At 48.2% G+C, this 144,179-nt stretch overlaps 2 protein-coding genes across 2 annotated transcripts; both read right to left on the bottom strand.

Annotated features, from left to right (window-relative positions):
• Positions 1 to 14,591: 14,591 nt before the first annotated feature.
• Positions 14,592 to 39,690, bottom strand: cpb1 (carboxypeptidase B1 (tissue)). The gene is made up of 11 exons (XM_072473878.1): positions 39,538 to 39,690; positions 39,350 to 39,425; positions 39,128 to 39,252; positions 38,916 to 39,018; positions 33,205 to 33,306; positions 32,594 to 32,698; positions 31,224 to 31,334; positions 25,433 to 25,523; positions 24,147 to 24,349; positions 21,469 to 21,553; positions 14,592 to 14,824 (listed from the first exon to the last, which is right to left on the bottom strand). The coding sequence occupies exons 1-11, from the start codon at positions 39,606 to 39,608 to the stop codon at positions 14,637 to 14,639; spliced, it is 1,260 nt and encodes a 419-aa protein (XP_072329979.1). The 5' UTR covers positions 39,609 to 39,690; the 3' UTR covers positions 14,592 to 14,636.
• An 11,244-nt stretch (positions 39,691 to 50,934) lies between these two features.
• agtr1a (angiotensin II receptor, type 1a) lies at positions 50,935 to 102,376 on the bottom strand. The gene is made up of 2 exons (XM_072473879.1): positions 102,238 to 102,376; positions 50,935 to 57,025 (listed from the first exon to the last, which is right to left on the bottom strand). The coding sequence occupies exon 2, from the start codon at positions 57,020 to 57,022 to the stop codon at positions 55,865 to 55,867; it is 1,158 nt and encodes a 385-aa protein (XP_072329980.1). The 5' UTR covers positions 57,023 to 57,025; positions 102,238 to 102,376; the 3' UTR covers positions 50,935 to 55,864.
• Positions 102,377 to 144,179: the final 41,803 nt, after the last annotated feature.

Raw genomic sequence — 144,179 nt, forward strand, 5'->3', positions numbered from 1 at the left:
ATGCCAGTTAGTGCCACTCTTGACATTGAAACAGTAAGTTGACTGGTCACAATTAAAAATCCATAGGCTTTCAAAATCAATTTTGGCTGTGGTTTTGATGCCCTGCTCTAAGTGTTCAGGAGTCACTGCATTGTTGTTGGAGTCTTTCTTGAGGCATCATGCAAAATTGAGCTTCTGTGTACTTACTAGCGACAATGATTCTTGTGGTAAAATACATGACCTTCATGTCCTGCTGAATAAATGTTCAGGTGAAACGCGACAGCAGCTTACCTTAACCAAGCAAAAATAAATGAGGTGAGTGTGATTGGCCTTGACACTGAGGCAGTTTTCGACTGAGGGTGGCATCAAGGAGCCTCAGTAAAATTGAAATCAGTGGGAATCAGGGAAAAAAAATCCCTGCACTAGTTGGAGTCATCCTTCCCACAAGCAAAGATGGTTGTGGTTGGTGGATGCCAACCATCTCAATCCCATCGCTGTAGGAGTTCTTCAGGGCAATGCCCGAGGCTTAACCAGCTACAGCTGCTTCATCGATGACTTTCCGTCCATCATTAAGTCAGAAGGGAAGATGTTTTACAATAAATGCACAGTGCCCATTATCATTTGTGACCAGTCAGAAAATGATGCAGTCCCTCCCAGCAGGCGACAAGGCCTGGACAACATTCAGGCTTGGGCTGATTAGTGCCAGTAACATTGGTGCCACATGAATGCCAGGTAAATGATCATCTCCGACAAGAGAGAATCCAACAGCGGGTGGAGACGGCATCTTGTAGTGGGCACAAGCTTCGGAGCACTGGTAACGGCACCTCTGCCGTTCTCGCCGGCTCGGTACTCCACACGCCCGGTGGTGGTGGCGGCTCTGAGGGTATGAGGGCAGTGGTGGATGGAAGCATATGGGAGTGGAGGGAGCATCGGTGTGTGCTCCAATTTGTGGCAATCACCGGTTTGTGTCGGGGGGTGGGGGGTGGATGGGTGGTTGGGGGTGTTTCGGGGGTGGGAAAGAACAGGGATTGAGAAGCTGGGGGATTTGTTTATCGATGGGAGCTTTCCTTATTTGGAGGATTTGGCGGAGGAGTTTGAATTGCAGGGTGGGAATGGGTTTCGCTATCTGCAGGAGAGAGACTTTGTGCGAAGGCAGGTTTTGACCTTTCCGCTTCTACCGCCACAGGGGATACAGAACAGTGTCGTGTCAAAAATGGGTGTGGGGGAGGGGAAGGTCTCGGAAATTTATGAAGACCTCATGGAGTGGGAGGGAACCCAGATAGGGGAGGTAAAGCGCAAATGGGAAGATGAGCTGGGTAAGGAGCTCGAGGCAGGTCTGTGGGAGGATGCTCTGAGCAGAGTCAACATGTCCTCATCATGTGCCAGGCTCACCCTGATACAATTCAAGGTGGTTCATCGGGCACACATGACGGTGGCTCGGATGAGCATTGGTTTTTGGGTAGAGGACAGGTGTGTGAGGTGTGCGTGTGGGCCCGCAAACCATGTCCACATGTTTTGGTCATGTCTGAAGCTTAGGGGATTCTGGCGAGGATTTGCCAATGTCATGTCCATGGTATTAAAGACAAGGGTGGCACCGAATCCAGAGGTGGCGATTTTTGGAGTGTCGGAAGACCCGGGAGTCCAGGGGGCGAGAGAGGCTGCTGTTTTGGCCTTTGCCTCCTTGGTAGCCCGGATATGGATCCTATTATCCTGGAGGGACTCAGAGCCCTGAAATTGGGAGTATGGGTTAGCAACATGGCTGGGTTTCTCAGGCTTGAGAAAATTAAGTTCACCCTGAGAGAGAGGAACGATGTTAGGGTTTGTTCGGTGGCAGCAGCCTTTTATCGACTTCTTTGTGGAAAACTAAAACCTGTTAGCAGATACGACAGGAGGCGGGGTGGGGTTAGGGAATGGGGGGCCGGGGGCATGGGAGCTAGTTTAGTTTAGTTCAGGTGGGATCAGCGAGAGGAGATGTTGGGACTGGGGAAATGTATGTATAAGCCATGTTGGCTGGGTATGGTTGTTGGCTGGGGGGGGGGGGGGGGTGGGAACTGTGATGTACCGAATTATGTTTACATTTGTTTCTGTACTTCTGTTATTATAAAATCATAAATGCCTTAATAAAATGTTTTTTTTAAAAAGAGACAATCCAACCATCAACTGCACATTCAACAGCCTTGACATTGCTGAGTCCTTCAATATCAACGTCCATTGTCCAGCAGCTGAACTGGACTAGTGTGGTGGCTGGAGAAACACTCTGGCGACTTCCAGGAGTAACAAAGGGGTTTATTAATGAAAGGCGAAGGGTGCTAAACATATAGGCACAATAGGATGGGTCTTGTCTCCTTGGCTTTGGCTCCTGGGTTCACACTGTCAGGGTTCCTGCTGCCAGGGCCCCACGCTAATTCACTATTGGTCGGGGTTTGGAAGTTCCCGCACGATTGGCTCCGAGCCAGTCCACCTCCTTAAAGGGGCCACGCTGCCACAACCAGCTATATAAATACAGCAGCGACAAGAGCAGGTCAGAGGCTAGGAATCTAATGAGTACGTCAACAAGTGGGGTTGTACCTAGGACCTGTACGTTTCGCCAGCCTGTGAGGGTTGCTTTGTACTTACATCCATCCTTGAGTATCTCCTCAATGCTATACGCTTTGGGCTTTTCGAGCAGAGCCTTCTGGGATGCCCCCGGGGAAGTGGATTTGATCACCAGCTCAACAATTTTGTCTGTTCTCTCTGCGTTTGAAAAATCAGGGCTACGCACCCTTTTCTCTGCATCTGCTGACAAGGTTGTCTGTGGATTCTGTAGGCTTTTGTCGAAATGAACTCCAGTCAATCAATACAGTGTTACAACAGCCTGGGCGAGTATGTGGTCAATTCCAGCCCCACTCATTCTGGAGTCACAGTACAAGCGAATTAACCAATAATTCTTATAAACATGTCCAAAATCTTTGGCCCTTGGCTGCACAATAATTAAAGTCACCAGGTTTGTAAACTTAAACACAATTACTGTTCATTTATAACAAGAATATTGATGAAATACGCAGCAGACACAGTTTGTTAAATATTAATAAGTGCTACTTTAACTTGCCTCCCCAGCCGACACACACACCAGACAGACAAACATAGAGGGGTGGAAAAGGGTAAGAAAACGCAAGTAAAAGAGAAAAGAGTCTTTGCTTCAGACGATGGTTCCTAACATGCTTTCTTAACACTGAGCTTGTAGATTACAGTCTCTGTGTTGCAGCCCGTGCTGGTTTTCCGGGAGTTTTTAAAAGCACCATACTCACACCTTTCCTGGAGGGCCAGAGACTTTGTTTCCTCAAACCTTGCTTTCAGTTCTTGGTTCGTTTTCAGACCTCTGTAGTGCAGAAAAGGTCGTACTCCCAGGCATCAGGCCTTCTGGATTAGTCGATTCACACCAACTTTTCTGAGGAGAATTCGAAAATTCTGAACTTTGCCTACGCAGCCTGTAGTGGTTCTCCTGGTAAACAGATTAATCCGAGCTTTCCATCTGTGGGATTCTTTGTCGGCGGGGTCCTCCGTTTCGCCGGTAGCACGCCCGTGCCCTCGGGTTTCCAATTGTGGGGATGGCCACAATGGGAAGCTCCATTGGCCGGCTGTGGGAAAGGAGAATCCCGCTGCTGGCAGGGGGGGGCGCCGGAAAACGGGGCTGGCGAGACGGAGAATCCCGCCCCATGACTCTGTATATTTAAACATTTTGAATTCGGACAGTAGGTCAGCTGCATTTCAATTCAAACTGGGGAATTTGGTAAAAGCTCTAACAATATCTCGTTGACCTTTCTTCTTCTTGAGTGCCTGGGATGAGTGTCGCTATAACCACTTCAGTGTGCTTTTCCCAGCCTCTGCGCACCACAGCTGAGCTGTGACTGGAATGCAGCATTTGTCTTATGCTATTAACCATTACCTGCGCAATACATCACTTCATGAGCCGGACTCCATATGGGTTATTAGAAAATGGAAAGTCCGTTCCAATAGCACATTGGGCAGCACGGTAGCACAAGTGGATAGCACTGTGGCTTCACAGCGCCAGGGTCCCAGGTTCGATTCCCCGCTGGGTCACTGTCTGTGCGGAATCTGCACGTTCTCCCCGTGTCTGCGTGGGTTTCCTCCGGGCGCTCCGGTTTCCTCCCACAGTCCAAAGACGTGCAGGTTAGGTGGATTGACCATGATAAATTGCCCTTAGTGACTGGGTTACAGGGATAGGGTGGAAGTGAGGGCTTGGGTGGGTCGGTGCAGACTCGATGGGCCGAATGGCCTCCTTCTGCACTGTATATTCTATGTAATTCTGTGTATATTCCACAATGAAGGCTTGGCATAGATCCAATATGCTAAGCTAGAATCAGCAGCAAGAGGCTATTTGTGATATTGAAGTTCATTATCCAGTGACAAAGCATAGATGCGTTGGCAAACTTCCATGCAAAACAATATGCTAAGAAATGATAGCGTTTACACTATTGTTATGTATCCCATCAAAAATGTTAAGATAATTTTTTCATTTATTCTTTCACAGGATGTGGGTTTTGCTGGGACGGTCACCATTCGTTTCCAACTCCTAAGGGCCCTTGCACTGAATCGCTTGCTAGGCCCAGATGCAGACTTTCAATGAAGCACTGCAGTACAGTGCCCCGGCCAATGTGGGGCACCATACAGAGAGGTGATGTAAAGGAGCAAAGCAGCAGCCAGGTTTCCTGCATTTGATCTGGCGGGCAGTCTGAGGCGAAAGTGAGGTGTCGGCCTAACATCGGGGTGCAAGTCTGCGAATCCTTCAGTGAGGCGAGGAGGACACTCTGGCCGATGGCCATCGAGAGGAGCAGCAGGGCGCCTCTTGACTTCCAGGCCAGGGCTGAGGAAGGCGAGCGGGCAATCTACCAAATAAAAGGAGACCACCAGGCCAGGCAGCCAGCCGGGAGCACACGCAGTCGTCGAGGGCCAAGGCCCGAGGCCTGGCAACCCGAGCGAGAGCCAAGAGGTGAGTAGAGCAGCGAAGAAGGCCAGGCAAGTGCCGGTGTTGTGTCTCGGGGAATCAAGGAGCAGTGGCCAGCGGGAGCGGGGTGACTTGACCAGAGCCAGAGGCCGGTCACGCAGGGCTGAGAGCAATAGAGCTGGGCAACCAACATCTTCTTACTTCTTGTTGTTTTTGCATGTTGAATTTACTGCATTTTTTGGTGTCAGTATACATTATGACACCAGAGTTGGCTTGACCATCCATCTTTCCCAAAGCTGTACCACAGCTTTCCCAAACATTATTGCCAGCAGCCAGTTATGGGGTCAGGAGGGCATTGACGTCATTCAGGGTAGGCCTCAACATCATTGTGGGTGGGGCTAAATGTCAATGGGGTGGGACTCGACATAATTGGGAGCGGCTTACCGCATAATAATTTCTTTTATTAATAAATTTAGAGTACCCAATTAATTTTTTACAATTAAGGGGCAATTTAGCGTGGCCAATCCATCTACCCTGCGCATCTTTGGGTTGTGGGGGCGAAACCCACGCAAACACGGGGATAATGTGCAAACTCCACATGGACAGTGACCCAGAGTCGGGATCGAACCTGGGACCTCGACGTCGTGAGGCAGCAGTGCGACCAATGCGCCACCGTGCTGCCGTTACCACATAATCTCGCCAACATTGAGGGCATTTAAAAGTTTATTGGATAAACATATGGATGATAATGGTATAGTGTAGGTTAGATGGCTTTTGTTTCGGTGCAACATCGTGGGCCGAAGGGCCTGTACTGCGCTGTATTGTTCTATGTTCTATGTTCTAATAATAATAATCTTTATTAGTGTCACAAATAGGCTTCCATTAACATTGCATTGAAGTTAGTGTGAAAATTCCCGAGTCACCACACTCCGATGCCTGATCGGGTACACAGAGGGGGAATTTAGGATGTCCAATTCATCTGACAAGCATGTCTTTTGGGACTTTTGGTAGGAAACCGGAGCACCCGGAGGAAACCCACGAAGACACGGGGAGAACATGCAGACTCCACCCAGGCGGTGACACGAGCCGGGAATCGAACCTGGGACCCTGGCGTTGTGAAGCAACAGTGCTAACTACTGTGCTACTGTGCTGCCTGACATCACCAGGGGGCAGGGTGTGACGTGGGGCCTATGCAAAGAGGAAGATCGCGGGGCCCCCAAAGTATAAGCCCACCTCTGGCTAGGCCACTTCAGAGGGCAATTAACTGTCAACCACTTTGATGGGACCTGGAGTCACATGTTGGCCAGACCAGGTAAAGAGTGACAGACTTCCTTCCCATAAGGACAATTGTGAATAGATGAGTTCTTATGAAAATCAACGACAGTTACCTGGTCACTATTACTGAGTCCAGCTTTTTAATTCCGGATTTCATTACCCTGAATTCAAATTCCACCAGCTGCAACAGCATTAGTCTAGGCCTCTGGATTACGAGCCCAGGGATGTTAACACTCTGCCACCATCTCCTCATTGTTTAACAATTCAAATCCACAATTCATGTCCAAAAGCTATCTGCGTTCTGTGCTCCTTGACCTCCTCAAAATCTTCTGTTCGCACTGTGATCGGGTTTTCATTTTGCTAATGGTGTATTGCAGATTGTAGAAATGAGTCTGTCCTGTGTGAGAGAGAATTGCTCAGGGGTGTTTACTAACAGAGAAACAGAGTCTGAGGCAGTAGCCTCTGATCGAAGTTGCGATCTCTTGCCGGGAGCACAAGATCGCAAACAGATCTCTTGTAGCTGATGAAATGCTCGCAGAGTTGGAACCAATCTCAGGTGAACTATCTTTGATAAACTTCTTCGGCTTTGCATTTACGTTTCACGTTCGCAAGTTCCAATCATCCAACATCACAGCATGTCAGATGAGACCTGCTACATGTGAAGAATTTATTCATGCAAAATATAGCAAAAAAAGGGCTTGCATTTTTGTAGCGCCTTTCATGGCCTCAGGTTTTCCCACAGTGCTTTCGTTCTTTTTGAATTGTAGTCACTGTGGTGGTCTCCTATTCGACTTAAGCGCACCGATTATGCAGCAAGGATTAGTGAAACAATAATGTGGGTTTTTCTGTGAAGGTAAGACTATCTACAAATATGATAACTTGAATACATTTCTGACTGCTATCATCTGTTTCTATGGACTGCGTGCAAGTCATGGAACTAATCAATCTCATCCTGCCAAGGCAGCAATGATTAGCAGCAGCTCAAGATAATCTCCCTATCATACAGATGATATGTGTGTATCATAGCAGTCACTGTTCCAATGCTTAAAACACTGAAGGCAATTTCTACAGTGTAGAAATAACAAATAGCAAAGCTGTTCATGACCAAATAACTTGTTTCATTGATGTTGGTTGAAGGATAAATATTGGCCGAGCCACCGAGAAAAGCTCCATCACTCTTCTTGAAAATAGTACCATTAGATTATTTTCCAACCAGCCAAGAGGCCAGACGGACATTCATTTTGAAGCAACAACTTCCTGGCAGAAAGGCAAGAGTGCTACCCATTATTGACCTTGAGAATCATACATGACACACTTTGCATCTATTATCACTCCTCATTGAGGTCTTCCAGTAGAAGGTGGAAGATCCATGGTGTTGCCAACCTAGAACCATAGGATCCCTACAGTGCAAAAGGAGGCCATTTGGCCCATTGACTCTTCACCAACCATCCGAAAGAGCACCCTTACTAGGCCCACTCCCATGACCTATCCCTGTAACCCACCTAACGTTTTGGACATCAAGGGCCAATTTAGCATGGCCAATCTGCCTAACCTGCACATCTTTAGACTATGGGAGGAAACCGGAGCACCCAGAGGAAACCCACGCAGATGCAGGAAGAACGTGCAAACTCTACAAAGAAAGCCACCCGAGGTTGGAATTGAACCCGGTCCCTGGCGCTGCGTGACAGCAGTGCCAACCACTGTACCACCTGCGGCATTGTAATTTGTATCGGTTATGCTGGCTCACTCTGGACTGGGGCACTTGGAGTCCGAGCAGAGAGTGGGATTGACAGAATACAGACAGGTACCCAGCGCAGTAACAAGTGCTGTAGACCCAGACCTGAGAGCATGGGATAAAGAAATCGAGCCAAACTAATTTATTAATGAGCCATTGACTCCAACCCCCAGCCCTTTGGTGAAATGTCTAGTTTATCAATGATGGGAATTTTCACTTACTTTTTAATGATTCCCGACTCTTGCTGGAGCTTCTCTACTTTCTCGACTGCTCCTTCATTTCCCTCTCAACCCACGACGAAGTCAGCGAGCGTTCCCGTCTTGTCCCCTATACAACTTAAAATACCCTAAATTCATCCCATTCATCCTCACACTTGCCGTGGGGGATGCATATAGTAAGCGTACCATTCAACAAATGTTGGCCCAAACCCAAACCTCCTCATAATCTCGAACAAGTACCGCCCCTCCATTTGGTCACAGGCCTTCTCCACATCCATCAATACAATCACCCCCGGCCCCCCACTCTGTGACGGGGCATAACCACATTCCACAGCCTCCTAACATTACTTGACAGCTGCCACCCCTTCACGAATCCTGTCTGATCTTTCGGGACCATATTCGGCACACACCCCTCCAGCCGCCTCACCAATACCTTGGTCAATACCTTCACGTCCGTATTCAGTAACGAGATGGGCCTATAGGACACACACTCTATTGGATACTTAGCCTTCTTTGGAATTAACGAGATAGCTGCTTGTGTCAGCGTGGTTGGCAACTCCCCCTTCACCAATGCTTCATTAAACATATTCAAGAGGTGAGGTGCCAACTGCACCAAAAACTGCTTATAGAACTCAATGTGGGAATCCATCTGGTCCTGGTGCCTTTCCCGATTACATCATCCCTACACACGCCATTCCCTCTTGCAGCCCGAGTGGCACTTCCAATGGCTGTCACTTCTCCTCTCCCACCTGCGGAAACACCACCCAGCCAAAACCCGCATCATATCCGTATCCTCCCCGACAGGCTCTGATCTATATAAACCCTGGTAAAATGCCTCCAATGCCTCATTGATTTCCTCGGGAGCTGTCACCCTGCCGCCCTCACCTGCACTATTTCCCATGCCACTGTCTGCTGTTTCAGTTGGTGGGCGAGCATGCGACTCTCCTTCTCCCCATACTCACACTGAACCCCTCTTAACCAGTGGAGCTAACTCACCGTCTTCCTCCTTGTCAGCTGATCAAACTGCCCCTGCAATTTCTTCCTTTTCGCCAACAATTCCCGAGTCGGGGCCACTGAATAGCTTTGATCCACATCTACAATAACATCCAACAGCCTCTGCCTTTCCTCCCTCTCAACTCTATCCCTATCAGCTTTAAAGAAGATAATCTCCCCCCGAACCACCGCCTTCAATGCCTCCCAGATCGGGCTCGCAGACTCCTACCCGTTTTGATTGATCGCCACATAGTTTCTTATTGCCAGTGCCACCTTTTCACAAAACGTCTTGTCAGCCAAAATTGCCGAGTCAAATCTACACCTCAGTCTCTGCGGTCGCCCCGTCTCAAAACCCACATCCGCATAATGCAGCGCAAGGTTCAAAACTACTATTCCTGCATACACCGCCCCCACAACCCCCAACAGCAGTTGGGTGGCACAGTAGCACAGTGGTGAGCACTGTCACTTCATTGCTCTAGGGTCCCAGGTTTGATTCCCGGCTTGGGTCACTGTCTGTGTGGAGTCTGCACGTTCTACTGTGTCTGCATGGATTTCGTCCGGGTTTCCCGGTTTCCTCCCATAGTCCAAATGTGTGTAGGTTAGGTGGATTAGCCATGTTAAATTGCCCTTAATGTCCAAAGGGATTGGGTGGGATTGCTGGGATACGGGTATGGGGCAGAGGTGTGGGCTTAAGTGGGGTGCTCTTTCCAAGGGTCGGTGCAGACTCGATGGGCCAAATGGCCTCGTTCTGCACTGTAAATTCTATCTCTAGCACTGCCTGCCCCACCACAAAGGAATCGATGCGGGAATATACCCGATGAACATGTGAGAAGAAAGAATACTCCCTCTCCCCTGGGCACCTAAACCTCCATGGGTTCCCCCAACATCTGGTCCATCTATACCCCCAATTCCCTTGCCACCCCGAACTGTCCATTGACCTGGGGCTAGATCTGTCTACCCTAGGGTCTAATGCGCAATTCAAATCACCCCCCATAATTAACTGGTTGGTCTCCAAGTTGGGGGGATGAGTTTGTGGGGACCAATTGGGGGGATCGTTTGTGGGGACCAATACTGAACGGCGCTCGGCTGCGGTCTCCTCGACGAGACCGGTGGATGCCGGGTGACCATTCGATCTGGCACGAGCATGGTTAAATGGGTTGTTATGGACGCCTGGTCAACTCTCACCAGTGGCTAAGAGACAACATCAGAGCCACAACTTTTGAAAATTTTGAGATGGTGCGGAAAGATCAATTTGTTCCAGGAATGAAATGTAAGAAATGGGACTTGAGTATTTTAAAAGCAAACTTTATTAAAAGAAAAGAAAAGAAAACAATATTTACTTTTAAACTTCAACTCTAACACTGACAAATTACATGTAGTTTCCTAACCTTAACACACTAGTTCTCATTAAACAGCACTTTGAATAAACATGCAGGTCTCATTCCACTTACACAGGCAGGCAAAGGGGACTTGCAATTACGAAGCAATTTTTCTTTTGTTAGATTTGTTCAGAATCTTTTTTCAAAGCCTACTCAGTGACAACTTTCGTTACCTCCCCCGTTGATTTCCAGAGCCTTATCCTGTACCTATTCAAAACAGGATTATTTTTCTCTCTCTCTCTAAGCTTCTCCCAGACGCTCAAACAAAGGTACTCTGGGGTCTCCAGACTTGAACCTATCATCGTCATCATTTCTGTTTGAAGGGCAGCACGGTGGTGTAGTGGGTTAGCCCTGCTGCCTCACGGCGCCAAATTCCCAGGTTCGATCCCGGCTCTGGGTGACTGTCCATGTGGAGTTTGCACACTCTCCCTGTGTTTGCGTGGGTTTCGCCCCCGCAACCCAAAGATGTGTAGGCTAGGTAGATTGGCCATGCTAAATTACCCCTTAATTGGAAAAATGAATTGGGTATTCTAAATTTCAAAAAATTGCTGTTTGATGGCCCATTCTGGTTTATACAAAACAACAGAGCCATGTTATTGATATGCAACTAACCTCCCATTGATGGATAAAGAGGCCATCAGACTCTGTAATGGGCTAATGGTTGTGTCCTGAAGAACATAGATCTGGAGGCATCCTGTGTATTCCCACTAACGAGTTTAAGTCTGACTGGGACAATGTAACTCGGCTATCATAGAATTTACAGTGCAGAAGGAGGCCATTTGGCCCATCGAGTCTGCACCGGCTCTTGGAAAGAGCACCCTACCCAAGGTCAACACCTCCACCCTGCCCCATAACCCAGTAACCCCACCCAACACTAAGGGCAATTTTGGATACTAAGGGCAATTTATCATGGCCAATCCACCTAACCTGCACATCTTTGGACTGTGGGAGGAAACCGGAACTCCCGGAGGAAACCCACGCACACACGGGGAGAGTGTGCAGACTCCGCACAGACAGTGACCCAAGCCGGAATCGAACCTGGGACCCTGGAGCTGTGAAGCAATTGTGCTATCCACAGTGCTACCGTGCTGCCGCAAAGGCTAGGTGTGGGTGAATCCCTCTGACTCCATGCTAACAGTATTTTCCCTCCGACTGTTTAACCAAGAAATTGCCTACTACATCTTCAATATTTTGGACCCAAATTCCTAAAATCTCCCCCCGCGTAACAGGGTTCTTAAATTCACTTAGCCGTGCGAGGCTGGGTCCTGTCCACAACGGGGCAACGTCTCACGAGATCTGGTTTGACCTGGTTTGATGTCGCAAGGCGTAGCAGCCATTGGGAATCCCGGGGGAGGCCTATCTACCGGAGGGATCCCGCTCCCATGCAGGCGGGACGAGGCTGGTAGATTACGTCATATTTCACTGCCCTTTCAAAGAACATAGAACATAGAACATTACAGCGCAGTACAGGCCCTTCGGCCCTCGATGTTGCGCCGACCTGTGAAACCACTCTAAAGCCCATCTACACTATTCCCTTATTATCCATATATCTATCCAATGATCATTTGAATGTCCTTAGTGTTGGCGAGTCCACTACTGTTGCAGGCAGGGCATTCCACGCCCTTACTACTCTCTGAGTAAAGAACCTACCTCTGACATCTGTCTTATATCTATCTCCCCTCAATTTAAAGGTATGTCCCCTCGTGCTGGACATCACCATCCGAGGAAAAAGAGTTATGTTCAGATCATAACTGGAATGTGCCGCCTGAGAGTGCAGTGGAGGCAGTTCAATCGATATTTAGGGAATTAGATTGATATTTGAAGAGGACGAATGTGCAGTGTTTCAGGTGGAAGACAGAGGACAGACACTATGTGCGTTCCTCATTCAATGAGCCAGCACAGACAAGACGGGCTGAACAGCCTCCTTCTGTGCTGCGATTTTGTGATGAGGGCAGGTGAACAAATACGGTCAGAGTGATAGGTTTTAAAGAGTGACATGATAGAAAAGGGAGAGTTAGAGTCAGTGGAAATTCAGACAGGAGTTACAAAGGTTGGGGTCCAGGCATCTAAACACATGGCCACCAGTTTTGGGGCAAAGGAATTAGGGAATGCACAAAAGTCCATAATTGGAGGCGCACAGAGATCTTGGCAGGGTTTGAGGAGACTACTGTGATGGTGAAATGGGGAGGGAGGGTGAAACTATTAAGGGAACATAATGAGGCACATTTTTAAGTCAATTACTGATGGAAGCCAATACTTGCCAGTGAGCACAGGGTTAATCTGGTATCACGTGTACACGGAGATCTTTTAAAATTAAATATGAATAGCATGTATTTTCTACATTGTTGTGCCCATGCCAGCTGAGTGTCTCACACATTAGGAGGGATGTGATAGAACTGCAAAGGGTGCAGTGGAGATTTACCAGGTTGTTGACTGGGCAGGAGAGTATTACTTATGAAGAGAGATTGGATGGACTGTTGTTTTCCCCTTGGAGCAGAGGAGAGTGAGTGGGGGGGGGGGGGTGGGGGGGGGGGGTACGATTGAGATGGATAAAATTATGAGGGGCATAGAGACAGTAGACGGGAACAAACCTTTTGCCTTGGTGGAGGGGTCAATGACCAGGGGGCATAGGTTTAAGGTAAGGGGCAGGAGGTTTAATAATAATAATCTTTATTGTTCGAGGGGGTGTGGAGAAAAACTTTTTTACCCCGAGGGTGGTGGGAGTCTCGACCTCGCTGCCTGAAAGGGTGGAGGAGGCAGAGACCCTCATAACATTTGAGAAGTAGTTAGATGTGCACTTGTGATCCCAGGGCATACAAGGCTTTGGGCCAAATGCTGGAAAATGGGATTAGAGTGAGGTGGTTGTTTTTGACTGGTGCAGATCCGGTGCGCCGCAGGGCCTTTTCAATGCTGTATGATTCTATGACTCTATGACCAACAACATTGAGCTTCCTTAGCAGAAAAAGGCAGATGACTGATAAGGACATAGGACATTAGGCTGGAAACAGCTGCTTGTGATAACAACAGTGAAAACATATTTAACATGTTCATGGGGTGGTCACTTGTTTTTTTAAAAATTTAGAGTACCCAATTAATTTTTTCCAATTAAAGGGCAATTTAGTGTGGCCAATCCACCTCCCCTACACACCTTTTTGGGTTGTGGGGTCGAAACCCACGCAAACACGGGGAGAATGTACAAACTCCACACGGACAGTGACCCAGAGCCGGGATCGAACCTGGGACCTCGGCGCCGTGAGACTTTGGGTTAACCCACTGCGCCACTGTGCCGCTGGGACGGTCGCTTGTTTGAGGAATATGACCTTGCTTGTTTGCTTCATCAAGTGCAGTCACCAAAACAGAAATGACAGAGGAATCCTAGGGCCCGTGTATGGGTACTGAATTGGGCTGAAAGTGGTGGTGCATGAAGAGAATAGGAGAAGCAGCCATTTTGTTTTCTCTGCAGTCTAACTTGTTTTTTTAGACATTGCCTTTGGGACCGAGCAAGAGGAACGTTGGTTAAAATGTTTCTCTCACCTCATCAGCTATCTACCGTGAGATGGAAAAGTTTGACAAATAACTCACATCTTTCTTCTCACAGCCTGCTTTACTTTATGAAGGAGACCCAGTAACCAGGGATCATGAACTTCGGATAATTGGCTGCATAACGGATAAGTGAGATGAGGTAACTTTATTTTCGAGCACTGAGTTCTAATGCCGGAAAGGCTGGTGGATACAGATCCAGTTGTAACTATCAAAAGGGATTTCGATATATACTTGAAAAGGAAAGATTCGCAAGGATATGGGGAAAGTGGGGACTGATTGGCTGTCTCTTTGTAAGAACTGGTCTAGCTGGGCTGGGTGGGTTCCTTTTGCCCTGTTTGAATCTATGATTATACAATCATAGTACCATGCAAATATAATGTTGAATATTACCAAAAGTGTTTAAATTTCTCCAGTATTTCTGCATATATGACAACAATATACACTTTGCTTTAGTGTGGTCATGGTGCAAATGCTACGAATATTGTCCCTCACTGACCTCCCCTTATTGAGAATACTGGACTCTATTCTGTCAGATTTCTTTATTTTAACATGCTTTATACAGTTTTATTTCAATACAAATTGTTGACGACATAGTTGGCCACGTATTTGATGGCCAGCATGGTTTCTTCACATGTCGGCTTGATTTGGGATTCAGGCAACAGGAAGCCGTATCTGCCAGTGTCACGGAGTTCAAAGGTGAAGGAATATTTAATTCCCAGATCATAGGCCCAGTCATCAGAACCTCCAGCGGCGGGATCTGCACAAAGACAAGAGACAAAGTGATGCGCAATCAATTACTCTCAAGACAAGGTGAGGCATAACTAATAGGCTTTAATCTGCTAGAACTCTTCCCCAGCAGCTTCGATACAGAAAGTGAAGGCTGCTGGGACATCATCGGTTCTTATACTCCGCCTCTCAGGGCGGAGCTATGTACATCAGCCAATGGTAGACTCCTGGGTCTAACCAATGGTCATCCACCTCTCAGGTGCCGCAATACCTGGTATTACCACACAAAGTATTCGCACTGGGAAGGTTTCAACCGGGCAGTTTTGCACCTTCCACAAAAGCCTCAAATGGAAATGGACAAATGCTGGAAATGCTGTCTAGTAAGAGCAAAGTTAGCTTCATGTGTCAGGTGGGAACAAAGGGATTAATGCCAACACCACTTCCCGCCCCACTCCCGCCCAGTGTGTCGATAGGCAGGAATGCTGTAGCAGTGAGGTAAGGATGCGGGGGCGGGGGGGGGGGTTGGAATATGCTCTGTTGTTCTCTGTTCCTGATCTGTTTCCCTCTCATCTCCTTCCTTCCCCCTTCCCCCTATCTTCCTGAAATCAGCCCGCCTGGCCCAGAGCGTCATTAAAACATATTGGAACGTGACTTCACCATTTTAATTGCGAGCTAAATAAGGCCATAGCAAGTTGCCAGTTATTTGTGCTGTAGACCTCTGTGATCTCTACACAGGCAGCATCTTTCTACAGGAGACTGTGGTAGGTGTTTTTCTATCAGGTTTTGTGATGCCAGGAGGGAGAAATGTTACTCCTTGGGCCTCTTCTAGTCTGCTCTTCCTAGCACCACCCCCGACCCCCGAGCTTGCTTTGAACACAATCTAACCAATCTTCACCACCTTGCATCCCCAAGCTATTACCTTGCTGGGGAGTGCATTGATGGGCTTTTCTGCATATATGACAAGAATATGCACTTTGTTTTAGATGTGGTCATGGTGTAAATTCTGAAGTAGTACTGAACTGATAAATATTGCCCCTCATTGACCTCCCCATATTGAGAATACTGAACTCTGGTCTGTAAGATTTCTTTATTTTAAATTCCTTTACACATATTTATTTATCCTCAAAGGGGAGCTCATACCCCCGTTATGTGCGATGGGGTGCTCCGCTCGCTGGAACTCCTCAGTGTAGCGAGAGATCGGGATGCCATTTAAAAATCATGTCCCGAGCTTCAAGGCCTCCAAAGCGGCCCCTAACTCCCCCACAAGCCGCAACACACTATGCAAGGGTCCCCAGGCATCCCTGTACCACCCCACCCAACACATGACACCCTGGGCCTGATAACACCCATGCATAAAATGCCAGCTTGGCACCCTGGCAGTGCCCCTGCCAATACCACCTGCACAACCTTGGCACTGCCAAGCTGGCACCCAGGTGGCAGTACAAGGGTGACAATCTAGCTGCCCAGGTTCCAAGTTGGCAGTGCCAGGGTGCTGAGGTGGCAGCAGCCATGCCAGGGTACCACTCTGCCCAAAGGGCATGCACTCAGGGCCCTACAATTCCCTGGGAGATTCCCATAAGTGCCATTCCATCTGGTTCCTGTTTATGGAGGCCAATTTTTTTTCCAAAACATATACTTTATTCATAAAATCTATCATAAATATTACAGAACATTTTGAATTGTCTTGACTGTACATTTCCATCAGAGTTACACATTCTCTTGACTTTCTTCCATTCAATTTTGATAACATTACACACATATCGCTCTTTACGTTACAATTCCTTCTTAAACATTTACTTGTCATCTTTCATTTATACCACTCATCCGAGGTCTCTGATGCGAGGGAGTTTGATCCCATGCCTCAGGTACTTTGGGAATCTGCACATTAAAGTGAGCCTAGCTGTCTCACTTTAATTTGCTGATTTGCGAAAAAGCGATTTTGCCCACAATGGACGGGATTTACACTGTAACATCTTGTTGGACCTCGCGAGGCGTTGAGAGCCAGGTAGATCACGGGAGCGAGGTCTCCTAGCATTTTTGGACATGCTGCGCCTCCGCAAGATGCTTTTTGGGCGCGGTGTGGCCTTTAAATCGCACCCATAGAATGGTTTAAAATGGAGAAGGAGCCAGTAGAGAAGTGATAGGTTTCGGCAGGGAGTTCTAGAGAGTAGGGAACGTGGCAGCTGAAGGATGTGACAGCATTGATAGGGAGCGGCAGTGGCGTGTTTCTTTGGGCTCCAAGCGGCGGGAAAACACCTGCTAATCTTGCGCACTAAGGTACTCTGTCCCTATTCGGTTAGCTCACGCCCTTTGTTTCTTATTTTACTAACCCTAACCCCCCGTGCCCTTCTTAAATTAACCTGTGGGAAGTGCACCCATCTCCAGCTCCTCAAAAACCGCTTTAAGGAACTGGAGCTGGAGCTGGATGAACTTCGGATCATTCGGGAGGCAGAGGTGGTCATAGATAGAAGCTTCAGGGATGTAGTTATTCTGAAGAATGAAGATAGATGGGTGATGGTGAGAGGGGCTGGGAGGAAACAGTCAGTACAGGGATCCCCTGTGGTCGTTCCCCTCAGTATAAGTATACCGCTTTGGATACTGGTGGGGGGGACCAGGGGTAAGCCATGGGGTACAGGTCTCTGGCACAGAGTCTGTCTCTGTTGCTCAGAAGGGAAGGGGGGAGAGGAGTAGAGCATTAGTCATTGGGGACTCCATAGTTAGGGGGACAGATAGGGGATTCTGTGGGAACGAGAGAGACTCGCGGTTGGTGTGTTGCCTCCCAGGAGCCAGGGTTCGTGATGTCTCGGATCGTGTTTTTGGGATCCTTAAGTGGGAGGGGGAGCAGCCCCAAGCTGTGGTCCACATAGGCACCAATGACATAGGTAGGAAAAGGGATGGGGATGTAAGGCAGGTATTCAGGGAGCTAGGGTGGAATCTTAGAGCTAGAACAAACAAAGTTATTATCTGTGGGTTGTTACCCATGCCAAATGCTAGCGAGACGCAGAATAAGGAGAGAGAACAGTTGAACACGTGGCTACAGGGATGGTGCAGGAGGGAGGGATTCAGATATCTGGATAATTGGAGTTCATTCTGGTGTAGGTGGGACCTCTACAAATGGGATGGTCTACACCTGAACCAAAGGGGTACCAATATCCTGGGTGGGAAATTTGCTAATGCTCTTCGGGAGGGTTTAAATTAATTCAGCAGGGGGACGGGAACCTGAATTGTAGCTCCAGTGTACAGGAGGTTGAGAGTAGAGAGGTCATGATAAGGTTTCAAGGTCGCAGGAGTGTACCGGCAGGCAGGAAGGTGGTTTGAAGTGTGTCTACTTCAACGCCTGGAGCATCCGGAATAAGGTGGGTGAATTTGCAGCATGGGTTGGTACCTGGGACTTCGATGTTGTGGCTATTTCGGAGACATGAATAGAGCAGGGACAGGAATGGTTGTTGCAGGTTCTGGGGTTTAGATGTCTCAGTAAGCTCAGGGAAGGTGGTAAAAGATGGGGAGGTGTGGCATTGTTAGTCAAGGACAGTGTTACGGTGGCAGAAAGGACGTTTGATGAGGACTTGTCTACTGAGGTAGTATGGGCTGAGGTTAGAAACAGAAAAGGAGAGGCCACCCTGTTGGGAGTTTTCTATAGACCTCCGAAAAGTTCCAGAGATGTAGAGAAAAGGATTGCAAAGATGATTCTGGATAGGAGCAAAAGTAACAAGGTAGTTGTTATGGGGGACTTTAACTTTCCAAATATTCACTGGAAACGCTATAGTTCGAGTACTTTAGATGGGTCCGTTTTTGTCCAATGTGTGCAGGAGGGTTTCCTGACACAGTATGTAGACAGGCCAACGAGAGGCGAGGCCATATTGGATTTGGTACTGGGTAATGAACCAGGCGAGGCGTTAGATTTGGAGGTAGGTGAGCACTTTGGGGATAGTGACCACAATTTGGTTAAGTTAACTTTAGCGATTGAAAGGGATAGGTATATACTGCAGGGCAAGAGTTATAGCTGGGGGAAAGGCAATTATTATGCGATGTGGCAAGACTTAGGATGCATAAGAGGGGAAGGAAACTGCAGGGGATGGGTACAATTGAAATGTGGAGCTTGTTCAAGGAACTGCTACTGCGTGTCCTTGATAAGTATGTACCTGTCAGGCAGGGAGGAAGTGGTCAAGCAAGGGAACCGTGGTTTACTAAAGTAGTTGAATCACTTGTCAAGAGGAAGAAGGAGGCTTATGTAAAGATGAGACATGAAGGTTCAGTTAGGGCACTTGAGAGTTACAAGTTAGCTAGGAAGGACCTAAAGAGAGAGCTAAGAAGAGCCAGGAGGGGACATGAGAAGTCCTTGACAGGTAGGATCAAGGAAAAACCTATAGGTAGGTCAGGAATAAAAGAATGACTAGGGTAAGAGTAGGGCCAGTCAAGGACAATAGTGGGAAGTTGTGCGTGGAGTCTGAGGAGATAGGAGAGGCGCTAAATGAATATTTATCATCAGTATTCACACAGGAAAAAGACAATGTTGTCGAGGAGAATACTGAGATACAGGCTACTAGAATAGACGGGATTGAGGTTCATAAGGAGGAGGTGTTCGCAATTCTGGAAAGTGTGAAAATAGATAAGTCCCCTGGGCTGGATGGGATTTATCCGAGGATTCTCTGGGAAGCTAGCGAGGAGATTGCAGAGCCTTTGGCTTTGATCTTTATGTCGTCGTTGTCTACAGGAATAGTGCCAGATGACTGGAGGATAGCAAATGTTGTCCCCTTGTTCAAGAAGGGGAGTAGAGACAACCCTGGTAACTATAGACCAGTGAGCCTTTCTTCTGTTGTGGGCAAAGTCTTGGAAAGGGTTATAAGAGATAGGATTTATAATCATCTAGAAAGGAATAATTTGATTAGGGATAGTCAACACAGTTTTGTGAAGGGTAGGTCGTGCCTCACAAACCTTATTGAGTTCTTTGAGAAGGTGACCAAACAGGTGGACGAGGGTAAAGCAGTTGATGTGGTGTATATGGGTTTCAGTAAAGCGTTTGATAAGGTTCCCCACGGTAGGCTATTGCAGAAAATATGGAGGCATGGGATTGAGGGTGATTTAGCGGTTTGCATCAGAAATTGGCTAGCTGGAAGAAGACAGAGGGTGGTGGTTGATGGGAAACGTTCAGCATGGAGTTCAGTTACTAGTGGTGTACCACAAGGATCTATTTTGGGGCCACTGCGGTTTGTTATTTTTAGAAATGACCTGGATGAGGGCATAGAAGGATGGGTGAGTAAATTTGCGGATGTCACTAAAGTCGGTGGAGTTGTGGACAGTGCGGAAGGATGTTGCAGGTTACAGAGGGACATAGATAAGGTGCAGAGCTGGGCTGAGAAGTGGCAAATGGAGTTTAATGTAGAAAAGTGTGAGGTGATTCATTTTGGAAGGAGTAACAGGAATACAGAGTACTGGGCTAATGGTAAGATTCTTGGTAGTGTGGATAAGCAGAGAGATCTCGGTGTCCATGTACATAGATCCCTGAAAGTTGCCACCCAGGTTGATAGGGTTGTTAAGAAGGCGTACGATGTGTTAGCTTTTCTCTCTGGATCTGTAAAGATTTAATCACCTGCGAATGCTCGCATTCCAAGCATTGTCTGGCATCTTTGAATCTGTCTATATATATGTTTCTGGAACATACCTCTTCGTTCAGCTGAGGAAGGAGCAGCGCTCCGAAAGCTAGTGACATCGAAACAAACCTCTTGGACTTTAACCTGGTGTTGTAAGACTTCTTACTTAGCTTTTATTGGTAGAGGGATTGTGTTTCAGAGCCATGAGGTCATGTTGCAGCTGTACAAAAGTCTGATGCGGCCACATTTGGAGTATTGCGTGCAATTCTGATCGCCGCATTATAGGAAGGATGTGGAAGCATTGGAAAGGATGCAGAGGAGATTTACCAGGATGCCTGCTATTGAGGGAAGATCTTATGAGGAAAGGCTGTTTTCGTTAGGGAGAAGAAGGGTAAGAGGTGACTTAATAGAGGCATACAAGATGATCAGAGGGTTAGATAGGGTGGACAGTGAGAGCCTTTTTCCTCAGATGGTGATGGCTAGCACGAGGGGACATAGCTTTAAATTGAGGGCAGATAGAAATAGGACAGATGTCAAAGGTAGGTTCTTTACTCAGAGAGTAGTAGGGGCATGGAATGCCCTGCCTGCAACAGTAGTGGACTCGCCAACATTAAGGGCATTTAAATGGTCATTGGATAACCATATGGATGATAATGGAATAGTGTAGATGGGCTTTAGATTGGTTTCACAGGTTGGCGCAACATCGAGGGCTGAAGGGCCTGTACTGCGCTGTAATGTTCTATTGTTCTATTATTTATGAATCTCAGAAGCAGGTTGCCTTGCTGTGTATTTCCATGTTACCAGGTAACAATTTGCATTCAAGTGGCACTTTTAAAATAAATTACTAACTCCAGGTGCTTCCTAGGCACATGAATGGAGGCAAAGACAGTGTATCAGGAGGGGTGACCAGAAATGTGCATCTGGTGGTGTGTTCTCAGCCATATTACAAAGGAGGAGAAGTGTTTTGGGGTTGAATGTCCAGATTTTGGGATGCTGGTAACCAATCATTTTATATCACTGTCATCACCAATTTATTTGTTTGTTTAAAATGGTGACTAAATGTGCAAAGAAACCAAAGGCTTACAGATGGTGGTAGCTCCCGGACCATAGGTGAATTGTGTTCCATAGAGGCTGGCAAGACTGCTAATTGCTCCTCTAGCAAGGTTATTCTGAAACAGAGAATGTGGAAAATGGTCATTCAGCACTTTGAAAGTAAGCAAATACTAAACAAAGATTCCAAGTTTGTTTCATAAGGAGCTCAGCAAAACCTAAGTTCCAAGTTGTCATATATACACAGCCATCACTGAGCCAACACCAGTGCTGAGATCTTACACATAAACATCGGACTTCCCGGGATTATATACAAGATTGCCAAAACAAAGCTTTGACAAAGAGTCATTGGACTCGAGACATTAGCTCTTTTCTCTCCCTACAGATGCTGCCAGACCTGCTGAGATTTTCCATCATTTACTCTTTCGTTTCAGATTCCAGCATCTGCAGTAATTTGCTTTTATCCAGTGCGCAATGTTGATCTCCATAATCGAAGAAAGGATGTAGTTGCATCAGAGGCAGTACAGAGGAGGTTCACTAGATTGGCCCTTGGGATGAGAGGGATGTCCTATGATGAGAGGCTGAGTAAGTTGGGCCTAAATTCTCTGGAGTTCAAAGAATGAGGAAGTAATCTCATTGCAACATTCAAGGTTCTGAAGGAATTTACAGGGTCGGCTTTCCCCCCTGATTAAGGGGATCTAGAACAAAGGGCATAGTTTCAGGATAAGGGGCCAAACAATTAGGACTGAGATGAGGAGAAAATTCTTTACTCAAACTGTTATGTTCTTGTGCAGTGACAATTACTGAGTCGGTGTACTAAAGAACATTTAGTTCAAGACTAGTTACTTTTATTATAGTCTCATCAACTGTGGGTAGGAAACTAATGCTATAAAACTGGAACTAATCCAAACACAACCGACCACGGTGGTTTCTCCTCAAGACTCCCCCCAGACAGGGCAGCACGGTGGCGCGGTGGTTAGCATTGCTGCATCACGGCGCCGAGGTCCCAGGTTCGATCCCGGCTCTGGGTCACTGTCCGTGTGGAATTTGCACATTCTCCCCGTGTTTGCGTGGGTTTCACCCCCACAACCCAAAAATGTGCGGATTAGGTGGATTGGCCACGCTAAATTGCCCTTTCATTGGACAAAATGAATTGGGTCCTCTAAATTTAGAGAAGAAAACACTCCCCCCGGCTACAGTGTCACGTGCTGCTACTTGCCTGACACCTATTGGTCGGAGGCTATACATATTTACACATATACTTGTCAATGCATATCACTACAGAAACCTTCAGAATTCTCAACTCTAGAGGGTTGTGGATGTGTAATCATTGAATATATTTATGGCTGAGATAGACATTCTTTTGTGTCTCGGGGAATCAAGGGATAAAGTGGGCAGAACATGGAGTTAAATCCTAGATCAGCTGTGTTCATATTGAATGCTGGATCAGGGTTGATGGGCTGTATGGTCTACTCCTCCTCCATGTTCTTTTGTCGTTCCCATACAGAAGTTAATTGATTGCAAGTTAGCAGACAGCTCAATCAGTGGGAGCACAACCAAACCTGTCCTCCTTCAACAATAAAACACATTACTTTAATGCAGTAATACTTATAGTGTAGAATAGAAATGAAGAATGGAATCCCTGGTTGACTTCCCCACCCTGCCAGAACCAGATTAACTGAGGCCAATTTCCTTGGACAATTAATGTCCCGACTAAGACAAGTTCACTCAAAGACAAAAGAGCATGAGAAATCAAAGCATCAATAGGGCATCCAGTCTGATTCCATTGCTACCCAAATATCTATCAAACTCAGGATTGAGTGTATTCAATGATGGAGCTTTCACAACCCTCTGAGGTAGGGAATTCCAGAGATTGACAGCCCTGAGTGGAGAAATCTCCCCTCATCTCAGTCTTCAATGGTCAACCCTTTATCCAGAGGCAATGGCCATTAGTCCTGGAATCTCCAGCAAGGGGAAACAGACTCAGTAGAGATCAGGGTTACTGAACCGTAGTAGTCTGAACGGTTTAGTATGACATCACGTGGCACACTTCCTGACTGGGCCATTGAATGAGTCATTTGTCGAGCCTTCCGATCTGACATTTGCAAGCGAATTCCTTCTCCTTTTACATCCTGCGGCCTTGGAATACAGATAGGTTAAGTGAGGAAAATTTCAGCCTAGAACCCCACTAAGCCCACTCCCCCACCCCATCCCTGTAACCCCACCTAACCTTTGGACACTAAGGGGCAATTTAGCACCTAACCTGCACACCTTTGGACTGTGGGAGGAAACCGGAGCACCCGGAGGAAACCCACGCAGACACGGGGAGAACGTGCAAACTCCACCTAGACAGTCACCTGAGGACGTAATTGAACCCGGGTCCCGTGCCGTCCTATTTCTTCTGATCTTATGGATCTGCCACATACTTCAATACCTGACCAAGCACCCGTTGCCAGGTGGTGTGTGAAGTCACCCTTGGTGTGTAGGCATCTGGCTTATCCTCCTTCTCTATGGGGAAGAAGCAACTTTACTCTGCAGAACTTCCTGATAAGCAAGGGGAAATACATTGTGAAAGGGAGATGTGCACCACGTGCAGAGCCAAGCACTCCACTTTCCACTGGAGTCACTGCCACTCGGAGAAAATAAATCTAAGGGTCATATTCTGCCATGCAGAGGATGGTCTGTGAATTAGTAATATGTTGAGACACTTACCAGTTCATTGTGATTTGGCACTAAATCATAAGTGTAGGAATAAGGGAAGAGACACATCTGAGAGTACGAGTGCATGGTGAGGTACGCTTTGATGTTTTTTTTGTGGAGTCGGATGAAGTTTGCAACAGCCTGGACTTCCTTCTCAGATTCCATCCGAGGACCACAGTATGTCTCTGAACAAGGGTTCGATGAGGCACCGATAGCTGCAGGACACAACGTGACAGTTAGCAGTATATGTGATGTTCCCAATTTATCCCTACTCTGTAGATAGTCCGAACGCAAGTAAAAAAAACATTAGAAATGCACCACAGATCATTCAGCATCTAGAAAGAGAAGAAAGTTAGCCGATATTTTAAGCAACAATTTTCTGTAAAATTTATGATTCATAGTTGTTGGATCCTATGTCTTGCACTTGTCAGGACAAACACAAGAATGCCAAATTTCAAACAGTCACAACAATTTAAACCACAGGAGAAAAGGGTACTGATTGGCTGAGGTGTTGCGATGGCTAAGAAAGCAATGGTGAATGATAGGCTCCCTAAGCGTCCTGATGAATGCATCCTGAAGCTTCAGCAATATGTCTCACATTTCAGCGATATTCATCCAAGCAAATACTCCAAAATGTGGGGTGCGGTTATGCGGGGAATCTCCAATTTGGGTCTACTGTAGGTTTGGCAGGGTTGTTGCAGAATCTCCAGGAACATGCCTTCTTTGGCATTCAGTGAATATATGAAGTGCCTTATATTTGAAATGAAATGAAATGAAAATCCCTTATTGTCACGAGTAGGCTTCAATGAAGTTACTGTGAAAAGCCCCTAGTCGCCACATTCCGGCACCTGTTCAGGGAGGCTGGTACGGGAATTGAACCGTGCTGCTGGCCTGCCTTGGTCTGCTTTAAAAGCCAGCGATTTAGCCCAGTGAGCTAAACCAGCCCCTTTATAGCCAAACGCAATTAGCCTAGACTGACAAAGTGCTTTGGGATGGAAAATCCTTTTGGGTTTGGACAATATTGTGACAACTGTGTTTAATTCCCCTTCAGATATCCCATTCCATTAACATCAATAGAGCAAGAATCAAGATGGGTGTATAACAGATAGTCAATATGCATCACCGGTTTAGCATTTTTGCCCAAGACAAGTTTTACCCCCATGATTCTGATTTAAAAATTATTCCAAAAGGATAGAGGAAGTATATCTGTTCCATGTATGTATACGTTTGAAAATAACTTCTCTCACCATCCTGCCACCAGTCCCTGTGACAACAAAAATAATTCAGAAAGTACTTACTGCACCAGCCGGCATCCCAGTTTCTATTAGGGTCAACTCCGCGGCAATTGCTGCCAGAAATCTTGGAGCGGGTTTTTCTCCACATGCGATTCTTCAGACAAACGAATAACAAATGAGGACATGTTACACACACGTGCAACGGAGCCCCCACGTCCCACCATAATATCCATGGCGTAGAATTGGATATCCAATTGAAGAGGAAAGAAAAACCATGCAGGGCTATGGGGCAAAAGTGGGGGAGTGACCTTAATAAATTTGCACTTTCAAACAGCTTGCACGGACACGATATCCTCAATCTGTCCTGTAAGATTCCATGTGGGTGGGGTTGTGGGGGTGGGTTGGGGGAGTGGGCCTGGGTGGGGTGCTCTTTCGAGGGGGGGATTGTGCAGACTCGATGGGCCGAATGGCCTCCTTCAGCACTAGGAATTCTATGATAATGGGAATGAATGGAGACCCCAAACTTTGCATCCTTGGTGTGAGAGCTGTGGTAAGTGCAGTGAAAATAACAAAAGCCAAATTCATTGTTTTCTGGTTGGATTCTGCCAGGCAGGGAAAGATTTTCGCTCACAGATACTAACCTGAAAGGTTGTGAAAGTCCCGTTGTATCGGTGCAAAGGCAACGTTTTAATCTTAATCACATCTGTCATATATTTGCTGTGAATGTGCACAGAAAGTGATGAAATTTGTTAGAGGCAATGTATGCGTGTGTATATGTGCAAGTGTGCATGACCTCTGAGATTATGCTGGGAAGTCCCAGCTCTCTGAAAACATCTGAAACTGCAGAAATCCCAGGGCACCCATACAGGGGTGGGCGCATGGAGCAAATGGTCTTTGCCCTTTTTCCTGACCTTTTGCTTTTGGGGAAATGAGCACTCCACGGGGCAAAGGTCGACCTACCCTGAGATTATCAACCAAACCTTTGCTGAAGAGTTTTTTGCTGTCAAATTTCTTTGCTTCCTCTCTCTACTTCTTCTTTCCCTGACTAGCATGCCCAGGGAATCAAATCAAAACAAAACCAGTGATTTATTTTTCCATGACAAATGGACGGAATTGTCGAATGAATCCCCCAAAGTCTGGTATTAAACTCGGAAAATCCGGTAATTGTACCGAGTGGGCACTGAAGAAACAAGTATACCGCTTTGGATACTTGTGGGGGGGGGGACTTACCAGGGGTAAGCCATGGGGTACGGGCCTCTGGCACGGAGTCTGTCCCTGTTGCTCAGAAGGGAAGGGGGGAGAGGAGCAGAGCATTAGTAATTGGGGACTCTATAGTCAGGGGCACAGATAGGAGATTTTGTGGGAGCGTGAGAGACTCACGTTTGGTATGTTGCCTCCCAGGTGCAAGGGTACGTGATGTCTCGGATCGTGTTTTCCGGGTCCTTAGGGGGGAGGGGGAGTAGCCCCAAGTCGTGGTCCACATTGGTACCAACGACATAGGTAGGAAAGGGGACAAGGATGTCAGGCAGGCTTTCAGGGAGCTAGGATGGAAGCTCAGAACTAGAACAAACAGAGTTGTTATCTCTGGGTTGTTGCCCGTGCCACGTGATAGTGAGATGAGGAATAGGGAGAGAGAGCATTTAAACACGTGGCTACAGGGATGGTGCAGGCGGGAGGGATTCAGATTTTTGGATAACTGGGGCTCTTTCTGGGGAAGGTGGGACCTCTACAGACAGGATGGTCTACATCTGAACCTGAGGGGCACAAATATCCTGGGGGGGAGATTTGTTAGTGCTCTTTGGGGGGGTTTAAACTAATGCAGCAGGGGCATGGGAACCTGGATTGTAGTTTTAGGGTAAGGGAGAATGAGAGTATAGAGGTCAGGAGCACAGATTTGACGTCGCAGGAGGGGGCCAGTGTTCAGGTAGGTGGTTTGAAGTGTGTCTACTTCAATGCCAGGAGTATACGAAACAAGGTAGGGGAACTGGCAGCGTGGGTTGGTACCTGGGACTTCGATGTTGTGGCCATTTCGGAGACATGGATAGAGCAGGGACAGGAATGGATGTTGCAGGTTCCGGGGTTTTGGTGTTTTAGTAAGCTCAGAGAAGGAGGCAAAAGAGGGGGAGGCGTGGCGCTGCTAGTCAAGAGCAGTATTACGGTGGCGGAGAGGATGCTAGATGGGGACTCTTCTTCCGAGGTAGTATGGGCTGAAGTTAGAAACAGGAAAGGAGAGGTCACCCTGTTGGGAGTTTTTTATAGGCCTCCTAATAGTTCTAGGGATGTAGAGGAAAGGATGGCGAAGATGATTCTGGATATGAGCGAAAGTAACAGGGTAGTTATGATGGGAGACTTTAACTTTCCAAATATTGACTGGAAAATATATAGTTCGAGTACAATAGATGGGTCGTTTTTTGTACAGTGTGTGCAGGAGGGTTTCCTGAAACAATATGTTGACAGGCCAACAAGAGGCGAGGCCACGTTGGATTTGGTTTTGGGTAATGAACCAGGCCAGGTGTGGATTTGGAGGTAGGAGAGCACTTTGGGGACAGTGACCACAATTCGGTGACGTTTACGTTAATGATGGAAAGGGATAAGTATACACCGCAGGGCAAGAGTTATAGCTGGGGGAAGGGCAATTATGATGCCATTAGACGTGACTTGGGGGGGATAAGGTGGAGAAGTAGGCTGCAAGTGTTGGGCACACTGGATAAGTGGGGCTTGTTCAAGGATCAGCTACTGCGTGTTCTTGATAAGTATGTACCGGTCAGACAGGGAGGAAGGCGTCGAGCGAGGGAACCGTGATTTACCAAGGAAGTGGAATCTCTTGTTAAGAGGAAGAAGGAGGCCTATGTGAAGATGAAGTGTGAAGTTTCGGTTGGGGCGATGGATAGTTACAAGGTAGCGAGGAAGGATCTAAAGAGAGAGCTAAGACGAGCAAGACATGAGAAGTATTTGGCAGGAAGGATCAAGGAAAACCCAAAAGCTTTATATAGGTATGTCAGGAATAAGTGAATGACTAGGGAAAGAGTAGGACCAGTCAAGGACAGGATGGGAAATTGTGTGTGGAGTCTGAAGAGATAGGCGAGATACTAAATGAATATTTTTTGTCAGTATTCACTCAGGAAAAAGATAATGTTGTGGAAGAGAATGCTGAGCCCCAGGCTAATAGAATAGATGGCATTGAGGTACGTAGGGAAGAGGTGTTGACAATTCTGGACAGGCTGAAAATAGGTAAGTCCCCGGGACCTGATGGGATTTATCCTAGGATTCTATGGGAGGCCAGGGAAGAGATTGCTGGACCTTTGGCTTTGATTTTTATGTCATCATTGGCTACAGGAATAGTGCCAGAGGACTGGAGGACAGCAAATGTGGTCCCTTTGTTCAAAAAGGGGAGCAGAGACAACCCCGGCAACTATAGACCGGTGAGCCTCACGTCTGTAGTGGGTAAAGTCTTGGAGGGGATTATAAGAGACAAGATTTATAATCATCTAGATAGGAATAATATGATCAGGGATAGTCAGCATGGCTTTGTGAAGGGTAGGTCATGCCTCACAAACCTTATTGAGTTCTTTGAGAAGGTGACTGAACAGGTAGACGAGGGTAGAGCAGTTGATGTGGTGTATATGGATTTCAGCAAAGCGTTTGATAAGGTTCCCCACGGTAGGCTATTGCAAAAAATACGGAGGCTGGGGATTGAGGGTGATTTAGAGATGTGGATCAGAAATTGGCTAGCTGAAAGAAGACAGAGGGTGGTGGTTGATGGGAAATGTTCAGAATGGAGTACAGTCACAAGTGGAGTACCACAAGGATCTGTTCTGGGGCCGTTGCTGTTTGTCATTTTTATCAATGACCTAGAGGAAGGCGCAGAAGGGTGGGTGAGTAAATTTGCAGACGATACTAAAGTCGGTGGTGTTGTCGATAGTGTGGAAGGATGTAGCAGGTTACAGAGGGATATAGATAAGCTGCAGAGCTGGGCTGAGAGGTGGCAAATGGAGTTTAATGTAGAGAAGTGTGAGGTGATTCACTTTGGAAGGAATAACAGGAATGCGGAATATTTGGCTAATGGTAAAGTTCTTGAAAGTGTGGATGAGCAGAGGGATCTAGGTGTCCATGTACATAGATCCCTGAAAGTTGCCACCCAGGTTGATAGGGTTGTGAAGAAGGCCTATGGAGTGTTGGCCTTTATTGGTAGAGGGATTGAGTTCCGGAGTTGGGAGGTCATGTTGCAGCTGTACAGAACTCTGGTACGGCCGCATTTGGAGTATTGCGTACAGTTCTGGTCACCGCATTATAGGAAGGACGTGGAGGCTTTGGAGCGGGTGCAGAGGAGATTTACCAGGATGTTGCCTGGTATGGAGGGAAAATCTTATGAGGAAAGGCTGATGGACTTGAGGTTGTTTTCGTTGGAGAGAAGAAGGTTAAGAGGAGACTTAATAGAGGCATACAAAATGATCAGGGGGTTGGATAGGGTGGACAGTGAGAGCCTTCTCCCGCGGATGGATATGGCTGGCACGAGGGGACATAACTTTAAACTGAGGGGTAATAGATATAGGACAGAGGTCAGAGGTAGGTTCTTTACGCAAAGAGTAGTGAGGCCGTGGAATGCCCTACCTGCTACAGTAGTGAACTCGCCAACATTGAGGGCATTTAAAAGTTTATTGGATAAACATATGGATGACAATGGCATAGTGTAGGTTAGATGGCTTTTGTTTCGGTGCAACATCGTGGGCCGAAGGGCCTGTACTGCGCTGTATTGTTCTATGTTCTATGTTCTATGAATTGTTCAGTCACCACAAAGCATTATAGCAAATTGCAAATCAATTGAATGCCTAGAATCCCATGAATTAAGAATCAAATTAATTTAATCGATCATCATACAAGTGACTTTGAAAAGCTTGCTGTTATGTTCTGTGTTATGGCTAGAGTAAAGATCAACACAGAACATCTCATTCTTTGACCAGTGAGATGATTTATTAACAAGATGAACACGTGGAAAGATATCTGATGAACTATGATACAAATGGTAACAAAATAAATTAATTCAGTGAATTCTCCTGGAGCTACTTTTAGTGCTCTTATACGACTTATTACCAACCGGCAGATATCTTGAGTCACATGGTATATCTCTATCGCCACCAGCTGGTTGGAGGTTGCATCGATAACTATATACCTTGATAGACAACTACATACAAACCTGTGCACATGCATATCACCACACTTCCCACAACAGCTCCACTGTTACAGGGAACCCATTTGTGACTGGATGAAGGTGCTGCTAGGTATTGATACACTGATCTGCTGACATACACCATTACACCAGTACAGCTCAGGTATTCTTTATCCAAAAGCCCTGGGGCCAACTGGGTTTTGGTATTCGGATATTTTTGTTTTTTGGATCTACAGCTATATATGTTTGGCCTAGGCCTAGTTACATTACAATAGCCTAAGCCTAGTCTACACATACTAAGTTGTTTCTCCATTTGACAACTCCTTCACACCCTACTTCTTACCTATTAAGACTTATTACACCTGGAACATAATGTAACATTGCTTTATTAATATGCAAATTAACCGCATAGCCATTGAAAACAACAATCGATTTTGGATGTGTTTGGTTTTTGGATGTAGGGATAAAGGATATTCAAACTGTACATTGCAGGAGGCATAGTAAGTTCCCTAGATGGGGGCCAGATGCATACACCTCCTGACTTAAAAAAAAAACGGGGTGGTATTTTGTGGTCCCGTCGTGGCGGGGGCATAGCCGTAAAATACGACGAGCCATTGACTTCGGCGGGAGCGGAAAACCCTGCCGGCGAGAGGGGCGGTAAAATTCTGCCAACATATTAATACTTACATTAGACCAAGTGAATGAGTAACCATCAACGTTAATGACTGGCACAACAAAGAAGTCCATGGTGTCCAGAACTTTGGTAATGGTGGGATCGGATCCATAGGTGGCGACAGCCTAGAGCGAAGAGGGATGTTCATTAAAAGCAACTCTTATACTAAATGAAGCTTCAATTCAGGAACACCTGAGCTGGATTCTCCGCCCTGCTGCGCCTCTTTTCTGCCTCGACCCGCTGGCGGGAGTCTCCGTTACGCCGGCCGGTCAATGGGTTTTCCCATTGTGGGGCAGCCCCACGCCGTCGGGAAACCCCCGGGAGTCGGCAAAACGGAGAATCCCAATGGCGGAGAATCCCGCCCAGGATTTACCAACTTGGTTGTTTTTACATAGATACACCCTTTGACTTGTCTCCCAATAAATTGTGATTTCACTCCAGCAGCTAATTTCCCTGTTTTAAGCAACCCATTAACGTGGTCTGTGAAAATAAGTGCAATCATGACGTTTAAGATTTTGAATAATGCAACATAATGTTAATCACCTGACTTAATAATACATGGATACTTTGAAATGATGTTCCTCATTTTGCATTCAGATTAATACATGGTAGCATTGACAAAACTATGTTCAGACCAATGTATGGTGATCAATACATCTTTCAGCAGACCCATGCATTCTGATTGATAGGGCTGTTTTTACATCAATGCATGGTAGGATAGATAAGGTTATTTTCAGATGGGTGCAGCCAAACTGGTGTAATCTGGAAAATCATTCGATTGGAAGGCTTCTAAATTCAGAATCAAAGGGCGATCCAGAATTCTTCAGCCTTTGCAAATATTACATAGAAAGATCCCAACAATGCAGCGGTTGAAAAGTTCATGATTATGTGCGTCTTGGCAATGGGGTAAAGTTATTTCACGTTTCGAAATTTGCAGCAATAGACGTGACTGGAATCAGATGGGAAACAGATATTCTATTGAAATAACCCCCGAATAAATATGCCAAAGTATAATGAAGCTGACACTGATCACCTTACATTCACCTTGATGCAGACCTGGTAGAGAGTATGCTTCACCGATGCCTGTGTCTATGTATTTACATTGTGTATTTTATGTTTGCCCTATTATGTATTTTCTTTTCATGTACGGAATGATCTGTCTGCGCTGTACGCAGAACAATACTTTTCACTGTACCTTGGTACACCTGACAATATAACAAACCCAAATCCAAAACCAAATTTAGCTAACAGTGCCAGCCATGGCACTGGGACTTTTAATATAACTTGGTACAAAATGACATAATTAGAATTATCAAATAATAAAAGAGTCGTAATTCGTAATTCTTTGAAAATGATCTATAATAAAGTGTGTTTTGGCACTTACCTCTTTCACAAACCACTGGCAAAATGCTGGGGAAATCCACTCTCGAGCATGTATTCCACAGTCCATGAAGATCGCAGGTTTAGATTGACCCGTTTTCTTGCCAATCTTTAACAAAAGAGCAAAATAAATAACTAAAGTAACTAAAAGAGTGTTGCAAATTAAGAGCCAGGTATGGAAAACAGTCATTCACACAACCCAGCTCACACGCCATTTAAGTCCATTTAAGCAGAAGATGCACTCAGATCATTTTAGTCTTTCTCTTTCTTAGTTCCAAGTGCACATTTTGATTATCTTCCTTCTACAACATCATTAGTCGCTGTATTTTTCAAAAGATGTTTCAGTCAAAGTCACATTACCTCGGGAATATACTCCATAGGTTAGCCACTGTAAATCATCAAATTGCATTAAGCTCACGATGCCCTTTGATGAGATCAGTTATGCTAGTCCTCATTTCCTAGCCAACACACAACGAGTGGGCTGATATTCTTCATTTAAAAAAAAAAACAATTTTAAATACGCCTTTTCCCACCCATGAGACCAGGTTAAGTTCCCTGAACCTCTTAACATAAATTTTCTTCAATGAAAATGCCCATTGCAATAATTCCAGCTACCTTGATGACATGGATCGGTCGCCCTTCATAGCTTGTTCCAATCTCCCGAAGAGACATGAGGTTTGAGTGCCTGGCCACGGTGTTAGTCATCCAAGTATTGATCTGTTTCAGGTAAAAAAAAAAAACAACTCAAAATGTGAAGGCAAGTGATTATTTGGAATGACCCAGCAAGCTCCCAGGTTGTATCCAAGAAGGTAATAATCTTCTCAAAGGTAATTAGGAATGGACAATAATTGCTGGATTTTCCAGGGATGTCCGTGTCCCAACAAAGGGATTACAATAAACGCTTCTGAGTTGGTTCGATTGCAGCACTCTCGCCTTGCTGTTGGAGAATATGGGTGGGATCCTCTGTCCGAACATGCCGGCAGGATTTTCCATTCCCACTGTAGTGTATCAAGTTTTGGCTGAGTGTCAAATTCCCCGTTCCCGCTAGGAGCGGTAACGGGACGCCCTGGGATTGGAGATTCCCGGCTGATGTCTTTCAGGTGAGACGTTTTCATTGCATTTTCTCACCCTCACTATGATCTATGCTACGAGGATGCTTACAGCTTTATATTACACTGGAGGGTAATACGTATGAATGGTGAGTGTCGGCAGGCGAACCTTCGGCCCCTCACTTGGGAGACTAGGCCCAGGAACCGGAGGCCCAGATAAGTTCAAGGGCTCCCACGGCAGTGAGCACAGGGATGGCGTGTGGGGGCATGAAGGGAGGCGATCAGAGTCCCCTGGGCAGAGCCTAGTACTCCTCTTTTAAAAATTTAACCTGGGCTTCTGTGTGGAGCCCAGGAGGTGAGTGGCCATCTTATTTCACAAAGTGCTCAGGCGGCTGGACTTGCCACCTTAGTTCTCGGAAGATGGTGGGGGACCCTCGGCTTTGTGAGAGAGGGGGGGGGGGGGGAATACCTGTCCGGGGTTGGGAGACCCTCCGCAGAGGTGGGCTGCCATGGGAGGGTGGGAGGAGAGGCATTGGGGTGGGCAACAGTGCGTGGCACCACCATGCCAACCCCTGGATGGTGTGTATCCTTTCCGGGGGCCACCCTTGTCCCTTACCATCTGCCCCACTGACCACCCATAACCCCTACCGACAGCCGAGGCCTCTGGCCGTGGTTAAGTGAGCACTTTACACAGCCCAAGTGGATTCCGATGGGTGGGTGGGCCATGTAGCATGTGGGAGTCAATGCCTAGCATCCCAATCAGACTGTGATGCCTGAACACTGTGCATGAACACTGCGGGAGGCAACACCACACATGCAGCAGCCAACACCCGTGCACCCAGTGGATGGGACACAGCTCCGGGGACATGTCCACTGGCAGAGGGTGGGTGAGAGCCACGGGGAGGGGACTAGTGCTCGGTCTGGTTGATGTTGTGAGCAGGTGTCTGGGGTACAGGGTCAGGTATCTGGTGAGGGGAACCTGCTGTGGTCGGGATTGCGTGGGCAGGGGATTCCAGGTAGGGGGGAGGGGGTGGGAATCAGTGGAGGAATGGAAAGTCCCGGAGTAGGAGCCAGTGCTGTTTGTCAGTCTAACAGCCTCTACCAATGCCTTACAGATATGGAATGTTATGGCAGGGATATTGGACGCAGAATTTTCCCTTGTGGAGCTGCTGCTAGGCCGGGTGACCAGACACGGGAGAGGGTGGCAGCAGCAGTAGCATCAGCAGATGCTCGAAGCGGCGGCCCATGTTCCGGGCCCTGCCCCACACCCTGAGGACTCAGCAAGCCATCAGACCAGGGAGGAACCCAGAGGGGGAGTCCCGCGACGGCCCAGTATGTACAGGCGTGGCTGGTCGTTCGAACAAATGATGGACAGCGCGTGCTGCACGAGACGCTGCCTCAACAAGGAGACAGTGCGGCACATGTGCCATGTCCTCGCGGACATGTCCACAGCCGGAGAAGTAGGACACCTGCTCTCGGCGGCCGTCAAGGTCACCGCAGCCCTGGATGTTTATGCCTCAGGAACCTTCTAGGGCTCGAGCGAGGACCTGTGTGGATCTCTCAGGCTACAGCCCACAGGTCCATCCGGCATGTCATGGATGCCCTGTTTGCTCGGGCGGAAAACTACATCAACTTTGACACAGGCAAGCCCAACATAATGCCTGAGCAGGAGGTTTCTCCGCCATCGCTGGGATGCCACAGGACCAGGGGGTAATAGATGGCATGCAGGTTGTCCTGTGCTCACCGGGCCATGTGGAAGTGCCCTACGTTAACAGAAAGAGATTGCACTCCCTGAAAATACAGCTTGTGTGCAACCACCACATGAAGATCATGCACATGTGTGCATGGCTTCCTGGGGAGTGTGCATAACAGCTATATCCTGGGGCAGTCGGTAATCCCCAGTGTTTTCGAGGACCAACCCAGGATGGGCGGCTGGCTCTTCGGGGATAAGGGGTACCCGCTGAGGCCCTGGCTAATGATGCCAGCACAAAGGCCGGAGACCAAGGCGGAGACACGGTGTGACGAGGCCCATGTGGCCACCCTTGCTCCGATTCAGCGGTGCATCGAATTGCTCAAGATGCGGTTCTGATTCCTCGACCACTCTGGTGGTGCACTCCAGTACACCCCCGGGAGCGTCACCCGCATTGTGGTGGTCAGCTGTGCCCCCCGCAATCTCGCACAGTAGCGGGGCGACAAGACGGAGATTGATGATGACGAGCGTGTGGCCCCCTCCAAGGAGGAGGAAGATGAGGAGAGGTACGAGGATGATGAGGTGGCACCGGACCAGCAGGGGCTAGAGGACGAGCCCAGGGGGGAACCGGAGAGCCAACCGGAGGCTGCAGGACAGGCAGTAGTGGTGAGGGTGCGGCAAACCCGGAGGGCCAGTGAGGCCAACATACTTACCCCCCTTCACTTATCACATGGCTTGGTCCGCTGTCGATACCTTACCCACCCCCTCCCCCCATTTTCCACCCTCTCAGGGTCTGAGGCACATCACTCCAGGTGCTGAGACTGTGTCGGCACCGCCCGCAGGTCACTGTCGATGGCAGAGGGGTGATGCTAACCGGCAGAGAGCAGAGCGTCGGTGCTCCTCAATCTATGCCATAGTCTGACCCCCTGCCTGTCTGCTGAGTGCTCGCTCACACCCATCACGCCAACGTCGTGCACCAGGCTCTCCACTGCGGTCGCCACCCTAGCACCGTTGGCCTCAGGGTCATGCATTGCCAGTGACATCTCCTGCGCCCGTAGCCTCTGGGACGTCTCCAACCGGCTGTGGGCCGGCTGGATTGAAGCTGACATCTCCCTCTGAATGAGCCGGCCGCTCCCTATCATCTCCATCAGCTTTGGGTGTACCTCTTCCATAGGTTCAGCGTCTGGCTGGGATCCAGCTGGGTCCCGGGATCCAGCTGGCTCACCTGGGGGTTCCTGCCTCTACCTGATGTACGTCAGCAGCTGTGTGGTGCTCAGCAGATTGTGCCCCAGAAGCCCGTCCACTAACATTTCCCATTGTTGTGTGTTTGTCTGTGCTGGTGGAGGGTGGAGATCACAGTTGTGACGCCTCGATCGTGTCTTCCTCGTAACTCTCCTCCGAGGTGGTCGCCTGGGAGTCTGGAGATGAGGCCCTCGGGATGGGCTGGCGCCGTCGGCTGGAGGACATGCGGGAGAATGGACATGTAGTCAGTGGGTGAGATGGGTTAGTCAGTATCGTGGGAACAACTCAGATTTGACAGGTCTTCCGGAAGGGGCCTGGCGGTTCCTCACCTCTCTGTGGCTTCTGCCAACCTCCACGTTGGTGACCGCTCTGTCCTCTGAATTCCCAGTCACCTCCAGGGCCCGCTCCTTGAAGGATGTGAGGGTTCTTAGGTCTGGCACCCCGCCGCCAGTCTGGACCCTCTCCTGACGCTTGTCTGAGACCTTATCCAGAGATGCATGGTTCACAGTGTTGGGGCGGGGGTGTGAAGGAAGGTTTTGGGGGGTTTGAAGGGAGGGTTGGGGGCCTCATGGAGAATTGGGAGGCTGGATGCTCGCATGGGGGCAGAAAGGTCTCTGGGCGGGGGATGTCCGTGTTGGTCATTGACCTTTTTAATGCCACTGGAGGTTAGTCCTCCTGGTCACACTCCCAGAGCTTACAGCTGCCGCCACCTTGTCCCAGGCAGCATTGGCTGCCCTGTTGCTCACCCTCCGGGTCCCTCGGGGGAACAGGACATCCCTCCTGGCTTCCACCGCGAATAGGAGCATCGCCAGGTCCACATCGCTGAACCTTACGGCCGCTCTTCATGGTGCCTTAGCTGCGAGCTGACGGGGTTTGGCTGAGCAGCTTAAGTGCTACTTGACCTTGTTAGCGAAGGGCTGGTGAGCGCGGTGCCGGCGAATCAGCTGGTGAACCTTCATTTGCGGCGAGAAGCCCATGAATAACGTTGCCGGCCTCGCTGAGCCGAGGGCCGGGAAGCTCGTGGCAGTTGCCGCTCGCTACTACACACTTAGAAATCTTTCTGGAGAATCTCGCCCTCTGTCTAATACCAGTCCCCGGTCCTTTTGCTCTACAAAGGAACTGTAAAAAATTTAAATGAACTCACCTCATTGGCTTCACTTCGTGTGCTGGATTCAATTTCTCTATTGGAGCTGGCACCCAGCGAGAATCATGTAATTGCATCTAAAATCAAATTTGGCTCCAATTTGCAGATTTAATTTATATGGCCCTCCGCCAAAACGCACCTCACAAAACCTGGGAGTTAAACAGTCGGCGGGAATGCTTTATTTTATTTGTTCATAGGACATGGCATCACAGGCTGTGCCGGCATTTATTGCACTTCACTAATTGCCCTTGAGGGGCAGTTGAGAGTCAACCATGGTGCTGTGGGTCTGGAGTCACATGTAGGCCAGGCCAAGTCAGGGGAGCAGATTTGCTTCTCTAAAAGGACATTAGTGAACCAGATGGGCTTTTCCAACAATCGACAATGGTTTCACGGTCATCGTTAGACTTTTAAAAATTCCAGATGTTTATTGAATTCAAATTTCACCGTCTGCAGTGGCGGGATTTGAATCTGGGTCCCTAGTTTACCAGTCCAGTGACAATACCACAATGCCACTGCTTCCTGGTACCGTGTGAAGGAGGAGTTAAGGACTCTACTATTTAATCCTTCCTCCACATATCCCATTTTAATTGAATGCAAATGCTTAAAATTGGCCTTTAACAATTAAAAGCTTTCCAATATTAAAAAGTCCTTCCAATATGTCCCAACGTATATCACACATGCAATGCTTGGCAGCGCACCGATCATTGTAATGTCGGAAAATGGAAAGGCATTTTTCACACAGCCAGTTCGATGGTGTAATAATATCCTGCTGCACCGTAACCTCCAAAGAAATTAGTTCTGTCCTTCCCTAATACTGCAACCAATTGTCCTTGCTATCATACAAGCTACTGCAGCAACCCTGTAAGAAGTCTTACAACACCAGGTTAAGGTCCAACAGGTTTGTTTCAAATCACTAGCTTTCAGAGCACTGCTCCTTCCTCAGGTGAAGACTCATCTGAGGAAGGAGCAGTGCTCCGAAAGCTAGTGATTTGAAACAAACTTGTTGGATTTGAACCTGATGTTATAAGACTTCTTACTGTGCTCACCCCAGTCTAACGCTGGCATCTCCACATCATAGCAACCCTGCTTCCCTCTATCCTAAATCTGACTGTCGATCTCAGCAACGGTTACACATAACCTAACCAAACAAGAACAAAAGCATGGAACAAATATCTCTTTAGAAGATAAGATTAAGGCATACCGTATCCATGTCGTTGTATTTTACATAGCTGTGCAAAGTGGGTGAACGCTCCTTATTGTCACGCTGTTGTTCAATCATTGCTTGAAGGTCTTCGATTAAAACTCTGGGTAGATGGAAGTAAAGAGAGGGGAAAAAAGTGTTACACACGTGACCGGCATCAGTAGAAGCAGTTGCATTGTGAGCTGAAACTTTGGAGGCTTGATAAAGCATACTCATATTCTAATCCACTCTTCTCCAGCAGATCCTGAGTCTTTTTTATGTCTTGAGCTCCCACCCGGAAATCCACATCACTGTTTACAGCCACTTGATCAATGGAGTCGGGTCGCCACAAGTCAACCTGCATGGAATGGGAGAGAGTGGGAAAGGAGTACTTTAATCATGTCATTCAATTACAGCACCGGGAGATGTTTACGGTTCGTGGATGGATGTCGAACCTTTGCAATGGCGGCCAGGCGTTTCACAAACCACACTGCCCGATCACTCGTTGGCTTCAGGCGAAATACTTTCTCCCTTTGCGAGATAGAAAAAGCAGAGTACAAACAATGAGCAGGAAACCAGTGAGTCAGGCCCTTTACTTGTGGAAACCTTTAATACTACAGGACACACAGGAGAGCTCTCTTACCCATCGAATCGCTGTGAGGCAGGGCCAGCCAGGACAGCCGAAACCAGCCCGAGGAGACAAAGTAGCTTCATTGTTCTGACCGTAAAAACTGACTCAATGCTACCTTTTATTTGCTGGAGTTGCACTGTCGCTGGCAGCAGAGGCTTGTCCAGTTGTTTATTATTTGGCTGATATGGCGCGATTTATGGCTTTGGTGACCTTGAGGGTTCTTTCTTTGTCGGAATTAATATCCCTAATTATTGTAATGGAACAAGAATTGGCAACTCTAGAAGTGCAATTTTTATCAGCCACTGTCTGGGTGGCGATTCTACACACAGCCAGACAGACATACACACACACACACACACACACACACTCGGTGAGAATCAGATGCATTTCGTGGACTGTCTAATTGCATTTGGAACGTGCCTTGTCACAAGATTGCTTCACATGTGAGTTCAGTAAAGGGTTCAAGGTTGAGAAACTGGGATCCAAATGTACAGACTGCATGGGGGAGGCAGTGGTGTTGTCGGTGCACGAGTAATCTAGAGGCCCAGACTCATGCTGTGGGATCTGGGTTCGAATCCCACCCCGGCAGGTGGTAAAATTTGAATTCAATAGAAATCTGGAATAATAGGTCAAGAAACCATTGTCGGTGATTGTAAAAATCCATCTGGTTCATTAATGCCCTTTAGGGAAGGAAATCTGTTGTCCTTACTGTGATGGCTTACATGTGACTCCAGATCCACAGCAATGTGGTGGTTGACTCAATAACTGCTGAAACAACAGGGGTGCAAATCTTTTTTAAGTTAACTAATTCTTCTGCTTTTACAAACAGTGTTTGCACTTTTAAAAAATTCATTCACGGGATGTGCGCATCACAGGGTAGGGCAGCATTTACTGCCCATCCCTAATTACCCTCGTGAAGGTGGTGGAGAGCTGCCTTCTGGCACCGCTGCAGTCCATGTAGCGTAGAGTACGTACACCCACAGTGCTGTTATGGAGGGAGCTCCAGTGTTTTGACCCAGCAATAGTGAAGTGTCATGTGAGAGTACCTTTAAGACATGGATGTTTAAGCAATGTACCTTTAAGAAAACAGTGATGTCAGAGAGTGGGTGGAGCTGGGCTTTAGGTCAGCCATTTTGCAGGTTTTTAGTTTCAGTTTAAAAAGCAGCTTGTGTGTCTGTGTGTTTCCAGAGTTTTGCAGTTTGAAAAGAGCTTGGGAAGTGTCTGTGTTTGTAGTGAGCTGGATATCTGCCATGAAAAACTATCTCTGGATCATTTGGGTGATTTAAACTCATAATAGTAAAGCCTTTAACCTGATATGATTCTGTTTAAAGGTGTTACGTCTCTTGGAAGTTTGAAGGAACATTTTTAGGAATTATTTACTATTGCAATATTTTCCGAGTTATCTTTGAAGTAAGGGGTGTTAAGAGATCCAATGTTTATTTAAGATGTTAAGTTGAGTTCATGGAATAAACATTGTTTTGTGTTTAAAAACCCACGTGTCCATAATTATAATTCCACACCTAGGGAACACCTGTGCTCGGAAAAGCAGCAAACGTATTGAAGGGAGAGGTAGGTTGAACTCCATGATACATTTTGGGGTTCTGAAAACGCCTCGCCCATAACAATTGGGGGCTCGAGGGGGATAAAAGTCTATCCATTGGATTGGCTTTTGTGAACTCAAAGACAGTGAAGGATTGTTGCTTTTCCAGTGTGGTATTTTAGTTTAAGTGGGGAGAGTGTTGTGAACTCTTTCAGAGGCTCAGGAGTTTTTGGGGGTGGAGAATGTCACACGTAGTACTTTACGGACAGAAACGAAAAGCAGACTGTTAGATTTGGCAAGAACATTGCAGTTAACATTACCTGACAAAATGCGAAAAGTTGAGGTAATTATGGCGGTGGTTAAGCATTTAAAGTTGCCTGAGATAGTTTGACTCATTGGAAATGGCAAAAATTCAATTGCAAATTAAACAAATGGAACATGAGAAAGAATTAAAGCGGCTTGAATACGAGAGTGAGAGAGAGGAAAAAGAAAGAGAAAGAGAGAGAGAGGAAAAGGAGTGAGAAGAAAGGAGAAAAGAAAGAATAGCCCTGGCAGAACAAAAAGAAAAAGAAAGGGAGGTACAGATCAGGGAAAAAGATAAAGGGAGGGAGTTTGAACTTCAGAAAATGGCCATGAAACATGAAAGTCAGTTAAAATTGGCCGGCGTAAAGGGAAACATACAGATGATAGTGATGAGGATAGTGAGAAAGAGCGTCATAGTCAAAGGCTTGGTGGGAAACGATTTAAATATGTCCAAGCATTACCAAGGTTTGATGAGAAGGGAGTGGAAGCCTTTTTCATTTCATTTGAGAAGGTAGCGAAACAAATGAAATGGCCACAGGATGGTGGGTGTTACTGATTCAAACAAAGCTGATAGGTAGAGCTAGTGAAGTGTTTGCATCACTACCGGAGGAGGTATCTGGAACATATAAGAAAGTGAAGAAATCCATCTTAAGTGCATATGAGCTAGTGCCTGAAGCTTACAGACAAAGGTTTAGAAATTTAAGCAAAAAATTTGGTCAAACATACATGGAGTTTGAAAGGCTCAAACAGAATAATTTTGATAGGTGGATAAGGGCTTTGAAAATAGACCAAACGTATGAGGCTCTCAGAGAAATTATACTTTTGGAGGAGTTTAAAAATTCAATTCCTGATGTAGTGAGAACTCATGTGGAAGAACAGAGGGTTAAAACTGCGAGATTAACAGCGGAAATGGCAGATGATTATGAATTAGTTCATAAATCAAAGATTGGTTTCCGACATCAGTTTCAGCCGGTGAGGGATAGAAACTGGGGACATGAGAAATACTCAAGGAGTAAAGGTAAAGGTGATCTGATGGGAGACAATAAAGAGTTAGGGTTAGGGTTAGGGTCAGATTAAAAAAGAAATCCAGGACGGTGGAAAAGAAATGAAAAGTTTCAGATGTTTTCACTGCAATAAACTAGGCCATGTAAAGTCACAGTGTTGGTGGTTGAAGAAAAGCACTGGGAAGGCTGATGTGGTAAAACAGGATAAGACAGTGGGGTTTGTTAGAGTGGCAAAGGAAAGCCCAAGGGAAGCGAAGGAGGTGCAAACGATTGCACAGCCTGTTCAAGAAGTAATTCTTAAGAAGGTGCCAGATGTCTTTAAAGAATTTACTTGTGTGGGTAAAGTTTACTCATGTGTATCTGTGTATCAGGAGGAGCAGGTAAAGAAGTCACAATTTTAAGAGATACAGGGGCTAGTCAATCTTTAATGGTAAGAGATGAGGAATTATGTAGTTTGGGAAGAATATTGCCAGAAAAGCTAGTGATATGTGGAATTCAGGGTGAGAGGAGTATCGTTCCATTATATAAGGTAAGGTTGGAAAGTCCACTGAAGTGGTAGTAGGAGTAATAGATAAACTATCTTGTCCAGGAAAACAGTTTATCTTGGGTAATTATATAGCTGGATCGCAGGTGGGAGTGATGCCTTCTGTGGTCGATAAGCCATTGGAAAATCAGTCAACTGAAGGGTTGAAGGACGAATATCCTGGGATTTTTCCGGATTGTGTAGTCACAGGTTAAGACAAGAGGAGAAATCAAAGGGTGAAGATGGAGTTGAAGTGCAATTATCAGAAACGATTTTTGATCATATAATTGAAAAAAAAACAAGAACAGGTGGAGGATGAGGCGGATATTTTTAGTTCAGGAAAATTGGCGGAGTTACAACAGAAAGATGTAGAAATAAAACGGATATATCAAAAAGCATACACGGAAGAGGAACCTGAGAGTATACCAGAGTGTTATTACCGTAAAAATTATGTCTTGATGAGAAAATGGAGACCTGTACATATGCAGGCGGATGAAAAGTGGGCAGAAGTTCATCAAGTAGTTTTGCCAGTAGGGTATAGAAAGGAGATGTTGCGAGTTGCACATGAGGTACCAGTGGGAGATCATTTGGGAATAAGGAAAACTCAAGCTAAAGTCCAGAAACATTTTTATTGGCCTGGACTACATAAAGATGTAGTAACATTTTGTCAATCATGTCACACATCTCAAGTGATAGGGAAACCTCAAGCAGTGATAAAACCACCGCCCTTAATACCCATTCCAGCATTTGAGGAACCTTTTACAAGGGCCCTGATCGATTGTGTAGGACCGCTTCCTAAAACAAAAAGTGGGAATCAATATCTTTTGACTGTATTGGATGTGTCTACTAGGTTTCCAGAGGCCATTCCAGTACGTAATATTGAAGCTAAAAGGATTGTGGAGGAGTTGCTTAAATTCTTTACTAGATATGGACTACCCACAGAAATTCAATCGGATCAAGGATCGAAATTTTCTTAAAAGTTATTCAAAGAAGTTATGGATAGCTTAGGAATAAAACAATTTAAATCAACTGCGTACCATCCAGAATCGCAGGGAGTGTTAGAAAGGTGGCATCAGACATTAAAGACAATGTTGAGGGCGTATTGTCAACATTATCCAGAGGATTGAGATAAAGGAATCCCATTCATATTGTTTGCAATTAGGGATGCACCTAATGAGTCTACCAAATTTCTTCCTTTTGAACTAATTTTTGGTCATGAGGTAAGGGGACCACTTAAATTGATTTAAGGAAAAATTGGTGGGTGAGAAATCGGAAATTACACTGTTGGATTACGTGTCAAATTTTAGGGAACGATTAAATAGAGCAGGTGAATTGGCTAGACAACATTTGAAAGTTGCACAAAATGTGATGAAACGGGTAGCGGACAAGAAATCCAAAGTTCGTAGTTTTGCCAGTGGGGATAAAGTTTTAGTGTTGTTACCAGTGGTAAGGGAGTCTTTAAAAGCTAGGTTTTGTGGACCGTATCAGATTGAAAGGAAATTAAGTGAGGTGAATTATGTGGTAAAAACACCAGATAGAAGGTCATGTGAATATGCTTAAAAGGTACTTTGAAAGGGAAGGAGAGAAAAAGGAGGTTTTAATGATTCTAACTCAAAGTGACGAACCAAATCCAGATGACTGTGAATTTGACGTACCTCAAATTAAATTGGAAAATGAGGATGTTCTTAAAAATTGGGATGAATTGTTAAGTTACCTTCCAGAGGAAAAACAAACTGACCTGAAAGAGTTATTGATATCACATGGGCAAGTTTGTAGAGATAAATTGGGAAGTACTAAAATGGCTATCCATGATGTAGATGTGGGAAATGCTGTTCCTATTAAACAACATCCATATAGACTTAATCCTTTAAAATTGGCACAGGTTAACAGAGAGATTGAGAGTATGCTGAAGATTGGCATAATTGAAGTGGGTTGCAGCCAATGGAGCTCACCCATGGTGATGGTACCGAAACCAGATGGTACCCAACGGTTGTGTGTGGACTATCGAAAGGTGAATGCAGTTACATGAACGGACTCTTATCCTATCCCACGTTTGAAGGATTGCATTGAGAATGTGGGACAATCTGCTTTTATTTCCAACTTCCAGACATGGAAAGAGCATTTAAAACATCGTATGGAGTTCTTCGATCGACTTCAGGAGGCGGGTTTGGTGATGAACCTAGCCGAAAGTGAATTTGGAGAAGGCCGAATCACTTTCCTTGCGGAGTTTCCGATACCCTCAAGTCGAAGGGAAATAAAGCGATTTCTTACCATGAGTGGATTTGATCGAACATTTGGGCAAAAGTTTTGTTACGTGATTACTCCACTGATGGACTTGCTAAAGAAACGTTAAAAATTTCAATGGACAGTGGACTTTCAACAGGCATTTGATTGCCTGAAAGCAGTGTTCACCGATGTTCCTGTATTGGAGAATTGCAAGGGGCTCTGTGGTCAGATTGAACTAAATTATCTGATTCTGAAGAGAAATGCCGAGGTGTAGAGGAATGGATGGATCATGCAGAGACTTTGTTCAAAGAGACTGCCAATTGAGAAGGTTTTTGGTTGGAGGAAGAAGAACAAAGAAAAATGGACTATATTATTATACCTGTTTGCATGTGTTGTTTTTTTTAAACAAAAAGGTATATTTACTGTGTTCATTTCTTAGTGGATGGTGCAAAAGTGAAAAATAAAACCATCTTGAAGTTGATGGGTTTTTTTTTTCTTGGGGGGAGGTGTCATGTGAGAGTACCTTTAAGACATGGATGTTTAAGCAATGTACCTTTAAGAAAACAGTGATGTCAGAGAGTGGGTGGAGCTGGGCTTTAGGTCAGCCATTTTGCAGGTTTTTAGTTTCAGTTTAAAAAGCAGCTTGTGTGTCTGTGTGTTTCCAGAGTTTTGCAGTTTGAAAAGAGCTTGGGTAGTGTCTGTGTTTGCAGTGAGCTGAATCTCTGCCATGAAAGACTATCTCTGGATCATTTGGGTGATTTGAACTCATAATAGTAAAGCCTTTAACATGATGTGATTCTGTTTAAAGGTGTTAAGTCTCTTGGAAGTTTGAAGGAACATTTTTTGGAATTATTTACTATTGCAATATTTTCTGAGTTATCTTTGAAGTAAAGGGTGTTAAGAGATCCAATGTTTATTTGAGATGTTAAGTTGAGTTCATGGAATAAACATTGTTTTGTGTTTAAAAACCCACGTGTCCATAATTGTAATTCCACACCTAGGGAAAAAGCTGTGTGCTGGGAAAAGCAAAAAATACCTTAAAGGGAGAGGTTGGTTGAACTCCATGATACATTTTGGGGTTCTGAAAATGCCTCGCCCATAACAGAAGGAACAGTGATATATTTCCAAGTCAGGATGGTGAGTGGCTTGGAGAGGAACTTCCAGGTGGTGGTGTTCCCATGTATCTGTTGCTCTTGTCCTTCTAGATGGATCAAGAATGAAGAGGCATAGATTTAAATTGGTTTGCAAAAGAAGCAAATGTGAAGTGATAAAAAACGTTTTCACACAACCAGTGGTTTGGATTTGGAATGTACTGCCTGGAAGCGTGGTGGAGGCAAGTTCAATCGAGGCATTCGGGAGGGTATTAGGTGATTATTTGAATCGAAACAATGTGCAGGGGTACAGGGAAAAGGCAGGGGAATGCCACTAAGGCATGATGCTCATTATGAGAACCAGTGCAGATATGATGGATCGAATGGCCTCCTTTTGCACAATTCTGTGATTCTATGATTCTCTGGTCGTGATCGTGGGTCTGGAATGTGTTATCCAAGGATCCTTGGCGAGTTCCCATAGTGCATCGTGTAGGTGATACACATTGCCGCCAAGGTATGTTGATGATGGAGGACGAAAATGTTTGTGGAAAGGATGCCAATCAAACAAACGCTTTGTCCAAGAATGTTTCAAACTTTTCGAGTGTTGTTGGAGTTGCACTCATCCAGGCAGGGTATTCCTACACACTCCTGACTTGTACCTTCTATGGTGAACAGGCTTTGGGGAGTCAGCAGGTGAGTCACTTGGCTAGTCCATTTTAGTTTCTGGTCAATAGTAACCCCTAGGATATTGCTGGTGGTGGTGGTGGGGGGCATTTAATGATGGCAATGGGCAATGAGGTGAGACAACGGGTGTGATTGAACGGCCACACTCCACCCAAAAAACAGCCGCAGTGTGGCCATTAGAAGGTGGAGACCCCACTCCCAGGATCTACCCAGCTCGCAAAGCGATCTTGCAAGACATTGCGATGTGAATCCCGCCCACAATTTTTAGGCTCGCTTTTAGGCGAATCTGCATAGTAAAGTGAGAGAGCTAGTCTCACTTTAATGTGGAGATTCCCAAGTTAACTGAGGTTTGTAATCAATCTCCTTCGCCTCACACACCTTGGGAGAGCACCATTCAATGCTTGTCTCTAGAAACAGAGACCAGATGGAATGGCCCTTGTGGGGGTCTCCCAGGGGAACAGATGCCCCCAGGTGCATGCCCTGTGGGCAGAGTGGTATGCTGGCACTGCTGGTGCCACCCAGACACCCTGGTACTAGAAGCCTGGCAGTGCCACCAGGGTGCCAACCTGGCATTGCCAAGGTGCCCAGGTAGCACTACCAGCTGGCAGGGGCACTGCCAGGTTGGCACTGCCAGGATACCAGGTTGGCATTTTTAGTGTGGGGCCGGGTGTGCCCTGCATGGGTGCTGGGGGGGTGGGTGGGGAGGCTGGGGACCCTCCCATTGTGCTTTGAGGCTTCGGGTGGGTCGGGTGTCGCATCGGGGGCCTCAGAGATTGGGACCCTGTTTAAAAATGGCGTCCCAATCTCCTGCTATATTGAGGAGTTTCGGCGAGTGAAGCTCATCGGTGTAGAAATGGGGCTATATGCGGCCTCGGTTGCGCAGTTCCCGCGAGGACCCTTATTTGATGCAAGTGCCGTTTTATAGCCGTGTGTTTCTCGGCATGGCGTGCGCTAGGAAATACGCTGCTAAACACGCACACTAAGGGACTTTGTTCCCATTTAGTTAAAGCGTGCCCCACATCTCATATATTGTGTGCAGTTTTGGTCTCCTTCTTCAAGGAAGGATGTGAGTTCATTGGTGGCATTTCAGGGGAGGCTGACTAGATTAATACCGGGAATGAGTGGGTTGTCTTCTGAGGAAAGATTGGACAGTCTGGGCTTGTTTTCTCTGCAGTTTAGAAGGCTGAGTGTTGACTTGATTGAAGTATATACGATCCTGAATGGCCTGGACAAGGTGGACGTGGAAAGGGTGTTTTCTTCTGTGGGTGATTCCCGAACAAGGGGGGCACTTTTGTAAAATCAGAGGCCGCCCTTTTAGGACAGAGATGAGAAGAATTATTTTTCTTTCAGAAAGTTGTGCGACTTTGGAACGCTCTGCCTCAGAAGGCAGTGGGGGGGGGGGGGGGGGGGGGGGGGGGAGAGAGAGAGGGTGGGGGGGTGGGGGGGCGGTGATTGACTATATTTAAGGGGGAGCTAGATGGATTCTTGTGAGGCAAGAGAATCAAAGAGGTAGATGGGAATGTGGAATTCAAAACACAAACAGATCTGGCATGACCTTATTGAATGTGGGAGCAGGCCCGAGGGGCCGAATGGCCTATTTCTGCTCACATTTCGTATGTTAATAGGAATGTCAAGGGGTGATGGTTAGATTGTCCCGTTTTGAAGATGATCATTGCCTGGAGCCTGTGTGGTGCAATGTTAGGTGAAGTATAGTCGCCATAGTCCCAGATGACCATAGGCTGCTTTCCCCTTTTGAGGGGAGAGAGCTGACTGGTGGTGATCTAACCTGAGGATCACCCATAACTCAGGCGAGATTGATAGATTCTGTTTCTTCATTCCCTGCAAACAGCTTCCTGCCGTACAACATTCTGTACCTCCCATTGGACAGGTCCCGGCAAAGGCCCTTAATGATGTCCATAGATGTTGTTCGGTTGCCCAGCTGGTTCCACAAATTCATGCCGATCCATTGGGATCTACCAGGTTGAGGATGTGGGAAGGCTCCTGTATTGGGATCCCGGTCTGAGCTTTGTCCGTACCATTGCCAAAAAACTGATGAGTTGACCGTTTATTTCTTCGCAGTTTGTGGGAGTTTGCTGTGTGCTGCTCCATTACCTACATCACTACAGTAAATGCATTGAAGTACTTAATTGGCTGCGAAGCCCTGAAGACATGAAAGGGGGTCGTAAATGCAAGACATCAGATTGGTTGCAAGAATAGTGCAGCAAAATATTATTTAAATGGAGAGAGAAAATAGAATACTGTAGTACAGAGGGATCTGGGTGTCCTTGTACACGAGTCACAAAAAGTTAGCATTCAGGTACAGGAAATAGGAAGGGAAGTGGGAAGTTGGATTTATTGCACGGGGAATGAAGTATCAAAGGAGGGAAGTGTTGGTACAGGGCATTGGTACAGTTTTGGGCTCTTTCCTGCAGAAGCAATATATTTGCAATGGAGGCAGTTCTTAGAAGGTTGACTTTGTTGATTCCTGGGATGAAGGGTTTCATGGGATCATAGAATCGCTACAGTGCAGAAGGAGGCCATTCAGCTAAGCAAATCTGCACTGACCCTGCAAAAGAGTATCCCACCTAGGCCCATGCCCTAACCTGTTGCTCTGTTTCTCTGGTTATGAATGTGGCGGTCAATATGGTCGCCTTCGTTAATCCTAATTACGTTTATGCCTTAGAGTCGCCAGGTATCTTTTGATACCGCCACAAGGTTCAAACCCGAATACTGATCAAAGAGCCAATACACCAGTTAGTTAGTTCAAAGTCAATACACAATATTTACACACACAGTAATATCTACTCATGCACAATGTACTACAAATTAAACTATCGCTAATGCTAAAGCCTATACATAGCTTCGGGTGCCCACTCAGTCTGAGGAACAATGGCCGTTGTTCGGATCTGAGGGTGTTGGGTTTGAAATGGTACAGGAGAACAGCTAAGGTCATCCGTCTGGTAGCGAGTGTTGACCTTGGACTTACTTGCTTCTGATGCAACTGGTGGATGGGCCTCTCCGCTTTGAGAGCCAAATCCAAGAGAGCGATTCTCTCTCGGGGGTTTCTTCTTATACCCGGAGGGGCTTCGCGCGCTTTTGGGTGGGCCTTAAACTTGGCCCCAATTAATTGGGTCGCATCTTGAAGTTTGGGAGCTGACTTTCCAATATGCATATAGACTCTGTGCCTGCTTGCTTTCCTAACATTGTCCATAGTTCCCTACATTCATTGCGAGCATCCATTTTGTATTCTGGAAGTGGCCATCCCAGATGGCCCCAACCCTATACCCGTAACCCCAATTAACCTTTTGGACAATGTAGCATGGCCAATCCACCTAACCTGCACATCGTTGGACTGTGGGAGGAAACCGGAGCACCCGGAGGAAACCCACGCAGACACGGCGAGAAAGTGCAAACTCCACACAGTCACCCGAGGCTGGAGCTGAACCTGGATCTCTGGTGCGGTGAGGCAGCAGTGCCAACCACTGTGCCACCGTGTATTTTGAGAAAACGTGAGCAGCTTGGGTTTATACGCATGAAGCTTCGAAAGTTGAGAGGTGATCTTATTGAAATGTAAAAGATTGTAAGGGGGCCTGACATGGCGGATGCCGAGAGCTTGTTTCTCCTCGTGGGGGAATCTGGAACTCAGGGCAGAGTTTCAGAATAAGGGTTGGGCTAATTAAGGCAGAGATGAGGAGGAATTTCTCCTCTTGCGGGTTGTGAATCTTTGGAGTTCTCTACCCCTGTGAACTATGGAGGCTGGGATAGACTGATTCTTGAATTATACGGGACTCAAGGGATATTGGGAACGGGTAGGAAAGGGGAGTCAAGACCATGATCAAATCAGCCATGATCTCATTAAATGGTGAAGCAATCTCAATGGACCAAATGGACTATTGTTGCTCCCCATTCAGATGTTCTTCAATTCATTCGTTTTTTTAACATTTTTGTTACATTTAGTACATAACTCAAGTAATGGAGGCGGTTCACAATTGTACATAATGAACGACATAATATTGAAAATAATGTCAATCCAGATAATTAGCGATAATAGAGATAACACTTTATTTAAAAGCTGTGTGTTGATAAAAATGCAACAGCAAATAGGACAGATACAATAAATTATCATGCACAGCAAGATTTTACACACGTCAAAAGGTTCTACATTTGAATTTCTAACAGCTGATAAACTGCACTGTACTGAATAAAGTTCTAGTCGATTTCCTGAAAGTCGCAGCAAACACAATGAGAAAGTTATTGACGCAAAGACATGCACATTCGGCTGCCTGCCTCTCTTTCAGGGTGAATGCAGGCATCCCCTGGTCTCACAAAAGAGGCGTCCAGACTCGAATTGTTAGCTTCCTTCTCTCTACACGGATGCTGACAGACCTGCTGAGACTGCCCAGCATTTCCTGTTTTTGTCCCCTGGTCTCAGTCAGGAGCTTTGGCTCAGGTGGAATGTGGGTTGGAGAATTGTCCAGTCCAGCCGACCTCCTCGCACAATGGATCAAAGAGGGCAATTCGAATGATGGAACAGGCTAATGAATTAGCTTATTGTTTAACTGTCTTCTGGGCAGAGAGCGATTAAAGCCTAGCTCATTCGCGTTTTAACAACATTTCATCTTCTGTCTACTAATAGAAGAAACGCGGCTGAGGAATTTCTAATTGTGTGGTTGAGGACACCAGGGCTTGTGTTTGCTTGGCGTGTATGTGTCTCCTTGGAGTATGTCACCTAAAAGCGTGGTTCAGAAACTGACGGTTAATTTTACAAATGTTTTCAAGCTGTTTTGCATATTCTACGATTGTCATACGAATGTGCGAATTAGCAGCAGGAGTAGGCCACTCGGCCCCTCGAGCCTGCTCCACCATTCAATAAGGTCGTGGCTGACCTGATTGTAACCTCAATCCCGCCAACCCCTGATAACCGTTCACCTCCCTGTAATCAACAATCTATCTGGCTTAGACACGGTGGCACAGTGGATAGCACTGCTGCCTCACAATGCCAGGGACCCGGGTTCAATTCCGACGTAAGGTGACTATCTGTGTGCAGTTTGCATTTTCTCCCCATGTCTGCGTTGGTTTCCTCTAGGTTCTCCGGTTTCCTTCCACAGTTCAAAGATCTGCAGGTTAGGTGGATTGGCCATGCCCCTTGGTGTCCAAAAGATTGCCTAAATTGCCCAAAGGTGAGGTGGGTTATGGGGTTACTGGGATAGGGTGTGGGAGTGGGCCTGGGTGGGGTGATCTTTTGGAGGGTCGGTGTACATTCAATGGGCCGAGTGGCCTCCTTCTGCACTGTAGGGATTCTGTGATTTTGTGACTCTGTTGCCACTGCCTTTTGAGGAAGAACTTCTCAGAGACTCACGGCCCTCTGCTCGCTCCCCAAAGGCAGGTCCTTGCCTCAATGTCTACTGATGCTTCATCCTGAGCCATTTACATCAGCTGTCTTCCATGCTGGGGGATAGGGGAAGGAAGCAGGTACTCAATCGATCTCAGCTGGGATGGGTGCTGGTGGCGTTAGTCTGAATGGTTAGTCAACTGAGCTAACCGGCCCTTATTGTATGGGTGCAGAATGTATTAAATTCTTAATCAAAGATAAGTAATCTAAGATTTGGGAAACAGTTGAACACCACGGTATGGGGGTGGGAAAGGGGGTGGAGGGCAGTCGCTGGATTAGCACACGGCAGACCAGATTCTTGATTGCTTTTCCTGATTTTGAGGTCTTCTGCGCAGAGGAATCAGTGCCACATGAATAATGGTGATTCACTTACTGCTTTATCATGCCAACCTTTTTGGGGCCTCCTGCTGGAAGTGGGCTACTGTGCTGAGTCAATTGGTAGACCCATGTGATATACACATCAGGGCCTCAAATAAATCTAACTCCAATGTTTGGGTACCGCTGGGGGTGTTGCCACAGAAACAGTTAGGAACACAGGGTTTAGGAACAGGAGTAGGCCATTCAGCCCATCGAGCCCGCTCCACCATTCAATAATATCATTGCTGATCTGAACTCCACTTTGTTGTCTGCTCTTTATAACCCTTGACTCCCCAAATCTGTCGAGCTCGGCCTTCAATAATTTCAATGGCCAATCCTCCACTGCTGCCTGGAGAGGAAAATCCCACATACCCTTTGAGAGAAAAATAATCTTCTCATCTCCATCTTAAATGTAGACCTCTTATTCTTAAATTGTGTCCCCTGGTTCTAGACTCCCCTACCAGTGGAAACAACCTTCCAGCTTCTACCCTCTAACATTCCTTCAGGACCTTCACCATTGTTAGCCATGCCTTCAGCTATTTAGATCTAAATTCTCGTACACCATCCCTAACCCTCTTAACCCTTCTACCACTGCCACATCCCTTAACATGCTTGTTAGAACCCATCTCTTTCACCAAGCCTTTGGTCACCAGTCCGAATATCTCTGTTGTATTTTATGCCTCAGGTATATGCAGAAATGTTATGGCCCAGGTCATATGTCTGAACAGTGGTTTTAGTCAATACTTTAAAATGTCTGCTCTCACGGCTCCGGCTGCTTGACTACAGCTTAATTGCTCTTTCTCCGTTGCCAAATCCAGGCTTAATTAATCACACATGGGAATACAAAACCGATCCAGACACACATAATCGAATACCATACAATTGAATACAACAATCTTTTTCTGTGGCTCAGTGCCATTTTTTTCTGACACTGCTTTAGGGTGGCACGGTAGCATATTGGTTAGCACGGTTGCTTCTCAGCACCAGGGACACAGGTGTGATTCCCGGCTTGGTCACTATGCAGAATCTGAATGTTCTACTCATGTCGGCGTGGGTTTCCTCCAGGTGCTCCGGTTTCCTCCCACAAAAGTCCTGAAAGACATGCTGTTAGGTGAATTGGACATTCTGAATTCTCCCTCAGTGTACCTGAACAGGCGCCGGAATGTGGTGACTAGGGGGATTTTCACAGTAACTTCATTGCAGTGTTCATGGAAGCCTACTTGTGACACTAATAAAGATTATTAATATTCTGTGACCTGAGGAAATTTTACTGTTACAGGTTCTATATAAACGCAAGTTACTGTTAGTGACTTTTATTGAATTTAAACAGAATCAAAGTAAACAGAATGGCTCAAGTCATGTTCTTGTCCGTTCTTATCCCCATTCGTTGCCTTTATCCTGCCTGGACTTTTGATTTGGCAAGTGATCAGAAACTCTAAATACTTCTTCTTGTCAAATCTTACGAGGAGATGGCAACACAAATCTGGAAATTTATTGGGAGCCAACATTCCTGGAATCCTTTCCCATTGCCAGGCCAGTCTTGCTTACAGCGACCTTGTCTCAGACCTTGTGGATGACCATCGGAATAAAGGGATTGTTTGTCTGCACCATTTCTTCCTTATGACCAGCCCCCCCTCGCAACTCCGTCGAGAGGCCAGGTTTGTTACAGCTGACGGACTGAAAAATAATTGTTTCTGGTTCTTGTTTGCCACTTTCCAATTGCTGGCCACTGGGAAACACATATTGAGCCCCATCACCACACTAGTCCTGCCCTCGTGTTGCATGCAGATGATCTTTATCTTGGTCCGATTAAAGAGAAAATGGTGGGTACTTGCCCCTGCGAGTTGTCAGCGTACTTGTCCCAACTCTTTGAGCTAACATGAAAGGACAGTGCAAAAGGTGACTCCCCCGTTTTCTGTCATATTTTGCCAACTTCTAAAAAAGGGTTAGCCAATTGTGGTGAATTTGAATCTTTCTTCTGCACAGACAAATATTAAAATATTTGGACCCTTATGTTTTGCATACACTACTTTCCTTTCTGCTTCACATTGGTTGAAATCAGAATTTATAAGTTAATTGATAAGACCATAAGACCATAGGAGCGGAAGTAAGGCCATTCGGCCCATCGAGTCCACTCCGCCATTCAATCATGGCTGATTTCAACTCCATTTACCCGCTCTCTCTCCATAGCCCTTAATTCCTCGAGAAATCAAGAATTTATCAACTTCTGTCTTAAAGACACTCAACGTCCCGGCCTCCACCGCCCTCTGTGGCAATAAATTCCACAGACCCACCACTCTGTGGCTGAAGAAATTTCTCCTCATCTCTGTTCTAAAGTGACTCCCTTTTATTCTAAGGCTGTGCCCCCGGGTCCTAGTCTCCCCTGCTAATGGAAACAACTTCCCTACATCCACCCTATCTAAGCCATTCATTATCTTGTAAGTTTCTATTAGATCTCCCCTCAACCTCCTAAACTCCAATAAATATAATCCCAGGATCCTCAGACGTTCTTGATGATCTTGACCTGAAGTTTTGCATAAAATAGCTGCCCGAATCCACTCCTGACTTGAGCAGAACACTTCTTTGGTTAAAAGTTGTCGAGCAGTGCTCGCTATCTTGATGCTTCAAGTCTGTAGCAAAGTGCAGGACACCTTATTTGTAAAATGACACTGCGAGGTTAAAGTTATAAGTTGAAATTTCTCTTAGCAAGTGTGCCAGGTTAAATGCAGCTGAGGGGGGGGGGGGGGCTGAGTTCGCTAGAGAGTAGAGGTGCGCTGCAACAGGCCCCAGCATGCTTGTTCAATTGTCATATGTTCCTAATCCCGATTTCCGATCCAGCGACTCCTCCTTAAAACTGCATTGAATGGACATTGGATGAGGAAGATATTGGGCTTTGTTGCGATGCTTCACTGTCCAAGTTGTCAGATACAGACTGGCCATTTGGTCGAAGGCCAAATCAGTTACATAGCTCTTGGGAAGCAGAGGCTCAGCAGTGATAGCACTTGGAACCAAGGAGTCAAGTAATTGAGAAATGGATCACAGAACTAAGGAGCAGATTGCAATTTCAATCTAGTGACAGAACCTTTGGTGTTTTTCTGGGTCTTGGAAGCTGATTGCTCTGTTCAAATGCACCATCGGCCGCAGATCATTGATGACATATTTGCAGCACTCTTTTTGAAAATCCCAATGGTCTGGTGATGCCCCTTGAAGTAGGATAGCTCAAAGCTCACTTGAGGAGGCCGACTTCTTGGTCACTGCATTCAGGGATTCAATGGTATGGTACGACAATGAACTCATCTTGGTCGATAGCCTTGGGTGAGATCTGATCTTGGGCGGCACGCACCTCAAAAGAAGGAAGAACTTTTCTCTGAAATTGCGGCCTACCAAGCCGTAGAGGATGGGGTTCAGGCAGCTGTTGAAGTAGGCCACACAGATTGTGAACGGTATGGAAGTGTCAATGACTTCCGGAATGTGGCAACTTTTGATCACCTTCAGCTGGGAAAGGACATCCATGAAAGCGAATATCTGAAATGGAAGCCAACACAAAATGAACGACACCACAACGGCCTTAATCAGCTTAAATGCTTCATTGCTCACAGGCTTGCTTCTTTCGATCTGGTAGGCCTGCACTAGGCTCTTCAAAATTAGGGAGTAACAGATCAAAATAATTAGCAGAGGAATTAGAAACCCCAGCAGGTTCTTCAACAAAGCAAGGCCAAATACCCATTGATTCCGGTACTGCTTAGGGTAATGGAAAGCACAGATGGTTTTATTCCAGTCGGAGTAGTGGACAGCATCACGGAAAAACATGGCGGGCAGGCTTGCTAAGCCAGCCAGAATCCAGACCATGATGCAAGCCATCCAAGCATGGACTAAGGTGCGTTTGGTCCTCGATTTCATGGGATGCACAATGGCAAGATAGCGGTCAATACTGAGGCAGGTGACCAGGAAGATACTGGCGTTCATGTTCAGCAGCAGGACGGTGGCACTCATCTTGCACAGGAAGACCCCAAAGGGCCAGTGGTACTCCATGGCTGTGGAGGCCGCCCAGAGCGGCAAGGTGATCACAAAGGTCAGGTCGGCCAGCGCCAGATTCAGCAGAAAGATATTGGCGACCGTTTTCAACTTCAGGTAATAATAAATAACAATGATGACCATGCTGTTTCCCAAAACTCCTGTCACAAAGATGATGCTGTAAACGACAGGGATCATCAGGAAAATGTAAGTGTATCTCCCACCGATTATGCAAGTCAGGTTTGCCTTCACTGAGGTATCCTCCATGGAATTGTTCAGCATGGTTTCTTCCATGCCCAGTGTAAGGCCAGATGGTAATTTATGAAATATGCTGGCGTTTTTAGCCATCTCCATCCAATTCATGACCTGTAGGCAGAAAGGGTATCACGTTAGGACGTTTGTAAAAGACAGTTAAATTATGTTAGCCTTTTCCCTGAAAAACTGCTTCAGGTTAATGCACCGGTTCCCTTCTAGAAGATGAAATGCTGGACGGCATGTGGCACAGTGGTTAGCATTGCAGTAGCATTGCAGCCTACGGCGCTGAGGACCCGGGTTCGAATCCCGGCCGTGGGTCACTGTCTTTGTGGAGTTTGCACATTCACCCCCACAACTCAAAGATGTGTAGGTCAGGTGGATTGGCCATGCTAAATTGCCCCTTAATTGGAAAAAAATAATTGGGTACTCTAAATTTATTTTAAAAAAATTAGAAGATGAAATACCTCAGCATTGAAAGGGACATCTGTCCTCATAAAAAAATACCTTGATCCAGTGGACACCACAGTTTTATATCGTGTCACTTTTCAGGCAGCTAAGGGATTTGGGGACAGTGTTGGGAGTGGAGTGGACATAGAAGATCAGCCATGATCTTATGGAATAGGCTAGATGGGCTGTGTGTCCTACTCCTGCTCTTATTAGTCTTAGCCTCCATTGACTTCAGTAAAAAGTAAAATCAGGCACTTTGTATAACCAATGTTTGAACCAAACCCATCAGTTTCCCACCCGGCATATTTTGTAACATTACACAGCATTTCTGCAGAGCTTCCTTCAGGAAACTGGACTAGATTAGATAATTCAGCCAAGCCTGAGAGGTTGGTGAAAGTAGATTCTAAATAAACTTTCTGAAGGGCATTTAGAAAGTTTGTTCCATATTTGTTCCATAGAATTCCGACAGTGCAGAAGGAGGCCTTTCGGCCCTTGAGTCTGCACCGACCCTCCGAAAGAGCACCCCACCGAACCTTTGGACACTAGGTGCCAATTTTACCATGGCCAACCCACCTAACCTGCACGCCTTTGGACTGTGAGAGGAAACGGGAGCACCCGGAGGAAACCCATGCAGACTCGGGGAGAGTGCGCAAACTCCACACAGATAGTTACTCAACGCTGAAATTGAACCCGGGTCCCTGGCATTGTGAGGCAGCAGAGCTAACCACTGTGCCACCATGCCACACAGAACAAGAAAAAAGAAGCAGAAAAATGTTCAGGGCTCTGGGGAAAGAACAGGGCAGTGAGATTCATTTGATAGTTCCTTCAAAGAGCTGGCAGAGGCAAGATTGGCTGAATGGTCTCCTCCTGTGTTTATCATTCTATAATTTCTATAGTTTCAATTGGAAAAATATGAAATTTGATTCTGTGCCAAAATATATCTTTTTTTAAACTCTGATGTATCAATAACCAATAACCAAAATCCAGGGTTTGGATGCCTCAACTTTTACATCACATTTCAAATATGTCATTATCAATACAACCTACTTTCACATAAAATGGTCAAAAGGCCTTTAACAACATCCCAGTATTTGATATACCTGTTTGACGAAAGCTTGCTGATCAGCTACCTTAAGTAAATTATCAATAATCATGTCAAATGCACTTTTAGTTGTTGAATTTAATGTTCTAATGAAGTGACAAAAATGTTCTGGGATTCAAACCCACAGATGACGAAAATGAGAAACCAATGTTTCCTCACTTGCCTGCATGTCATGACATGGAATGTAAATTTGAATTGTCAGAAATAGCTTGATAGTCACATCCATCTTTAGGGTCAGTGAAGTGGACAGAAGGCTTACGATTAATGACATCTGTGGGGTATCTCAGAAGCAGCTGTATTAAACTGCTGTCAAAATGCCACGGTAACTTATAGGTAGCAAATGTGGAGCGTGAATTCCTTCCCACAAATGACCCATAAAGCAAAGCTGATACACTTAAGGATGTAATATGTCCATATTGAAACAAAATACCAAGTTGATGTGAAAATAGATGAGTGTTTTTCCTTTACCTATAGGGAGCTGTTAATCTACAATACAGTCAAGTTCAGTGTTCATTTGATTTCTTATGTCGTTAAGGAAAGAAAACAGCACTACACACTAACAGTGCATGCACTGTACAAGTTCCAGGCAGCCCACAACCCGAGTGTAATCCATCTTACTGATGTCTCATTCCTTCTTGCTTGTTGAACACTGCATTACTTTACAACTCTCTGCAGTGACTGAATACCCACTGGGATCAGGCAAATTTAAAAGTCCTCATTCCAAGATCATAGATTTGAAACATGGGGAAGAATTTCATGTGCGACGTGCATGCTTGGCGGGTGGGACCTAAAGCGGCCGCGATTCCCCGTCCCGCCTGAGATCAATTGAGAATCATGACATTACGCTGGCTGGCCACTTAAGTGGCACTCAGCCTAAACCATGGCCGCGTTGGGCCAGCGAAGTCACCAAGGGTGAGCGATGTGTCCGATGGTGGCCTGCTGCAGAGTTTGAAGGCGATATGCAGAAGCCATTGAGGAATCACTGCCTGCACAATGGTCAGCACTGGGGGACCACAGCAGACGAGAAGAGAGTTCCTGTGACCATTAGGTCCCCTCCCTCTTTCTTCCCTGTCCTCCTCCTCAGAGGACATGTTCCCTGCTGAGTAAACAATACCCATCTGCAGATAGGCAGGCGGGGCTGAACAATGCCCAAAGGTGACAGGGGAAACCAAACCTAATGTCCTGAGAGTTCCACACTGTGCTCAGCCCAACACAGAAAAAACTCTCAATGCCCCAGAACACTACCTCAAGTCACTCCCTGAAACTCTCAACTCCTCATCCAGCATTTCTTCCATTCCACCTTTAGCCCGCCCTTGATTTGACAAAGTGAACAAACAGTTGGTTTGCTGGCCCGTGTTTCCTCTGCGTTGAGGTTAAAAAGGAATGGGGTACGTAAATCTGGTCAATTGTGGATTCGATCCCCTCAACTAGCATCATAATGTCGATGGGGGATGCTCCACTGATCCACGCATGTGTCGGCTAACCAAAATATTGTGCGTGTGTGCAATGACGTTGGGATACGTGCCCCACATCACCACCTGCTATTTAACACGCTTCCAGGTCGGACATACACCCACCATGCAAATATAAGTTTCTACTCAAGGACGCTAACTGCAAACAACAGACCAAGGTTTTTGACACAAAGCCAGATTGCCTCTTAGTTCATCGCTGGAAATAATGGCATCAAAATTCCTGGAGTAGTGCACTCTACCCAAGTTAACCTTGTGCAATATTGATGCTGTTACAAATCCTTGGGCCATTAACAGAAAGGGGGCTTGAGTCCATGTCTTTAAGGCAGGTGTCTGTCCGGTAGGAATATCAGACCAGTGCCTTACCACTCTGTGATGAGGCTCGGACTATTTCATCCAAATTGTATAATTGCTGCTCTCCGAATAGAACTTGATCCCCTTGAGCCAGTTGCCATCATGAAGCTGGTATGAAGTACTGGTGAAGTAAATATGCCTGCTTCATGCATGTATACTTCCCTTGGCCCTGGTAAAAAATAAATGGATTCGCATTTATAGAGCAACTTTCATGACCTCAGGATATCCCAAAAAAGTATGCAGCCAGTGACGTACTTTTTGACGTTTGGTCGTAGTTGTAATGTAAAAACACAGCAGCCATTTTTGTGCACAGAAAGCTCCCATAAAGAGCAATTAAAGCCAGATTATCTGTGTTTGTGATGTTGATTGAGATATTGACTAGGACTCCATAGATAACTCCCCAGCTCTGTTTAACAGTAGCACCTTGGAATTTGATTTTACATCCACCTGAGAGGTCCTTGATTTTACATCTCATCCAAAATGCAGTACGTCTGACAATGCAGTGCTCCAACAGTACTGAAGCATCAGCTTTGGTTTTTGTGCTGGAATCCTGGAGTAGGACTTGAACCTATAATGGCTTGTCTCAAAGAGTGCTACCAATTGAACCATAGCTGACACCTGTTCAGGTAGCAAAAGTTATAATGACAGGGTTTACAGTGCACGGTTGTCATTCTCTAACTGGAATGGTACAATAAGCCATCTCCTCTTCTCTCACTGAAAAACAGCAGTGCTTCACAACTTAGTGCCTTTGATGCAGAAAATAAATTCTTACGCACTTCTCAGAAGTGTAATCAAACAAAAATAGACACCAAGTCAAAGAAGGAGGTATATGGAAGGATAAACAAAAGCTTAATTATAGACTGGGTTTTTGTGAGGCTACTAAAGGAGCAGAGAAAGATGGAGAGTTGGACAGGTTTAAAAGAGGATTCCAGTCCAAATTCTGGTCCTTCTGCTCCTCCTAAACTAAGGACCAATAATTTTAACTGAAAATAAATAGCCACGCAATTGGTTACACAGACCTGCTATAAGTTAAAGTGAAGTTGGTTGCCCCTGGAAACACGAAGAGTCAATCATCATTTGGTGGTATGAAATTTGGACATCGCGGAAAAAAGAAACTATTTTGTCAAAGTTTTTCAAATTGCACTCATCAGGACAATTTGCAAGACATCAAATTGGTATTTTTGTGAATTGCCCTGATGAATCCAAGACCCAAAACTTCAACAAAATGGTGTCTTTTCTCAGCAGTAGTCAATACTGGAGATATAGAAGAGAAGAAAAGGTGGATAGCATATCTGCATATTCTTGGCAAGTGATCACTGAGTGATTATAGTGATGAGAAAAAGCATTGGAACAATTGAATGGGAAATAATTGCATTGTTGATCGGGTGTAAGACTCACGCTCCAGGAGGAGCCAGGGAGATTAAAAAGCATCTTGAAGAGCCAGTCTGATAGTGGAGCTGGGAGAATAAAGGAGCGCGAAAATGAGAGAGACTGAGAGCAGAGCCGGGAAGGTAAAAGAGCATGAGAAAGAGTGAGACTGAGAGTGGAACCGGAAGGATAAAGGAATGCGAGAAAGAGTGAGACTGAGAGCAGACCGGGAGGTCAAAAAAACACAAGAAAGAGTAAGTCTGAGAGTTGAACCGGGAAGATATAAGAGCTCGAGAAATAGCACGACTGAGAGCGGAGCAGGGACGATAAAGGAATGTGAGAAAGAGCGAGACTGAGAGCGGAGAACGAGTGCGAAGCTTGAAACTCCTGAGGTGACCTCAGGATTCTAAAGTGTCATGGGGCAAGTGGAAGCAGCAGATTGGGTGAGTACAGTCGGGTAATTATTTACTACTTGATTGCTTAGAGCTTGTACGATCTATATTTCATGGTCTATAGTTCGTAAGGGTTATATTCTGGACCAGCAACGAGGACCAGGGAAGAAGGGCCAGTAGATTTTAAGTATCTTCTAAAGGTTTAATTTAAAGGGATAAGTCAAGGCAGGAGAGCTCCAAGTCACAGGGTACTCTTTCTGCTCACACTCCTATTATAGAAACCACCAATATTTATTTCCATCAAAATCAGTGGGATGAAAATTGGATGAACTGTACTTCAGGAGGTTATGTTTGCTACTCCATATTTACACTCAAACCGTGAAGTTGAAAATTAACTCCTAATAGCATAAGAATAAAATATGTACGTGTAATTGTAAACCTGAAAGTACTCCTGAGACAATAAAATAGAGCCTATCCTCTATTAGTTTATTGGCAGAATGTGTGGATATGATCAGATTGTCCATCCATGTGTGGATGAATGTAATGAAATGATATTCAAATCATGAAGCCATGCAGCTCAGAAGGATGCCATTCAGCCCATTTGTGCCTATTTTGGCTCTTTGAAAGGCTAACAATTAGTCCCACTCCCTGTTTCTTCAGCATAATCCTGCAAAGGTTCTCTTCAGAAGCACATCATGTAACATACTTGGGAAATCCACAACCTGGAGGTTCCCCTTTAAGTCACTCAAAATCCTGACTTTGAAATATATCACCGTTCTGTCACGGCGTCCAAATCATGGAATTCTCTCCCTAACAGCACAGTGGGTGTCTCTACACCTCAGGGACTGCAGCGGTTCAAGAAGGCAGCTCCCCACCACCTTCTCAACGGCAACTAGGGATGGGCAATAAATTCTGGCCTTGCTAGCGATGCCCACATCTTGCAAATTCATTTTAAAAATACATATTTGCCTTCTGCTCGCTCACAGCAGGCTGAAGATGTTGACTTCAATGTAAACAAAATTAGGGTGCATTAGAAATTGGGTCTGTGATTCACCATTGCCTTTATTGTGCTGCTGTTAAAGGTCATTTTTACTACCAAATTCATTGAAAAGCAAACTCATTGCAACATTCCTACTTTACCACAGTGACCACACTGGAATGAAATGTACTTAATTTGCTGTAAACTGTTTTAAGATGGTCGCCGGCCACAAAAAGCGCAATAGTGTGGCAAGTCCATCGAATCTCTACAGTGCAGAAGGAGGCCATTCGGCCCATTGAGTCTGCACTGACCCTCTGAAAGAGCACCCTACCTCGGCCCACTCCTTTGTCCTATCCCCGTAACCCCACCTTATCTCACATCTTCAGCCACGAGGGGGCAATTTAGCATGGCCAATCCACCTAACCTGCACATCTTTGGACTGTGGGAAGAAACTGGAGCAACCGCAGGAAACCCACGCAGACACGGGGGAGAAGGTGCAAACTCCACACCCACAGTTACCCAAGGCAGAAATTGTGGTCCCTGGCAGCACGAGGCAGCAGTGCTAACTACCGTGCCACCCTTTCTTTCAAACCTATTTGACATGAATATGTAAATATCTGTAAACTAGCATTGAACTCGGCCATACTGTTTTAAAATAAAAGTCGATTTTCTCTAGCCATCATACATGGGGCATCACCCCTCTGCCACAGTACACTCTTGAGATGGCACTCAGTACTCTTGGGTTACTCAGTGACCTCTTATGAAAGTGATGGATTATATCCATTTCAGGACGCAGCATGTTTAATGTGCTTTTGATCTGCCTGAAACAAATCCCCTCCCTCAGAGGTCTTGTGCTGTTTACCTGATCTAAAAGGTTTGACAAGTCAGCAATGCAAAGGCTTCACACAAATGTGCCACACTGTTAGCAATAAATGCAGGAAGGTTCCTTGGGCAATGTTCAAAGGTCAAGTTACCTCAAGGGCTTTTGATACATTATTCATGTGGATGTGCGAAAAACTGTAATGGAAAACAGCTGAATAAATGTCATCCCTCAGTAACAATTTATGTTTACTTGGGACAAAGCTGCAAAGTACAGTGTGGAAAATGGCTTAACTTAATCGGTGACTTATAACCTAGACACTGTTTAAAAAGTTATCACTCGCACTTCTGGTTGATTACTCATAGATTTTTGATTCTATCTCAATGTGGTCATGAAGTTAGTCAATAAAAAGTTTGGTCTAATATATATTCGCCTTTAGGCTTTCCCGAATCCAGTACTTACATTTAAAAGCTAGTTTTGGTGAAATATTTTTAACCAGTAACACTTTTCTGACTATTTAAGGTCCTGTGTAACAAGATAAATCAACCTTCTGTTCAGTTTTTTGTTAATTACCCTGCCCTTTTTGACTTTAGTGATGTATCTCTGGTCCTCTCACTTATGTGAGTCAAAAGCAAACGGAGAAATGGGGCTGGATTTTCTGTGCTGGAGAACTTATTATTTGCAGTGCTGGTGTTAAAGCTAATGGCAGACAACTACACACGATTACCAACACCACCCAGTCTGCTGGATCCTGTTCTAGGACACAGGGAACACAGTTTATAGAATAGTTTTTGTCTAGTGTTTATTATACACTTGAGGAGCTGACATTCTGATATTAATGAGGTCTTTGTTAGCAAATGCTATCTTGGAGAAGTTGGTGGCATAGTGGTAAAGTCGCTTACACTAAAAATCCAAAGGCTCAGGCTAATACTGGGGGAGGAACATGGGTTCAAATCTCACCACAGCTACAGAATTGAAGTTCAATGAATAAAGGAAATGAAAGCCAGCGTCTCTAATGGTGACCATGCAACAATCAATGAGTGTTGTAGAAACGCATCTGGTTCATTAATGTCCTTTAGTGAAGGAAATCTGCCATCCTTACCTGGTCTGACCTACATGCGACTCCAGATCCACGGCAATGTGGTTGGCTCTTAATTGCCCCTCTAAAATGGCTGAACAGGCCACACAGTTCAAGGGGCAATAGGGGTTGGGTAACAAATGCTGGCCTAGCCAGCAATGGTCTCACACCAGGAAAGAATGAATAAAAACATCACCCCTTTTAGATGCATTCTGGCATTTTCTTTTTGGAGCAACCCTGTCTAGTATGATCAGAGGAATGGTATCAACCAAAATTTGTAACCATAGAATTGGCCTTGTATTTGTGAGCTCCAACAATATGCGCTCCTCAGAACTCTGGCCTCCTTCATCCTTGGCATGAACATTGGCAGCTGCACCTTCAGCTGGCTAGGCTCTAAACATTGCAATTGTGCCTTTCTGTCTCCTTTAAGATGCTCTTTGAAAACTTTCACTTTGATCATGTTTTTGGCTAGTTGTCCATCGATCTCCTTCTTTGGCTTGGTGCCATTTTTCTGCCAGCTGTGTAGGACCTAAGGACATCTTACTCTGTTAAAAGTACTGTAGATATATGCAAGTTGAGGGGAAGTGGTAGCGTAGTGGTATTGTCACTGTGGTAGTAAACCAGAGACCCAGAGTAATGCTCTGGGGACCCAGGTTCAAATCCCGTCACTGCAGATGGTGCAATTTGAATTCAATACAAATCTGGAATTAAAAATGTCTGATGATGACCTTGAAACCATTGTCGATTGTCGGAAAAAAACATCTGGTTCACTAATGTCCTTCAGGGAAGGAAATCTGCCTGCGTTGCTTACCTGGACTGGCCTACAGGTGACTCCAGGCCCACAGCAATGTGGTTGACTCTTAATTGCCCTCTCCAGGACAATTAGTGATGGTCAATAAATGCTGGCACAGCTTGTGACGCCCACGTCGCAGGTACATATAAAAAAAAGGTTGTTGCTGCTTTTGGAAATATTCAGTCTGATGTCTGATCCAGGCCACGCTCCCAAAAAGCCATAATTTGTCTTTTTACAGATGCTGCCTGTCGTGTTGCATATTCCGACAACTCTTTTTATTTCTGATTTCCAGCTTTGTGGCAGTTTTATTTTTATATTTTAAAATGGCTGCAGGGATCCCAGGACAAAAGAACTGATAGATTTTCTACTCCAAGTTCTGGCGGCCATCCTGGGATTATGAGCAGGTGTTTCAGCCTCGAGGGGAAAACCTCCGGAGAGAGCGACAACCAGAGAAAAGATCGACAAGAACGAAAGGTGTTTATTCAGTACGGGTCGCAACTTCAGGATGTCCGAAAACGTTTTACAGCTAAAGGAGCTCTTTTTATTTCAACATGGAAATACTGCAACCAACCCGGCCACAGTAGGCTCCAACATGCAGCAATGATATAATCTGTTTCTAGCGATGTTAAGTGAGAGATAAACATTAGCCGGGGCACCAGAGAAAATTAACTGCCTGAATCTTCTTCAAAATAGAAACTTAGACAATAGAAGCAGGAGGAGGCCATGCGGCCCTTTGATGCTGCCCCGACATTCAGTTATCCAAAGTGGCGCCATGGAATCTTTTTACATCTACTTGAGAAGAACCGGGTGGTTCTTTAATTTGACCCCTCAATCAACTAGTTACGATAAAGAGTGAAATAATGCGGGCGGGGTGGGGGGAGGGGGGGGAAGGGGGGGGGCAGCCTCCCCCAACCAGGAGTCAAACTTGCGTGAATTAGAGCAAGTCCTGACAAGTGGGGACCTGGTGCCTTACACTCCGAGTGAAATAGGGGGGGGGGCGGGGGGTGTTGGAGGGGCTCGGGTCGGGGTCTTTCCCAGGATGACTGTCGTGTGGCAGGCCTTCCCTCTGTAGTTTTCAAAATCTTTAAACTGTCTTATCAGCATGTCAAGTCGTAGTTAAAAGTCTTCCCTCTGATGTGTTCAAACAGTTTGATGTCTCATGTCAAGTTCAAAGATCTGTCAGAAGGTGAAAGTGTTCTCTCTCTAACCTTAAAGCCTATAAACTCTCTCCAAGTGTCAATATCAATAATCTGTCAGAAGAAGATGAAACATTTCAATTGTTTTTTTCACAGTGAATTTCAATTCCCTTTACCTTTTTCAAGCTTCTGAGCATGCTTAGAAGTCTAAAAGCTTTGAACTTTATTGTTTCCATTCCATTCCATGGTTTATTGCCTTTCATAAACCTCTTGGAGAGACCTTTCAAAGTGTCACCTGAGTGTTTTTAGCGAACGTTGCACCAAGGCTGGATGTGAGAGGTAGGCTAAGCACGGAATTCGGGAGGGGAAGAGAATGTTTGGGGAACGAGAGTGGAGAGTGCCTGGGAAAGGGTTGGAAATGGGGAGAGTGTCTGCGGAAGTGAAATGGGGCCATTGTAGATGAGTGTCTTATAGGGTGTAGGCGGTGTTCACGGTAGGGTCCTGGGGGGGTCAACTCTGAACTGGTGATAGGAGGGAACAGTCACAGCTTAACTGGGGAGTGGAATACAATAGGGTGGCAGGTCCAGGGTGAGGGTTTGGTAGCTGAAGGTCTCATGGGTGAGGTCAGTATGGATAACAGGAGAGGCAGGTCAGGATGGGCATGGGGATGGTAACGGGTGTCGTCTCTAAGGAGAAGGAAGGCATATGGAAGTGGATCCCAGGATAATGGGAGCAGGTTCAAGGGTGACAGGAGGGAGAGAAAAAACATTGGCTGGGGCAAGGGTGAAGGGGAAGGAGTTGGGGGGTGCAAGGGGTAGGTTGATGTTAGTGAAGTGAGTCTGCAAAGTGATCAGGCAATGAGTCGGTGAGATCCCTGGAAGTGGAAGGAGGGTCATTTTGAGTGGGTGGATGTCAAAGTCAATACAAGTGGCCAAATAAGGGGACAGCCAAATAATTCTGAGGTAACTGAATGTAAAAGATGCCCAATAATGTTCCCCTCCTTCTGGTAAAGTCCTCTTGCAGCAGGTTTGTTCCTGACATCTGGGTGTCAAAATATTGGAGTTCCAGCAATGTGTGGGGCTGCCATTCACTCTGTGCCTTTTTCCATTGGCTACATTCAGAGGCAGGAATGAAGGGAGGAGGGAGGTGGATGCCACCGAGGGGCATGGCTGGTGGACAGCAGTCAACTTGCACCACCAAATCTTTATCTTCCTCGGTGATTGGTCATGGCTGACAAGGACTCTTGTGGTTACTCTTTCTTTTAAAAAAATATTTTTATTGAAGTATTTGCTAAATGTTTATGTAACAATAACAAACAGAATAATAATAACATAAACATCAACATGGTAAACTAAACATTTCCCACCCAACCCCTTCTGTACATCCCTTAACCATATTACACCTAGCCTCAGCTCCCCCTTCAGAATGCTGCTTCCACTGACATTTTAATTTTCCCCGAGAAAGTCGACGAACGGCTGCCACCTCCGAGAGAACCCCAGCATTGACCCCCTCAAGGCAAACTTTATTTTCTCCAGCTTGAGAAACCCAGCCTTGTCACTGACCCAAGTCTCCACACTCAGGGGCTTCGAGTCCCTCCACATTAAAAGGATCCGTCTCCGGGCTATCAGGGAGGCAAAGGCCAAAACATCGGCCTCTTTCACTCCCTGAACCCCCGGGTCTTCCGACACTCTGAAGATCGGCCTCTCTGGACTCGGCACCACCTGCGGACCTAGCACCTTGGACATTGTCTTGGCAAACCCATGCCAGAATCCTCCAAGCCTCGGGAATGCCCAAAACATATGGACATGGTTTGCTGGGCTTCCCACACACCTCGCACATCTATCTTCTACGTTGAAAAACTTGCTCATCCTCGCCGCTGTCATGTGTGCCTGGTGGACCACCTTAAATTGTATTAGACTGAGCCTGGCACATGATGAGGAGGAATTAACCCTGCTTAGGGCGTCCGCCCACAGACCCGCCTCTAACTCCCCACCTAGCTCCTCTTCCCACTTGCCCTTCAGTTCCTCCGCCTCCAACAACTCCTGATAGATATCCGACACCTTCCCCTCCCCTACCCAGGTACCGGACACTCTGTCCTGTATCCCCCCGTGGCGGCAACAGCGGGAAAGCCAACACCTGTTTCTTCAGAAAGTCCCGCACTTGCAGATATCTGAAACCATTCCCCGGCGGCAGCTTGAACCTGTCCTCCAGCGCCTTCAGAATGGGAAAACTCCCATCTATGAATAGATCTCCCATCCGTCTAATTCCTGCTCTCTGCCAGCTCCGGAACCCTCCATCTATCCTGCCCGGTGCGAACCCTGTGGTTATTGCAAATCGGGATTCAGGCCGAGACACCCTCCACCCTCTTATACCTCCTCCATTGCCCCCAAATCCTCAGTGCCGCCGCTACCACCGGACTTGTGGAGTAATGGGCCGGCGAGAACGGCAGAGGTGCCGTTACCAGTGCTCCCAAACTGGTGCCTTTGCATGACGCCGCCTCCATCCACTCCCATGTCGACCCCTCCCCCACCACCCACTCCCTAATCATCGCTATATTCGCCGCCCAGTAGTAGTTGCAGAAGTTTGGCAATGCCAACCCACGCTTCCCCCGACTGCGCTCCAACAACATTTTCTTCACACGCGGGGTTTTATTTGCCCACACAAAGCCCAAAATAATCTTGTTAACCCGCTTGAAAAAGGCCTTAGGTATGAAGATGGGAAGGCACTGGAAGACAAACAAAAATCTGGGGTGGACCGCCATTTTCACGGCCTGTATCCTCCCCGACAGCGAAAGCGGGAGCATATCCCATCTTTTAAAGTCCCCCTCCATTTGCTCCACCAGCCGGGTGAGGTTGAGCCATTGTAATGCCTCCCATTTCCGAGCCACCTGCATTCCTAGGTAGTGAAAGCTCCTCTCTACCATCCTGAGCGGCACCTCCTGCAGTCTCCTCTCCTGCCCCCTTGCCTGGATCACGAACAATTAACTTTTTCCCATGTTCAATTGGTACCCCGAACATCTGCCAAATTCCCCCAAGATCTGCATAACCTCCCCCATCCCCTCCACCGGGTCCGACATGTACAAGAGCAGATCGACCACGTACAGCAAAACCCGGTGCTCCACCCCCCTGCCCCGAACCAGCCCCTGCCACTCCCTTGATGCTCTCAGCGCCAGGGCCAAAGGCTCGGTGTAGCTTGAAGTATCCCAACCTCAGCCGGTTCGTGCACACACTCGCTACTGGCGCCTGGTAGAGCAATAGCACCCAGTCAATGAAGCCCTCACCAAACCTAAACCTTCCCAGCATCTCCCACAGATTCTCCCACTCCACCCGATCAAAAGCCTTCTCCGCGTCCATCGCAACCACCACCTCCGCCTCCTCTCCTTCTGAGGGCATCATAATTACATTCAAAAGCCTCCGAATGTTAGCATTGGGCTGTCTATCCTTAACAAATACGGTTTTGTCCTCCCCTATCACCCCCGGGACACACTCTTCTATCCTAGTGGCCAAAATCCTAGCTAGCAGCTTGGCATCTACGATCAAAAGCGAGATTGGCCTATATGACCCACATTGCTCCGGGTCCCTCTCTCATTTAAGGATGAGTGAAATCGAGGCCTGGGACATCGTTGGGGGGAGGATTCCCCTCTCTTTAGCCTCTTTAAAGGTCCTCATCAGCAGTGGGCACAACACCTCTGAGAACTTCTAATAAAATTCTACCGGGTAACCGTCCGGCTCCGGAACCATGCCCAACTGCATGCCCTCCAGTCCTTTAACAATTTCCTCTGTCTCAATCAGGGCCCCCAGCCCCTCAACCAGGTCCTCCTCCACCCTCGGAAACCTCAACTGATCCAGGAACTGCTTCATCCCTTCTACACCAGGCGGGGGTTCCGACTCATATAATTTGCTATAAAATTCCTGAAAAACGTCATTCACCCCCCTGGGTCCAAGATCATGTTGCCCTCCCTATTCCTTACTCTCCCAATCTCCCTGGCCGCTTCTCAACTGCTCCACCGCCCTCCCCGTGGTCAACAACTCAAACTCTGCGTGTAGTTTCCGGCGCTCCCTCAGGAGCCCTGCGTCCGGGGCCTTCGCACATCTCCAATCCACTCAGAGTATTTCCTCCACTAATCTCTCCCTCTCTGCTCGCTCCACCTTTTCTCTGTGGGACCGAATCGAAATTCGTTCCCCTCTTACAACGTTTGATGAGGACTCGTCGACTGAGGTAGTATGGGCTGAGGTTAGAAACAGGAAAGGAGAGGTCACCCTGTTAGGAGTTTTCTATAGGCCTCCTTTAGCGATGAAAAGGGATAGGTATATACCGCAGGGCAAGAGTTATAGCTGGGGGAAAGGCAATTACGATGCAATGAGACAAGACTTAGGATGCATCGGATGGGGAGGGAAACTGCAGGGGATGGGCACAATTGAAATGTGGAGCTTGTTCAAGGAACTGCTACTGCATGTCCTTGATAAGTATGTACCTGTAAGACAGGGAGGAAGTGGTCGAGCGAGGGAACCGTGGTTTACTAAAGTAGTTGAATCACTTGTCAAGAGGAAGAAGGAGGCTTATGTAAAGATGAGACGTGAAGGTTCATTTAGGGCGCTCGAGAGTTACAAGTTAGCTAGGAAGGACCTAAAGAGCGACTAAGAAGAGCCGGAGGGGACATGAGAATTCTTTGGCAGGTAGGATCAAGGATAACCCTCAAGCTTCCTATAGATATGTCAGGAATAAAAGAATGACTAGGGTAAGAGTCGGGCCAGTCAAGGACAGTAGTGGGAAGTTGTGCGTGGAGTCCGAGGAGATAGAGAGGTGCTAAATGAATATTTTTCGTCAGTATTCACACAGGAAAAAGACAATGTTGTCGAGGAGAATACTGAGATTCAGGCTACTAGACTAGAAGGTCTTGAGGTTCATAAGGAGGAGGTGTTAGCAATTCTGGAAAGTGTGAAAATAGATAAGTCCCCGGGGGCAGATGGGAGTTATCCTAGGATTCTCTGGGAAGCATTGCTGAGCCTTTGGCTTTGATCTTTATGTCATCATTGTCTACAGGAATAGTGCCAGAAGACTGGAGGATAGTAAATGTTGTCCCTTTGATCAAGAAGGGGAGTAGAGACAACGCCGGTAACTATAGACCAGTGAGCCTTACTTCTGTTGTGGGCAAAGTCTTGGAAAGGTTTATAGAGATAGGATGTATAATCATCTGGAAAGGAACAATTTGATTAGAGATAGTCAGCACAGTTTTGTGAAGGGTAAGTCGTGCCTCACAAACCTTATTGAGTTCTTTGAGAAGGTGACCAAACAGGTGGACGAGGGTAAAGCAGTTGATGTGGTGTATATGGATTTCAGTAAAGCGTTTGATAAGGTTCCCCACAGTAGGCTATTGCAGAAAATACCAGAAAAATTCCCATACCAGCCTCCCCGAACAGGCGCCGGAATGTGGCGACTAGGGGCTTTTCACAGTAACTTCACTTGAAGCCGACTTGTGACAATAAGCAATTTTCATTTCATTTTTCATTTCATTTTCATTTTCAAAATACGGAGGCATGGGATTCAGGGTGATTTAGCAGTTTGGATCAGAAATTGGCTAGCTGGAAGAAGACACAGGGTGGTGGTTGATGGGAAATGTTCAGCTTGGAGTGCAGTTACTAGTGGTGTACCACAAGGACCTGTTTTGGGGCCACTGCTGTTGTCATTTTTATAAATGACCTGGAGGAGGGCATAGAAGGATGGGTGAGTAAATTTGCAGATGACACTAAAGTCGGTGGAGTTGTGGACAGAGCGGAAGGATGTTACAAGTTACAGCGGGACATAGATAAGCTGCAGCGCTGGGCTGAGAGGTGGCAAATGGAGTTTAATGCAGAAAAGTGTGAGGTGATTCATTTTGGAAGGAATAACAGGAAGACAGAGTACTGGGCTAATGGTAAGATTCTTGGTAGCGTGGATGAGCAGAGAGATCTTGGTGTCCATGTACATAGATCCCTGAAAGTTGCCACCCAGGTTGAGAGGGTTGTTAAGAAGGCGTACGGTGTGTTAGCTTTTATTGGTAGAGGGATTGAACTTTGGAGCCATGAGGTCATGTTGCAGCTGTACAAAACTCTGGTTCGGCCGCATTTAGAGTATTGCGTGCAACTCTGGTCGCCGCATTATAGGAAGGATGTGGTAGCATTGGAAAGGGTGCAGAAGAGATTTACCAGGATGTTGTCTGGTATGGAGGGAAGATCTTATGAGGGAAGGCTGAGGGATTTGAGGCTGTTTTCGTTAGAGAGAAGAAGGTTAAGAGGTGACTTAATTGAGGCATCCAAGATGATCAGAGGATTAGATAGGGTGGACAGTGAGAGCCTTTTTCCTCGGATGGTGGTGTCGAGCACAAGGGGACATAGCTTTAAATTGTGGGGAGATGGATATAGGACAGATGTCAGAGGTAGGTTCTTTACTCAGAGAGTAGTAGGGGCATGGAATGCCCTGCCTGCAACAGTAGTGGACTCGCCAACATTAAGGGTATTGAAATGGTCATTGGATAAACATATGGATGATAAGGGAATAGTGTAGATAGGCTTTAAAGTGGTTTCACAGGTCGGCACAACATCGAGGGGTGAAGGGCCTGTACTGCGCTGTAATGTTCTATGGTCTATGTTCTAACTCCTTTACCGCGGCAGGTCTCCTTCCAGTACTGGATTTTGACCGGTCCAGATCGGGATCACTAACCGTGTTAAAGTCTCCCCCCATGATTAGGCCGTGAGACTCCAGGTCCGGGATCTTGCCTAACACCCGCCTCATAAATCCCACATCGTCCCAGTTTGGAGCATACACGTTCACAAGCACCACCCGTACTTCCTCCAACTTCCCACTCACCATAATATATCTACCCCCCTTATCTGCCACAATTCTTCCAGTCTCAAACGCCACCCGCTTGCTGACCAAAATCGCTACCCCTGGTCTTTGAGTCCAGCCCAGAGTGAAACACCTGACCAACCCACCCCTTTCTCAATCTCGTCTGGTCAATAATCTTTAGATGTGTCTCCTGAAGCATTGCTACGTGTGCCTTCATCCCTTTTAAATGCACGGAAACGCGAGCCCCTTTGACCGGTCCATTCAAACCCCTCACATTCCACGTAATCAGCCTGGCTGCCACACTGCCCCCCCCCCCCGCCCCCCCCCCCCCCCCCCCGCCGACTAGCCATAACCTTTTTGGCCAGCCCAGAGCCCGCGCTCCCCGCTTCCCCGAGCTCCCCCACAAGCAGCAACCGTCCCCGACCTCCCTTTTGTTCCCGGATAATAGTTCCTCCTCTGTCAGCAAAGCAGCCTCCCCCTTCCTCCCCCACCCCACCCCACAACAGCACCCAAAACCTGATTCCCCCCGGTCAAGCACCATCTCAGCACATGTTCACCCCCCATCTCGCTTCCGAGAGTCAGCTGAACCATGCTGACCCGACAGCCCCTGGTGCCAAACAGTCTGGCTCCCTATTGTTCGAACCCCTCTCTCGACATGCATAAACCATTTAACAACATCGCAGTCCCCAGTAAGTAAACAACCTCAAGTAATAGAAATTAACATAAGCCAATGAAGAAACAATCGCTTGAAACCAGACACAACCTCCCACAGAATAGCACCAACTTCGGAGCCCCCCTCCCCCCTCCGCATCTAATCTCTGCAAAAACAAAGCACCCTCAAACCACCACCCCAGCCCAATACTTAACACAGAACCACACACAGTCTTATTTGAACCGATTCCAGAATTACAAAAATTACAAACCGGCGCCACATAACTCCTTCAAGACTTAAGTGCCCTTTAAGACGCTTCCAACTTCTTTTCTTTGATAAATGACCATACATCATCCGGTGCCTCAAAGTAAAAGTGCCGGTCTTCGTGCATAACCCACAACCGCGCTGGATACAGCACCCTGAATTTCACCCCTTTCTTGAAGAGGATCGCCTTCACCCGATTGAACTCAGCACGTCTCGTGGCCAGCTCCCCTCCCAGGTCCTGATAGATGCGCACCTCGCTGTTCTCCCATCTGCTGCTCCGCTCTTTCTTGACACACCGCAAGACGAGTTCTTCGTCCGATAAACGGTGGAAACGCACCATCATGGCCCTCGGCCAGTCATTCGCCTCAGGCTTCCTTGCGAGGGCTCGATGCGATCCGTCCACTTCCAGGGGCCGAGAAAATGCCACGGGCCCCCGTCAGCATCTCCAGCTTGCTCGCCACATATGCTCCCGCATTCGACCCCTCAATTCCTTTGGGGAGGCCAACGATCCTTAAGTTCTGCCTACTGGACCTGTTCTCCAGGTCCGCCAGCATTCTCTTGTGGCGCTCATCCAACACCTCCACCTTGTGCTCCAGCACGGTTAGATAGTCCTCCTGGCTAGATAACCTCAGCTCAATTTCTTGTCTCCCTTGGGCCGCCTGATTCAAAACCACTTGATCGGTCGCAGCCTTGATCGGGTCCAGCGTTTCCTTTTTTAGCTCAGCGAAACAGTCCTTAAAGAACTTCATCTGATGCTCCTTAGACCACTGAGCCACCGGTCCCTGGCCCTGATCCTCCGCCGTGCTGCGCCGCGGTCCCAGCTCCGACTGCTTCACTCTATCCGGGCTGAGTCTTTTCACACGGCTACTTCTAGTCCAATTAGCCATATAGCGGAGGGGGAATCCTTCTTAATATCGTCCACTGCACTGATCTATCCCCTAAAGTCCGGGAAAAGTCGGGGGAAAAAGGTCTGAAAGTCCGTTCCAGGCGGGAGCTATCGAATGTGCGATCTACTCCTCCATGGTTGCCACCGGAAGTCCCTGGTTACTCTTTTAATGATGCCAAAGCAATGGTCTCTCTACAGAGTCTCGAGGGTATTCGAGCCAAGTGGAATAATCTCAGAAGGAGACTTCTTGGACATAGCTCTTACCATGCTGGTCAAAGAGCGAAATCTCCATCCACAGGTTGAGTATGAACGAGAGTAATATACGACTCTGGTTCTCCAGGATGTCTTTCACCTGGAAGGGGTGGGGTGGCGATGCCATGTCTAGACAGAGTCCAGGTGAAGGGTGTAGCACTTGCCTGCTGGCCTTGAGGGAAACGTGTAAAGCACATACTCATGAAATGTATCACTTCAATTCATTCACACATTCACTGAGGCATCGAAGATGCAGGCTGCCGGCACCTTGCCTTGGTAATGGCTCTCATCCAAATGGGGAGAAGGGGGATCCGTCACAGGTGACACAGGGCCAGGAGGAGTAAGGTCCTGAGCATGCAGAGTCTGGCAAACAGTTACGCTGCAACGGTGAGCATTGGCCCAATCATGAGTGCATGACTGGCAGTGCCCTTGTCTAGAGATGAGCAAAAGACAATGCTGGAGGTGTCCACATACTTCCTGGGATGCAGTTGTTGACATCTGTGAGCTTCTGTAGTACGAACCGTAAGGACTCTGGAAGAATAATAATGTGGAGCTCCTGGTGTGCATTAAGTGAGTGGCTGTCTGGGTGCGGTTTAAATATAATGCCAGGACCTTTGACCCCCATGGGCTAACAACATGGTGGGTGATTTCCTGCCCATCCCGCCACGCGATTTTTCATGCACCTCATGGACGCATAATTAATGAGCTGAAACATGGAAAATCACATTTGATCCCCCGTTGTGTTGGAATCATAACAAATTTCCCACCCGCTTCCAGTCTTTGACTCCAGGATGGATGATTCTTCCCAATGGATAAATATACACAGAGTACGAGACTGGCAGGCGTCCCACAGAAACAAACATTTTCTTCTTTGTTTTTTTTCTTGGGATGTGGGCGTCCCTGACAAAGTTAGCATTTAATAATAATAATCTTTATTGTCACAAGTAGGCATACATTAACACTGCAATGAGGTTACAGTGAAAATGCCCTAGTCGCCACATTCCAGCGCCCGTTCGGGTACACAGAGGGAGAATTTAGAATGTCCAAATTACCGAACAAGCACGTCTTTTATGAAATGAAAATCGCTTATTGTCACGAGTAGGCTTAAGTGAAGTTACTGTGAAAAGCCCCTAGTCGCCACATTCCGTCCCCTGTTCAGGGAGGCTGGTACGGGAATTGAACCGTGCTGCTGGCCTGCCTTGGTCTGCTTTCAAAGCCAGCGATTTAGCCCAGTGAGCTAAATATTGCTCATTACCTTTGAGCTTAGTCCTTTGCTGCCCCATTTCAGGGGGCAATTAAGAGTCAGCAACATTGTGTTCGCCTGGGGTAACAAATAGGCCAGACTTCTATCCCATGAGTGAACCAGATGGGTTGTTTTGACAATCACCATTACTAGGACTCAATTTCAATTCTAGATGAACTGAATTTAAATTCCACCAGCTGCCGTGGTGGGAGTTGAACCCATATCCCTCGTGCATTAGCTAGTCCAGTGCCACCATCTTTCCCAAAATTGAGGGAATGTATGTGACACAAATAGCCCGTTTACTCAGTTTTACAGAGAAGACTCAGCAATGTTCATTATTCGAGGAGGAAGCCATGAGGTAGAATAAACAGACTGAAGAGCTGAAGATCCAGGTGAATGGAAAGGAGGGCCATCGACAGGAAAAGCTGTAGAACTTTCCAATCTGCGCGTGGAAAGTGAAACCATGGGTAGGATTCCAACCCCCCCCCCCCCCCCACCTGCTCCATGGAGTGCCTTGTTATGGTGGAGGTGGCCCACCATTGGCTGCTGGCGGGATCTTCCGGTCCCGCCGATGTCAATGGCGTTTTGCATGGCTCGGTTGTCCCAACACGCTGAGAAACACACCACAGGGGGTCGCCTTCAGCGGGTCCGGAAGATCCTGTCGGTGGGAAGTTGCTCCATGAGTAGCACAATTGTAGAATTGAAACAAGTCAAGGCTGCGCCCAGGACAGACCTGGCTAACAGTGAAACCAAAAGGAAGGATTGGGACAAAGCTCTGCTGCAGATATGAAATGAATGAAATGAAAATCGCTTATTGTCACAAGTAGGCTTCAAATGAAGTTACTGTGAAAAGCCCCCAGTCGCCGCATTCCGGCGCCTGTTCAGGGAGGCTGGTACAGGAATTGAACCGTGCTGCTGGCCTGCCTTGGTCTGCTTTCAAAGCCAGCAATTTAGCCCAGTGTGTTAAACCAGCCCCAGTAGAGAGGGAAAAGACAGAAATCAGGTCGGAAAATGTAAATCCGACACTGAAACTCATGGAAACAGCACCATGCACCAATGCATAGCAGCATCTTGGACATGTACACAGTTATGAGTTTCTGTTGAACTATACATGTCTCAATACCTCTCTGAGAAACACCAATCAACCTTTCCATCACTTTAGCACCTGTTGTTCGTTCATCATTTCCTTAGAAGGGAGACAAGATAATGTCAATGACTTGAGTGGCACGAGGCTCTCCTCCCCATCAGGTACATACAATTCATGAATGGTGAGATGTGTAAATCATCAAGGTTCCTTGAAGACTAATTCCGTGCATATAGGTGGCAATGGGAGTTGGAAAAGTGTCATCAATGTTTCCAGAGGTTGTCCTTTGAAGAATTGAGATCCAAGGACACAAAGATATTGAGAGGGAAACAGTACGAGAGGAAAGAAGGTGGGTGAAGGCTGTTTAATTGGCAAAGGATGTACATTGGCAAGAGTGTCCAGCCTTACCATAGCCACCTTTGCAAGGTATTTTCCTTTTTCATTATTGACTTGGAAGCTGCCTTTGAGGACTAAGTTCAAAGGTAATGAGTTTTTAGAGTTTTGGACATTTTACAGGCATTATTCTGCTAACTATCAGGTTGCGTCACAATGGAGCATATTGATCCTTTGATACAAGCTACCAAGTTGCACAAGTCCCTTCCCACACTCCTACTGCAGTCCCTTTGCGTCAAGCTCAGTTCCCAAATTCCAAGCCACCCCCTAGGCGAAGGAAATCAGAGACTGAACCTTGCTGTCCTACTCAAAGATCCCTTCCTCCTGTTGGATCAAGAGAAACATTGACAGAGGCCTAGTTAAAAAGAAAACGTTGTGGCAGGTGAGACCTGCAACAGCGGGAACTAAAAAGGCCAAGGATCAGCTATGGGCTCGAAAAGGGCATCACTCTTGCATCTCAGGCTGAAGGTTGTGGGTTCAAACCTCACTCCACAATCTTGAGCACAAAATTTAGGCTGATGCACTGGTGCCAGTACCGAGGGAGAGCTATACTGTCAGAGGTGCTATCTTTCTAATGGGATGCTAAGCTGTAGTAATGCCTACCCTCCCAGGTGGCGGGAGCTTGCTTTGTGAAAAGTGGCTTCTGTGTTCCTCCCGTTACAACAGTGACTACCCTTCAAAATTACTTTATTTATTATTGAAAGGGGCTTTATGATTATAAGTACTTCATTTTTTTTACAGCTGTTGTTCACTATTGGAATGCATTTAGATTGTATTAACCTGAGAAATGGGCATCTTGACAAAGACATGAATAGGACGGGAATAGAAGGATACAGACCCCGGAAGTGCAGAAGATTTTAGTTTAGACAGGCAGCATGGTTGGCACAGGCTTGGAGGGCCGAAAGTCCTGTTCCTGTGCTGTTCTTTTCTTTGTTCTTTGTTCTTTGACAGATAGATGGAAAAATTCAATGGTTCAACGGGGTTAACATTTAAGTTCCTATTTTACTGTTCTCAGTCAAGCACTGAGACTGAGGCGAGGGAAGATATAAAATATGGTCAAGGTTGGCAATCGCTGGGAAGGGAATCGAAGGCATAAACATTAAAGGAGGGAAACCAATTTCACAAATCAACAATCTTTTGCGTCTGCAAAACATTTGAGACATGTTAGTGTGGCGAGATGCTCCATATGTGCAAAGGGTATCATAATATATATATTTTCAAGTGTCTTCTGTTAAAACGTAATTAACTTCTGAAGATCAGGCGACAGGACATAATACCAGACACTGAGGTGCTTGCCCGAGCTGGCACATGCCATACTGAGACAGTCAAGACTGAATTGGGCTGGTCAGGTAGCTGGAATGCCTGACACTTGCTTACTTGCGAGTCTGCTGCGGAGAGCTTAAGTCTGCGGTGTGCTCTTATATCGGTCAAAGGAAGCACAACTCTGAAGGCTTTGCTTAGGAGTTTTGATACTGGCTTTGAGCTCTGGGAGGAGCTTACCCAGGATCAGTGCTGTGATACAAACAAATAAAAATGAGGCCTCCCTCGAAAGCAAACACTTGTCAGAGGCTGAGAATAAAAGCAAGGTGAGTTAATCCCAAGCCAGCAACCTGTTCAAAACTCAATCACCTGCGGTAACCCTGTCCTATTTGCAGCAGAACCTTCCAGGATCAGCTCGGTCTCAGCAGTCACCTATGTACCCATCAGACCGCCACAGGGGCTGTTTAGCACACTGGGCTAAATCGCTGGCTTTGAAAGCAGACCACGGCAGACCAGCAGCACGGTTCAATTCCCGTACCAGCCTCCCCGAACAGGTGCTGGAATGTGGCGACTAGGGGCTTTTCACAGTAACTTCATTTGAAGCCTACTTGTGACAATAAGCAATTTTCATTCATTTCATTTCAAATGCAGGTGATGAACATGGTCATCTAAGCCTGGAAGCACAAAATGGAGAATTAGGGTTTGCGCATGGGTAGGGGTTAATAACCTAGACCTCCATCCCTTTCACCGGAATTTCACTTTGTACCCATCTTGCCTGCTCTCCCTTTCTCAGCCAGAGTTTTGAGCTGCCGGCAATCTGTAACCTCATATTCTCAATCGCTCCTCTCCTTTATCTCACCCGCTCTGCCATGGTCCTGCAATGCTTACTACCCACCACCAGGTGGCAGGCTGCTTCCAGTCCACCACCAATTCCGTGGAAGATAATTGCAACCAAGTGAGGACAAAGCTTGAAGCCAAAGGACTGCTTCGCCTCGAGGAGCAGACGAGTATGGAGAGAAGCACTCACCGGATGAAGTAACTGCTCACCTTACCGAGAGCAGAAAGTTCCACTTCCAAATAGGACATCTTTTAAATAGGATACCCAGAAATTTCTGGAAGATAAACACTTCATGAAAAGTTTTATCTTTAAAAATGCATTTTCCTGAACAGTTCTGAATTTGCTGTATCCCCAGTCATGTACCGGCGTACCCTGGGTGTAATTTGAAGTAATGATGTCCCACTTACTTCTTCGGTGCCCATTTCCCGTCCGATAGAACTCGATATCTGCCGGGATTGTCAGGCCTCTCCGCGGAGTGTTTTCCAGAGGTGGGGGCGGCTCCCTATTGGCCGCTTGGCGGTATCTTCCGGTCTTGCTGAAGTCTGCATTGTTTTGTATGGCTCGTCACCCCACCGCTGGGGAACCCGTCATGGGAGTGAGGGGGGGGGGGAGGTCACCATCGGAAGGACTGGAAGACCCCACTTGTGGGATGGTTCAGAAAATTCCACCCTACGTTTAAGCTTGTATTTTCTTAATGATGGGAGACGAAAGATGATCCGATTGAGGTGCTTAAGGTGATTGAATAATTTGATAGCCTGGATATAGAGATTGACGGCAGGGTGGCACAGTGCTGCCTCAGAGCGCCAGAGACCTGGGTTCAATTCCGGCCTCGGCTGACTATCTGTGTGGAGTTTGCACTTTCTTCTAATATCAGCGTGGCTTTCCTCCGGATGCTCCGGTTTCCTTCCACAGTCCAAAGATGAGCAGGTTCGGTGTACTGGCCATGCTAAATTGCCCCTTGGTGCCCAAAGATGTGCAGCGGTTCAAGAAGGCCACTGACCACCACCTTCTGAAGAGCAATCAGGGATGGGCAATAAACGCTGGCCTGACCAGCGACGCCCACATCCCGTAAATCAATTAAAAAATCGGTCTGGTGGATTGGCCATGATCAATGCGCAGGGTCAAGGGGAGAGGACAGGGGAGTGGGCCTAGGTAGGGTGCTCTTTCAGAGAGTTGGTGCAGACAAGATGGGCCGAATGGCCTCCTCCTGCACTGTAGGGGTGTGGTAGTATGCATTAGGGGTCATGTGGGACTGTGAAGGCGTGATGCTATTGGCTGACAGATCCCGGGTCCTGGTTGGCTGTTGATCCCTAGCTCCGCCCTGAAGGCGGAGTATAAGAACCTGGGCTTCTCCCCGCAGCTCCAGTCTGTTGCTGAACTGCTGGGAACAAGTCACGCTTAATAAAGCCTCATCGACTTCATCTCTATTCGTCTCTCCGTAAGTCATTGTGCGCTACAATTTATTAAGCGTGCTTAAAGGACTATGGAGCTCAGGATCGCCCCGGAATGCCTGCGGATCAGCCCCCACGCAGTGAACGCGGCAGCAGTTTTTAAGCACTGGCAGACTTGTTTCGAAGGCTACCTCCGAATGGCCCCCGGCCGGATCACAGAAGACCAGAAACTACAGGTCCTGCACTCAAGGGTAAGCCCGGAAATTTACCCTCTCATAGAAGACGCAGAGGATTTCCCGACGGCGCTCGCAGCACTAAAGAGCGTCTACGTTCGTCCAGTGAACCAGGTCTACGCACGCTACCAACTCGCAACGAGACGGCAAAGTCCCGGAGAATCACTAGAAGAGTTCTACGCCGCGCTGCTAATTTTGGGACGGGGCTACGGCTGCCCGCCGGTAAACGCGACGGAACACACGGACATGTTAATTCGCGATGCGTTTGTAGCAGGTATGAACTCCCACCAAATCCGCCAAAGACTTTTAGAAAAAGAGTCGCTAGGACTCTCAGAGGCACAGGCCATTGCAGCTTCCCTAGATGTGGCCTCGCAAAATGCCCGCGCCTACGGCCCCGACCACGCGGCAGCCCCTTGGGCTCCGTGGACCCCCGTCGCGACAAACCCCCTCCCCCCCCTCCCTCACAGGCTTGCGCGGTTAAGACGCCAGACCATCCCGGGGGGGCCCGCTGCTATTTCTGCGGGCAGGCGAAACACCCCCGGCAGCGCTGCCCGGCCCGCGCAGCAACTTGCAAGAGCTGCGGGAAAAAGGGCCATTTCGCGGCCGTGTGCCGGTCCCGGGGGGGTCGCCGCCGTCCCCGGAGAAGAAAGAGTCCAACGCATCCCAAACGCTCCCCAAACCCCCCAGCGCCCCATGTGCGACCCGCGGGTGCCGCCATTTTGGGTCCCGGCCACCACGAGGGGAGGATGGGCGCCGCCATCTTGTGACCCCCCAGCCATGTGCGATGCATGGGGGCGGCCATTTTGTCCACCCCCGACCATGTGCGATCCGTGGGGGCGGCCATTTTGTCCACCCCCGGCCGCGTGCAATTCATGGATGCCGCCATCTTGGATGACAACAATGGACCCCAGCATCGACGGCTCCACGGGGTCCGAAGAAGATGCTGAGACACTACGACCACATCTGGCCTCGGTGACGCTGGATCAAGCACGGCTCCGGACGCTCCAGACGACGACAACAACGATGCTGATCAACGGACACGAGACACCATGCCTGATCGACTCCGGGAGCACCGAAAGCTTCATCCACCCCGACACGGTAAGACGCTGTTTTTTGACCATCCGTCCCAGTACGCAAAAGATTTCCCTAGCTGCAGGATCCCACTCCGTAGAGATCAAAGGGTTCTGCATAGTGACCCTAACGGTGCAAGGAAGGGAGTTTAAAAACTACAGGCTCTACGTCCTTCCCCAACTCTGCGCGCCCACATTACTGTGATTAGATTTCCAGTGCAACCTGCAGAGCCTAACGTTTCAATTCGGCGGCCCAATACCCCCACTCACTATCTGCGGCCTCGCAACCCTCAAAGTTGAACCGCCATCCTTGTTTGCAAACCTCACCCCGGATTGCAAACCCGTCGCCACTGGGAGCAGACTGTACAGCGCCCAGGGCCGGACATTTATCCGGTCCGAAGTCCAGCGGTTGCTGAAGGAAGGCATAATCCAGGCCAGCAATAGTCCCTGGAGAGCACAGGTGGTAGCAGTAAAGACCGGGGAGAAGCAAAGGATGGTCATAGACTATAGCCAGACCATCAACAGGTACACACAGCTAGATGCGTACCCTCTCCCCCGCATATCCGACATGGTAAATCGGATTGCCCAATATAAGGTTTTCTCCACCGTGGACCTCAAGTCCGCCTATCACCAGCTCCCCATCCGCCCAAGTGACCGCAAGTACACAGCCTTCGAGGCAGATGGGCGACTATACCACTTCCTAAGGGTCCCATTTGGCGTCACAAACGGGGTCTCGGTCTTCTAACGGGAGATGGACCGAATGGTTGATCAACACGGGTTACAGGCCACGTTCCCGTATCTCGACAACGTAACCATCTGCGGCCACGATCAGCAGGACCACGACGCCAACCTCCAAAAATTCCTCCAGACCGCAAACGCCTTGAACCTCACATACAACGAGGACAAGTGCGTGTTTAGCACAAACCGGCTGGCCATCCTGGGCTACGTAGTGCGCAATGGGATAATAGGCCCCGACCCTGAACGCATGTGCCCCCTTATGGAATTTCCCCTTCCCCACTGCTCCAAAGTCCTGAAACGATGCCTGGGGTTTTTTTCATTTTACGCCCAGTGGGTCCCCCAGTATGCAGACAAGGCCCGCCCACTAATACAGACTACTACCTTCCCCCTGTCGACAGAGGCTCGCCAGGCCTTCAGCCACATCAAAGCGGATATCGCAAAGGCCACGATGCGCGCCATCGACGAGTCCCTCCCCTTCCAGGTCGAGAGCGACGCCTCCGATGTAGCTCTAGCGGCCACCCTTAACCAAGCGGGCAGACCCGTGGCCTTCTTCTCCCAAACCCTCCACGCCTCAGAAATCCGCCACTCCTCAGTGGAAAAGGAAGCCCAAGCCATAGTGGAAGTTGTGCGACATTGGAGGCATTACCTGGCCGGCAGGAGATTCACTCTCCTCACTGACCAACAGTCGGTAGCTTTCATGTTCGATAATGCACAGCGGGGCAAAATTAAAAATGACAAGATCTTAAGGTGGAGGATCGAGCTCTCCACCTTCAACTACGAGATCTTGTACCGTCCCGGAAAGCTGAACGAGCCGTCCGATGCCCTATCCCGCGGCACATGTGCCAACGCACAAATAGACCGTCTCCAAACCCTCCACGAGGACCTCTGCCACCCGGGGGTCACTCGGTTCTACCATTTTATAAAGTCCCGCAACCTCCCCTACTCCGTGGAGGAGGTCCGTACTGTCACCAGGAACTGCTACATCTGCGCTGAGTGCAAACCGCATTTTTTCAGGCCAGATAGAGCGCACCTGATCAAGGCTTCCCACCCCTTTGAACGCCTCAGTCTGGATTTCAAAGGGCCCCTCCCCTCCACCGATCGAAACACATACTTCCTGAACGTGGTGGACGAGTACTCCCGTTTCCCTTTCACCATCCCCTGCCCCGACATGACAGCGGCCACAGTTATTAAAGCCCTTAGCACTATATTCACACTGTTCGGTTGCCCCGCATATATCCATAGCGACAGGGGGTCCTCCTTCATGAGTGACGAGCTGCGCCAGTTCCTGCTCAGCAAGGGCATAGCCTCGAGCAGGACGACCCGCTACAACCCCCGGGGGAACGGGCAAGTAGAGAGGGAGAACGGCACGGTCTGGAAGACCATCCTACTGGCCCTACGGTCCAGGGATCTCCCAGTTTCACGGTGGCAGGAGGTCCTACCGGACGCTCTCCACTCCATCTGGTCGCTGCTGTGTACCACCACTAACCAAACGCCTCATGAGCGCCTCCTTGTCTTCCCCAGGAAGTCCTCCTCCGGAACGTCGCTGCCGACCTGGCTGGCGGCCCCAGGACCCATCTTGCTCCGGAAACATGTGCGGGCGCACAAGTCGGACCCGTTGGTCGAGAGGGTTCATCTCCTCCACGCGAACCCGCAGTATGCCTACGTGGCGTACCCCGACGGCCGACAGGACACGGTCTCCCTGCGAGACCTGGTGCCCGCCGGCAACGCACACACCCCCCCGACACCGATCACCCCCTCCCTGCCACCGGCGCACCCCGCGACCGCCCCCTTCCCGGGAGGATCGGTCCTCCTCCCATGTCCGACCAGGAGTGAAACAGAAGCAGACACCAAAAAGCTCCCGGAGACGACAACGCGGGAACAAGCACCTGCACCACCACCGGGGCTGAGGCGATCGACAAGGAAGACCAGACCGCCCGCTCGACTCGTGGCATCGGTGTAACACAAGAATGTTGTGGACTTTAACGAGAATGTTCTTTTCCTCTTACGAATATTGTAAATAGTTCACAAACCCTGTACATAGCCCAATGTAGGGCAAAGTGTAGAGCATTGAAAGGACATGCCAAAAATTTTCTCCTCCCAGGACCAGCCTTGTAAACCCCTACCACCATGCGAAGCACCACCCCGCCGGGTTCATTTTTAACAAGGGGTGAATGTGGTAGTATGCATTAGGGGTCATGTGGGACTGTGAAGCCGTGATGCTATTGGCTGACAGATCCCGGGTCCTGGTTGGCTGTTGATCCCTAGCTCCGCCCTGAAGGCGGAGTATAAGAACCTGGGCTTCTCCCCACAGCTCCAGTCTGTTGCTGAACTGCTGGGAACAAGTCACGCTTAATAAAGCCTCACCGACTTCATCTCTATTCGTCTCTCTCGTAAGTCATTGTGCGCTACAAGGGGTTATGTGGAAAACCATTTCCTCTCATGGGCCGAGTCCCAAACAAGAAGAATAACACTAAAATTAGAGCTGAGAAGTTCAGGGGTGATGTCTCAAAGTATTTCAAACAAAAGAACCTGGCTAGTGTTATCTCTCCCTCAAAAGACTGTCAAATCTAGATTGCTGGATTTTTAAGTCAGAGTATTAAAGGATATGGGAGGTGGGGCTTGGGGTTGGGAGTACGGGGGGTGGGGGGTAATGTTGGGTTCAGAGGCCGGTTGGGCTGAAGGTTGCGTTATTCCTTGTGTCTGAATAAAGCTCGTAGTCTTACAGTTGAAGTCGATGCTTTATTTGTATGAGGTTGTTCTCTCTCCAGCGCTTATACTATGCTACATCTGAGCTGCCTGTCTGTATCCTGCTCACCAGCTACCGTTCCTGTGAAGAGTCTCTGACTTTCTGGGTGGGATTCTCCCATTTGGCGGCAGAGGGTCCACGCCGTCGGAAAGGCCGTTGTGTTTCACGACGGCATGAACGGGCCGCTGGGAGTACCGATTCTGGCCCCTACAGGGGGCCAGCATGGCGCTGGAGTGATTCATGCCGCTCCAGCCTCCCATTCCGGCGTGAACTGTGCGCCGCGCCAACCCGCCCATGCGCTGTGGCCTCCCTCAAAGTGCTGACCACGACGCAACATGGCGTGGGAGTTCAGGGGCCGGCGCGTAAGAAAATAGGCTCAGGGAGCGAGAGCCGGCCCGCCGATTGGTGGGCTCCGATCGCGGGCCAGGCCCCATCGGAGGCACCCCCCGGGATCAGAGCCCCCCCCCCCACAGGCCGTCTCCCCGACCCTGCATGCAGACACCTGCGACCAGGTGTGGACGGCGCCGGCGGGACTCTGCCTTTTAATGCGGCTGCTTGGTCCATCCGGGCCGGAGAATCGGCGGCCCGGCCGCGTAGAGTGGCCCGCGACCGGCACCGCGCTAAACATGCGCCGCCAATGGCTCCGCAGAGAATCGCGTGCCGGCGTTGGGTCAGCATGGCGCGGTTGCGGGGATTCTCCGGCCCGGCACGGGGCTGGGAGAATCCCGCCCCCTGTCTGTCTGTATTCATACATCTCCCGTACTCCCTCTAGTGATTGCTTAGTTGTAGCGCATGTACATTGACCCCTTGTATATATACACAGAAATGCAGATCACTACATCCTCCTTTTTTTCTTTTACATATTTTCTGTACAGTGTTAAAGAAAATTGTACAAAATAGTGAGATTAATTATGATATGTATATCTGTACAAGTGGTGATGATATTGGTTATTATACAAAGCCAATTAACACTTATGAGTCCAATCTTAATTAAAACATTTATGAATCCAAACTTTATGAATTTGTTCGGTTGAGTTTTTTTTCTTATTGTTACGTGGTGATGTTGATATTGTAACTTCTTTGTGAATGTCGTCAGTGTTCTTGTGTTTTAAGTAACCAACAAGTCATCACGAGGTGTTTGAATGGTCGAACCACTGATGTTGACTGACGTGGACTTTTTTCTGTGCTTGGGTTATCAGTTTAGTGTGTCATCTCGCTTGAAAGCTGGTGTGCTTGTTTGTTCTGGAGCAAATGTGAATTTGTGAGATTCGTTGTCATGCCATGGTATGTTTGTAGTCTTGTCATTGTTCTGGAGTGTGCTGTTGCATTGTCCTTCATGTGCAGAGTTGTACCATGTTGTACAGGTCATTGTTTTATTGTTGTTGTTTCTGTCGTTTCTGTCTTTGTTGTTTTCGTTGTTGTTCTTGTTGTTGTTTTTGACGTGCTTGTTGTTTCTGTTTTGTTGTTGTTTTTGTCGTGCTTGTTGTTGTCTTTGTTATGCTTCTTGTTGTTGTTCTTGTAGTTTTTGTTGTTCTTGATGTGCTTCTTGTTGTTTTTGTTGTTGCTGTTGTTCTTGTTTCTGCTGTGCTTCTTGTGGTTTTTGTTGTTTTTGTGGCGCTAAATGACTGTTCCGTGTGGATAATTTGAGTCATTCTCAAAGTTATTGGTGTCAGTGTCCTTTGTGGTATCTGACGTTACATTGAGCGTTTCTTCTTGAGGATTGTGAGAATGATCTGATGTTGTATTGATCTTGGTGACCTCAGTCATTTCTGGTTGATCTGCTTCAGCTGTGGTCTCTTTGTGCTCCTCTTCTGGAGTCATTTTTGGTTCATTTGAATCATCATTGGTTTCTTGGTGCTCCTCTTCTGGAATCAAAATCTTCAAGATTTCATTTTCTTGTCGGTATTTTAGAGTAGATGATGTTTCAATTGACGCGGTCTCACTTGACTCATGAATTGCCCTACTCTGATTGTTGAGTGCTTCTGTACAGATGAGTTGAGATCTGTCAGTCTCGCTGTGATGCTGCACATCCTGTGATCACATTGTCACTGTTTTCACATATAGTGGTTAGACTTACATTGTCTTCTTGTTGATTATGCGAGCTGGGTAGACTTTCATAGTCTTCTTTTTCTTGTTCACGTGAGGTGGATAGACCTTCATGATCTGGATCATGCATGGCGTTCGCAATGGAGTCTTTAATTGCTTCCATTTTGGAGTCTATGCTCGAGCTCTCTGTGGAGGCTTGCATCGCTCTCTCTGTGGAGTCTTTCATCGCTCTCTGTGTGATGTCATGCAGTGTTCTCTCTGTGGAGTTGATCTGTGCTCTCTCAACGGAGTCGGTCAGTACTCTCTGGGTGGCGTCGTTTTCTTCTTGGGTATTTGACAGGTTGCTGTCATCCAATGTATCGACGATCTGCCATTGCATCATGGTATTGGATTCATGTTGAGCTTTGCAATCATGTTGCTGGTGCTATGATTGGCATATCCGAATAACTCAGCCATGCCTGAGTAGTATTTTTCGATAAACAAATTTTTGTTTCGGATTTGTCATTGTGCTCATCACTTTGGGTGGTGCAAACTGCTTGTTCCAGGGTGCTGTGAAAGCTGTTTTCAACTGCTGGTAATAGTTCCAGGCATTTCCCCATTAAGTGGGCGTGGTCTGAGTCTTCTGACGTCATGACGCTCATGATGTCGAGTGTAGGAATTGATTGCGCATGCGCAAATCGAGTTTCTTTTACTGTGTGCTTTTTAAAAAGCTGCGCACGCGCGGCTTGCGCACGCGCAGATCCATCTTTGAACTGTGCGCTCTTTTTGACTAACTATAGATTTCTCTAGCTTCATGTCCTGCAGGAGCAGTGCTATTTTTGTTTCTTCTGAGGCCGTGCTCAAATCAGTAGCTATGATATATATTTCGAACATTTGTTTAAAGATTTTCCAACTGTGACTTAAATTACCGGTTGTTTTCAGGTGCGGTGGAGTTCCAACAAGTTTCTTTGACTCAGAGAAGTATCCCCACGTCGAATGTCCGGTACGAGTTTTCTTGTCATTTCGATCTTTCTGTGTCTGCATCTTGTGTAATCTTCTAGTAAGCATTCTGAAGTCTCCCGGTACGATGTGTTATTCCTTGTGTCTGAGTAAAGCTCGTAGTCTTACAGTTGAAGTAGATGTTTTATTTGTAGGAGTTCATTCTCTCTCCAGCACTTATACTATGTTAAATCTGAGCTGCCTGCCTGTATCCTGCTCACCAGCTGCCGTTCCTGTGAAGAGTCTCTGACTTCCTGTCTGCCTGTATTTATACATCTCCCGTGCTCCCTCTAGTGATTGCTTAGTTGTATTGCATTTACATTGACCCCTTGTATATATACACAGATATGCAGATCACTACAAAAGTCTGACTTTGGGATCCAGCACCGTGTCCAAACTTGATTGAGATTCATTTACATGGATCGCTGCCTGAGCCAGAATTTGTCATGTAACCATAGAATCCTTACAGTGTGGAAGGAGGCTATTCAGCCCATCTGCACCAACTCCCTGAAAGAGCATCCCACCTAGTACCACTCCCCCGCCCTATCCCCTTAACCCCACCTAACCCTGGACCCTAAGGGGCAATTTTAGCATGCCAATCCACCCAACCTGCACAGCTTTGGACTGTGGGAGGAAATCGGAGCACCCGGAGCAAACCCATGCAGACATGGGGGGAAAGTGCAAACTCCACGCAGACACCCGAGGTTGGAATTGAAGTTGGGTCCCTGGTGCCGTGGAGCAGCAGTGCTAACCCATCTCTAATTGCTCTTGAGAAGGTGGTGGTGAGCTCCCTTCTTGAACCGCTGTTGTCCATGTGATGTAGGTACATCCCAAGTGCCATTAGGGAGGAGGTTTGAGGGTTTTGACCTCGCATCAGTGATTGAACAACAAAATGTTTCTGGATCAGGATGCTGAGCAGCGTGGACGGACATTCCAGCTGGTGGTTTTCACATGTTCTGTTTCCCTTGTCATTCTAGATGGTAGCGGGCGCAGGTCTGGAAGATGCAATCTAAGGAGCGTCCGTGATGGAGGCAGTGAAAGGTAGTGATAATGGATAGTTGTTGAGTCAGCCATTTAGCACTAATCCAATAATGTAAACCCTCAGGCCTATGTCAACACACAGAGTGAAATAGCAAACAATATATATTTTTTTAAACACCCCAGATATTTTTTTCAAATATATAACAGGCATGGTTTTTAAATGCCTTGACACTTTGAGAAGAGATCCCTCTTGACATTTTTGGCGAATCTTCTTGACAGGACCTCTCGACAGTTGTATTTGACAGGTCTATTCACCAATGAGCTTGATAGTTAATGAAGTTATGCACTTTTTACACATTGTTGCAGCAACGCTTGTAACAATTCCAAAGGTCACCTGACCTCCCCCAAAGGGCAGCTGACCTTCCCAAAGGTATCCCAGGACCATATCCAAAGGGGTGTCACACCGCTCCAAAGGAATTCCCGGGCTATCCAAAGAAATGCACAACATTCAGATCCTGCTCTGTTCAGGTCCACTCTGCACACCTGAAAGGTTCTCTCTCCAAAGATTCTGCACAGAGAATAGCAAAGAAAAACCTGGTTGCTAACTTTATCTGTGAGTGATGTTTGAAATATATTGGTTTGCTTAATTGGAATATAGTAGCAGGTTTAGAAGTCAGCAAAGGTTTTCTCTTTTGCTTAAGGACTGTTGTAACTGTTAACTGTAAAGTTACCTCTTTGTTGTTACCTAAAAGATACCTATTGGACAGTGTCATCCCTCTTGTGATGTAGTAATGTTTCCTCACAGTTTTTCAAATTGTAAATGGTTGGGTTCTTCTCCGGGATCCTAACACTAAGGCAGCTGGAACCATCCGAGGTTCGTGATTTAAATCACATTTTCGGATGGTTGTCTGTGCAGGGCAATTGCGCAAAGGAAGTTTAAACTTCCTGAGCTATCCTTACCTGGGAACATACAGGGATGGTTCCCCAGTGGATCTTTGGGACACCCCCTCGATAGACTATCCCAGAGCTCAGAAGGTACAGGCCTATGTAGTTTCTGACTGAAACCGCCCTGGTCTCCTGATGAATGCACAAACTTCCTGTAGTCATGGTCCCCTGATGGGTCAGCAAGGGGTTCCTCCAGTATTCATAACCTACTGATCGAGCGGTGAGGGTTTTCTTCCAGTAATCCAGAACAGACAATTGGGAAGACATCTGGGATGTGTCGCAAATGAAGCAGGAACTCACCCCCTTCACATTGATGACACATAGCTAGGGATTTGCCGAAGTTCATCATCAGACCAGTGGAGGGAGCTGGTGGGTCAAATGGCCAGTTGCCTCTTTAAACCGCGCATGTGCAGAACACCCATTCCCGCCCCTAGCAAAAAGGGGAATTGCTATGTTTGGGAACGGCACCTATGATTTTCAGGGAGTTCTTTTGCCATGATGGCGGGGCACTCCAGAGTGGCAAAATCCTGGGCCCATGTTTCTATGTTCCGTCCTCTGTTTCTATGACAAGTTCAAAATGAGGGGTGGGAGGTTTAGGGGGGGATTTGAGTGAAGACGTTTTTACCCAGAGAGTGGTGACGGTCTGGAATGCCCTGCCTGGGAGGGCGGTAGAGGCGGGTTGCCTCACATCCTTTGAAAAGTACCTGGATGTGCACTTGGCACGTCATAACATTCAAGGCTATGGGCCAAGTGTTGGCAAATGGGATTTGGCGGGCATGCCAGGGCCTTTCATGCGTCGGTGCAGACTCGATGGGCTGAAGGGCCTCTTCTGTGATTCTGTGAACTCAGTAGCCTCGATTGAGAAACCTTCTCCAGCCTTTCCTCATAATCGCATAGCGAGAGATCAAACTTATGACTTGACTCTACCCTATCTCCCGGACATGGCTGTCTTCCTTTGTACTCCCTGCCGTAGTTTGTTATTTATTTCTTATTTTGGAAGGGAAAAAGCACTCATGAATGGTACTTGAGGCTAGGTCAGTGAGCTAATTTAAGAAATAATGAGTTTATGTGAAGGGAACATATTAGGAAGGATGGAACTAAATGGGCCAATGGCATTTTCCAAACTAAACCAGCAGATCAAATAAACTGAATGGTGGCTAAGCTGCAGAAATCTTATCTTCAGTTAACCCTTCAAGGGCAGAAAGTGGTGCAGCAAAGTTCAGCGTTAGGTCACGTATACTGGGGCGGAAAGAAAGACAAACGAGCATTGTAGCCAATGAGATGTAGTAGCTGCTGGGGAGCAGGTTTGATGGGCTGAATGGCCTACTTCTTCTCCTAGCTCTTTTGTAAATACAGCAGGCAATCTGTGCACAGCAAGCTCCCACAAGCAGCAATGTGATGGTTAGCGGATAATCTGTTTCTTAGGGATGTTTGTTGAGGGACACCAGGATTAAACCTCCACATTCCAATGGCATACCAGCACTCACTTCCTAGACTGCCACATGAATAATGGTCACTTCATTGAGATATTGGAGAGTTATGATGCTTGTTTAACTAAACCAGGGGGCCGATTTAGCTCAGTTGGCTAGACAGCTGGTTCGTGATGCAGAGCGAGGTCAGCAGCGCGGGTTCAATTCCCGCACCGGCTGAGGTTATTCATGAAGACCTGGCCTACTCAGAGAGTAGTAAGAGCGTGGAATGCCCTGCCTGCAATAGTAGTGGACTTGCCAACACTAAGGGCATTCAAATGGTCATTGGATAGACATATGGACGATAAGGGAATAGTGTAGATGGGCTTTAGAGTGGTTTCACAGGTCGGCGCAACATCGAGGGCCGAAGGGCCTGTACTGCGCTGTAATGTTCTATGTTCTATGTTCTCAACCTTGACCCTCGCCGAGGTGTGGTGGACCTCAGGTTAAATCACCAGCAGTCAGCTCTCCCCCTCGAAGGGGAAAGCAGCCTAGGGTCATCTGGGACTACAGCAACTTTACACTTAACTACGGTGCCGTGTGATTTACTGCCCTCAGAGTGGAAGGGCTAGGGATGAAACCCAAAGTCTGAACGACGATTCCCTATGTAGAGCGTGTAAAATGTAGGTTTGAATGTGCAGGCATGGTTTGCTTTCCATTTTTGCTTCATTAAGTACCAAACATAACTGGATGGGTGTCTTGGAGACACATTCTGCCACTAGAAGCCTATCAACTTAGTCAGACCGTGAGCTTGTTGCACATTCCTGGGTTTGTATCAGAAATATGGAAAGGACAGGTTCCTGCTCCATTTGTGACACTTCCCAGATGTCTACCCAGTTGTCTGTTCTGGAATGCCAGAGGAAATCCCTCACCATTTCATCACTGAATATTGGAGGAATCTCTTTGCCACTCCATCAGGGGAGGTAGGAATAGCCTCTTTACTACTCCACCAGGGGGAATGAATACCCCCTTTGCCACTGCATTAGGGGGGGTATGAATACTGGAGGAAACCCTTACAGATCCATCAGGGGACCATGAATATTGAAGGATAGACTGTCAATTCATCAGGAGACCAGGGCAGTTTCAGACAGAAACTATGTGGACCTGTAACGGTATGGTGTAATGGTGGGGGGGGTTACCCCAAAGATACGCTGGGGAACCATCTCTGTATGTTCCGAGGGAAGGATCGCAAAGCCCGGGAGGTTAAAACTCCCTTTTTACAATTGCTCTGCACTGGATTCCATCCGACAATGTGACTTAAATCGCAATCTTCGGATGGTTCTGATTTCCTTACAGTAATAGGTACCCAGAAAAGGTTAGAAGAATGAATGCCTCTTTTAGCTTCAGGGTAACTATTGTAATGGCTGCCCCCACTCTTCCTACCATATCTCGTCGTCCAGGGTCGCTCCCCCTGCTTGTCTCAGCCCGAAACCCCTTTCCCCCACTGCTGACCTAACCTGACCCAACTCCACTCCACCTTTTTCCCCCCCCCCAAGCCCGGCCCAATCTTCTCTCCCCCCCCCCCCCCACCCCCGCACCCCCCCCCCCCACCCCCCCCCCCCCCCCCCCCCCCCCACCCTCCCCAATCCGATGCTTCCCATTTCTCTTGTGGACTTACCTTCTCCTTTAAACTTACCTGGTTTATGGCAGCTAGTGTTGTTAAAAAAAAGGGTCGGGGCTTGCTGGAGAGATCTCACCTGGTCAGAGTCGGGCAGTTGGGTGAGATAGGGGCGGCTTCAATTTGAGGTAAGAAACTAGGAGAGGAGTGCCGATCCGACTCAATTGCCACGCCACAGGATGTTACGGGCAAAAGGACCTTTCTGGGGTGCAGCTTTCCTGTCAGCAGCTGATGAGACTGCCTTTAATTGCTGCTGGGGATACCGGCGCCAATTGTCTACCCAGCAGTCTGCCACACCCCCTAACCATGAGGTGGACTGTGAAGAAAGGGAAAGGGTTTGCATTCATATAGCGCCTCGCACAACCGCAGGATGCCCTAAAATGATTTACATCAGTGAAATACTTCTGAAATACTTTCATTGCTGTATCTTTGGAAACATGACAGGCAATTGGCGCACAGCAAGATCCCACAGACAGCAACGTAATAACGGTCAGAGAAACCTTTGGAAGTGACGTTGTTGGCCAGGACAATAGGAAGAGGCTCTGCAATGTTTGTCAAGTTTAGCTCTAGAGCAATTTTTTGGCAGCATTTATATTTTAAACGGTGGCTGTGTCACCGTTCCAAACATAAACACATCTCAATACTGCAAAATATCGGGCAAACAGACAACCGGGAACAGTCATGGTTGCTACGTGTAGATGAAATAATTCCGTTAGCTATGTGTTACTTCAGTAAGCCTGACCATGTATGTACTGTACATCCTGTCATGAGTGATGGTAAGAAGCAGCCTCTCGATGGTGGAGCAGCTCAGAAGCCAGCAATATCTACTGGAGTTAAGCCAACTCCCCAGTTTAATTTCTGTGGAAGGTAGAATCTGTAATCTATAAGGGCAGTGAGCTCTTCAGAACATGAGGGTATAACTCTTTGACCTCTTTTGTTTGAATCACATCCAGAAATGGAATAGGATTCTTTACCACAAGCGGTTTTGTATCATTCGGGTTATACTATTTCTCTTGTGAATGCGTGCCCACTAAGAGCGCATCTGGACTCACTTTATGCAGTTTATTTGCATCATCAACATGTTAATGCCCACTATTAACCAACAAGAAGCTGATCCCAAGAGCATGAACACAGGAACAGGAATAGGCAAGAGACAGAGTCATCCAGAAGCCCAGGCCAACGCCTTGGGGACATGAGTTCAAATCCGACCACGGCAACTGGTGGAATTTAAATTCAATTAATGAATCTGGAATTGAAAATCTGGTCTTAGTAATGGCGACCATGAAACTATCACTGATTGGCATGGAAACCTATCTGGTTCACTAATGCCCTTTAGGGAAGGAAATCTGCCATCCTTTACCTGGTTTGGCCTATATGTGGCTCCAGACTCACAGCGATTGTTGACCTCTTGAAATGGCCTATTGAACCACTCAGTTCAAGAGCAATTAGGGATGGGCAACAAATGCCAGCAACTTCCACATTCCATGAGTGAATAACAGAAAGGGAAATCCCTCGAACCTACTCGGCCATTCAATTAGATCATGACTGACCTGTACCTCAACATTTATTCACCCGAGCTCCAATTCCATTGAACTTTTAAAATCTCAAACTGGGGTTAGCAGAAGTCTTTAGAGATGACCCCCATCTTAAATTTCTTTGTAAGTCCTATTCAGGTTTTGATGGGAAGTGTCACGTTAAGGCTGTAATTTCCAAGAGCCCACGAACGTAACACAAGAGTTTCCTACGTTATGAATCCCAAACAAACTGTAGCCTTTAACATTTCCCTTCTCTTAAATGTTAGGCCCCATTGGTTATTTGTACAATAAATTCTTTCAAAATGTAATAGAACATTTGTTTAGCTCTTGAATGAAGGAAGTTAACGCGCAGCTAATTATTATAATGGGGATCTAATATGTACTGAAGACTATATAAGGGCTTAAAGAGCATGAGATTATTTCTAATAGTGAATGAATGAGTAAGAAGGGAAATACAACCAGGCTTTGCACTGGAAGCATCAGCAAGGAGATTACAGCAAATGTATTCATCCAAAGGGTTATTCAACTATGAAATACATTATCACAAGTGAATACTGAAACTGAGCCTATCATAGCAACATTAAAGAGGGCAATAAACACTCAAAGATGATAAATATTAAATGGAAAGTGCAGGGAAATGGGATCACAGTAAGTTGTTCTGTCAGGGCAGGATTCAGCACTGATATAAAGGACCAATGGCATCCACCTATGCCAACATTTCTATGATTCTCTACCAGTTTTGCATTGACTGGATTCTTTCATTAAATGGCCCACAGTCCCATCCAAATCCTTTCCTTCTCCACCTTTGATAATACCGCATTGTATTCTGTATTCATTTTGTGGAGCCTTTCTCCCAGTGATTTTGTCAAGCCCTGGGGCTAACAATGTGCACGGTAATGGCTGTAGGCCAATTTCAGCCTGACTTGCTTAAGGCTGGAACAGGAGCGTCATAAAATTACCACCCAAAGCTGACTTTTATACTCTAGTTCAGGATTCACTGGCCCAACGTAAACATTATTAATCTCGGTTTCTGTGAATTTGCACTCTTCAGCGAAGAGTACATGTTCAAGGTGTAGCCGTGGCTAAGTGGGAGCACTCTTGCCTCGAGCCAAAATGTTTGGATGTTCAAGCGCCATACCAGAGATTTGACCAGGAAATCCAGGGTGACCCTCAGTGCAACGCTTAAAGGAGTGCTGCATTGTCAGAGGTGTCTTCCTTAGGGTAACACAGGTTTGGGATTTCTGGCTCTGTAGTGGGGGAACCTACCACGGGGCATGCAGCGGTGGGTCAGACAAAAGTCCACTGACGTTCAGTGGGACCAGATGACCCTAGCGATAGACAAGGCTGGAAAATCCAGGCTCCTGCCTGCTTCCTCCATGATGTAAAACATCAAACGGCACTATTTCAAAGGGAGTTCTCCGATGATCATGGCCAATGTTTATTCCTCAGCCAACATCCCCAAAAAACAGATTATCTGATGATCAACTCATTATTGTTTGTGGTAGTTTTCTATGTACAGATTGTCTGCTGTATTTCCTACATTACAACAGCGATCACAATTCAAAGCACTTCATTGTTCATGAAGTGTTTTGTGACATCCTGAGATTGTGAAAAGTGCTACATACGTGCGAGTCTATCTGATAACGTGGCAGTTATCTTTGTAATTACATTTGGTTTGTGCATCATGTGTAATAATGTTGGACTATAGCGGCACACACAGTCGGTTTGACGCCTGTCATGTTAACAGTGATTCTAAAAAGGGAAGGATAGTCACAAAACGTGTTTGGCAAACCTTTTCTTGCATTAGAAGTGCTGAGCTACATTGTTTCACACAAAAGTGATGAACCTTGACATTACCAACGAAACAAAAAAACTAAACATTTCTTGTGAAGTCACCATTCCCTTTAAAGATTAATGGTGGCGTTTTGCTTCAGGTCTTGGGTGTAAATCTTGTCTCGGTGAAAGGCATCAATGAAAGTTGACTGTCAGATTTTTGCATGTCCATAATCCAACCAACCTGATATTTGTTTTGTCCATAAATTCGGCTGGCTGGAAACGATTGCTGTTAAGGACACCTTACAGACGAGGGCTGAAATTTTACACCCCTCTTACCGACGGGATTTTCCCGTCCCACCAAAGTCAATGGAAACTTCAACGGCTCACCACATTTTCCGTCCCCGCCCCCGCCACGACTGGAGCATAAAATTCCACACAAAAACTTTCACAACCACGTGACATATGGGGCTCACTTTTACCATCAATCGTTTTTCACCCCTGCCGATTCTCGTTTCCATGGTGTCAATGGGTGGCCAATGTCACATTACACCATAATATAGGAGCAGAAGTAGGCTATTTGACTCATTGAGTCTGCTCCGCCATTCAGTGAGGTCATGACGGATATAATGTGATGATCCCTAACTTCACTTTCTTGCCTTATCCCTATAACCCTTGATTCTCTTATTGATTAAAAACTTGTCCATCTCAGCTTTAAACGTATCTAACAAGCCCGCCTGTGCAGCCCTCTGTGGTAAAGAATCCCACAGATTCATTACCTTCTGAGAGAAAAAATTCCTCCTCATCTCTGCCTTAAATGGGCAACCCCATACTCAGAGACTATGCCTTTCGCCCTAGATTCTTCCACAAGAGGAAACAGCCTCTCGCCATCTACCCTTTCAAGCCCCCAAGAATCCTACATGTCTCATTCTCCTGAACTCCAAAGAGGACAGGCCCAATCTACTCAACCTCTCCTCATAAGAGAATCCCTCCATACCCAGAATCAATGCAGCAACCCTTCCCTGGATTGCTTCTAATGCTAGTATGGCCGGGATTCTCCGATCCCGCGGCCAAGTTCTGACGCCGGCGTCAAAAGCGGCGCGAACCACTCCGGTATCAATGGGCCTCCAGGCCCAGGCATTCACCCCTTCCTAGGGGGCTAGTATGGCCCCGGAGTTCTGCTCCGGCGCTCGAACGCCAGCGCAACACGGCCGGCGCAGGTCTGCGCATTTGCGCCACGGCCGGTGCGAGTCCGTGCATGCGCGTGGGTTCCTGTCTCCACGCCGGCCCCCGGGCAATATGGCGGAGCCCTACAGGGGGGGCCCAGCGCGGAGGAACATAGGTCTCCCACGGAATTAGCCTGCCCGCCAATCGGTAGGCCCCGATCGCGGGCCAGGCCAACTTGGAGGCCCCCCCAGGAGTTGGATCGTCCCGCCCTCCCACCAGGACGGCCCCCCCAGCCAGAACTCCAAGGTCCCGCCGGGTGGGACCATACATAACCCACGCCGGTGGGACTCGGCCAAAGTCGGCGGGCGCTCGGCCCGTCGAGGTGCGGAGAATAGCCGGTGAGGCCGCTTTCAACGGTCCCCGACCGGCGCGGCGGCGACCCCGTGGGCGCCGTAGAATCGAAGGCCCGGCGTCAGATTGGCGTGGCATGATTCTCGCACCCCCCCCCCCCACCCCCCCCCCCCCCCCGATTCTCTGACCCGGCGTCGGATCGGAGAATCCTGGGCCATATCTTTCCTTAGATAAGGGGATCAAAACTGTGTTTTTTATGTTTATTTTCCCGTGTACCGAGGTACAGTGAAAAGTATTTTTCTGCGAGCAGCTCAAACAGATCATTAAGTACATGAGAAGAAAAGAAAAGAAAAACAAAACAGGGCAACATAAGGTACACACTGTAAATACATAGACACCGGCATCGGGGGAAGCATACAGGGGTGTAGTATTAATCAGGTCGTTTAGGAGTCTGGTGACAGTGGGGAAGAAGCTGTTTTTGAGTCTGTTCGTGCGTGTTCTCAGACTTCTGTATCTCCTGCCCGATGGAAGAAGTTGGAAGAGTGAGGAAGCCGGGTGGGAGGGGTCTTTGATTATGCTGCCTGCTTTCCCCAGGCAGCGGGAGGTGTTGATGGAGTCAGTTGTGGTCTAACTAGTGCCTTGTGTAGTTTTAGCAAGTCTTTCCCTCTTTTTATACTCCATTCCCTTTGAAATAAAGGGCCACATTTCATTTGCCTCCCTATTACCTGCTGAGCTCGCATGCTAGATTTTTGTTATTTATGCACGAGGGTTGCCAAATCCCTCTGCCTCAATAACGTCTTTCCCCATTTAAATAATATTCAGCTCCTTCATTCTTCCTACCAAAGTGCATAACTTCACATTTTCCTACATTATATTCCACAGAACATAGAACATACAGTGCAGAAGGAGGCCATTCAGCCCATTGACTCTGCTGACCCACTTAAGGCCTCACTTCCACCCCATCCCCGTAACCCAATAACCCCTCCTAACCTTTTTGGTCACTAAGGGCAATTTAGCATGGCCAATCCACCTAACCTGCACGTCTTTGGACTGTGGGAGGAAACCGGAGCACCCAGAGGAAACCCACGCAGACACAGGGAGAACGTGCAGACTCCGTACAGACAGTGACCCAGTGGGGAATCGAACCTGGGACCCTGGCGCTGTGAAGCCGCAGTGCTAACCACTGTGCTACCGTGCCGCCCGAACATACAGCTTTTGCCCACTCACCTAATCTGTCTATATCCCTGTGTAGACTCTTGGGCCAAGATTCTCCGCCGGCGTGATTCTCTGTTATGCCGGTGCCTGGGGATTTCCCGATGGTGTGGGGCTGCCCCACAATGGGAAACCCCATTGACCGGCTGCCGTAACGGAGAATCTCGCCGGCCGGTCGGGGCAGAAATGTGGCGCGGGGGGCGGAGAATCCCGCCCTTTGTGTCTTCTTCATCAAATGTTTTCCCACCAATTTTTGTCTCATCTGCAAATTTGGCAATAGTGCACTCACCTCCATTATTCAAGTCATTCATTTATATTAAATAATTGGGGCCTCAGCACAGACCCCTGTAGCAGTCCACTAGCTAAAGATTGTCTGACTGAAAATGATCCTCTTACCCCAATTCTCTGTCTTCTATTAGTTAACCAATCCTCTAGCCATGCTAATATACTACCCCATCACCGTGGACCATTATCTTGCAGTCCATCACACAAACCTGCCTCCCATCCATTGACTCCATCTACACCTCCCGCTGCCTTGGGAAAGCGGGCAGTATAGTCAAAGACCCCTCCCACCCGGCTTACTCACTCTTCCAACTTCTTCCATCGGGCAGGAGATACAAAAGTCCGAGAACACGCATGAACAGAATCTAAAACAGCTTCTTCCCTGCTGTTACCAGACTCCTAAACGACCCTCTTACGGACTGACCTGATTAACACTACACCCCTGTATGCTTCACTCGATGCCGGTGTCTAGGTATTTACATTGTGGACCTTGTGTTGCCCTATTATGTATTTTCTTTTCCTTTCATGTACTAAATGATCTGTTTGAGCTGCTCTCAGAAAAATACTTTTCACTGCACCTTGGTACACGTGACAATAAGCCAATCCAATCCAATCTGATGAAGCAGCCTTTCGTGGGGTACTTTATTGAATGCTGCTGATGCATGGTGACAAATTGAAGACTCACCATTCCACCTGACACAAGCCTCTTGTTCTGGTTACCGGACTGCCAGTGAGAAATACGCACGGCTCGTCACACAAACATGAACTTTGGTTGGATAGTTTGGTTAAAATAACATGCACATCCCAATAATTACTGAATCCTTTACTGAGCTGTGGTACAGTGAAATGTACTCAGACGATGACAATAGTAACTCCCCCATTCTGTACTAATCTGTAAAATGTGTCAAGAGAAAGAGACACATAATAATAACACTTTAACGCTTTGGTAAAAATGACTGCACAACAATGGAATTACAACCGTGAGGGCACAGCCCAGCAAAGCCAAATGTGTCGAAGGAATAAACATATCCGTAGTCAGGGAAAGGGATGAAAAAGCTGGAAATTAATCTGGCTGTCATTCTACAAGTGTGACGTGCATGAGGGAGACAATACAGCGCCAGGGACTTTAAACGAAGCAGGATGACTTTCTTACCCGACGATCGACCAGCGAGAACCCACGCCTGGAATCCTCAGTCTGTTTGCAAGCTGAGGCTGTCGAGTGGGCAAGGCGAGCACATGTTGCATTTAGATCACCAGAAGGATGACTGCCGAACTTCCTTTATATTCAGCCTGACACCCACAGGGAGGTGCGGACGCTGTCAGGCACACGTGGGGATGAGCCTCCCCCATTTCTCATCTGCAAGAGGCGATTGATTCTGCCACTCAGAAACACCCAACCAGTTACAGCCCAATTTCCTGAGAGTTGTTTATTGCTGACTGTTGTGCTTCAGTGGCTGTGCAGCTCTAGTCTCGAGTGACCCGGGCTATGAATCTTGTTTCCAGTTTGTTTGTAATCATCTTTTGCGTCATTAATTAAGTTCTGAGAGTAACGGAAATGATCACAAAGTAGGGTCTCATGCACTCCAGAAATAACCTGCCTTAACCCTGTAGTCACCAAATCTGTTTTTGCAGCTGTTTATGCATATGTTTTACTTTATAACTTCGTACATGTTTTAGACTTAAGTGCTCCAATTTATCTGCTTATAATGTCTTTTCATTTATTATCAGCTTTTTTTTTGACTTCTCATTTGTTTCTATAATTTCTTTCAGTTGTTCATGGGGTGTGAGCTATTCTGGCTTGTCCAGCATTTATTGCCCATCCCTGGTCACCCTTGGTGGTGGTGAGCTGCAGTCTGAAATGCCGTCCACGCAACATGCATTTATCGTACACTTTTAATATCGGCAGGTACAGGTTAAAAGAGGTGGCCTGACAAGATTATGAAAGGGTTTGAGTTAGGATTGGCATAAAGAAGATACTTCCAATTGTGGGTGGTGGTGGTGGGGGGGGGGGGGGGGGGGGAGAGAGACTGTCAGAGTGGGTAGGGTGGGTGGCACGGTGGCACAGTGGTCAGCACGGCTGCCTCACAGCGCCAGGGACCCGGGTTCAATTGCGGCCTCGGGTGACTGCCTGTATGGAATTTGAACTTTCTCCCCATGTCTGCATGGGTCTCCTCTGGGTGCTCTGGTTGCCACCCACAAAGGTGCAGGTTAGGTGGACTGGCCATGCCAAATTGCCCCTTGATGTCCAAAGATGTGCGGGTGAACTGGGGCTACGGGTTTACGTGGATAGGGCAAGGGAGTGGGCCTGGTTAGGGTGCTCTTTCGGAGGGTCGGTGCAGACTCGTATGGCCGAATAGCCTCCTTCTGCACTGCGGGGATTCTATGGGTTCCATGGTAACCGGGGGTGGGGCGGGAAATGCTCAAAACCTGGGTTCAAAATAAATGCATCTCAGGAACGCTCAAACTAAAACAGACTCAGTCAAAAAGTGATACCCTGTTCCCTCCACTTGCTGTCACTGATAAAAGCACTAGAAATAACAAAGGAGGTTTTCCAGCCTCGCCGATCCTGAGATGGAAATTCCCATTCGAGGGCAACAGTCCGTCAAGTTTTCCAGTGCGCCGCCACGATTTCCAAGGTGGGCGGGGCAATAAAATTTACCTCAACATTTCTACTACAGCTGGGTCCATTATGTCACGCTTTACACGTGGGTGGTGTAGAATCCGACAAAATGACCATCTGGGAATGCATCTCTCTTTTTTTGAAATTCAGGTTTTCAACACTACCTGCTCCCTGATCCCTCCTTTGATTTTCACCCCACGGTCCCTGTCCACTCATCTACTTACCTCTCTGTAAATTACCCTGAAATGTCTCGCTTCAGAAATCTATGCAGGCGCTACTTTGAAAAAAAATCTTTCAGCTGCCAAGATACATCTATGCTATTGCTCCTGGAAACTCTCCTGGGGATATCTGACCAATCAATACAGAAAACTTTATTTAAACATTAGCCATATTTTTTCCAATTATCAGTCAATGTCTGTAGTGTTCTCTTTGTGTGCATTACACCATGATGTCCAACCTGCATCTCCCCAGAGTGACAGAAGGAGGCCAAAAGCAGACACCATGCATCAATTTAAGGGCTAGTCAGTCTTTTTCTGAAACAGGACCAAGCTGGATCTTGGCAGCCTGCAGATAGTGGGACAATTATAAGTCACAAATTATGTAGCAATCTCTGTTTTTTTACCAAAGGAAACAGAGCTGGGAGGTTGTTACTTCGCCTAAGTCACATCTTACCAGCAACTCTGTTCCTGGCATAAGCTAGTTTATTGGCGCTCACCATTATTATTGGGTAAATCACTTTGCAACTTATGACAAGAGATACCCCATGAATTGCAAATTGTCACAAATTGCTGGGTGATTTGCACAGTTCCTCTGTTAGTCGCACTCGCTTTTGTCCTCCCTGTTACTTTTAAGAACTTGCTGAATTTGTACATTAACCTCAAATTAGACTCACTGCAGAAAGTTAGAGCTGATACTTAACAGCATAAGCATCCTTTTATGTCAATCAAACTCTCTTTGCCCAGACAGGGAACTGTTGAAACAGTTGAGTCTCATTCCTACAGGCAGTGAATTCTTCTTAGAGATTTAAAAAAGTAAATTTTTTCTCATTGCCTCTTGATGTCTCTTCTCCTCTTTCATGTGATCCAATCTTTCTTTTCCTCTGATTATGACCCTTTACAGCTAATTTGACGATGGTCACCTAATTGCCTTCTCTGATGTCAAAGAGTCATCATAGCACAGAAGGAGGCCATTCGAGTCCGTGCAAGCTCTTTGTCAAGCAATCCAATAAGTCCCATTCCCTCGCTCTAGTCCCGTAACCTGCAAGTTCCCCCCACCCCCACCCGCAAGTGCCCACCCAATCTCCTTCTGAAATCATTGATCATCCCTGCTTCTGCGGAATCTTCACTTCCAACACCCTTATCAGCAGCCAGGTTAGAACTGTCGAACAAGATTGAACTTCGAAGCAGTAACTTTGGGCGCGATTTAACGGAAACATTTCTAAGTGCAATTTTGGGTGCGATTGGCGGGGTGTTTCCCGACGGTCGCGTTGGCGAGATCGGAGCCCGTATTTAACGGCACTTAGTGCCGGAAATGAGCCCCTTCGAGCTTCTCTCCGTTACTGACTGTCGCGCCATCTGATTCGCAAGACCCACGCCTCAGTATCTCGCCGCTAACAAGGGGGTACTGCTTCTAAAGGCTCCCTCACCACTCATTCCCAATCAACTCACAAGCATGGCAGTGTGCAGACCTGCCCCTCTCTTTGGCAATGCCGACCTTGCCAGGCTTCTCGACGCTGTGGATGCGAGACGGGATATCTAATTCCCTCGAGAGTCATCGATACCCCTTGAGAACGGTGGCACAGTGGTTAGCATTGCTGCCTCACAGCGCCGAGGTCCCAGGTTCAATCCCGGCTCTGGGTCATTGCCGTGTGGAGTTTGCACATTCTCCCCGTGTTTGTGTGGGTTTTACCCCCACAAAAGCCAAAGATGTGCAGGTTATGTGGATTGGCCACGCTAAATTGCCCCTTAATTGGAAAGAAAAATGAATTGGGTACTCGAAATTAAAAATTTTAAAAATCAATACCCCTTGGGAGGCAGTGGCAGCGGCGCGGGCAGCATGACCAGAAGGACCAGAATCTAATGTAGGGAGAAGACCAATGACCTAAACTGAACTGCAAGTGTAAGCTACCACCTCTCTCCTGGCATCAGTCCCGCCTGCCACCCCTTAAACTCCCAACCTCCTCTACATGACACCTCGTACCCTCCCCACCTCCGATCGCCCTGCTTGTTCCTCAGCACCCCTGGCGCCCACCAGCTCAACCCTTTCATGTCTAGTTGCGGTGCCCACACATATCACCGGCCATAGACCCCCTTGATCCAACAAGCGCGCGGCTCACAAATCCCTCTCTTTGTCCTCACAAGAGAAGATAGCCCATGTTAAGTGGGAAAGGACCAAGGAAGGGACAGAGTACAGAGATCAGGATCCTCACCTCCTGTGAGTAACGGCCCCTGGGAATGGCGGGGATGTTGAGACGAGAGCAGCCCAAGGTTGGCATGGCCAGCAGAGGGGAAGATCCACTGACCCTTCACCTATCTCGTGAATTGTTCATGTCAGACAACATGGTCCTTTCCTCTCACTGACCCCATGTGAATTCCCTCACAGGATGTCCATCTGATGAGGCCGTATCATTCGGAGTCATAAATCCCCCCCCTCCCCCACCAGCCAAGAGACCCCCATCGAGGGGTCACAGCTATCACCGCCACCAGCGCAGAGGCACACACCTCGGTGGGCGGCATTAGTGGACAGGCTTTTGAGGCACAATCTGCTGGGAACCACCCAGTTGCTGATGCACATCAGGTGGGGGCAGGAACATCCAAGGGAGTCAGCAGTCGGGGGTCTGCTGGATCCCTGGGCTCAGCTGAGTCCCAGTCAGATGCCGAGCCTCTGGCCGAGTTTGTCCCAGAGCTTATGTAGGTGCCAGGAAACGGCTGTAAAATTTAGGATGCAATATCAGCGTGTGCATGACCGATTGGAGGAGTGCCAAAGGCTACGGGGTGCAGGAGATGATGACAGTATGTGGCACCGAGGTCAACACTGCTAGTATGGTGCCAGCAGTGCAAAGCCTGCAGCACGAGGTCAGAATCTTGACTGGCGGTGTCCAGGGTATGGCTCAGTCTGTGGCGACCATGGCTGAGGGCCTCAACATCATGTCCCAGTCACTGAGGGACATGTCCCAGATGCAGGTGGACTTCACTGAAGCACTGCAGAGCATGGTCCAGTCACTGAGGATCGTCGCTGAGGGCGTTGACACCATGATGCAGACAACAGGTAGGCGCCAGGACTGGCAGAGACAGATGATGCACAGGCCTCTCGACATCACTCCATCTGCCACTACGTCCCATGGAGACTCCAGGCCCCAAATCAAACGCCCCCAATGCAGACACCATTCAGAAGATGGGTGTGCGCGCGCTGTCAACAGAAAGACTGGAGTCAGAATTTGGCATAAACTGAGGAGCTTACCTCACAGCGAGCTATCATCACTCTCCTGCCTTGTATATTGACCCGCTGACAGTGCCAACGTAGGCCCATCACCCTTGGGTGATGTTGCACAGATCCTGGGAGGGTGGAGCAGGGTAGTCGATGGTTGGGGTCAGGGAATTGTGGGGTCAGCAGGAGGGAAATGGGGGTGGGGGAGGAGTGGGATGGGGGGAAGGGAGGGGAATGGGAGGGATGGAGGGGAATGTGAATGAAGGAGTGGAAAGGGGGGAGGGAGATGAATGTGGAGGAAGGAGGGGAATGGGGAGAAGGGAGAATGGGGAAGGAGGGGAATGGGAGAAGGAGGGAAATGGGGGGAAGGAGGGGAATGGGGGGAAGGAGAAGAATTGGGGGAAGGAGGGGAATGGGAAATGGGGGGAAGGAGGGGAATGGGGGGGAAGGAGAGGAATTGGGGGAAGGAGGGGAATGGGGAATGGGGGAAGGAGGGAAATGAGGGGAAGGAGGGGAATGGGAGAAGGAGGGAAATGGGAGGAAGGAGGGGAATGGGGGAAGGAGAGGAATGGGTGGAAGGAGGGGAATGGGGGAAGGGGGAATGGCAGAAGGAGGGGAATGTGAAGGAAGGAGGGGAAAGGGGGGAGGGAGGGGAATGTGGAGGAAGGAGAGGAATAGGGGGAAGGAGGGGAATGGGGGGAAGGAGGGGAATGAGGAGAAGGGAGAATGGGGGAAGGAGGGGAATGGGAGAAGCAGGGGAATGGGGGGAAGGAGAGGAATGGGGGAAGGAGGGGAATGGGGTGAGGGAGGGGAATGTGAGGAAGGAGGGGAATGGGGGGAAGGGAGGGGAATGGGGGGAAGGGAGGGGAATGGGGGAAGGTAGGGAATGGGGGAAGGAGGGGAATGGGGGAAGGAGGGGAATGGGGGAAGGAGGGGAATGGGGGAAGGGGAAGGGGGAAGGAGGGGAATGAGAGGAAGGAGGGGAATGGGGGAGGGAGGGGAATGGGAGAAGGAGGGGAATGGGGGAAGGAGGGGAATGGGGAGATGGAGGGGAATGGGGGGAAGGAGGGGAATTGGGGGAGGGAGGGGAATGGGGGGAAGTCGGGGAATGGGGAGAATGGGGAAAAGGAGGGGGATGGGGGAAGGAGGGGAATGAGGAGAAGGAGGGGAATGGGGAAGGAGGGGAATGGGGAGAAGGAGGGGAATGGGGGAAGGAGGGGAATGGGGAGAAGGGGGGGAATGGGGGAAGGAGGGGAATGAGGGAAGGAGGGGAATGGGGAAGGAGGGGAATGGGGGAAGGAGGGGAATGGGGAAGGAGGGGAATGGGGGAAGGAGGGAAATTAGGGGAAGGGGGAATGGGGGAAGGAGGGGAATGGGAGGGACAGAGGGGAAGGTGAAGGAAGGAGGGGAATGGGGGAAGGTGGGGAATGGGGGAAGGAGGGGAATTGGGGGAAGGGGGAATGGGGGAAGGAGGGTAATGGGGGGGAGGGGAATAGGGGGAAGGAGAGGAATGGGGGAAGGAGGGGAATGGGGGAAGGAGGAGAATGGGGGAAGGAGGGGAATGGGGGAGGGAGGGGAATGGGGGGAAGGAGGGGAATTGGGGGAAGGGGAAGGGGAGAAGGAGGGGAATGAGGGGAAGGAGGGAAATGGGGGAGGGAGGGGAATGGGGGAGGAGGGGAATGGGGAGAAGGAGGGGAATGGGGGAGGGAGGGGAATGGGGGGAAGGAGGGGAATTGGGGGAGGGAGGGGAATGGTGGGAAGTCGGGGAATGGGGGGAATGGGAGAAAGGAGGGAAATAGAGGGAAGGAGGGGAATGGGGGGAAGGGAGGGGAATGGGGGAAGTCGGGGAATGGGGGAATGGGGGAAAGGAGGGGAATAGAGGGAAGGAGGGGAATGGGGGGAAGGGAGGGGAATGGGGGGAAGTCGGGGAATGGGGGAAAGGAGGGGAATGGGGGAAGGAGGGGAATGGGGAGAAGGAGTGGAATGGGGGAAGGAGGGGAATGGGGGAAAGGAGGGGAATGGGGGAAGGAGGGGAATGGGGAGAAGGAGGGGAATGGGGGAAGCAGGGGAATGGGGGAAGGGAGGGGAATTGGGCGAAGGGGAATGGGGGTAGGAGGGGAATGGGGAAGGAGGGGAATGGGGGGAAGGAGGGGAATTGGGGGAGGGAGGGGAATGGTGGGAAGTCGGGGAATGGGGGAAAGGAGGGGAATAGAGGGAAGGAGGGGAATGGGGGGGACGGAGGGGAATGGGGGAATGAGGGGAATGGGGGAAGGAGGGGAATGGGGGGAAGGGGGAATGGGGCAAAGGAGGGGAATGGGGGAAGGAGGGGAATGGGGGAAGGAGGGGAATGGGGGAAGGAGGCGAATGGGGAAGGAGGGGAATGGGGGAAGGGGGAATGGGGAAGGGAGGGGAATGGGGGGAAGAAGCAGAATGGGGAAGGAGGGGAATGGGGGAAGGGAGGGGAATGGGGGGTAGGAGCGGAATTGGGGAAGGGGGTAATGGGGCAAAGGAGGGGAATGGCGGGAAGGAGGGGAATGGGGAGATGGGGAGGAGGGGAATGGGGAAGGTGGGGAATCGGGGAAGGGGGAATGGGGAAGGGAGGGGAATGGGGGGAAGGAGGGGAATGGGGAAGGAGGGGAATGGAGGAAGGGAGGGGAATGGGGGGGTAGGAGGGGAATTGGGGGAAGGGGGGAATGGGGCAAAGGAGGGGAATGGGGGGAAGGAGGGGAATGGGGGGATGGGCGAGGAGGGGAATGGGGAAGGAGGGGAATGGGGGAAGGGGGGAATGGGGGAAGGAGGGAATGGAGGAAGGGAGGGGAATGGGGGAAGGAGGGGAATGGGGGGAAGGAGGGGAATGGGGGAATGAGAGGAATGGGGGGAAGGAGGGGAATGGGGGAAGGAGTGGAATGTTGGGGTTGAGCTGATGGACAAAGCCTCGTCCTATGAGAAGCGGGCCAAGATGAGGGCCTGCCTGATACTCGGTGCATGCTGTACCTTTGCCGCCCCCGGTCCTCCACCCTCCCGCACCTACTGCGGCTCCTCCCTTAGCTCGCCCACAAGCTCCGCCTTGACCACCTCCGCCTCCTCAGGCGAGGCTGCATGTCTTTTCTTCTCCTCCTCCAGCATGTCGCCCCGCTACTGTGCCAGGTGGTGGAGGGCACAGCAGGCCACCACAAAGCGGGAGACTCTCTGGGGGGTGGACTGCAGTGCACCACCAGAGCGGCCCAGGCACCGGAACCGCAGTTTGAGCAGTTCAATGCACCGCTCAATGACAGCACGGGTGGTAACATGGGCCTCATTATAGTGGGTCTCCGCTTCAGTCTTCGGCCTCTGCACTGGAGCCATCAACCAGGGCTTCAGCGGGTATCCTTATCCCCAAGTGCCAACCTGTCATCCTGGGGTGGTCCTTGAAGATGTCGGGGATTTCTGAGTGTCCCAGGGTGACGCTGTCATACACACTCCCTGGGAAGTGTGCACACACATGCATGATCTGGAGGCGATGGTCACGCAAGAGTTGAACATGCAGGGAGGGAGCCCCTTCCTGCTAATGAAGGGCACTCCCCGATTCCCCGGTGCGCGCATGGTCACATGCATGCCACCAATTACGCCCTGGACCTGGGGCATTCTGGCCTTTGTGGAGTGTCTTGCAGCCTGGGCATCTTGGTAAGCTTGGTCCAGCACCAAGTTGATATCGTCTGCTGCCCGGACATACAGGGTATCTGTAACCTCATGGATGTACTTGTGGCATGCTGCACAAATCTCCGCTCAAACCCCGGAATGAACCGGTTGCATTGAAGTTCATGGCTGCTGTGACCTTCATGGCCATTGGGAGTGGGTGTCCTCCTCCATCTTTGTTGAGATGGAGTCTCCTGTCGTACACGCTGTTTGTCATCTCCTCTAAAGACCAACAACACCTGAACACTTTGGGCTGTCACTGGTGTTCCCCTCTGGGTTCCTCTGTGGCCTGATGGGCGGCCGGGTCTTCAGGGGATACGGTGGTCTCCTGCACATGGGTTTTCGCCTCCAGCCTGCATCGGTGCTGCTGCCTTCTCTGGCGTCTGGCCACCAGGGCTGCCACCAGCACCGTGAGGGGATCCTCTCTGGGACTGAGACCACCATCCATTTTGGCCTCTGTAAAGAATTGGAGAAGGAGATAGACTGACAACCAGTTAGGGCTTCCACCCCGAGACCCACAAATCTCCACGTGTCCCTCACCCTTACGTGTCCCACTTTCTCTCAGGGTGCCATCCAGCGAGCCAGTTGTGCTGGCAAACCTTGCTCTGAACACTCACCCCCGGCCACAACTGGAGCCCTAAGACCCCAGGCCCCAGACTCCTGCCAGGAGCATTAGGGAGACCATGCTCAGATGCTAATCCCTGATCCACACACTCACCCTATGGTCATGAGGATATCCCCAGTGCTGAAGCTCACGTCTCTTTCGAGTCTGATTGTCGGCTGCTGCCTCTATGGTGTGAAGCTTCTAGAGGTCAGGCAAACTGTTCAGGTTTCAAGGTTTGATTGAAATGCGAAGCAATAAATCATCATCTGAGACATGACATGTGTACCCATGAGAATCCACGTGAGAATATTTTGTTTATTAAATGGTCAACAGTAATAAAGATTTGAAAATCAACTATGTAACATTCCACACATGACACTAACCATTAAACAACACGGAAACATCACCGTTCCATATTGGTACCAATACAAAGCTATATCAGCTCATGTTAACAAAATAAAAATAGACACACGCAGTCTCACTCCATGCCGATTCCTTAACAGAAATAGAGATCAAGCCTGAGAAGTGTTATCATGACCCAGGACTTTGTCTTAGAAATGATCTGTCCATCAATGTGTTACTTGTCCCACATATCAGTGCCATTCTCCATCCAGGAGCCACAGCTGTGCAGGCCCTCCCACACGGCCCAATCTCACCGGAACCAAATCCTGGCATCCGCATATTCCACTGGTGCTCAAGGTGCAGTTGAATATCCTTGACTTTCAGCGTGTTTAACCCGCGGTGACATGTCAGATACATGCAGCACCCACCTCACCAGCAACAAAAGCATCAGCAATCTGCGAAAGCATTTCTTCAAGGGCGTCATCAGGTAACCCATTTGGAATAAGGTTGCTCACCAGGTCCCACAGCGTCTTCTTGATTCAAACCGGATTGCCTTCTGGGCTCATACGTTCCCCATAATCCGGTGTTCCAGGTTCAATGTATCTTGGAAAAAATTGTCCTTCCTTCTGGCTACAGAAAAAGAAGGAAACAGCAACAACAGCCTCCAGGCTGCATCTGCAGTCACCAGCCGGAGCAAGCAGCAAACACAACCTGCAGCTGTGAAGTGCTCTCACAACTGACAAGGCCAGTTCCTTATTAGCAATAGCCTTCAGTTGTGAAGCTTGAGGCTGCTCACAGTCAAAAGGAGTCAAAGTGACCTTCAGGATATAACCAAGAACGGAGCTCTGTCCTGAATGCTTTTGGGAGAAAAGACAGGCAGCAGCTATAGTTGCCCTTGTTATGGCTATCCAAAATATTCAAAGGTAGCTTGAAGGCCTCATGGATGAAAAGCCTCTCACCTGCCGCCCCCCCCCCCCTTCCGGGCCCAGGGATGATGCCTGATCTGGAAGGCTTCAGTACCCCCCCCCCCCCCGACCAAGCCCAGCCCCCTTTTGGGTCATCCATTCCCCCCACCCCGTCCCCCCGCCCACCCTTCCCGAGCACTAGGGCTCCAATGTTGTTGAGCTCCATACTGGAAAAGCGAAATGGCTACTCACCTCCTCAGTTCCCCTCAGTAGCCATTGCATCAGCTTTTTGTTTTTAAAAAGGAGTACTAAACAACGCCCACGTGGGGAGCGGATTAACTCCCAGGAGGCCATTACATTCAACTTCAATCTCGCTGATGAGTTGGAAATTATTGCAGATTGGGTTAATGATATAACCAACATATTTGGGTGTGATCGGGAACTCGCCATTGGGAGCGGGCCAGATAAATAGCAAACTGATTTACGTCCGGCACTATCTCAATTTTGGCCTTTCCGCTATTGAATCGATATGCCCAGATCCGCGATAGTTAAACCGGGCCTTTTGTTTTCCTTTCGAGAGATGCTGCCAGACCTGTCATGATATTCAGATAAACATCATGGTGCAAACACACATACACACTGATGGACAGATCAACGGACCAATCAATACACACGCAACATCACAGCCAATCACAAGCAAGAGCAGGCACATTATAAAACGGGGAACACGACACTTCCGATTGATTCCAGCAGGAGACAGCTCAGGGCACAGAGCTCACAGCAAGCCACTCAGACATTCACCATGTGCTGAGTGCCTCTTCAAGATAGTGTTAGGGCTGGGTCCACAGGTTAGAGGGTAATGAACGAACCACAGCAACCAGTTTACAAATGTTCATAATTGTTAGTAATAAAACTGAGTTGTACCTTCCGCAACCGTGTTGGTTCGTCTGTGTAGCAGAGCACCCAACACGACAAGACCTGCTACAGTTTTCCAGCATTTTCTGCATTTATTACCATCGTCTCTTCATAATTGAAGATGGTAATTTCTTGTGTGTTCAGAGCCATTTGTTGCATATTCTAATCTGGCTGTGGAGCCTGATTGTAGGCCCACGTGAATTTCCACACTTCGGGCAAAGATAAATTGTCCAAATTTGTTTGGACTGTCTGATATTTCCAAAACTTGCCTTTTGTCCTTAGTTGCCAATGGTTTTTGCTGTTTGAAGGATAAAATGCCGCTATTTGAGATTTCTCTCCAGGTAGTTCTTTCTTGTGCATTTTTCTCCCAGTCTGTTGTGGAGATGCCGCATTTCTTTCAAGGAGTCCTCGAACTTTAATCTTGGCCTACATTGCAGGCAGTGTCCAATTATAAGTCGTGCCTTCGGTATTATGATCAGTCTTCTATACTACCAATCCATCTGAGCTGGGCTTCAAGTGCAGACATTTCTGCTCTTTGAAGTACCTCAGTGTTGGGCACTTAGTCACAGAGTCACTGAGGTCTACAGTGTTAGTCGTTTAGCTGCTGTTGTATAAAGAGTCAAAGGTTCTGCTCGTTTTCCACAAACACCTTTATTACACTTTAACAGACTCTGCACAAAACACTATCATCACATCGCCTGACTCCAAGGCCACCTGAAGCCCCTTTACATATCAGTGTCAATTATTGGATACTTAACATAAATGAGACAACTAATTGAAATGTCTCTTAACCCATTACTTAACCGTCTCCCCTTCCTTGGAGAAAAAATAATAATTAGGTGAAAACAAACTTTCAAGAAACTAAAAATCACACACGCAATTTCCCCCCTTGTTTTTTTCTTTTTTTTTTGGAAGAAAAAAAAACAGTCTCAGAAACAGAATTTTCTGTGAACTAGCCCCTCTTTTTGTAAAACAGTCTGACAATTGGTAGCTACTGTCGACCCATTTAATTTTTGCTATTTCCCCTCTGTCCAACATCTGCTTCAAACTTGCGATGTCTAACCTTTTTTCATTGACACTTTTTGTAGAGTGCACATTTTCCCACAGAGATTTATTGTCAATGTGACAGTCAATAGGTGTATTACCTCAATCCCCTAATCTCCAAATTTCTGTCAATATCTGAGATATATAAAAGATATATAACCAAGGCTTAACGTCTCAGCAGCCAAAGTGCTATTGACCACTCTCCTTATTTTCTTTGTTTCCCACACAAGAGGGTAACATTTACCATTGTTCCTAAAAGGAAAATTATAAAACCTCCTGCACTTGAAACCCCATCACATAAATTTGCATCGGACGCATCACTATAAACTATGAGTTTTAAGTGCCTAAGGTGGCCTAAAACCGGGAATCTCAAAACACACTCCTGCATTTTTAGTTTGACCACTTTAGTCTTCCACTTTGGGATCATTCATTTTTGTACTCAACTCTAAGACATCAAAACTCACGTCCAGTCTAGTCTGTCTACCTAACCAATTCAGTTGCCCAATTAAACTTTGCAGTTGCTCTTTTTCCGTCTATGAAACCATTGCGTCTTTTTGTGAAACCTGGCCACAACTAATTGCTATTGGACTGATGCTTTCCAAATAAGATTGCTGACGTAAAGTTGCCCCTAACTTAGTCTGTCCAATTTCCAGTCCAATATATTTAAATGCACCGGAAGCCTGACTTCCAACCCTGAATTCTTGCCTCAAACCAGAGATTATAATAGCTTTGAAATCACTAGTTCCACCACACAAAAAAATCATCGACATGCATCATAAAGATGCCAGAAAGATTTCCTTTATAGTACCAGTAAAGCATTGCCGGATCTGCTTTCAACTGGCAACAGCCTAACTTTAACAAAACTGACCTTACCGAAAAATATCAGACACTTGACGCATCATTTAAATCATATACACATTTGTTCAACTTCCAGAGTACCCCTTCTGTGTTAGCTGCTTCTTTAGGAGGACGGAGAAAAATATCTCTCTGGAGCTGATGCCCCTGCAAAAAGGCAGCTTTTATATCTATAGATTTGCATCCCCATGCCTTTGTGGCTAATAGAGACAAGAAGATCTTTAAAATAATCTTTCCTGCTGTAGGTGAATCTACCCTTAAATCCTGATCTTCTAAGTTTTCTTCAAATCCCTTTGCCACAAGCCTGGCCTTTGCCTTATAAGTTCCATCCGGAAGAACCTTTTCCATGCAAATCCATCTGTGGGATAGAGCTCTTTGTCCCCTATCCGGTACTTCCGTGTATACCCCAAATTCACTCCAACTATGCAGTTCATGCTGTTTGACATCTTTGATAACTTTTTCATCTAATTTATTGAAAGCCACCAAAATCTCACGTGCATGTGGGCTTCTACTCCTATTAGTATTCGTAGTCTTACTCATGTTCCGAGACTTTGATAAACTACGTCACCTCTCCCGCCTGGTTTCTCGTTCTGTACTGCTACTGCTTGATCTTTCCCTTCTGCTGTGGGATGTCCTTTCAATAGTTCTCGACCATTTCCTGCAGACCTGTTCAATATCCGATGTACTATTTGAACTGACATTGCGTTTCTGTGCCCTTCATTTTTGAACTTAGTGTTCCCAATCCATTGTCTTGACTCCCTTCCCTGAATGCTGTACATTCAACTAATGTTTATACTTTCCAGTGGCCTTCCCTGCTCTACAAATAACAGTTGCATCCTTCCAGTGACTAGACCCTTCAGGCAAGTATGTCACTTTTGTACCAACTTTTGGCAGTTGTCCTTTTGGAAATATGGCCTATTCTAATTCATCAGAAGTGCTGTGTTCCTCTATAGAAACCCTGTCTATATCAGTCAACTGATCCTCATAATTCTGTAACACATGCGTACCAGATGACCCTGGTTCCTCGTCATGTCTGTCTGCTCTGTCTAAATTTGAAAAATTGTAATCTGTACCCATTATCCTTGATGAATGTACCCTAACAGTTTGATTGCCATGTTGCAAAATAATTGTTTTGCCATCTATGCCTATGATCTTCCCTGGGCCTTTCCATTCATTAAAATTGTCTCTCTTATAGTATACTATGTCTCCTTTTTGAAAAACGGTATTTGATGGCCGTACATTATGCCTTAAAGCTCTGTGAATTCTTTCAGAGACTTCTGCTTCCAAAAAAGCTTTTCTACTGCTATGCAATGCATTTAAATGCTCAGCAAAGGCAGAGCTAATTGTAGTCCTTTCCCAAGCTGGAGGCTGGTCATCCAAAATGGATGGAATTTTAGGATTTCTACCAAACACTAATTGACAGGGACTATAGTTCCCAACCATCTGCAATTAATTCTTTGCATGTACCACTCATGCTGAAGCTGAATTTAGCCTGCAATTCGGTCGATCCGCCAAAAATTTCCGGAGCATGTCATCAATTACAGCATGGTTTCTTTCACACACACCATTACTAAATGTGCTTTCCGCAGCCGTATTCATAATTGTGATATTCACATTTTCACACATATCCCTAAACTCATCGTGAGCAAATTCTCCCCCCATTTTCCATTAGGAACTTTGACAGTGGGCCCATTCCTGTCCCTATCCATTTTTCCACGATTTGATCCAGAATTACTCTCTTTTCTTTACTTCGTACAATCATTGATTGATTAAATCTGGTTGCTAAATCTACAAAATGCAAAATAAATATATTATTGGCTTTATCCCAGATCTTAAGGTCCATGACCACAATGTCGTTAAAATCCCTGGCCAAAGGTAGGGCTACTATCAGTCGTGCTGGTGTCCTTCTGTACTTCCTACAAACTTCACAGCGGTCACTGACCTGTTCTATCAGTTTAGTATAGTCTTCATACCTTATCCCTGCATCCTTTAATAAATGTTTCAGCCTTCGAGGAGACGGATGTGCAAATTGCCTATGTAGTTTTAACACAACAAGCTTTTTATCAGCTAAAGTCCCATTTTCAACTGCCATTAACACATCCTTAACAACTGTGCTTGAAATATTATTTGTCAGTAATGGAATACAATAGTGTCCCGACTGTAAATTGTAAGTTCACCGTCTTTGCAAAAACTGTTGCCTTATCCTGTTCCATATCCAGTTTCATGTGTGCTTTCTTCATCGACGGTCTGCTCAGAAGCAAAGGTATCTCACTTGATACAACATCCGTGCTAATGAAATGATTCACTCTGGTAATACTGCAAGGGATCACCACTCTTTTCAGCGACTTCAGAGTATTATCATCCCCAAACCTGAAACCTGTGGAACTTTCAAATTCCTTAACTTTGTTACGATTTTCAGCATTCAAGGAATCCAGGTAACATTTTAACCAGTCAATTCCACACACAGTAGATGTGCAGCCACTGTCCAATACAGCACAATTGAAGGATTCTGCAAAAACACCCTCATTACCGGCGTAAAACTGCTTGTTAATAGGACAAAGCCTTCTTTCTGGTCACTATCTTTTTCCTCTTCTGACTCTTCTGTGTCATGTGTCGCTTAAACACTATTATAACGTGTTGGACAGTTGAAAGCATAATAGTATTAAGAGTCACATCAAAAACATCGATTTATCATGCCCCGTGCATTTCTGGGGTTCATCTTCCTACTGTAGGTTCTAACTGGGTTTCTGTCTTCATAATTTCCAGGTCGTGATCTCCTTCTATAGTCGTGGAAACTGTTCGTAGCCATACAATTTCGCCATCCTGTTAGTAGTGTATCTCCCATATTCTGCTTTATTGCAGACTGACCTATTTGGGTCTTCAGAGCCATCGGAATCGAATGTTTCCCCAGAAACGTTTTTAAAGCTTCTGTCATCTGATCGAATAAGGTATCCTTGTCTGCAAACTGAACTCCTGTCAAAACCAGGAGCCTATCCATGTTGCTCACTCTAGCTCAGTCAAGTAATTTAAAGGCCAACACAGACTGTGGAAATTCCAGGTTGTGTTTCTGCAGCCTTTTATACAGTCTGCCAAATTCCATTATATAGTCTTCAATGGAGAAATCCTCTATTTTCCGGAACCTAGCAAAATCCGACCATGCTTCATGTGCACTTAACAAGTCATCCTTTTTATAAATCTTATCCATATAACGTAATAGAGTCTCCAGACCTTCTTCTGAGTCTAACTCTTCCAATTCCAGCTCCGAAAACACTTTGCTCCGGAGTTTACTGTCCTAAGGTAGAGAAAGAGCCAATGCCATACCTTGTTTTCTGTTTCCCAAGGCAGTTACCTTGGTCCACATAACTACTGCACTTCAGAAAATAAGGGGAGGCTAGTCATATCCGGCCATCTTTATCCTAGGTTCAGCCATATATCCTTTTTTTTCCTTCTCACTCACTCCTTGGTTTGGTCTGGAAAAGTTGTATCTTTCAACCCTTCACATTTGCACAGCAACCATCCTCTGCTACCATTTGTTAGACGTTTCGCTGCTGTTGTATAAAAAGTCAAAGGTTCTGCTCCTTTTCCACAAACACCTTTATTACACTTGAATAGACTCTGCACAAAACACTATCATCACATCACCTGACTCCAAGGCCTCCTGAAGCCCCTTTACAGATCAGTGTCAGTCATTGGATACTTAACATAAATGAGACAACTAATTGGAATGTCTCTTAAATCATTACTGAGCATTCAGCACAGTAAAGGCCCTTCATCCCATCATATCTGCACTGGTCAAAAACAAACACCTAAGTATTCTAATACCACTTTCCAGCTCTTGGCTCATAGCTTTGTATGCCTCGGCATCGCTAGTGCACATCTAAATACTTCTTCAATGTTATGAGGGTCTCTGCCTCCTCCACCCTTTTAGGCAGTGAGTTACAGACTCCCACCACCCTCTGAGTGAATATGTTTTTCCTCACATCCCCTCTGAACCCCCTGCCCTTACCTTAAATCTATGCCCCCTGGTCATTGATCCTCCACCAAGGGAGAAAGTTCTTCCTGTCTACTCTATCTAAGCCCCTCATAGTTTTATACATCTCAATCATATCCCTAATCAGTCTCCTCTGCTCCAAGGAAAGCAACCCCAACCTATCCAGTCTCTCTTCATAACTAAAACTGCCCAGCCCATGCAACATCCTGGTAAATCTCCTCGGTACTCTTTCCAGTGCTATCACATATCTCCCATCATGTGGATTCCAGAACTGCACTCAAAATACTTTAGCTGTGGCCAAACCAAGACGTTATATACAGTTCCAGATGCACTCCCTTGCTATTAAACTCCATGCCTCAGCTAATAAAAGTAAGAATGCCTTCTTAACCACTGTATCTACATGCCCTGCTAACTTAAGTGACCACTGTATATGCAAACCAAGGTCCCTCTGATCCTCAGTGCACCCCAGGGTCCTGCTGTTTATCATGTATTCCCTTGCCTTGTTTGTCCTGCCCAAGTGCATCGCCTCACACCTATCTGGATTGAATTCCTTTTGTCACTGATCAGCCCATCTGACCAGCCTGTCTATATCCTCCTGTACTGTAAGGCTATCCTCCTTACTTTTACAACCACACCAATTTTTGTATCATCCACAAACTTACTGATCAAACCTCCTATATTCATGTCTTAATCATTTATATAAACCACAAACAACAAGGGCCCCAACACAGATCCCTGTGGGACGCAGGCTTCCAGTCAGAAAAACACCCTTCCACCATCACCTCTGCTTTCTGCCACTCAACCAATTCTGAATACAATTTGCCAAATTTCCTTGGATCCCGTGGGCTCTTACCTTCGCTCAGTCTCCCATGTGGGACCTGATCAAAAGTCTGGCTGAAGCCCAAGTAAGAACAATTATGGCATTCCTGTAATGTGGTGACCAGAACTGTGTTTTATACAGTTCCATCATTACATCCCTGCTTTTATATTCAATACTTCGCCCAGTAAAGGAAAACGTTCCTAATGTTTTCTTGGTTACCTTGCACACCTGTTCCTGCACTTTCAAGGACCTGTGGCCATGCACGTGGAAACTGCTTAAATGGTTATTAAACTATACCAGCTCCAAGTCTCGATGGTCTGGTTATTATTAGTAATAGGTCCTCATTGGTTGAATCTGAGTACGGCGCTTGTGCCTGCAGCGATATCATACGATAAAATCAAATGGCAAGTATTACAAGCATCTCTTTTTAAAAAAATAATTTTTATTGAGGTTTTCACAAAATATCAACAACAGAATGAAAAAGGAACCCACTAGAATTAAATACAGAACAAAGTAAAATAACCCCAGTGCCCCCCTCCCCCCTATACAGAAATAATAAATTAACACCCCGAATTAACACAAAGCAAACATAGCAAATATATACACCCCCTCAGATCCCCAGTGTAAATAAACAAAAATAAAATAGAACTCCCACCCCCCCGGGTTGCTGCTGCTGCTGCTGACCATTGTCTACTGTTCTGACAGGAAGTCCAAGAACGGTTGCCACCACCTAAAGAACCCTTGTACCGATCCCATAAAGGCGAATTTCACCCTCTCCAATTTAATAAACCCTGCCATATCGTTGATCCAGGATTCCACACTTGGGGGCCTCGCATCGCTCCACTGAAGAAGAATCCTTCGCCGGGCTACCAGGGACGCAAAGGCCAGAATACCGGCCTCTTTCGCCTCCTGCACTCCCGGCTCCCCTGCAACCCCAAATATTGCGAGCCCCCAGCCCGGCTTGACCCTGGATCCTACCACCCCCGACACCGTCCTCGCTACGCCCTTCCAAAATTCCTTCAGCGCTGGGCATGCCCAGAACATAAGGGTGTGATTTGCTGGGTTCCCTGAGCATCGAACACACCTGTCCTTACCCCCAAAGAACCGGCTCATCCTTGTCCCAGTCATGTGTGCCCTGTGCAGCACGTTAAACTGGATGAGGCTGAGCCTCACGCACGAAGAGGAAGAGTTCATCCTCCTTAGGGCATCTGCCCACGTCCCCTCTTCGATCTCCTCTCCCAACTCCTCCTCCCACTTACCTTTCAATTCCACCACCGAGGCCTCCTCCTCCTCCTGCATCACCTGGTAAGTTTCCGAGATCTTCCTCACTCCAACCCCCCCCCCCCCCCCTCCCCGAGAGCACCCTGTCCTGTACTGTGCGTGGCAGCAGCCGCGGGAATTCCACCACTTGCCGCCTGGCAAACGCCCTTACCTGTAAATATCTAAAGGCGTTCCCCGGGGGGGAGCCCATACTTCTCCTCCAGGTCACCCAGGCTCGCAAACTTCCCGTCCACAAACAGGTCCCCCAACCTTCTTATCCCTGCCCTGTGCCACCCCGAAAACCCTCTGTCTATTCTCCCAGGGACAAACCGGTGGTTCCCCCGTATTGAGGTCCACACCGAGGCCCGAACGTCCCCCCTGTACCGCCTCCACTGCCCCCAGATTTTGAGGGTAGCCGCCACTACCGAGCTCGTGGTATACCTCATTGGAGGGAGCGGCAGCGGCACCATTGCCAGCGCCTCCAGACTCGTACCCTCACAAGACGCCGCCTCCAGCCTCTTCCATGCAGCCCCCTCCCCCTCCATCACCCACTTGCGCACCATCACCAGATTGGCGGCCCAGTGGTACCCACAGAGGTTGGGCAGTGCCAGCCCCCCCCCCCTATCACTACTCCGCTCCAGGAACACCCTTCTCACCCTCGGAGTCCCTCGCGCCCACACAAACCCCGTTATACTCCTGTTGACCCGCCTAAAGGAGGCCTTCGGGATAAACATGGGGAGGCACTGGAAGCATCTCTTTAAACTGCATGGCCTGAATTTCACGGTTTCCTGCTGGGGCAGGAGCGTGCAATTGCAGGAACGGGATTCACTCGAGTGAATCCTGCTCACCCTGACCGTACGCTGGGGTGGGACGGGCTACCTACCCTTGCCCCAATCATAGGCCACTTAAGGGCCGTTTCCTGCCCAGACCTCAACTTTGAGGCTGACGGGAGGATTTACCTGGTGAAGCTTGAAAATGAACAGGCTTAGATCTCAGGCAGGAAAGTGGGGAAGGGGTGCGACTCCATCAGAAGCTCCGTCCTGACTTTGGGCATCCTCCCCAAGCTCTGTTGGACCTCCCTTCGCCCCTGGTCTCTTCCCTGAAACCCCAAAATGCCCACTCTCCACCAGCCCCATGGCCCCACCGACCCCAGGCCTTCCCTGCACTCCCCACCCTGGGGCCCCCAAGGCATGCTGAAGTACTTCCTCTTTAGTCCATTGAAGCTCCTGTTGCTGCAGGGACGAGAGGGGTGTTGGCCAATCTGTTTGCCTGACAGCTTTCTAAAGTGGGACTTAGTCCCGATTGAGGGGCGAAAGTGCCGCTTACGGTCACTTAGCGCTCATTCAAGCATCAAATGGCTGCAGAGGACTCAGAGTCAATGGGAAACTTCAGCTGGTCGGAAGGGAAACCCCACATTCCAAAATTTTAAGGCCCATTTTTTCCATTGCCACCAGAAGGGGTCTCTCTAAGACTAATAGAACCTTTTTCATAACCTCTAAGATCACCTCTCTCAGGTTGTACTTTCCTGTTACCAGTTCCAACAACAGCTTGCATTTCTAGAGTTACTAAAACATCCCAAGGAACTTCACAGGAATGTTGTCAAACGATTATTTCTCAACCAACACCACTAAAAAGAGATAATTTGAGATTATCCCGTGGCTGTTTTTCGGGATCTCACTGTACTTCTACACTTAAAAACGTTATTTATTGGCTGCAAAACACTTTGAAACATTCTGAGGTCACGAAAAGCATTTTGTAAAATGCAAGTCTTTCAATCACCTTTGAAACCGAGGCACATAAAAGATATTAGGACACATGTCCAAAAGCTTGGTTAAAGAAGTAGGTTCTAAGTTCCATGTTAAAGAGGACAGGAGAGATGAAGAAATTTAGGGAGCAAATTCCAGAGAATAGGAGCTGGTCAGCCAAAGGTACAGCCGCCAATTTTGGATCAATGAAAATTGGGGATGGGCAAGAGACCAGAACCTTCCAGCGAATAATTCAACTGTATTTGTTGTTTTTCAAGAAAACTACATTACTCCACGTGCTCTCTGATGCAGACTCCTAATGCATGTGCCAGCTGAAAGTCAGAATTTAGTGTGATTGATCGCTGTGTTATAAACATTAGGCCAATGCCTCACCCAGCTCCCATCAATATCCTGTGAAGATAAGGTCAGTGAATTGTCAAATTCTAAATGTCATTGTCGTGATGAGTCGTAAAAGGCAACACTTTCATGATGGGAGATAGGGTACAGGGCAAGTACATTGAGAGATTAGCAGAGGTGTCATTATTTAATCCTGTTTTATGACTTGCTGGCGTAAACAGTAAAGTTTAGGGACAAGCAAGATTACAGGGCCTGGATAAATAGGTTATTTGTTCTGGATCTTCTGGTTTACTACTAAGTGGTCTGTCATGATTGTCAATGGATGGAGCTGATACCAGCCGGCTGTTTACAATTTGTAAGCATTATCATAGGCAGGACGTCTGTCTGGGAAACTATAAATGCATGATGAATTAACCAATCATTTTTGCAAGAGAGTAGAGAACTTGCCATGAACTTGTCCCAAACTAGATTTTAGTGAAAGGGACGTTCCATTACATTGCAGTAGGACAAGAAAAGCTGACGCATACAGCCACTCTCATGGTGTTGTGCTACACAATGTTCTTTTGCAGCCCACCTTTTCTTATTCTGCACTGTCTACTTTCTCAGAGCTAGGTTTTTCAGTAGCCTTCTGGATTTCGAGGTCAGGCCCATTTGGGGGTCCTGCGCCAGCCCCTCCCCCTTTGTCAGCATACCCACCAGTGCAACCTACTGAGAGGTAGCCTCCTAATTGGCCGCCTCTGCACTCGATGGTGGGCAGGCTTCTGATCAGAGGACTCGCAAGCATTTGAAGGCAAAGCAAAACATTGTGGGCGAAAGCTCCAGGGCAGCTAATGGCAGAAGGATCGGCTCCTGATGGTGGATCCCACTCAAGAGGGGAAATCACAGCTGCTTTTGTCCGTGTAGTATTCAGTTGTTCTGTGTTTGATTATGTGAGTCTCTCTAATTGATGCTCACTGCACTTAATTGGTTAAGCCTCGGTGTGGACTTTGAGAAAAGGCTGTAGAACGAGCTGGAAGCCTTGGCTGAAACATGAAGTTAACATTTGAAAGCGTCGTGAATAAATTTCCAACTCACCCATGAGCCAGTTTGGCATCTCTGCTTAGATCTGAGATCTGAAATGTGCACCGGCCTCTGTATGCCAGAGGCTGTGCTCATTCGGGACATCCTCCCACCAACCCCCAGCTACATTACCAAAGACATCATTAATGCTTGCCTTTCTCTCTCCCAGCAATGTGTTGAAATAAAGACACATCGCATTGATTCCTACCATTCATTTTTTTCCTTGAATTGGTCATTTCATTTCCATACAAGCTGCCTGATTTGGGGATTTGTCATCCCCTCTTCATAATTTCTTACTTCTTCCGACCTTGTGCCGGGATAGCCTTTGGTGCTGTAGCTGCTCTTTGCCGTTTACTTTACCGGCAACCCTGAAGAGGGGCTTCTGCTACACTTGCTGTAAAATCAGCCCAGCATCTTTTAATTGGTTTCAATCACTGTGACAGTCTCTGACATCAGTGTGTATGTTTCAATTGCAACGATACAATGTGTGCTTCAGGAATACTGGCTGGGGTACATGGCTCATGTCATGATATGCAGACATGCACACAATGAGATACAGACAGGCAGCTAATGAACACAGAGAACAGGACATAACCAATCAGCAGGCAGGACACTTGGGGGTGGTTTCCCACTATAAAAGACACAAGGCGCTCACACTCCGTCTCTTTCCACTGGGGACATCTACAGAGTGAGTCAGGGTGTATATATCACATAACACCTCCATACACGTAGCTAGGAGCTAGTCTGGTTCAGTCAGACAGAATAATCACACTTAGGTTAGCAGAGAGTCGAATTTACAGAGAACTGTGCTAAACTGTGTGACAGGTTGAATAAATCGGATTGAACTAACTTCAAGGTCTGGAGTATCTTTCAATTAAAGCTGCACCCAGTTGCAGCCCGTGTTATCTCAGTGTGCTTAACACGACAGCTCAGACTGACTCATTTGGAGTAGATCTTGACTTTGTGTGATGGCACGGTAGCACAGTGGTTAGCACTGTTGCTTCACAGCTCCAGGGTCCCAGGTTCGACCCCTAGCCTGGGTCACTGTCTGTGCGGAGTCTGCACGCTCTCCCTATGTCTGCGTGGGTTTCCTCCGGGTGCTCCGGTTTCCTCCCACAAGTCCCGAAAGACGTGTTGTTAGGTGAATTGGACATTCTGTGACGATTCGGGGCTTTTTGCAGTAACTTCATTGCAATGTTAATGTAAGCCTACTTGTGACGATAAAGTTTATTATTATTGTTGTTGGTGAATCAGCAGTCGGATTTACACCTTCGGATTTTTCTTTCTGTCGAAGTTAACGGAAATAAAAATGGAGAGATGCCAATCGTGTGGCCGATTCCCTTTTACACGATTCTAACAAAATAAAGATCCACTGCATTAAACGTGAACCATTCTGTCCCTCCGCGCACAATTTTATTCCGATCTTCCCTGATCTGTTTTTGTCAATTATCTTCTCAATCTGACGTCATTGGACGTTGAAGCTCCGCAGCTATCTTTCTGGTTTTTTTTCAAACCTAAATCTTTCGGTTAGTGAACCACTTATTCTTGAAACAACAACAATCAGAGGTCTTCATTTTAACGAGTGAGCTTTCTGCCTGGCTGCGAGAACCAGGACCCGGGGCTAAAGATAACAGTTGTCAGTATTGGCGGACAAATGCTGAAGTGAATTCAATCATTTTGATGCGAGTGTCTGTATTATTTTTATTTTCCAGTCATTATTTTTTGTAATGTTGGCAACTGCAACACTTTTTCAATGGGTCATCTATGGCTACAAAATGTGCCTTAACATTATCACGCATCGTGAAGCATCACCTTGGATTTTGTGCTACATGTGAAATATAGTCTCGCTCCACTTCAGCAGAACCTTGGAACTCTCAGTGCTGAGATGACTGAGATAACACTGTCAGCATGCCTTTCTAAAGAGTTTCACAGAAGCATAAGGAGGGAAAAAAATGGAGATATAAGGAGGGTCAATAACTTGGTTTGTTTGTCCTCTGGGGTGAAGTTGATCATGTTCATCATCTGGGGTGCTTGGTATGGTTTTGGTGGATACATAAGCACAAGTGATTAGCACTGTGACTTCACAGCACAGGGTCCCAGGTTTGATTCCCCGCTGGGTCACTGTCTGTGCGGAGTCTGCACGTTCTCCCCGTGTGTGTGCGTGGGTTTCCTCCAAGTGCTCCGGTTTCCTCCCACAGTGCAAAGGCGTGTAGGTTTGGTGGATTGGCCATGATAAATTGCCCTTAGTGACCAAAAAGGTTAGGAGGGGATATTGGGTTACGGGGATAGGGTGGAAGTGAGGGCTTAAGTGTGTCGGTGCAGAATAGATGGGCCGAATGGCCTCCTTCTGCACTGTATTTTTGTTCTATGTTCGATAGGTGACTGCTAGGGACAATCGGTGGTATTGCCACCGGACTAGTAATACAGAGACGAAGGGGCAGTGCCGTGGGGACCTGGGTTCGAATTCCAAATGTTGAAATGTGAATCCGAAAAGAAATGGAATTAAAGATCTAATGATGACCATGAAGACACTGCCGATTGTTATTAAAAACCCATTTGGTTCACTAACGCACTTTAGCGAAGGAAGTCTGGCCTACATGTGACATCAGATCCACAGAAAGGTGGTGGAAGACCAAATGTCTTCCGAAATGCCCAGCAAGCCCAGCTAGTGATGTCCACACCCCATGAATGAATTTTTAAAATCTGCATCGCCAAGGTTTCTGTCGCAAACAGGACAAGATAACGCAGACATTTTGAGTTAACGGTAGTTTGTATACTTCAAGGAGTTAAAATTTCTTCCATTATTTTTAAGAACTGTTTGACGTAATTGTGGCGAATTCAATCCATGCTGATTCAGTACAATGATTGTGCTGTTTGAAATAAGATGACAAACAACAGACTGGAATTTGATTTGCATGTTAATTATTGCATTAAAAATAGTTCCCAAAGAGATTAAACTCCCATGGGTGTAAAAGATTCCTTGGCACTATTATGAAGAGGAGCAAGGGAGTTCAGAGATCATAGAATTTACAGTGCAGAAGGAGGCTGTGGTAAACCACTGTGTTCTGATATTAGAGGTTGTACGGTAGAATCTGCACTACAGGTTCACCTGTGGCCCCTGCATGCTAGCTCCGCCCAGGAGGCGGGTTATCAATATGCGTAGCCTCCAGCTCTCAGCCATTTCGCCAGCTGCTGTGGGAGGCCACACATCTGATACTAATAAAGCCTCAGTTTGGATTCAACTTCGTCTCCCGTCAAATTGATCGTGCCTCAATTTATTAGTATCAGATTCAGAAGATGGACCTCTGGATTAAACCAGATCGCCTGCAGCTGGATCCACACTCAAGCGACGCCAGAAAGGACTTCCAGCACTGGCTAGCTTGTTTTGAAGCGTATATCAACGCGGCGCCGACCCCTGTTCCAGAGGCTCAGAAGATCCAAATATTGTACTCCAGACTCAGCCCCAAAATCTTCCCGCTGATCCAGGATGCGCCCAATTACGCTGATGCCATGACTCGACTCAAAGAAAATTATGAATAGAAGACGAACACGCTCTTCGCCAGACACGCGCTCGCAGCGCGTATTCAACTACCTGGTGAGTCAATTGAGGCCTTCTGGAGGGCCCTGATCCCACTAGTCCGGGACTGTGACTGCCAGGACATTACAGCTAAGAAGCACTCAGGTCTCCTTATGCGGGATGCTTTTGTGACTGGGATTGGGCCTGATGTTATCAGGCAGCGGCTCCTAGAAGGGGCTACGCGCAACCTTGCAGAGACTAAAACACTAGCGCTCTCCATGACGGTCGCCCTGCGCAATGTACAGTCCTACTCCCCCAACTGCGCGGCCCACTCCTCCTACGCTTCATGGACCCCACACGCAGCCACCCAAGCGGGGGCACTACCACACTATACGCCTGCGCTACGCACCAGCCAGTGATCTCCGGGGAGGCCCCGGTGCTATTTTTGCGGCCAGCAAAAACACCCCCGCCAACGCTGCCCGGCCCACGCAGCCGTTTGTAAGGCCTGCGGGAAGAAGGCCTGTGGTGTGCGAGGCCCGCTAAGCGGCTGCGGTCTCCCCCCCTCCCCCCCCCCCCCGGTCACGGACAATGGGCGCCATCCTCCTCTCCTCCCAGGCCATGTGCGACCAATGGGCGCCGCCATGTTCTTCCCCGCACAACATGTGCGTTTCATGGGCGCCGCAATCTTGCTCCAACCCCGCAACATGCGTTCAATGGATGCCGCCATTTTGTAATCCCCAGGACATCCTTGCGCCGCCATCTTATCCACCCCGCAGCACATGTACACCAATGGTGTTCCAGGACCTCAACTCAACGGCCGCCTCACTACCCGACGATCAACCACGGCTCGCCTCCATGGCAATCGACCAGTCCCGACCACATAATCTGACCAACGCATCCACCAGCGTGAAAGTCAACGGCCATGTGACCTCCTGCCTACTGGACTCCGGGAGCACCGAGAGCTTTGTACACCCAAATACGGTAAGGCGCTGCTCCCTAAAGGTACACCCTACCAATCAAAGTATCTCCCTGGCCTCCGGATCCCGTAGCGATCTGGGGGTACTGCAGGGTCACGCTCACAGTCCAAGGCGTAGAGTTCCACGGCTTTCGTCTCTACGTCCTCCCTAACCTCTGTGCTGCACTTATCCTCGGCCTGGACTTCCAGTGCAACCTCCAGAGCCTGACCCTTAAATTCGGCGGACCCTTACCACCCCTCACTGTGTGCGGCCTCGCGACCATAAAGGTTGATCCTCCTTCCGTCTCTGCCAATCTAACCCCAGACTGCAAACCCGTTGCCACCAGGAGCAGACGGTACAGCACCCAGGATAAGGCCTTCATCAGGTCCGAGGTCCAGCGGTTGCTTCGGGAGGGCATCACCAAGGCCAGCAACTGCCCCTGGAGAGCTCAAGTGGTAGTGGTTAAGTCTGGGGAGAAAAAATAAATGGTTGTGGACTGCAGCCAGACCATCAACAGGTACACGCAACTCGACGCGTAACCCCTCCCACGCATATCTGACATGGTTAGCCAGGTTGCACAGTACCGGGTCTACTCAACGGTGGACCTGAAATCCGCTTACCACCAGCTCCCCATCCGTAAATCGGACCGGCCATACACCGCCTTTGAGGCAGACTGCCGGGTATATCACTTCCGTAGCGTCCCCTTCGGCGTCACCAATGGGATTTCGGTCTTCCAAAGGGAGATGGACCGAATGGTCGACTGGTACGGCTTACGGGCCACGTTTCCGTACCTAGGCAATGTGACCATCTGCGGCCATGATCAGCAGATTCACGACGCCAACCTCGCTAAATTTCTCCGCACCGCCACTCTCCTCAACCTCGTATAACAAGGAGAAGTGTGTGTTCCGTACAAACCGCTTAGCCATCCTCGGCTACGTGGTCCAGAACGGAGTTCTGGGGCCCGATCCCAACCGCATGCGCCCCCTCATGGAGCTCCCCCTCCCTCACTGCCCCAAGGCCCTCAAACGTTGCCTGGGGTTCTTCTCACATTACACGCAGTGGGTCCGAAACTATGCGGACAAGGCCTGCCCACTCATACAGTCCACTCATTTCCCCCTGACGGCCAAGGCCCAACAGGCTTTCGCCTGGATCAGAGCTGATATTGCCAAGGCCACAATGCACGCTGTAGACAAAACACTTCCTTTCCAAGTAGAAAGCGACACATCGGACGTCGACCTTGCCGCCACCCTCAACCAGGCAGGCAGGCCCGTGGCATTCTTTTCCCGCACCCTCCATGCCTTTGAAATTCGGCACTCATCCTTCGAAAAAGAGGCCCAGGCTATCGTTGAGGCTGTGCGACATTGGAGGCATTACCTGGCCGGCAGGAGATTCACTCTCCTCACTGACCAACGGTCGGTAGCCTTCATGTTCAACAACACACAGCGAGGCAAGATCATAAACAATAAAATCTTGCAGTGGAGAATCAAGCTCTCCACCTAGAAATTACGAGATTAAGTATCGCCCTGGCAAACTCATCGAGCCTCCAGACGCCCTATCCCGAGGTACATGTGCCAGCGCACAGGTAGACCGACTCCGGACCCTGCATGGCAGCCTTTGTCACCCAGGGGTCACACGGTTGTACCATTTCATTAAGGCACAAAATTTGCCCTACTCCGTCGAGGAAGTAAGGACAATCACCAAGATCTGCCAGGTCTGTGCGGAGTGCAAACCGCACTTCTACCGGCTGGACTGCATGCGCCTGGTGAAGGCCTCCCGCCCCTTTGAACGCCTCAGCGTGGATTTCAAAGGCCCCCTCCCCTCCTCCGATTGACACATGTATTTCCTCAGTGTGATTGATGAATACTCCCGGTTTCCCTTCGCCATCCCATGCCCCGACATGACGTCTGCCACCATTATTAAAGCCCTTAATTCTATCTACACTCTGTTCGGCTTCCCCGCCTACATCCACAGTGACAGGGGATCCTCATTCATGAGTGATGAGCTACGTCAGTTCCTGCTCAGCAGGGGTATCGCCTCCAGCAGAACGACGAGCTACAACCCCCGGGGAAACGGACAGGTAGAAAGGGAGAATGGGACGGGATGGAGGGTCGTCCAGCTGGCCCTATGGTCCAGAAATCTCCCAGCCTCCCGCTGGCAAGAGGTCCTCCCTGATGCACTACATTCCATTCGCTCATTACTCTGCACTGTTACTAACAGTACACCACATGAACGTCTTTTTACCTTCCCCGGGAAGTCCACATTCGGGGTATCCCTCCCAACTTGGCTCACAGCTCCGGGAACCGTGCTTTCCCGTAAACATGTGTGGCTCCACAAGGCGGATCCGTTGGTGGAAAGGGTGCACCTGCTCCACGCAAACCCACAGTACGCCTATGTGGCGTTCCCCGACGGCCGCCAGGGTCCCGTCTCCCTCGGGGACCTGGCACCAGCAGGTTCCACCCCCACAACACCCCCGCCGCCCCCGGCGCCACCCTCCCCTCCCCCGCCGCCCCCATCACTCCCCCTAGGACCGTCCGTCCTCCCCCTGCCCACCCCCGTTGATGAAGAGGATTTCGGCACGCTCCCGGAGTCAACTTCGACCACGACAGCGCCAACATCGCCGTCACCACTTTGTCAATCTCAAAGGACCATCAAGGCACCGGACCGGCTGAACCTCTGACTGGCCCGCCGGATGAACCAGAGACAGTTTTTTACTGCTCTGTAAATATTAAAAATTGCTAATTGTATAGAGTTATCCACCACCCCCGCCGGACTCAATTTTAACAGGGGGTGAATGTGGTAAACCACTGTGTTCTGATATGAGAGGTTGTACGGTAGAACCTGCTCTACAGGTTCACCTGTGGCCCCTGCATGCTAGCTCCACCCAGGAGGCGGTTTATAAATATGCGTGGCCTCCAGCTCGCAGCCATTTCGCCAGCTGCTGTGGGAGGCCACACATCTGATACTAATAAAGCCTCAGTTTGGATTCAACTTCGTCTCCCGTCAAATTGATCATGCCTCAGAGGCCATTCGGCCCATCGAGTCTGCACCGTCTCTTGGAAGAGCAACCTAGTTAAGCCCACGCCTCCACCCTATCCCCGTAACCCAGTAACCCCACCCAAACTTTTTGAACACTAAGGAGCAATTTATCATGGCCAATCCACCTAACCTGCACATCTTTAGATTGTGGGCGGAACCAGAGCACCCGGAGGAAAGCCACGCAGACACAGGGAGAACATGCAGACTCCGCAGAGACAGTGACCCAAGCCGGGAATCGAACCTGGGACCTTGAAGCTGTGAAGCAACTGTACTCGCCACTGTGCTACCATACTGCCCCCTAGTTATTCCCTTCTGCTTGGGCAGTCCCTCAGGATTGAGGATGATTTACCTCCACTCCGGGGAGGTGGGTCCAATCCTGGACCCGCAGACACTGCCACAAGTTGGGCAGGTGGTGATTGATGAGGTGGGTGGGACCCTCTGGACTCTGCGCTCTCTTTTCACTGTCTGTGCTTGGCCTCTGCGTGCTCCACCCTCAGGCGCCCGAGGCGATTGACACCTTCACAGACGTTGGATTTATTTCAGGATGCTTTCCGAGTTTCCTTGTCGTGTTTCCTCCCCCTCCTAGTGATCGCTTGCCACTGCGGCGCTCGGAGGACAGCACTAGTTTTGGGAGTCTTGTGTCAGGCATGCGGGCAATGTGACCTGCCCATCGCAGCTGGTTGAGCGTAATCAGTGCCTGGGAGAGGATGCTCACGTTGCTGCACCTATCCTGCTAATGGATTTGCAGGATATTGTGGAGGCAACGTGGTGATATCTCTCCAGGGATTTCAGGTGCCTGCTGAACATTGACCATGTTTCTGATGCATACAGGAGGACAGGGACCACAGTTGTCCTGTAGACCATGAGCTTGGTGCTGGGTCTTCGAATACTCTGTTCTTCAGGTGTCTGAAGATTGCACTGGTGCATTGGAGTAGATGTTGGATTTTATTGTCAATGCTCGCTCGCATTGAGAAGAGACTCCGGGGTATGGGGAATTATCCACACTGTCCAAGGCATTGTCCATGGATCTTGATTGGGGTTGAGGGGCACTTTTGTGTGGCAGGAGCGGGCTGGTAGAGAACCTTTGTTTTCCTCGCACTCTTTTACCCTGTGTCTCCGCCGCTATCCTTATTCTTTTACCCTCTGTCTCCGCTGCTTTCTTTGCACTCCTTCACCTCTATCCCACCGCTCACCTCGTGTCCTTTCACCCTGTGACCACGCCACTTTCCTCACCCTCTTTGCTTTGTGTCTCCGCCGCAATCCTCACACTCTTTACCCAGAGTCTCTGCCGCTCTCCTCACGCTCTTTGCCCTGTGTCTCCTCCGCTCTCCTCATGCTCTTTACCCTGTGTCTCCACCGCAATCCTCACACTCTTTGCCCTGTGTCTCCGCCACTCTCCTCACCCTCTTTGCCCTGTGTCTCCACCACTCCTCTCGCTGTCTTTACACTGTGTCTCCTCCGCTCTCCTTACACTCTTTACCCAGTGCCTCGACACTCTCCTCACTCTCTTTGCTTTGACTCTGCGGCTCTCCTCACGCTCTTTGCCCTGTGTCTCCTCCGCTCTCATCACACGCTTTACTCTGTGTCTCCACTGCTCTACTCGCGGACTTTGCCCTGTGTCTCTGCCGCTCTCCTCACGCTCTTTACTCTGTGTCTCTGCCGCTCTCCTCATGCTCTTTACTCTGTGTCTCTTCCGCTCTCCTCATGCTCTTTACCCTGTGTCTCTGCCGCTCTCCTCACGCTCTTTACTCTGTGTCCCTTCCGCTCTCCTCACGCTCTTTACCCTGTGTCTCTGCCGCTCTCCTCACGCTCTTTACCCTGTCACTCTGCCGCTCTCCTCACGCTCTTTACTCTGTGTCTCTGTCACTCTCTTCACGCTCATTACCCAGAGTCACTGCCGCTCTCCTCACGCTTTTTGCCCTGTGTCTCCTCCGCTCTCCTCATGCTCTTTACCCTGTGTCTCCACCGCAATCCTCACACTCTTTGCCCTGTGTCTCTGCCGCTCTCCTCACGCTCTTTACTCTGTGTCTCTGCCGCTCTCCTCACGCTCTTTACTCTGTGTATCTGCCGCTCTCCTCACGCTCTTTACTCTGTGTCTCTGCCGCTCTCCTCACGCTCTTTACCCTGTGTCTCCACCGCAATCCTCACACTCTTTGCCCTGTGTCTCTGCCGCTCTCCTCACGCTCTTTACTCTGTGTATCTGCCGCTCTCCTCACGCTCTTTACTCTGTGTCTCTGCCGCTCTCCTCACGCTCTTTACCCTGTGTCTCCACCGCAATCCTCACACTCTTTGCCCTGTGTCTCTGCCGCTCTCCTCACGCTCTTTACTCTGTGTCTCTTCCGCTCTACTCACGTTCTTTACTCTGTGTCTCTGCCACTCTCACGCTCTTTACTCTGTGTCTCTTCCGCTCTCCTCACACTCTTTACCCAGTGTCTCTGCTGCTCTCCTCAAACTTTTTACTCTGTGACTCTGCCGCTCTCCTCACTCTCTTTACCCAGTGTCTCTGTCGCTCTCCTCACGCTCTTTACTCTGTGTCTCTGTCACTCTCCTCACGCTCTTTACTCTGTGTCTCTGCCGCTCTCCTCACGCTCTTTACCCTGTGTCTCTGTCGCTCTCCATACGCTCTTTACTCTGCGTTCAGCTCTCCTCACGCTCTTTACTCTGTGTCTCTGCCGCTCTCCTCACGCTCTTTACCCTGTGTCTCTGTCGCTCTCCATACGCTCTTTACTCTGCGTTCAGCTCTCCTCACGCTCTTTACTCTGTGTCTCTGCCTCTCTCCTCACACGCTTTACCCTGTGTCTCTGCCGCACTCCCCATGCTCTTTACTCTGTGTCTCTGTTGCCCTTCTCATGCTCTTTACTCTGTGTCTCTGCCGCTCACCTCACACTCTTTACCCTGTGTCTCTGGCGCTCTGCTCACGCTCTTTACTCTGCGTTCCGCTCTCCTCACGCTCTTTACTCTGTGTCTCTGCTGCTCTCCTCACCCGCTTTACCCTGTGTCTCTGGCGCTCTGCTCACGCTCTTTACTCTGCGTTCCGCTCTCCTCACGCTCTTTACTCTGTGTCTCTGCTGCTCTCCTCACACGCTTTACCCTGTGTCTCTGCCGCACTCCCCATGCTCTTTACTCTGTGTCTCTGTTGCCCTTCTCACGCTCTTTACTCTGTGTCTCTGCCGCTCACCTCACACTCTTTACCCTGTGTCTCTGGCACTCTGCTCATGCTCTTTACTCTGCGTTCCGCTCTCCTCACGCTCTTTACTCTGTGTCTCTGCCGGTCTCCTCATGCTCTTTACTCTGTGTCTCTGTCGCTCTCCTCACGCTCTTTACTCTGTGTCTCTGTCGCTCTCCTCACACTCTTTATCCTGTGTCTCTGCCGCACTCCCCATGCTCTTTACTCTGTGTCTCTGTTGCCCTTCTCACGCTCTTTACTCTGTGTCTCTGCCGCTCACCTCACACTCTTTACCCTGTGTCTCTGGCGCTCTGCTCATGCTCTTTACTCTGCGTTCCGCTCTCCTCACGCTCTTTACTCTGTGTCTCTGCCGGTCTCCTCATGCTCTTTACTCTGTGTCTCTGTCGCTCTCCTCACGCTCTTTACTCTGTGTCTCTGCCGCTCTCCTCACGCTCTTTACCCTGTCACTCTGCCGCTCTCCTCACGCTCTTTACTCTGTGTCTCTGTCGCTCTCTTCACGCTCATTACCCAGAGTCACTGCCGCTCTCCTCACGCTTTTTGCCCTGTGTCTCCTCCGCTCTCCTCATGCTCTTTACCCTGTGTCTCCACCGCAATCCTCACACTCTTTGCCCTGTGTCTCTGCCGCTCTCCTCACGCTCATTACTCTGTGTCTCTGCCGCTCTCCTCACGCTCTTTACTCTGTGTATCTGCCGCTCTCCTCACGCTCTTTACTCTGTGTCTCTGCCGCTCTCCTCACGCTCTTTACCCTGTGTCTCCACCGCAATCCTCACACTCTTTGCCCTGTGTCTCTGCCGCTCTCCTCACGCTCTTTACTCTGTGTATCTGCCGCTCTCCTCACGCTCTTTACTCTGTGTCTCTGCCGCTCTCCTCACGCTCTTTACCCTGTGTCTCGACCGCAATCCTCACACTCTTTGCCCTGTGTCTCTGCCGCTCTCCTCACGCTCTTTACTCTGTGTCTCTTCCGCTCTACTCACGTTCTTTACTCTGTGTCTCTGTCACTCTCACGCTCTTTACTCTGTGTCTCTTCCGCTTCCCTCACACTCTTTACCCAGTGTCTCTGCTGCTCTCCTCAAACTTTTTACTCTGTGACTCTGCCGCTCTCCTCACTCTCTTTACCCAGTGTCTCTGTCGCTCTCCTCACGCTCTTTACTCTGTGTCTCTGTCACTCTCCTCACGCTCTTTACTCTGTGTCTCTGCCGCTCTCCTCACGCTCTTTACCCTGTGTCTCTGTCGCTCTCCATACGCTCTTTACTCTGCGTTCAGCTCTCCTCACGCTCTTTACTCTGTGTCTCTGCCGCTCTCCTCACACGCTTTACCCTGTGTCTCTGCCGCACTCCCCATGCTCTTTACTCTGTGTCTCTGTTGCCCTTCTCACGTTCTTTACTCTGTGTCTCTGCCGCTCTCCTCACGCTCTTTACCCTGTGTCTCTGTCGCTCTCCATACGCTCTTTACTCTGCGTTCAGCACTCCTCACGCTCTTTACTCTGTGTCTCTGCCTCTCTCCTCACACGCTTTACCCTGTGTCTCTGCCGCACTCCCCATGCTCTTTACTCTGTGTCTCTGTTGCCCTTCTCATGCTCTTTACTCTGTGTCTCTGCCGCTCACCTCACACTCTTTACCCTGTGTCTCTGGCGCTCTGCTCACGCTCTTTACTCTGCGTTCCGCTCTCCTCACGCTCTTTACTCTGTGTCTCTGCTGCTCTCCTCACCCGCTTTACCCTGTGTCTCTGGCGCTCTGCTCACGCTCTTTACTCTGCGTTCCGCTCTCCTCACGCTCTTTACTCTGTGTCTCTGCTGCTCTCCTCACACGCTTTACCCTGTGTCTCTGCCGCACTCCCCATGCTCTTTACTCTGTGTCTCTGTTGCCCTTCTCACGCTCTTTACTCTGTGTCTCTGCCGCTCACCTCACACTCTTTACCCTGTGTCTCTGGCGCTCTGCTCATGCTCTTTACTCTGCGTTCCGCTCTCCTCACGCTCTTTACTCTGTGTCTCTGCCGGTCTCCTCATGCTCTTTACTCTGTGTCTCTGTCGCTCTCCTCACGCTCTTTACTCTGTGTCTCTGTCGCTCTCCTCACACTCTTTATCCTGTGTCTCTGCCGCACTCCCCATGCTCTTTACTCTGTGTCTCTGTTGCCCTTCTCACGCTCTTTACTCTGTGTCTCTGCCGCTCACCTCACACTCTTTACCCTGTGTCTCTGGCGCTCTGCTCATGCTCTTTACTCTGTGTATCTGCCGCTCTCCTCACGCTCTTTACTCTGTGTCTCTGCCGCTCTCCTCACGCTCTTTACCCTGTGTCTCCACCGCAATCCTCACACTCTTTGCCCTGTGTCTCTGCCGCTCTCCTCACGCTCTTTACTCTGTGTCTCTTCCGCTCTACTCACGTTCTTTACTCTGTGTCTCTGCCACTCTCACGCTCTTTACTCTGTGTCTCTTCCGCTCTCCTCACACTCTTTACCCAGTGTCTCTGCTGCTCTCCTCAAACTTTTTACTCTGTGACTCTGCCGCTCTCCTCACTCTCTTTACCCAGTGTCTCTGTCGCTCTCCTCACGCTCTTTACTCTGTGTCTCTGTCACTCTCCTCACGCTCTTTACTCTGTGTCTCTGCCGCTCTCCTCACGCTCTTTACCCTGTGTCTCTGTCGCTCTCCATACGCTCTTTACTCTGCGTTCAGCTCTCCTCACGCTCTTTACTCTGTGTCTCTGCCGCTCTCCTCACGCTCTTTACCCTGTGTCTCTGTCGCTCTCCATACGCTCTTTACTCTGCGTTCAGCTCTCCTCACGCTCTTTACTCTGTGTCTCTGCCTCTCTCCTCACACGCTTTACCCTGTGTCTCTGCCGCACTCCCCATGCTCTTTACTCTGTGTCTCTGTTGCCCTTCTCATGCTCTTTACTCTGTGTCTCTGCCGCTCACCTCACACTCTTTACCCTGTGTCTCTGGCGCTCTGCTCACGCTCTTTACTCTGCGTTCCGCTCTCCTCACGCTCTTTACTCTGTGTCTCTGCTGCTCTCCTCACCCGCTTTACCCTGTGTCTCTGGCGCTCTGCTCACGCTCTTTACTCTGCGTTCCGCTCTCCTCACGCTCTTTACTCTGTGTCTCTGCTGCTCTCCTCACACGCTTTACCCTGTGTCTCTGCCGCACTCCCCATGCTCTTTACTCTGTGTCTCTGTTGCCCTTCTCACGCTCTTTACTCTGTGTCTCTGCCGCTCACCTCACACTCTTTACCCTGTGTCTCTGGCACTCTGCTCATGCTCTTTACTCTGCGTTCCGCTCTCCTCACGCTCTTTACTCTGTGTCTCTGCCGGTCTCCTCATGCTCTTTACTCTGTGTCTCTGTCGCTCTCCTCACGCTCTTTACTCTGTGTCTCTGTCGCTCTCCTCACACTCTTTATCCTGTGTCTCTGCCGCACTCCCCATGCTCTTTACTCTGTGTCTCTGTTGCCCTTCTCACGCTCTTTACTCTGTGTCTCTGCCGCTCACCTCACACTCTTTACCCTGTGTCTCTGGCGCTCTGCTCATGCTCTTTACTCTGCGTTCCGCTCTCCTCACGCTCTTTACTCTGTGTCTCTGCCGGTCTCCTCATGCTCTTTACTCTGTGTCTCTGTCGCTCTCCTCACGCTCTTTACTCTGTGTCTCTGCCGCTCTCCTCACGCTCTTTACCCTGTCACTCTGCCGCTCTCCTCACGCTCTTTACTCTGTGTCTCTGTCGCTCTCTTCACGCTCATTACCCAGAGTCACTGCCGCTCTCCTCACGCTTTTTGCCCTGTGTCTCCTCCGCTCTCCTCATGCTCTTTACCCTGTGTCTCCACCGCAATCCTCACACTCTTTGCCCTGTGTCTCTGCCGCTCTCCTCACGCTCATTACTCTGTGTCTCTGCCGCTCTCCTCACGCTCTTTACTCTGTGTATCTGCCGCTCTCCTCACGCTCTTTACTCTGTGTCTCTGCCGCTCTCCTCACGCTCTTTACCCTGTGTCTCCACCGCAATCCTCACACTCTTTGCCCTGTGTCTCTGCCGCTCTCCTCACGCTCTTTACTCTGTGTATCTGCCGCTCTCCTCACGCTCTTTACTCTGTGTCTCTGCCGCTCTCCTCACGCTCTTTACCCTGTGTCTCGACCGCAATCCTCACACTCTTTGCCCTGTGTCTCTGCCGCTCTCCTCACGCTCTTTACTCTGTGTCTCTTCCGCTCTACTCACGTTCTTTACTCTGTGTCTCTGTCACTCTCACGCTCTTTACTCTGTGTCTCTTCCGCTTCCCTCACACTCTTTACCCAGTGTCTCTGCTGCTCTCCTCAAACTTTTTACTCTGTGACTCTGCCGCTCTCCTCACTCTCTTTACCCAGTGTCTCTGTCGCTCTCCTCACGCTCTTTACTCTGTGTCTCTGTCACTCTCCTCACGCTCTTTACTCTGTGTCTCTGCCGCTCTCCTCACGCTCTTTACCCTGTGTCTCTGTCGCTCTCCATACGCTCTTTACTCTGCGTTCAGCTCTCCTCACGCTCTTTACTCTGTGTCTCTGCCGCTCTCCTCACACGCTTTACCCTGTGTCTCTGCCGCACTCCCCATGCTCTTTACTCTGTGTCTCTGTTGCCCTTCTCACGTTCTTTACTCTGTGTCTCTGCCGCTCTCCTCACGCTCTTTACCCTGTGTCTCTGTCGCTCTCCATACGCTCTTTACTCTGCGTTCAGCACTCCTCACGCTCTTTACTCTGTGTCTCTGCCTCTCTCCTCACACGCTTTACCCTGTGTCTCTGCCGCACTCCCCATGCTCTTTACTCTGTGTCTCTGTTGCCCTTCTCATGCTCTTTACTCTGTGTCTCTGCCGCTCACCTCACACTCTTTACCCTGTGTCTCTGGCGCTCTGCTCACGCTCTTTACTCTGCGTTCCGCTCTCCTCACGCTCTTTACTCTGTGTCTCTGCTGCTCTCCTCACCCGCTTTACCCTGTGTCTCTGGCGCTCTGCTCACGCTCTTTACTCTGCGTTCCGCTCTCCTCACGCTCTTTACTCTGTGTCTCTGCTGCTCTCCTCACACGCTTTACCCTGTGTCTCTGCCGCACTCCCCATGCTCTTTACTCTGTGTCTCTGTTGCCCTTCTCACGCTCTTTACTCTGTGTCTCTGCCGCTCACCTCACACTCTTTACCCTGTGTCTCTGGCGCTCTGCTCATGCTCTTTACTCTGCGTTCCGCTCTCCTCACGCTCTTTACTCTGTGTCTCTGCCGGTCTCCTCATGCTCTTTACTCTGTGTCTCTGTCGCTCTCCTCACGCTCTTTACTCTGTGTCTCTGTCGCTCTCCTCACACTCTTTATCCTGTGTCTCTGCCGCACTCCCCATGCTCTTTACTCTGTGTCTCTGTTGCCCTTCTCACGCTCTTTACTCTGTGTCTCTGCCGCTCACCTCACACTCTTTACCCTGTGTCTCTGGCGCTCTGCTCATGCTCTTTACTCTGCGTTCCGCTCTCCTCACGCTCTTTACTCTGTGTCTCTGCCGGTCTCCTCATGCTCTTTACTCTGTGTCTCTGTCGCTCTCCTCACGCTCTTTACTCTGTGTCTCTGTCGCTCTCCTCACGCTCTTTACTCTGTGTCGCTGTCGCTCTCCTCACACTCTTTTCCCTGTGTCACTGCCGCTCTCCTCACGCTCTTTACTCTTTGTTTCTGCCGCTCTCCTCACTCTCTTTACTCTGTCTCTCTGCCGCTCCCCTCATGTTCTTTTATCCTGTGTTTTTGTCGCTCTCCTCATGCTCTTTACTCTGTGTCTCTGCCGCTCTACTCACACTCTTTACCCTGTGACTCTGCCGCTCTCCGCACACTCTTTACCCATTGTCGCCCCTGCTCTCGTCACACTCTTTACTCTGTGTCTCTGCCGCTCTCCTCACGCTCTTTACCCTGTGTCCCTGCCGCTCTCCTCACGCTCTTTACTCTGTGTCTCTGCCGCTCTCCTCACACTATTTACTCTGTGTCTCTGCCGCTCTCCTCACGTCCCTTACCATCTGCCTCGACCGCTCTCCTCACGCTCTTTACTCTTTGTCGCTCTCCTCATGCTATTTACCCTGTGTCTCTGCCGCTCTCCTCATGCTCTTTGATCTGTGTGTCTGCCGCTCTCCTCACACCCTTTACCCTGTGTCTCTGCACTCTCCTCACAATCTTTACCCTGTGTCTCTGCCACTCTCCTCACACCCTTTATCCTGTGTCTCTGTGACTCTCTTCACACTCTTTACCCTGTGTCTCTGCCGCTCCCCTCATGCTCTTTAATCGGTGTCTCTGCCGCTCTCCTCATGCTCTTTAATCGGCGACTCTGCTGCTCTACTCACACTATTTACCCTGTGTCTCTGCCGCTCTCCTCACACTCTTTACCCTGTGTCTCTGCCGCACTCATCGTGCTCTTTAATCGGTGTCTCTGCCGCTCTCCTCATGCTCTATAATCGGTGTCTCTGCCGCTCTCCTCATGCTCTTTAATCGGTGTCTCTGCCGCTCTCCTCACAATCTTTACCCTGTGTCCGTGCTGCTCTCCTCATGATCTTTTGTCGGTGTCTCTGGCGCTCTCCTCACACTCTTTATCCAGTGTCTCTGCCGCTCTCCTCATGCTCTTTACTCTGTGTCTCTTCCGCTCTACTCACGTTCTTTACTCTGTGTCTCTGTCACTCTCACGCTCTTTACTCTGTGTCTCTTCCGCTCTCCTCACACTCTTTACCCAGTGTCTCTGCTGCTCTCCTCAAACTTTTTACTCTGTGACTCTGCCGCTCTCCTCACTCTCTTTACCCAGTGTCTCTGTCGCTCTCCTCACGCTCTTTACTCTGTGTCTCTGTCACTCTCCTCACGCTCTTTACTCTGTGTCTCTGCCGCTCTCCTCACGCTCTTTACCCTGTGTCTCTGTCGCTCTCCATACGCTCTTTACTCTGCGTTCAGCTCTCCTCACGCTCTTTACTCTGTGTCTCTGCCGCTCTCCTCACACGCTTTACCCTGTGTCTCTGCCGCACTCCCCATGCTCTTTACTCTGTGTCTCTGTTGCCCTTCTCACGTTCTTTACTCTGTGTCTCTGCCGCTCTCCTCACGCTCTTTACCCTGTGTCTCTGTCGCTCTCCATACGCTCTTTACTCTGCGTTCAGCACTCCTCACGCTCTTTACTCTGTGTCTCTGCCTCTCTCCTCACACGCTTTACCCTGTGTCTCTGCCGCACTCCCCATGCTCTTTACTCTGTGTCTCTGTTGCCCTTCTCATGCTCTTTACTCTGTGTCTCTGCCGCTCACCTCACACTCTTTACCCTGTGTCTCTGGCGCTCTGCTCACGCTCTTTACTCTGCGTTCCGCTCTCCTCACGCTCTTTACTCTGTGTCTCTGCTGCTCTCCTCACCCGCTTTACCCTGTATCTCTGGCGCTCTGCTCACGCTCTTTACTCTGCGTTCCGCTCTCCTCACGCTCTTTACTCTGTGTCTCTGCTGCTCTCCTCACACGCTTTACCCTGTGTCTCTGCCGCACTCCCCATGCTCTTTACTCTGTGTCTCTGTTGCCCTTCTCACGCTCTTTACTCTGTGTCTCTGCCGCTCACCTCACACTCTTTACCCTGTGTCTCTGGCGCTCTGCTCATGCTCTTTACTCTGCGTTCCGCTCTCCTCACGCTCTTTACTCTGTGTCTCTGCCGGTCTCCTCATGCTCTTTACTCTGTGTCTCTGTCGCTCTCCTCACGCTCTTTACTCTGTGTCTCTGTCGCTCTCCTCACACTCTTTATCCTGTGTCTCTGCCGCACTCCCCATGCTCTTTACTCTGTGTCTCTGTTGCCCTTCTCACGCTCTTTACTCTGTGTCTCTGCCGCTCACCTCACACTCTTTACCCTGTGTCTCTGGCGCTCTGCTCATGCTCTTTACTCTGCGTTCCGCTCTCCTCACGCTCTTTACTCTGTGTCTCTGCCGGTCTCCTCATGCTCTTTACTCTGTGTCTCTGTCGCTCTCCTCACGCTCTTTACTCTGTGTCTCTGTCGCTCTCCTCACGCTCTTTACTCTGTGTCGCTGTCGCTCTCCTCACACTCTTTACCCTGTGTCACTGCCGCTCTCCTCACGCTCTTTACTCTTTGTTTCTGCCGCTCTCCTCACTCTCTTTACTCTGTCTCTCTGCCGCTCCCCTCATGTTCTTTTATCCTGTGTTTTTGTCGCTCTCCTCATGCTCTTTACTCTGTGTCTCTGCCGCTCTACTCACACTCTTTACCCTGTGACTCTGCCGCTCTCCGCACACTCTTTACCCATTGTCGCCCCTGCTCTCGTCACACTCTTTACTCTGTGTCTCTGCCGCTCTCCTCACACACTTTACCCTGTGCCTCTGCCGCTCTCCTCACGCTCTTTACCCTGTGTCTCTGCCGCTCTCCTCACGCCCCTTACCATCTGCCTCGAACGCTCTCCTCACGCTCTTTACTCTTTGTCGCTCTCCTCATGCTATTTACCCTGTGTCTCCGCCGCTCTCCTCATGCTCTTTGATCGGTGTGTCTGCTGCTCTCCTCACACCCTTTACCCTGTGTCTCTGCACTCTCCTCACAATCTTTACCCTGTGTCTCTGCCACTCTCTTCACACCATTTATCCTGTGTCTCTGTGACTCTCTTCACACTCTTTACTCTGTGTCTCTGCCACTCTCCTCACACTCTTTACCCTGTGTCTCTGCCGCTCCCCTCATGCTCTTTAATCGGTGTCTCTGCCGCTCTCCTCATGCTCTTTAATCGGTGTCTCTGCTGTACTACTCACACTATTTACCCTGTGTCTCTGCCGCTCCCCTCACGCTCTTTAATCGGTGTCTCTGCCGCTCTCCTCATG

This window comes from Scyliorhinus torazame, chromosome 14, assembly GCF_047496885.1.
Source record: "Scyliorhinus torazame isolate Kashiwa2021f chromosome 14, sScyTor2.1, whole genome shotgun sequence".
Classification (NCBI taxonomy): domain Eukaryota; kingdom Metazoa; phylum Chordata; class Chondrichthyes; order Carcharhiniformes; family Scyliorhinidae; genus Scyliorhinus; species Scyliorhinus torazame.

What these genes read in the sequence shown, in the direction of transcription:
- cpb1 (XM_072473878.1), bottom strand. Translation starts at nt 39,608, where the DNA reads ATGAAGCTACTTTGTCTCCTCGGGCTGGTTTCGGCTGTCCTGGCTGGC. An exon ending in AATACAACGACATGGATACG is followed by an intron (nt 33,307 to 38,915) that starts GTATGCCTTAAT and finishes TACCTGAAACAG; the next exon opens with ATCAATACTTGGATGACTAA. An exon ending in TCCGGGAGCTACCACCATCT is followed by an intron (nt 14,825 to 21,468) that starts GTAAGCCTTTGG and finishes GTCTTTGTGCAG; the next exon opens with ATCCCGCCGCTGGAGGTTCT.
- agtr1a (XM_072473879.1), bottom strand. Translation starts at nt 57,022, where the DNA reads ATGAATTGGATGGAGATGGCTAAAAACGCCAGCATATTTCATAAATTA.